This window comes from Excalfactoria chinensis, chromosome 2 (assembly GCF_039878825.1).
Source record: "Excalfactoria chinensis isolate bCotChi1 chromosome 2, bCotChi1.hap2, whole genome shotgun sequence".
Classification (NCBI taxonomy): Eukaryota; Metazoa; Chordata; class Aves; order Galliformes; family Phasianidae; genus Excalfactoria; species Excalfactoria chinensis.
The window spans coordinates 30,770,487-30,914,665 of record NC_092826.1 but is presented as its reverse complement, the minus strand read 5'-3'; the positions used below and the strand labels follow the sequence as shown (position 1 = coordinate 30,914,665).

General features: G+C 39.4%; 1 protein-coding gene and 1 pseudogene across 1 annotated transcript; both read right to left on the bottom strand.

Moving 5' to 3' along the window:
* Positions 1-1,671: 1,671 nt before the first annotated feature.
* LOC140249261 (U2 spliceosomal RNA) lies at positions 1,672-1,782 on the bottom strand (annotated as a pseudogene).
* Positions 1,783-41,835: 40,053 nt separating this feature from the next.
* EYA1 (EYA transcriptional coactivator and phosphatase 1) lies at positions 41,836-126,950 on the bottom strand. Its single transcript, XM_072328262.1, has 18 exons — positions 126,820-126,950; positions 121,460-121,509; positions 119,902-120,029; positions 106,369-106,452; positions 104,392-104,461; positions 103,860-104,005; positions 99,562-99,684; positions 93,123-93,205; positions 92,506-92,692; positions 82,662-82,804; positions 81,382-81,465; positions 75,215-75,304; positions 53,488-53,546; positions 53,133-53,293; positions 52,844-52,958; positions 52,426-52,547; positions 50,444-50,544; positions 41,836-42,123 (listed from the first exon to the last, which is right to left on the bottom strand). Exons 3-18 carry the CDS (start codon positions 120,023-120,025, stop codon positions 42,043-42,045), a joined length of 1,773 nt encoding a protein of 590 aa, XP_072184363.1. The 5' UTR covers positions 120,026-120,029; positions 121,460-121,509; positions 126,820-126,950; the 3' UTR covers positions 41,836-42,042.
* Between the last annotated feature and the right edge of the window lie 17,229 nt (positions 126,951-144,179).

Below are 144,179 nucleotides of genomic sequence, written 5' to 3'. Positions count from 1 at the left end.
GAGAGGGACACTTCTGAAAGCTGTACTTCTTTTTGATTTACTCAACACAAAATATTGCTTTCATCTATAGGCTTGAGACACATGTGGGCTGTGCTTGTGTTCCACACTGCCATTCCCTCAATGAACCAGGTTGGGTGTTTCACAATAGCACTGCATCCATTTATACTGTGGAGTTCACTAGCCACACACTAAACTGTGGCGGAGATCAAAGGCAATCAAACATATAACATAAATTGCGCTTGGGATTTAACCAGTGCAGGACAGTATCTCAGAAGGCTTCATGTGTTTTTACATGCCCTGAAGCACATAAAAGGTTGTAGCAACTCACGGAGAATTAGGGTAACACTAAAACAACATGTGAATACTGAGCAAGAATAATATAAGCTTCTTCCCAGAGACGTCTGAAGCAACTGACAGGTCCGTGTGCAGGGCTTTGTGGTGTCTCTCCCATGGTGTTTGAGACAGCACAGCAGCAGCTGGTGAGGGCTCTCAGGCTAAGTATCAGGGGTGCAAAGCAAAGGGGAGGAAGAAGTATGCTTTGCTGTCTTGTGTGCAGGAGAAACTGGGAAATGTCACAGCAACAGCAGTCTGCTGGCTGCAGGACAGGCCTGAGGGGGTTGATAGAGACATTCCCTGATGGACAATAAAGTACCAGCACTGTTTGCCTGACTTTGGAGGGAAGCCAAGGATTTAACCCATGGGGAATAAATTATACTCATAAAATATGAGGCATCAACTAATGTAATTAGCTCAATTTAGATGCACTATTGACATGACACTAGCACTTATTACTAATGAATACGCTACTAGTGAATCATTAATGATGGGAGTATCTAGCTACCGAGCTTATGAATGCTTTAGTAGGGAAAGGTGGAAAGTTCATTTAAGCTGCTGAATTTTGTAGGCTAGTCTATCATCTCACTACCAAGCTTTCTCTTCTGCTATTCTGAATTAGGTTTTTGAACAAAAGGAATGACTATGTGTGGATGCCTGAGGAAATTGGGTGCCAAGGACAACAGCACCTGTGTGGAGGTCTTGAATTCCTTTCTTGCATTTTGTGTATATCCATCTAATACTTAATTGCCAGGAAATGTGGGCAGAGGACATAGAAACTTAGAAATATCTAACTGTAAGTAACAAATCAACAGTGTAGACCTGGAAGAGGATATACTGGGCAAAGAACATTTGAGGCAGAAAAGAAATTCTCAGAAGGGGTTTGCAAACAGAAACAGCTGCAGAAGTGTGGAATTGTGAAGAACAATGTCTGCCGGAATCTCTGTTGCTGCATAGGCCCTATCCTGAATCTCAGACCTGATCTGAAAAAACTGGACCTACCCAAGCAGGTGCACTGGTAGGAGAAGAGATTTTGTGAGCTGAGACATGTCACTGATGTACCGCGTGATCTGAGTTGTAGGGAAGGTAAGGTTTTGGTCAAGCCTTGTGCAAAGTTGTTAAAGTTCAGCTGTGACTTTTGGCACAAGAGAGTTAATTACAAGCCCTAGTGTGGTAAATTGATGTTCTTGGGGCAACTCTGTTTGACATGGGGAGAACTGGATAGGAAAAACATTGCTATATAAAGACCTCAACTCCACCTTTGCCATTCTCCACTTACCCTTTTTCCTCCATGCTGAGTGTCTTTCTGTTGCGTGCCTGCCACTACCTAATGAAAACATGAAGTTCCAAGTCTGCTTTGAGATTTTGTCATTTATACCAGTAAATGTGTGATGAAACTGATAAGAACAGATACTACACTTGATCTTAGCCAAAAGGCCGAGAAGCGATAAGATGCATCGGGAGGTGCTACTTAATGAGACAGAACAGTAGACTTCAGATCCAGAAGGCATGCCATGCTTTGTATTGGCAAAACTAACTGAAGCCTCACCAAAACCAACATATTTTACAACCTGTTTGCAATATGAAAAGCAGGATGTAGAAATGTGGCTTCCTTTGATAAGCTGGCTTAGTTGCAGTTGCTGCAACTATTCAACTGATTGGATTTTGTAAGCCTCCTCATTATGCCTGTGTTAACTGTCTGAAGTTTCCCTAACATCAAAAATTATCCATTTAGGAAGGGGCACCTTTTTGAAAATAAAGTTTTCAGTTGAAAAGGGTAATTTCTCTAAATTTTGAGGTATTCATAATTACTTTATCAGTTCAGAGCCCAGGCCACCATTGCTGGCACTTTCATAGACATCCTCTCCATGTAATCCCAGTGTACCTCCGTTAGATATTATTCTTTTTTAGAACCAAAACCCATTCTGGATTTCTTGGTTCCATTTTACTATGTACTACCATGGTACTTAAGACAAAGTCATGTGCAAGAAGGAAGGACCCTGTTGGATGTCAGATGAATAGAAATTGCATAAATATTGTCTTAAAGAGTTGTTTGCAATAGTTATCTGCAACAGTACTTAATTAGTGCAAAATCTCCCTTTGATGGCAATGCCCCAGGCACAAAATGAATAGTTTTGAGTCAGATTACTTGTAGAAGTCTTTGTTTTACATAACCCCACAGCTTTTGTTAAATTTCCAGTTGACAAGAAAACAACTCTGTCATGAAGGCAAAATTTAATCTTCTGTTTCAGCTCGTGCATTGTTTCTCTCCCTGAGGTTCCCTAATTCAAAACCAAATTACATTTGTTTGTGGGTAAACTTTTTATGAGCTGAAATCTCATTTCGTTCTGAATTCATAAGCTAGTAGCTGATCTTTAGGGCAGAAGTACATCTCCTTTGCAAACCCACCAGCCAGTGGAACACAACTGGTAAGGATGTTTCATGTTTCCTTGAAACAGCTCCTTTTTGCATTAGTTATCCTCCTCTTTCTTAGCCCAGATTAGTCATGTAAGTCATAGAAGTCCATTAATTTTTGTTTCAAACTATTTTGCCTAATATCAGGTTCTTAAACACAGAGAACCACACAGTATTTACAATTTATGAACTGAAACCGTTTCTTATCTGGATGTCATTTGATTCTGAGTAAAACGATAACTTGTAGAAAGACCATCCTCTGATCAAAAACAGTAACAAAACAATAACTGAACATGTGGAGTGATAGTGCATAGATTTTGGAGTAGTATGTGGATTTGCAAAGGAAAACAAATAGACTTCAGGAAATATTGCTTGTAAACTATATGGTTTCTCTGTGCAGTCTCCTGGTTTATCTTTCTTTCTTGAATTACTGTATCTTGGAGGACATTGTAAGTGATTCCCAGTTTCAAAAGAGAGTACAATAATTCCCCTTGAAGCCTGACTTTCAGTTTTTTGTGCTGTGCCATATGTCAGGTAGAATGTTACAGTCTGGACTACAGTAGATAAGAAATCTCAAAATTGGAATTTTCCTCTCCTTATAAAACATATAAACATTTGCTAGCATTTGCTGTTATTTTCCCCAGCAGAACTTTTCAGTGTGAATATGCAATAAAGTACCACACATCTCCAATAAGAAATGAGTGTATGAAGCTTGTAAACCATTAAGGATTTGCACACAGTGCAGCCTTGAATCCACACCATGATGGCTCAAGTTTCTGGATCAATACTCTAATTATCCCAAACTTAAAAAGTATACTAAAGAATGGTTTTATGCTGAATAAAGGAGAAAACAGAAAAGCCATTTGCAGCATGAACAGACATGTCTATGCCATAAAGGCAATCAGGGTTAGTTTCAACGGAGTTGTCAACTGTCACTGTCAACCCTGGAAGTGTTTAATCATTGTGGTAGTGATGTGCTCTTAAGTAACAGAGGTGCCATTATGGTGTTGAGTTTCTTTCAAAAGTGTTCTAAGAAACTCCTTTCTTGGAGTGACTGACCCAGTGTTAGGCAACTGGTCCTTGAGAAGAAGCACAGCACTCATTGCTCAGTATTATTTAGTGGACAAGGTGGTGATGGGTTGATCATTAGACTAGATGATCATAGTGGTCTTTTCCAACCTTAATGATTCTGTGACTTCATATTTAGATTTTCTGTGTGTATTTTTCCCCATTTGAGTCATGCACAGTGTTAAGTCCTTAGGAAAGATAAGAAGGGCTGTATGTCCTTGTTTATCTGAGTTCTGCTCCCTAAATGCCAAATATTGCTGAGATGAGAAATACTTGTGTCGGATCAGACCTACTGCACATGTGCATGGACAGTGTGAATAGTAAACATGTGGAGAATCTGATGCTGATTTAAAGAATTGTGCTCCTGTACATAACACTTCACAGTCCACATACATGTATTTCTAGAAGGCAAATTCTCATTTGCAGTTTTCCTGCTTCCTTTTCCCATTCTGCCATCTCCAGGGGCAGTTATTTTCATTTTGGATGCCTCATAGAGGATGATGTATTGTATGCTGAGTTCCTCTGATAGCCGGGCCATAAACACTGAGCATTTGTTAGAACTTGGTGTTTGAGCAGAGCTTCAGAAAATTTTGGGCCCATCAGCAAATGCTGGAATATTTGAAAACCTGGTTCACCATAGGCGTTTTTCTACATGTTTAGCAATGTGCTTTGAAATGAAAACAAAATAGCAATATTGAGAAGTCTGACTTCAGGATGGATTTCAGTTTCCCAGTGTCTGAGCTCCTGTATAGCATCTCCCAGCCAGGGGGTGACCATGCCATGCCCCCAGCCCAGCACAGCTGAGGGTACACTGGGGCTGCATTCCCATGCTACCCATGGACAGATGATGCTGCATAGCTGGAAAGTCTGTGGCTCCAGCCCAATGGCAAGCTCAACCAGCTCCAGAGCTCAGCTTAATGCATTTGGGAAAGGATTCCTTGCATGGTGGTTTTGGGTGTGTTATGTTTCATGCAGGGCACACGAATGTGCAGTTCTGCAGAAAACTCTGGTGCTTACAGTTGTTCACTGAAAGATGGACTGAGGCACTGACTGCAGAGTTTGGTTGCAGCAGTAAATAGTCCTAAAAAGTTTCATAAGGGAGACCGTTTAAGACTCGTAGTGCCTGTACAAATCACAGATGTGCATATATTTCAATCATTCCCTGAGTATCTCACATACTGCAGAAGCCAATGTCTGTAGAATGGACAGAGTAAATTATAAATTAGTATACTACCATTTAGTGAAAAGAGAGACACATCTCTCCTACCTCACGTATTTGAGTAGTTTTTTATAGCTGGTTACTGTAGCGATGATTAAATACAGTTCTGTGTATGTACATGAACATGTTCATATATTTTGAGAAGTAGCTGCAGTTATTCAGTAGTGTTCTCATCTATATTTGAGCTGGTGAATATTCTTAATGTTAATTTATCTATGTGTGAAATATCAAGTCTCTCTGAGTTTTATATTTGAGACCTTCTGTATATTTCCTTCTGTCTTCAAAAAGGGAGAAAATTTTAGGAAACTTCCATCCTCCCATCATATTGCAGATATGTCAGGATTTTTTGCTGTTTGTTACTGATGGTGATTCACTTCAAGAGAAAAAAATGGATTTCCAGTGATGACAAAGCACATGTGGTAGTTTTGTGATAAAATAACATCCTTATAAGTCTTCACAAAACCTACAGGTGAGTTCACACAAATCAATGAACATGACTTCTATAGTATCTATACATTTATGTAATGGCTGTAATGATTTTTTTTTTTTTGTGGTAGAACTTAGCACTATTGAAAACACATTTTTTCAGTCAACTGACGCTGATTTACAGCCTTCTTTACAGCAAATTTCTGATCAATACTCTTCACTATTCTGTCTAATCTTGCTCTTCCCTCTGTTCCTTTAATCACTCCTCACCATCATAAAACTGGGGCAACACCTGAGTTTAAGCTGAGCTCCCAAATTCTTGGTGTTCACGTTGGCTGTAATATTTGGGGAAGAAGGGTTCACACAGGCCAGCAAACATGAGTGCCCCACAGAAGCGCTCGAAATAGCCATGATAATTGTTTTCATATTATCTGTGCTGTAACTCCACAATGATGTATTTACTGCTTGCTCTGGCAGAGATGCAACAGTGTTATTTGGGCAAGTACATGTCAGACATTCCTGTGTTTGTAATTATGGTTCCTTTCACATACCAGATGAGCTGAAGCATGGCACAAGTGTCTGCGTGTTTCTTCAGCCTAAATCTGTACACTTGCTCTAAGCTTTCACCAGTCTGGCAGAGGAATCTCTTGTATTCAGCCTTTACTCTTCAGCATATAGACATTTTATTAAATTATGAGGGTGCTGAAATATTGAGACCATCTTTGGATACAAATCAGAAAGCCATGTTTTTACTCAGACGAGTAGTTCAATTAATTTCAATGAAATCATTTTTTTGTTGTCATATTATTCCTGCTGTGTCTGGGCAAACACCAGGAAGAATTGAGACTTTGGGTTTCTATTATATTTTCTATGAGTGAATGTGACAAAGCTGCAAAATTGGGAAGTGAACCTTGTGAAACTGCTGGGTACCACAAAGGGTACTGCCAGGGAAAGCCTCATTCCAGTCACATTAAGGGGAAACCTGATGTATAGGGCAAGCATCAGAAATATGGTGTATAACCACAAGAATTTCCAGGCATATGCTGCTAGTTAAACGGTTTAGAAATTTTACTTCTTACATAAAATCTAATATTAATAATATATATTTTTTTAACTTTAGAACTCAAAACATTTGAAGAGCTCTTCATTTCAGCAGATCGCCACTCACATGCTGTTGTTTTTTTATTATTTCCATTGCAGAACTTAATTGTGTTCTGTGTGAAGAACTGCATGTGAATTGGGAGCGTAAGGTATTTTTTCTAATTAAAGCCAGAACTTTTGCCTAATTAGATCTGAGTGAGGATTTCAAAACTGGGGTCTGACAGCTTTTGCATGTGTGATAATTTTATTGTGGCAAATAAATTAGATTCAGCCTTATGAAGTTACATTCACTGCAAGATGGAAAAACAGGATAAGGCCAAGACAACTTCATCGTTGCAATTGGTTGGGCTCCCTTGAGAAACTTAACAGTCTCGGGAATATTTTGCAATAAGAGCCCATGTCCAGGCTACACTGGGGCTGTGATGGTGGATCAGGGTTCCTCATTTAAAACACCACTCAGAAAATATTTACAATTATTTAACTTCCCTACTCTCCAAACAAATTTACTCATTAAAAACAATGAAGTACTAAAAACAAATGTACCCAACTATGTAAACTGAATGCAAAAATCTGCCAGTCATTTGTGAAAATGGTTTTGATTTGACTATATCTAAATTGGTGGGAATGTTATTTTCCCTCAGAACCACTGATGTGGTTTTACATAAGGGGTTTAATAAAATAGGTGGCATTAGTGAAATGCAAAAAATCTGCCAGGGATGTTATCACCTAATGCTGACAGGAAAAAGCAATAAGCACTGTGCATTTCTTTGAGCCAAATGTACCCCTTGTCCTTTCTTATGAGAGAGAATCCAGAGCTACACTGATAAAAGTTCCATTGTTTATGGAAATAAGTAGCATAGTACTCTTATAATTCCACTTATCCTATAGCACACATGCAGCTCTCTCAGAATGAGACCAGGGAAGCAGACCCCATCAGTTCCTATTGCACTGCAAGCATCCTTGTGTATAATGGCAAGCAGTGCCTGTAGACCTTGTTTTGTCTTGTTACTGAAACGGATGATCTGTTGCCCAAAGTTGCAATGTAAATAAAAATCTCTTCCACCCATAGGAGCAAAATGGTGAACTGGGGTTCCTAAAATCAAAACTATGCACCATACAGATGGCCTGATCAAACTCTGCTGAGAGATGAGTGCACATGCACTATGGTCAGACTATGATCTTAACTGATCTTAATTCTGTGAAGCACACATGTTACCAGGAAAAAACCCATCTTCCATAGGAATCTCTCCTGGAGAAAATATCTGGTTATTTCTTACAGAACCACTGGCACTTTTATCTGTGTGTGACTTGCAATATGCTTCTCTGATTCACAGCAAAGAAAGATGTTTGTGATTCCAACAGTTTTTTAGGTGTTGTCTCGTTATTTGTTATTGGATCAAAAGTGACAATATCTGAAATCTGAAATGGTTTGAGAAGTGCTGGATGGCTGCTTCCTGACTGTTCTGTCCAACAAGAAGGCTGATGTTCTTTGTAAATTCTCAACTGTATGTCAAACCTCATTTTGGGTAATATCAATTAAAAACATTACAGATCCTTAATGCAAAATAAAATGTACTGCTTCCAATTTGCTCAACAAAAATGCCATTTAAATGCAGTGAGAGTCAGTCAGTATTTCCTAGCCAACATTTTTCATTTCAGCAAAATATCATACCCTATGGAGCAAAAGTATTGGTCATAATCCTGGAGCTTAGCACATTTCCCACAAGAAGGAATGACAGTCAGGGCTTGTTCTGTGCATAGCAATTGCATTTCTAAAAATCAGTGGGTAGCTTTCATTATGCCTTTCCTGTGCAGTATGTTAGTTAAATTAGGGCAGTATTTACTTAAACAGTTAAACACAGTAACGTACATATAAGAACAAGCCTGCATAAATCTGGAACAAGACTCACTGGCTTCCAGAGATTTTGTAAGGATTTATAGTGTTACTAACAGAGGACAATGTTGGGCCCTTCTTCTTTGCTCTATCTCTATTTATAAATCCCCAATTTGGACTCTTCCAGCCTCAACATATATTAATTTATTTCCTTACTTGAAAAGCCTTAGGACACATGCTGAAATTTCTGGTGCTGGGATTTAGGATCCCTGGGGGTTCTGCTGACACATGAACCCTTCAAGAGATCAGGAGCAGCTTTGTAGCAGCACTTTATCACTGACTGCCCTGAATAATCAGTGCCCAGTCTACTCTTCAGTAATTTTAATTCTCCCATGACATTTTTCATTGCCAGTGCTTTCTTTGGACAAAATCCCACCTCCATGCCAACCCATTGTGCAAGAAGCCTGTGTCCCACTCAATGGCTCTCTTTCACTTATGATGCATGCACACGGTGACAGAGAAATAGTTATGTAAATCACAGGGCACTCTGTTGTCCTATTTTGTTTTGTTTTCCGGACATTTTGAGTGTTAAACTATTAATTGCAGGCAAGGATTGCTTTTTTGCTCTCCCAACACTTCACAGTATCAGGTGCTCTCACAAGGAGCCAACTGTGATAACGCTGAAACTTGGGCTCAGCATTACAGAGGCAGAGGAGAGCTGTCAGCCTACTTCCAGATCTCATCACTCCCTGGCCAAACACATCCTCCTGCTACATAGGAGCTTCTCTCACAGGCAGCAAGTGGGAAGCATTCAGAGTTTGCCTCCTTTACAGGCTTAAATGGATTTGGCTGAAATTATGTTTACCATATTTTGAAGAGATTTATATGTGGTTTTCGGCTGTGAAGTATACTGGAAAATGTGTAAAGTACTGTAGCCTGTGAGATGAGCAAACCCTTTCTCCTTCAACAACATCAATGTTTTCCAGCAAAGGTAATGCTCAGCTGCATATGTTTGCAGTAAATCTTCACCTTCTTCAACATCTCCACATGATTTTTTGTCTGTAGGAATACTGACGCCTTTTCTCAGTAAGAACTTTATGGTTTGATAGCCATAAAGAAATAACTGCCCTGCTAGAGTGGTTACTGCATACTCTCACCTCCTGGTTAGTCTAAATTTAAATGTGTAGAAATGCACATACAATTCTTCTCTGTAACTCAATCTACAGGAAATGTTCATTTATAAGCTTATTACTGTGAAGATATATGTCTTCGGTCAGCAGAGCTTTAGAAGTCCCTTTTAATAGTACAGCAATTAGCAACAGTCTCAGCCTCCAGGGATCTGGATCCAGTCCTCAACCAGAACCAACAGCTAAGGCCCATTTCTGTCCTTGAGCACCTCTCTGCACACTGCACACAAAAAATCAAAGGCATGGGTATGTACTATTCATGAAAAAGATTTAGTAACAAATTTAGAAAAAGACTGATACATTTCTGTAATATCCCTAGCAATCAGGTAAAATGTTTGTCTAAAGTCATAGTATCATATATTGGAAAAGACCATCTAGTCCATCAGCCCATTTCCACAATGCCCCTTAGACATGAGTCCTTCGGTGCCATAACTCAACGTTCCTTGAGCACCTCCAGGGGTGGCTGCAGATTTCTTAAGCACCTTCCTGGGCAGCCTGGTCCAATGCCTTGCCACTCTTTCTGAGAAGTAATCGTTCCTAATATCCAGCCTCAACCTCCCCTGGTGCAACTTGAGGCCATCACCTCCCATCCTATCACTGTTACCTGAGAGTAACCAACTCTCTGGCCAACCCCCACCTTGCCACAACCTCCTTTCAGGCAGTTGTAGACACCAATAATGTTTCCCCGGAGCCTCCTTTTCTGGAGAGGTTTAAAAACAGAAGGCAGAAGAGTTTTAAAATTGAAGGCAACAGAAGAATTCTGACAGGAAACAGTAACTATGAAAGCAGGGGCCTTAGCCTAAAACACCTGTGCTGCAAATACAAGATTGCTGTGGATAAACAGGGAGCTTTTCCTGAGGCTCCAGAAGAAGAAGAGAACCTGCATCCTGTGGAAGAGGGGGCAGGCAAATTGGGGAGAGTCCAAATAAGTTGTTAGGATGTGCAAGGAGTAAAGTAGAAAGGCAAAAGCCCAGCTTCAACTCAACTTGGCCATTGAGGTAAAAGAGAATAGAAAACTCTTTTACGAATATATTAAAAGGATGACTAAGGAGAATCTCCATTCTTTACTGGTTGTGGCAGGAAACATGACCAATGACGATAAGGAAAAGGATGAGGTTCTCAATGCCTTCTTTACATCTATCTTTAAAAGTCAGACTGGTTATCCTTGCGGTATTCGACCCTCTGAACTGGAATTCTCAGATGGAGAGCCAACCTGCCATGATTCAGGTGCAAACAGTTAAGAGACTTACTACTCCACCTGGGCTGCCACACGTTCATGGGGCCAGATGGGATTCACATGAGGGTGCTGAGGGAGCTAGTGAAGGTGATTGCCAAGCCACTTTCCAACATCTATCAGTTTTCCTGGTGAACTAGAGAGATCCCAGAGGACTGGAGACTTGCCAGTGTGACTCCCATCTACAAGAAGGGTTGTAAAGAGGATCTGAGGACTTCCAGTCTGACCTCAGTGCCTGGTCAGGTTATGGAGCAGATTATCTTGAGGAAGATTACATGCCATGTGTGCGACAATGGAAGGCTCAGGCCCAGACACCACAGGTTTAGGAAAGACAGATCCTGCTTGACCAACCTGATCTCCTATGGTTGAGTGACCAGCTAAGTGGATGATGGAAAGACTGTTGACATAGTCTACCTTCAGCAAAGCCTTTGGCACTGTCTCCCATTATATTCTTCTTTAGAAGCTGGCAGCCTGTGGCTTAAACAGGTACACTGGGTAAAGAACTGGCTGGAAGGCTGGGCCCAGAGAGTGGTGGTGAAGGGAGTTCAATCCAGCTGGCAAATGGTCATGAGTGGTGTTTCCCAGAGGTTGGTACTAAAGCCTGTTCTGTTCAATAGTTTTACTGCTGTCCTGGATGAGGGCGTTGAGTGCATCCCTCGGTAAAAGTTTGCAGATGGCACCAAGTTGGGAGGAAAGTGTTGATCTGCCTGCCTGGGAGTAGGAAGATCCTACAGAGGGATCTGGACAAGCTAGATTGCTGTCTGAGGCCAATGGGATGAAGTTAACAAGGTCAAGTGCTGAGTCTTCTACTTTGGCCACAACAACCACAGGCAATGATACAGGCTTGGGGCAAAGTGCCTGGAAAACTATGTAGAAGACATGGACCTGGGGGTATTGGTCAACACTCAGCTGGACATGAGCCAGTAGAGTGCCCAGGTGGCAAAAAATGCCAATGGCATCCTGGCTTGTATCAGACATAGTGTTGCCATCAGGAGCAGGGAAGTGATCTCAACCCTCTGTACTTGACACTGGTGAGGTCGCACCTTGAATAGAATACTGTGTTCAGTTTTGAGTCCCTCACCACAAGAAAGACATGGAGACTGTGGAGTTTGTTCAGAGAAGGACAATGAAGCTGTGAGAAGTCAGGAGTACAAGTCTCAGGAGAAGTGGCTGAGGGAACAGGGATTGTTCGGTATGGAGAAGAGGAGGCTCAGGGAGACTTTATTCTCTGCAACTGCCTGAAGGGAGACTGTGGCAAGGTGGGAGTCAGTCTCTTCTCCCATGTAATTAGTGATAGGACTAGACGGAATGGCATTGGGTTGTTCCAGTGAAGACTGATGTCAGATGTTAGGATACACTTCTTCTCCAAAAAAGTGGTCAGGCACTGGAATGAGCTGCCCAGGGAGGTGGTGGAATCACCATCCCTTGAGGTGTTCAAGAAACATTTAGGTGTTGTACTAAGGGATGTGGTTTAGTGGGAAATATTGGTAGTAGGTGAATGGTTGGACTGGATGATCTTAGAGGTCTTTTCCAACCTTGGTAATTCTATAATTCTATGATTCTGATTAATGTATAGTTGGAGAGTTGTATTTTATCACACTCATTCTCTGTACCATTAACATAAACTTTTTCCCCTGAAATCCTATCTGATTTCATCACAAAAATCTTATTCATGGAAAGATATCAGTTTTTAGGCAAGAAAATGAAACCATAAAATATGTTTTTCCAATTGAAATATTCCAGAAGAGAAAAAAAAAATAATAAAAAAAAATCAATAAAAATAGTTATTGTTTAGACAGTGATTCTGTTTTCCTATTTGATACGTTCTTGGAATGAAAAACATAGAATTAATTTACTGACTTACTTAAGATCCAAAATTTCATTCATTTAAAGTTCTAGATCTCTGCTAAACATATTTTCAGCCAGATCAGTAGCATTGTACATCTATGGTTTTGCTAGTCATACCCTGTGGGGTATTGTGTTACCTCAGTTATATATTTTGTATACCACACACATGCATTACCGTACAATGTGCAAGCACTTTTCTTCTCCTGGATATTCCCTTACACTTACAACTGACATCCTTAAATACTTATTCCATTTGTTAAATACGTATTTATAATTTAATAATGCATTCCAAGAACAATTGCTTAGAGCATCAGGTACTTGGAAAGTCTGCAGAGCAAAGCCAACACATACTTGTACACATTTCATGGCCATTTTCCAGCATATCGCATATTTTCCTCGTCCTATTCCTTGCTTTTGCAGCTTATTAAAGTAGAGCTTTTCTAAAATAAATATTTCTTTTAAGGATTGTAATTTCTTGAGCTGCAGATATAATTTCTGTCCTATTTGAGGTCTGCACCTACAGTCAGAAACATAGTCCAGTCAAGAATCAGAGCTCATGATCATAGAATCGTGGAACCATAGAATCATACAATCATAGAATTACAGAATCATAGAGTCATAGAATCACTGAATCAGAGTATCATAGAAAGGCTTGTGTTGGAAGGGACCTTAAAGATCATCCAATTCCAACTCTCCTGCTGCAGGCACGATTACCACCCATGAGATCAGGCTGCCCAGGGCCCCAATCCAACCTGGTCTTGAATGCCTCTAGGGATGGGGAGTCTACAGCTTCTCTGGGCAGCCTGTGCCGGGGACTCACCACCATCTCAGTGAAAAATGTCACCCTGACATCTAATCTAAATCTTCTCTTTTTCAGCTTAAAGCTGTTTTCCCCTTTTTTTCCCCATCACTATCAGACCGTGTAAAAAGTTCATTTTCCTACTGTGGATAAGTTCTCTTTAAGTATTGGAAGGCCAAGATCATGTCTCCTCCAGGCTGAACAAGCCCAGCTCCCTCAGCCACTCTTCATCAGAGGGATTTTCCAGTCCTCTTATCATCTTCATGGCTCTCCTCTGGACCTGCTCCAAAGCCTCCATGTCCTTTTTAGCTGGGAACCCCAGGCCTGGACACAAGACTCGAAGTGGGGCCTCATGAGGGCAGTATAAAGACAAACTACCACTTCCCTCACCCTACTGGTCACCCCTTTTGATACTGCCCAGGACACTGTTGGCCTTCCTGGCTTTAAGTGTGCACTGTTGGCTCATGTTAAGTTTGCCATTTACCAGGACCTCCAAGTTTTTCTTGACAGGGCTGTACAAATATCTGGAATTGCCCCAACCCAAGTACAACACCTTGAACTTGGCTTTGTTGAACCTCATCAGGCTCTGGTGGGCCCACTTTTCATGCCTGTCCAGGTCCCTCTGGATGGCATAACTTTCTTTTGCCATCTCACCTGCACTGCTTGGCTTAGTGTACTCAATCCAGTCATCTGTGTAATTGATAAAGACGTTAAAGTGGACCAGTCCCAAGACTGGCCTCTGGGGAACATTATCATAACCAGCCTTCACCTGGAGTCATTGACAACATTTTGGCTGTGACCATTCAACTAATTCTTATCCACCATTCAAACCTGTGTGTCCCCAATTTAGAGATAAGGATGTAGTGTGGTACCACCTCTAAAGCCTTACACATGTCCAGGTAGATGACTTCCATTGCCTTTCCTTTGTCCACCAATGCTGTCACTGTATCTTAGAACACCACCAGTTTAGTCAGACACAGTCTGCCCTTGGTGAAGTCATGCTGGCTATGTCAGACCACCTCCTTGTCTTGCATGTGCCTTAGCATAGCTTCCAGGAGGATATGCTCTGTGATCTATGAGGTAAGGCTGAGGTTTATTTCCCAGTCACTTTAGCCCAGGGAAGGGCAAGAGGGGCAGGAAGGAGGGAGAGAAGGCATAAGGCAGTGCCTGCTTGGACCAGGATACAACCTGGGATGAAGCTAATGGCACAGCTCCAGTTGGCAGCAAGGTCAAGGATCGTGGGCACAAGGAGAAAAATCAGTAACTGCCTGTAAACATCCCTAGTTTGTAGTGAGCTATCCCAAAAGCACTTGTGGGATGAAAAAAAAATCACAGCTACCAGGGAACTCTATTCTAATTACAGTGTGAAAAATAAGCGGAGACTTTACGACTGACTTCACCATTTTAACATTGCCAAGCAGCCCCAGAAAATTAAATTGGTTTGACCTGACTCTATGACTTGTGTTATTTTTCAAACATATCTTACTCTTGCCAAGAACATTCCTTCAGGAGTTTGTTTATCAAATGGCAATTATTTTAACATTATGAGCCACGAGCCGTTACTAGGCTAACCACAGATTTATTACCGCGATAGGCAAAGAAAGCAAGCCCACCAGTCTCCGGTGGGTGTGGGGTTGTTCTGTCCCTGGAGCCAGATTGCAGCTGGGCTGCTTCCCTCACACAATCAAGTAACTCCAAGGAAGACTCAGCAGGCCCTTGCCCATGACTCTGTGACTCTATGGATCCCCACCAATGCAGTGAGGCTCTGTGTCTGTTCACAGCGAGCTACTCCTGTGGGAGGAAGAACTTCAAGCAAAGTAAACACAAATCCTTGGAAGAGTTCTCTGTATTGCTTTATCTTCCTGTAGAGTTTCTGAAGGGTCACCGAAGACTTGAGGATAGAAGGGACCTCTGGAGGTTTCCTTCTCCAATCTCCCAGCTCCAGCAGGTCAACTGGCACACTCACTCAACTTTGTTGTTCCTTTCTGTAGGATTTTTTCCATCCCACTTTAATTCAAAAAACCTCAAGGCAGTTATTTAACAGCTTGGGTTCACTAGGTGAATAGCTCACCTGTTAGAAACAATTTGCGCACTCGTAGTAATCTGAATGACTGGACTTTTGGCTGGTGCAAGTGTGGAGAGTGTATTTCCTCATAAGGCTGAATGCTGGCTTCTCTCCTGGCAGAAGGTCATTGAGGCAGAGGTAGATTAGAGCTTGGCAAGACATCACATGCACGACCACTGCCATTGACTTCAATGGAACTGCTCCCGAACTGAGGGTTAAACAAACTAAGCCAGCTCTCCTGGCTTTCTGCTCTACCCTGCACAGACTTTTAAGGCATGATTTCAAAAATATGGTTAATTTTTCTTAAACGTTTAACAATACCTCATCGTGCTGCAGGCTGATATTGCCAGACAAGCTCACTTTTTACGCCAAATTAAAAAATAAATCTGTCCCCAGTTTTCACCTGAAGCTGACGTTTCCCTTGCACTCTTTGTGTATAAATTGGAAAGTGGTAGCCTAAGGGAAGACTTTTGAAGAGCTCAGTGTTTATAAATGGCCTATATTATATTTTATATATATAGGCAGCAACTACAGTCTCCGCCTTTCGGCCTGAGGGGAAGGCAATGGTTTCCTGCATTGTGGAGCTGCAGCTCCTGTCTGTAAGCAGGTACACAAAGCTCCCTTTAACTGCCTCAAAATGAGCAGTGAGATGAAACATGCCCGCTGATGGTTAACAGATCTGTCCCTGAAGGCTGCTTTCCTCAGAACATGGCATTTGTTTACACTCAGCTAAAGCTTTTAGCATTTTCGGGCCTATAAGGGGATTTGGCTGGTAGCCCTGCTGCTGATTGTCATATTCCCTAGCTAGAAATGTCAGTTACCACTTTCCTTTCTTCTTCCGTTCATTACACTTTTTGTATATTTTCTCTCTCGTTCCCAGGAATTAGCGATGACATGTGCCATTTGCATATTACTGTAGTCCTTCCAAGGGATGTGAGCACATACACAGCTTGCAGCTTTTAAGCCTCTGGGGATTCAGGGGACCAGGGCTACATAATGTCATCTGAATACTATTTGTAGCATCTTGTGTATAGAGAAACCTATTGAAAAAGAAGAACCGTTCGGCTGGAACTGATTATGCACAGATATTTCTTTTCTTTCTGATCTACCACTGAGCATTTTCTCCAAGGATGACAGGAAGGCATTTCTGGAAATCTATCACAGTATAACTAACTGGAAGGGTCTCGGAGCTAAAACTGTTTAACCTACTCTTTTATTACCACACGGCACTGAGTCGCCACATAGCTGATTTCTCAAGTTTCTCTTTGGGGAGCCCTGGTGGGGTCACTGCTCCACAGGGTCTGCCTGAGAGCCACCATAGGCTTTCTCTGCTCCTCTTTTGTGTTAACCCCTAATGTACAGGGGAGAAGCATGCTCAGAAAATAAGATCCCCCTAACATGTAGAATGCACTGAGGTGCCAGGCTGAGTGTCAAGCCCACAGAACAGAATCTTCTGTCTTAGATGATGCAACCCAGTTGCTGCTGCCACACCTTTGGGATTTCCTAGTCTAGTTCCAGCTGCACATTCCAAGACCCTAGCTGGAAAAGACCTCCATTACCTATTAAAGTTCTTTCCCGAGTTCATTCACAAACAAGGTTCTCTGACAATGATGTAAGCCAGCAGGACTGAGGAGGCAATAGCCTGGGGGAGGCAGGTAGGAACAAGCAGCTGGGAATCGGTGGCAGTTGACTTCATTTGCCTGCCACAGCTGTCTTCAGCTTTTTGCAACACCAACCTGGAAGGTTTTCACTACACTGGAGTTTTGCTTTTGTCAACATAGCTAAAAGTTAGGAGCTTGTCCTAGATCATGAGCTAAGGTTCCTTCTCTAGAAAAGAGACAGGCACTATGAGAAGAAAGTTTGTGTCTTAGGTATGTGTTTTATATACTTTCAGAACAACTCAGTCAGATCACCTGGTTGATGGGGAATGCGTAGGTTAGGGCAACTGGGCTACATGGATTGCTCACTTGAGGATCTGTGGAGGCTGTCAAGTTACTATTTTGTCCAGATTTTAATGCCACTGCAAGACTAGTGAACACTCTGCAAGGGATTCATCTAGAATGTGTCTTCCTCCTTGATAAGTTAGAATTTCTTATTCGTTTTGGACCTGCAGTGAGACGGGAGACTTTCTGTCCCTTCCATGCCACCCATCATGCATACCGTTGCCATTATTGCCATTATTTCTGTGCTGAGAGTCAAGCTGCCCTATCTCAGATGGCTACATTAGACTATCCTTCTGATCTCAGGTGGCTAAAATCTAGGGAAACAAATTGCATTTTACAAGGATAAATATGTTCTAGCCATGAGCATCTGGCTATAAACTACTTAGATCAGAGAATGTTGTTAAGTAGCTACAGCAGCAGGGAACTCATCTCAGGCTCCCAAACCCGTCCTTACCAAAACTTTATCAAATACTCAAATCAGCACTTCTTTTAAGCAGGGTTTCATCCAAAGCAGTATCTGGTAGCTACTCAAAAACTAAGGCTGCATCACACAAATAACCTATGTAGTAATGAAGTGTGCATGATCCTACTCGCAGTTAGCCCCCAAATGAGGCTCCAGATTCTCTTTAACAAAGATTCTGACCTAGAAAGGCTGCCATTTATTAAAAGACCCACAGTAATCCCAGCTCAATTTGTGGCCAGGCACTTGGCTTTTATGTATGATGTATTAGAAAATGAGGTTGTTCCTCCTCACACTACAGGTTTCATTTTACTCTTCTTTGTGAGAAATTCCTCCTTTTCAACCTACAGTCCTGGAAAGCATTTCAAAGCCTGTCCTGTTCATGTGATAGTTTGGTAATTCTTCAAGAACCAGTGAGTTTAAAAAGTGACACTGCTCTCCACTTTGAATTACTGAGGTATATCTCGGGGCCACTTGGGTTGTTTCTATTTTGTGCCAATGAAGGAATTTCTGAGGTAGCTTATTTGATTCTGGCTGGTAACTAACAATGCAACTACATTTCTGATAATTCAGCTGGAATGGCTGAATGTCTGTGTCAGTATGAATATTGCAAAAGGAGAACCTTCCTGACAAAATCTTTGTTGGAAATGCCATGCAGGAACAAATTGTGCATACAGACACCTACTTTTTTTCAAAGACACTTGTTTGGATTAAAGCCCCTATGCATATATTCACTCATTATAAAGTATAATGGCCCTGCCATTTAGATAAGACATACAGAGATTTCAGTGGGCACTCGCACCTTTGCAAATTCACTTCTATATCTCAGTGAGAATCAAGGCATGTATACATTGTGCAATGGAGACTTCTGGTGTAGCAGCAACTTGAGCTAATGCCATGGGTGTTATGCAGGGGACAGTGCCTAAGCTTACTGTTAATGCTGAATGACAAGTGCTTTTGGAAGAAATTGTGAAGGAGGTAATATTCTCTCTGCTTCAAATAACCTAACAAGATACATATTTTTAGTACAGTCTGTTAAAAAATTATCTATGTCTGTTTTTTAGTTGTAAATTACAGTGTGCTTGCTAGACTTCACATCCTCCTGTTATCCTCTGGACAGTCCAGTGAAATCTCTGCTAGACACCTCATGCTACACAGCCCAGCTGCTGTCGGATTCAGTTTCATTAGCCACTTCCTGCCTGCTCTGTGCTATTACTGGGACTCTTAGTTATGCTCTGCCCTTTCTTCCAGTCCACTCTCTTCCCCCCCGTCCCCCCCATTTATTCTCAATAGAGTCATATAGTGTAAGGTACATCAGCTCCAGTGTCTCTTCTGAGCAGTTTTCAAAAGAACTGATACTCTTAAATCATGCACAGATGAACATATCTAGTTTCACAAAAGTATACATAAATTATTAGGAAAGAAGGAAAAATCAGGCAATGACCTCAGAACCAGCAATAGCAGGGCTTCATTTGTAGGCTGTACTTCACACTGCCTGAAAGTGCAGTGGCAGCACTGATGGAGAAGGGAAGAGACTGCCACACTTTCGGAGAATGGATGCTGAGCAGGAGATTAAGGTTGCATAAGATTTTTCTCCCTTTACTTCATTACTACTTTTCTTGAATTGTGACATTTCAAGATTGATTAGACTCCCAAATTGATTAATTTGTCCTTTTTGTTAATAAAACACAGACCAGTCATTTTAAGTACACAAAATCCTTTTTGATTTTGCAAAAAAAAAAACCAAAAAACCCAAACCACAACACCTTCTCCGCATATATATATATTTAGAGTAGATGTACATCCTGGCTATCCTTGAATTTGGCATACAAACAGTCCCATAGACTGAAATATTCCTGCATCTCAGCAGCCCAGTGAAAAATCTGCTTTCTGTTGTCCAAACGTTATCACAGCTAAGTATATGTGGCTTTTATAAAAAGCACAAAGTAATTGTTTTCCTATCTGCCTCTCAGTTTTCTCCTGCCTCTGTGCATGGTTGTGTAAGTAATCTGAGATGAACGTTCAGCCTCTGAGGCTACAACTCTTCTAGAAAATTAAAAAGTGGCCAGGAATGTTCCAGGTATCGGACTTCAATTGCCTGTACTGCTAAATTATTTAAAAGGTCCTAGAGATGTACCCAGGCATGGTCAGAGGGCTAGCAAGGAACAAGAACCCTTCCCAGAGGGTCACCTGAATGAAGGAGGGCAAGAGTGTGATAATGTGAGCACAAGTGTAAGTTGTTCTCAGTGCCTGAGAGTGGTTTCAAGAATATTTACTTTATTAATGGAGATACAGTTTGAGTGCTGGTAGGAGATATCTACCACTTTAATACACGAAGGACATATAAAACACCCATCTCATTTCAAAGGAACAGTTAATGGACCCACAGAAACTTTGATGTGCCAAGATACTTAACGCAGTAAATAGCCACTGCGGCAGGCAGCAGTGTAACTCATATGCTTGAGGTTAGCATTTTCCTTGTGACATCTCTGGGCTGGAGCTAAAATACGAAAGCTTTGGGCTATCTGGTCTCTCTGAACTTGGGTCTTCACAGGACAGTGTTTAGTTACATTATGAAAAGTATCCAAGGAGAAACAAGACAAACTCAGCCCAAATTCAGAAATGAGGCCTTTGTAGTACATCCACTCACTCACTCAATCTGTCCTGACAGATTCAGCTTCTGGCCACTGGTGTTGTTACTCTAGATCTGACTTGTATAGCATAGAAATAGGAAAAGGCACCAATGCAACCTCACCTTTCCTGCCTCAGCAGTCTGATAATAAGACCTGCATTGTCATACAAATTTGCATCTTTGAAACTGCGCAGTTGAGGGACAAAGCCCACACAGATGAGGGCCAATGTGGCTGACTCAAAACTGACAGCTGTCATTCATGTACTTATTGTAAAGCAGAAAAGTTGACAAAAAGAGGAAAAGTTTAACTGAATTTTAACTACCTGAAAGCGATATTTCTGATATAACCTCGATAATGTTTCCTCTGGAGGAGGAACTACTCTAAAGGCTAATTTTAGTACCTCAAAGAGTGGTCTTAAAATGGATGACTTTTGAAAGTCCCATGATGCACACTAGGCAATATTTATGTAGCTACAAGGGAATCCTGCTTTATATCCTTGCCCTGGGATTTGAATTTCTTTCTAAAAGTTATATTCTGTTTCAGTGAGATACAATGGACCTGGTGTTGATCAATAAAATTGTGTGGTTTGTGTTCACTTTGGAAGGACTTCACAACACATCTGGGTTTAAAAGCTACCAGTAAATGATGTTTTGCAAAGAGATGGCATACATTAAACGAAAGAAGCAAGACATATAAATAAGCATATATCTGTACACATAGACGTCTTGGCATGCCCAGGGCCTACCACAATCCAAAGCCACATACTTGGTATCAGTTTTGACATGGCATCATTTAATATTGGACAGTCTTTGCAGGAGCAGCCAAAACAACAGTGTTGGTTTGAATGTGGGTTTTGGTTGCCCTTGTTGACTGTAAGAAGTGTCAGCAGAAACAGACATAATACAAAGAGATTCTGATGGAGACAACTGATCTGTGATGATTGTTTTTTCATATGAAACTGTGGATGTGGTGACAACTCTGGCAGACTCAGGGCAGCCAAGTACTCACTGCAGTTGACTGAGAAAGAAGATCATTCTGCCAGGATGGATCAGAAGGGCATCTGCTAAAGCTGACAGAGGTTTAGAAAAAACATTTACTTACCACCTTTACCATTATCCATCAGTGATGACAATCTCCCCACTCTTTCACTCTTCCCTTGATTCCGTGCCCCCAACAAAGCGAACTGTACATCTGGATTTCCCCAAACTAGGGAAACAGAATCCATGCAACTTTCAGGGAATTCTGCTGGTCAGGGCCAAAGGCAAAGGCTGCAGACAGGGAAGGCAGGATAAGCAGCCAGGAAAAGAGGAGTTTTGCTGTTTATTCAGACCAGAGAAAGCTCAGAATGATGAGAGAAAACGTGGCATCCCGGTGAGGACCAGTTTGGAGATGTAACCTCAGCACTGTGCACCTTGTTTGATGGTGTTCTGCTGTGGTGTGCATGCACAGCACCAGTTTCAAGAGGAACAGAATAAGTAGGATGCACCAGGGGATGTCTGTTAGAGTAACACGATGATCAGTTCAGCCTGATATAGTAACAAGTAGAGAGCAAGCAGCCTGAGTGTGAAAGGACAGTCCTGTCAGAGCTGTACAGCTTGATTATAAATAGCTGGGCATGTGGATTTCTAGCACTTATTAAAGACAGTTTACCTCTCCTTCTGCTGCAGATTGAAATGCAGCAACTTTTTAGAAAGAAATCAAGCAACTCAGTCAGACAAGAGGATTTTCCAGGTCCAGAGAGCACACCAGTCTCAAAGTGAGAAACACAAAAGTTAATTGCTGTTTCTCTTCTCTAGCCTCTTTCCCTTGACCAATTTGTCGTATCTGATTGAGGCTGGCTGATTTTATAGTGTAGATGACAGATCTAGGCAGGCAGCACTACTTACACAGTAGAACTAGTGGGGAAGCCCAAGCAAATCTGTGCCAGCTCATGAAGTTAAAATAATTTTGCATATAAAAAGGAAACCATAGCTAATTAACACCAGGCAGGTGGTCTAGTTGGAAATCTAAAATCCAGACTAGGTCACAAGGGAATATGGGACTTGGCAGATGAAACTGTAACTAAAATCATCTCCTAAGACCAGCCAAGTGAGAGCAGAGCCAATTACCCTTACGAAAAAATATGCCTGTGCCAGTCATTTCTGGGAAAAACAAGCCAAGGACAAATGACTGCAACTCTCAGAATGAGCATGATTACATTTAGTCTTCAGGGCTTTGTTTCTAAAAGCGTTTTTCGTTAAATGCCAGTCTTATTTGGTCAGATTCATGGTGAGATCAAAATCAGCCTTCATGGTGCTTTAAGGAAATCTGCAGGGAAGAAGATGGAGGTGTCAATATGAAGGAAAAGATGTGAAAATTTATGTTAAATTTAGGTGGGGCTTGAAGGAAGCAACAGACCCTGCTGAGTTACAAAAGTAAAAGCAGATACCAGTAAAGCCGTCTGTTTATCTACTGCAGTATCAGGGACTGTAGCTGTTACCAAAAGGTGGGGCGAGTTTTTGTTCAGAGGAAAGAAATGGAGAAAGTGAGATTTGTGAGGTGAAAGGCTCTGCTGTTATACTGAAAATAAGGACTGATCAAATGCAAGGAAGGTGTCTTAAACCTTACCATGAGTAGAGTGTGTGCTCTGGGAAACTGAACACCCAGATTGTGTTTTCAACTGGTGGCCCTCGGGGATAGAGAAATTATTCCCTCCCCTCAAACTCTTGAAACGTAATCTCATGACATACTGAAAGGAGAGAGCAGACTGATGGGGACTTACCCACAAGTTAGAGAAAGAGCTGATAGATTTGGACTTTTAAAAGCTTATGAAGAGCTTGCAAATGTGCAGTGTAACAGTATGTACAAAGCCCCAGCTTTTCCTTCTTCTGAAGGTATGTTCTTCCATTCACCTCACTATTCCCATGGCAGAGTTCTCTGTGTAAAAAAACTTAACTGTGCATATAACGCATACTAAGAATACAACCTGTAGGGTCAATTGCCTGTAGTTTAGTGGAGTCCTTTGGCAAGCAGTTCAGTGAAGAGCTAATTGTAATCAGTGAGCAGGAAAGTAGCTCTTTAGCTTTAATCAGCCTCATGGTACCATTTATTCCTACTAATATAAACGCTATTATGGTAATTCTATAACAATTCATGTTTATGCTTTACTAAGATTATGATTGCTCTCCTTTGCATTGCAGTGCTCACATGCTGTCGCTTATACCATTATATACACATGCCTCAAACATGAAGGGCTCTTAGCTGGTCCCCACTTGCATGACCTATTGATACCAACTAGCTGGAGCCAACATACTTGCATGGAAGGCTTGCCTTGCACATATTACTCAACCCAATTTAAACATGTACAACACAAGGCCTAAAATTCAAAGGGATCAGGATTTGTTGGTGAAGAAATTTTGCACCACAGAGCAAGTTTTTTTGCCAGATCCAGATGGAATACTTGAAGGCCTCCTGTCCCCATTTTCCACTCCTGTCTCTCCAGGCCTTTTCCCAGCCCTCAGCTCCGCATCTTGCAGGCCGCTCAGGGTCAACACAGCCAGATAAAATGCAAAACTCGTCAACATGGTTTGACCTAATCCCCTAGCCCTGCACTGAAGTCAATTATGAAACATTCACCACGCTTACCGCAGAGGCTGCATTGGCATAGCAAACATTTGTCACGGTGAGTAACATCTTCTGGCACCACAAAGTTTGCAAGGTAAATGGGTCATGCATATATGAGAAATGAGCCTGATCACAACAACTAGTTCGTACTCGAGGGACGCAGGAGAGAGAAGTGATGTGTCACAAATGGCACTGAAAGCTATTTCCTCTGGAAAATAATAAGGAGGGGGAAAAAAAACATAATGAGAGGACAAGAAAAGGGAAACGTTAATTCTGGTAGTTGGAGTGGCAGTATAAGAAATTATTTTATAGCACTGTATACATGAGAATAGCTGTCAAACTTCTCTATCAGACTAGAAACGGACCATAGAGAGCTATATCCATTTCATCAGTAGAAAGGGAAAGTTTATTCCCCCTTTTCATATCATATTCTCACTAACTTACTGCTCCCAAGACATGCTCCCTTGTAACTGCTTCTCTTGCGTCCTCAGTTCATAAAACAATATACATATATATACTTTTAAAAGAAGTGCAATCTGACAGCCGTGCAGGCTGTATCTCTTTTCTTTCTGTGTTCTGTTTGTTATAGACACAGTCTCTGATAAACCAGCTCAGTACCATCATTTTACAGATCCATACCATTGCTGACCTGCTGCAGGAAGTTATACAATAAAATCATCTGGGATTCTGGTGTAGTTCGTGCAGAGTGGAACGGTGGACTAATTATGTAGTCATTACAATCTCTATAGAAATACTTTTCATTTTCTTGAGGGAAATATATCTATATCTGAATCTTTAAGAAGCTTTGTTGCTTTTATTAAAGTTATTCTCTTGGACCATCATCATACTTGTTGACTTGGGCATTCAGCTGAAACTGAGCTACTATAAAACCACCCCGTGGTGATCTTTGTGAAACTTTTAATTATTGAGTTAAATAAAACATCGGTTGTCTTTTAATGACTAAAATATATCCCCGCACTCAGCCTTTCCCCAGAGCTTACCAGGTGTGTTCAAATAAACACTGAAAGACAGCTCTGTTATTATCATTATTAAATTCATAATGCCAGATAAGTGCCTCTTGTATTCTAGAGAGAGATAAATAGAAGTCTAAGTATGCTCGGTCTACTTAGCAATGTAAATGAAAATTACAGGAAAAGTGATTCTAAGAGAACGAAATAGAAGAAGGTCAGTGTTTGACTCCTGTGGAACAGAGCTGATAGCAGTGCATAGCTACTGTGCTCCAGTTAGAATGTTAATTAATGTGTTCAGCACAGGTGACACAGCCAAATACCATTCTCTCACCAATTTTACAGAGGTGCCAGACCTGAGATATTCCTGAAGCACAGGAAAGCGATGCCCAGGGCTGGACTGTTACTCTGCCAGAATACAACTGCTGTTCATATGGCTTCAAGCCCAAGCACACTGCAAATCCCATTACGGCTTTGTTGTGCCTGAAGCCCGAAGGAAGAAAGGGTCCAAAGCAGCCTGGGAATCACATTATGGAACTTGCATTTTGCCCAGAGGCCTTAGATGCTCCCGTCCCTGTCAGGGCATGTGCCAACTGCATGCATTCATGGCCCCAGCTCCTGGCAGGGGCACTGGAGCTGCTGTTGCTTTGTGAAGCAGGAGCGGTCCTCAGCAGGGTGAAATGCTTCACCAAAGCAAATTCTCTTCTCCAAGTTCAGCTAAAAGCATGGAAACAGCATTAACGTCTTTGGTATCAGTGTTGCTGCTTTGCAAAAACTGGAAGCTAAAACAATTAACCACGTGGTACACGCTTTGATGATACACACACTACTGCTGAACATGACCCAAAACACCCTTTGGGTGAAGTCAAACTCAGCCCATTGGCCTCCCTGTGGTTCAGATGATGCCAGCTTTGCTCCCTGACAACTAGCACAGTCCATGTAGATATAGTGTTACCTTCTCCAACTTGATCAGCTGTGCCAAAAGGATGGAGGCTCAAAGGCTGTTCTCCTTAAGAACAGAGATTGGGGAAGGAATAAGGTAGCTTGTAAGCAGCTCTGTTTGACTATGAGCCCTGTGTTCTGAAGCACAGGTAACTCTAAGCAAAGGGAGGCACCCTTATTTCTACCAGCATCTATTTTAGTCAGTTTTTCCCTAAAGCACACCTCTTCCTCATGACCACTTTGCTGAATCAGGTCATTCTTTAGCTTTCCCTCTGCTTCACAGCTTTCTGTCTCTGCTTTTGTGCAGCCTTTTGTACAAGAAGCGCCCACAAACACATGGAAACACATATACACAAATCCAGCTACATCCTACTTAATGTAGGGCCAAATTCCAAACTGTTCATTTACATTTTGAAGGAGGATTTCACATCTCTTTGAGCAGAGTGTAAGTCTATGCTCTGGGATGGGAGTCTGTTAATTGGAGCTGTGAAGTTACACGTAGCTGCTTAATGGTTTCTCCCACTGCTGGGTATCACTTTAGCTCACTTCCTTCAGTAAATTCATGCCCAGCCTGTTTCAGTCTGCCTGCTTCAGTGTAGCCCTTCCTTGGCCAGCATGATTCTCTCTGCACATTGCTCTTTCATTCTGTATCAGATTTTCTGCACATTTTGTATATGCTATGCACTATGAAAATCAATTGAACAATCAAATGCTAATGAATAACATCCGAAACTGCAGCTGTTTCACATTAAGATGCTTTTAATCTCCACTAGCGAAGCCACAACAGCATGCTCCTGAATGACAGTGGTCACCAAGACAGACGCACTGCCATCACCACTGGCAAAAAATCACTGAGCAATCATCATGGCTACAACACTGCAGTGAGTGATGCAAGTCCATTCGGAGAAAATCCTGCACCAAAAGCAAGGAGTCCCTGTATGGTATCATTTTCAAACACCCAGATACACAGAATCATTCCACAGAGTGACTACACCAGTGCAGCCCAGACTCTTTCCATGTCTGCCTATTTGCCTAGGGACATGCAGGGAAGTGCAGGCGAACCAGCTTGAGGTGGGAAGTCACTGCACATAAATTACAGCACGCTAATCCCTTCCACAGATGCTCTCATTTGGGTGTAAAATGGTTTAAGGTTATTGAAGTTCCATGCCACCCTTGGCAGGATTTATTTACATTTCCTGTGTGAGCCTGTGGTTTGATGTTTCAAAATGGTCAGCAGCAATAGTAGCTTAAGAGAAACTTTCTCAGCTAAAAAAATAGAACAAAACACCTTTTTTTTTTTTTTAATTTTTTTTTTCTTTCTTTCTCTCTCTTTTTTTTTCTCACTTAACTGATTTTTCATCCAGATCAGTTCTCCAGTCTTATTCACAATGAAGCTGCACAAATGTCTGGCAGAATGTTGGAAAGCTCTCCTTTTTTATTCAAATAAAGTTTATTCTGAATACATTGAGGTTTTGTGCCCATATTGAATTTTGAGCAGTTCAGGGTGATCCCATTGTCATGACTCCTGTTCAGTTCTGCTCTCCTTACTAGCATACTAAATGCAAAAGTAATTTCTAATGAATGTCCTAATTAGCAAGCTACATGAATGAATTAGCTATGCACATGAATCTTAAGGCAGAAACAAAACACTATATGTTCAGAAGCTTTCTTCTTCATCCTGTGCTTCAGCAAATCCATTAAGAACTTTCACAGTGGAAGCAAAGCCCAGTGCAGGATCAGTGGAAGAACATGAAGTCAGTGCAGTCACTCTTTGGTTAGTGAAGCATAGTATAAAGCTTACCTCCCTGAGGTGAGTAGGTACCTTGGACTCAAAGCACCTCAGAAAGGCAGGCTGCCTAAGCCACACATACCTTTACTGAGAAGGTTGACTAGGGAAGTCAGGGGGTGGCAGGAAATGGGGCTGAAAGCAATAGCAAGTCTGGGGAGCTTATACTGATAGCAACACATAGGACTGCAAGTCTCTCTTATCAGTCTTCTAGCTCAGAGACCTATGTGGAGATAAAGGAGTTAGGGAAAGGAAGAGAGGAGTTGGAACTAGAAGTGTGAATGAATGTGTACAGAGTGGAAGGAAAGTATGTTGTGATATCAGCTTGGAGTTGTTCCAGCTTCCAAGAACCCCAGAAAATGGCCCAGGACTCGGTTATCTCAGGAATTAGACATGGAGGCGATGCAGTCCCTGCCATGGAGATGGAATGGAGAGTCTTCCTGTAGTAGGGAAAGCCTCATTAACTCTCCAGCTACTGAGCTGGGACTGCTTAACTAAACAAGTGACAATGACATTTATTCCACACTTAGCTGTGGTTGGGCACAATGGACAAATACTGGGAGAAATTTCACTACAGTACATGGGACTATCCAAGAATATTAATCTCCACTATCTTGGCTGCTAAAGAATGAGCCTACATTGTTCAGGTGCATTTGAAAACGTTTGAATTTAAGAATTCTCTTTCACTAAACCTATTATCAATTTAGGATTATTTCAACATTAGTCAGTAACATTCTTTGAATAATGGACTAGTGTCCAGCTCCCTGGCAAAACTCACCTTGATCTGCGTTATCATTTAGACTCCATCTGAAAACACCATTAATTTAAATAAGCAATAGAGACTGAAATAAAATTCCATTCATGCTTAACTCTCCAGTGTGGTTTTGAAAAACCTTTCTTCTTTAGCCAGTCTTATGTTACATGCTGGATGGTCTTTGCTTTGACCACCTCATAAAAAAAGGCTCATAAATACTTTTCATGTGTTACTTAAACTAGCGGTACTCCCTGAGGCACCGTGCTTTTATTTTTAAAAAATCCTTTGTGTATTCCGAAAGCATTTCTCAACCAGTAGCAGAGGTAAATGTATCTTTTAACCCAGGAAAGCCATGTTCTGTCCGTATCGGGCCACAAATTTTCTTTTTCCACGCTGATAAGAACAAAACAACTTCCAGAACTTCCACCTGATTTATGTGCTTTCCTTCTAAAAATCATCAGTTTTTGAGCATAAGTGAAAATAACTGGAATGGTTTTGCTTAACTCGATGCTTTCCAAAACGAAAGGTGCAGTCCAAGTTCCATACCTGAGGCACGAGGAACAGGAGCCCCCCACTGCAGCTGCCTGGCAGCTCTGGGGGAAGGCGTGAGAGCAGCACCTGGGCTGGCTGGGTGGGAGCCTGCCTGGAGGAGAGTGGTTCTGGTACAGGTGTGGTGGGCACTGAGCAGGAAGCAGGTGGGTAAGTAGGAATGCAAAGTCGCACCTGGCATAAGGGATGTTTTGTTCTCCTCACCTGACAAGCATAGATATGAGTGGAATTAAGAACTATTGCAAGCAGAAGGGCCCGTTCATGATAAGTATGGGAAACAAAAAATACGCAGCAATACTGATGGGATATTACATTTAGCCAGACCAAAGGTGAAGGAGGATTCAAACCAGAATGGTTAGAAACCAGACAGCCCATGGCAGGGGGTTGGGCTGGATGACCTTAAAAGTCCCTTTCAAGCACTCTGTGAATTGTTATTAAACCATTGGATAAACACAGATATCCCAGAAACTCAAGAGTGTTTCTCCCACATTCTGGTTTTGCTCACCATTGACTTCCTGGCAAAGTAAAAAAACCCATCCACTCTTTCTAGATGAGTTTTCTCATCCCAAGAGTTTTCTTCTCAGCAGTTTACAACCTGTGAGTTTCTTTGTATTACTGTGAACTGGGGAAGTAATGACATCACTCAAGTGAGACAGGTGTTCTCATCCCAGCCTCCTTGAATGATGCAGGCTATTGTGCTTTCGGGAAAGGGCTGGTGATAAAACCAGGAGAGACGGGGCAGGATTTCTAAGCTAAATATTTTGCTCAGACACTGCTGCTGTCACAGCATCTTCTTCAAGATGTGGAGATCAGCTGGCAGAAAGTGTAGCATCTTCCTAGTGGCTCCTTGAGTTTACAACCTCTGCCAGGACCTGACAGGCCTTTAAGGGTTCACATTTGTTTGACAGATAAGTGCCTATGTAACAATTTTGCAACCTTCAGAAGAACCTGCAAAAGCTGAGACAAATCACTAAGATCCACTTACAACTGACTTGGTAGATATTTTAGAATAAATTTTAAGAAAACTGTTTACATATTATTTTTAACACTTGCTCAGTCAAATGGTCTTATTGTTGAGGCTTCCTCTCCATTTCTCTTCACAGTTTTGTAAAAACAAATACAGAGGGAAAGAAAATATCAACTTCCCACCTTCTTCCTCAGCAAATCAGATACTAAAAACTATGAGGAAGTTTAGGATTGTATTTGGTGAAAGAGAGAGAAAAATGGCTTCAGAGCTGGCCTAATAACACTGGAACTGGAAGAGTCTTTTCTGTGTAATGATTTCTTTGTCTCTCTCTCTCATGTTTGGATTGTATCCTTCAGACAAAAGCAAACCTTTCCCAACACCAGAACCATTCTGCAGCTCTGCTGCGGTAGCTCTAGGATTCATTTCCAGCTCAAATTTCATGAAGTGTGAAAGGCTGCTGGGCTGTAATCATCTGGCACACACCCTGAGGATAGCCAGTGAAGGAGCCATGGCCGAGGCAGATGTGGAGGTACAAGCATTGCTTGTAGGAGAACTCCAAACATCCTACCAAATTTAGCAGGGTTCCTCTCTGATGAGCTGCCAACCTTAACCTTAGAGAAGTGGGAAAGCAGTAAGTGTCATCGCCATATGGTTTTGCTGTATGATCACCAAGCATAACTGTTTCCTCTGTTTGGTACAGCATTCTACATGGGACAAGGAGCAAGAGCTGGGAAATAATGACACCCTCTCAAGGGATACAGAAGTTCAGCACCAGCAGAACTATCACAAAAAAAAAAAGAAAAAATAAATAAATAAAGGCATGTGGCTGACCTATGGAGTTCTTGGGGAGTGCATGCTGTTCAACTTTACACAGTGTTTGGTAGTCCAGCTCTATCTCTGAAGATGCCCAGGTGCCCCTGTAAGCATAGCAGAAGTGGAGCAAAGATCCAGTGTTTAGGAGTGGCTGTGCTGCAATCAGATCAGCCCAGCTGCTCTGGCCATGGAGTGCAGCTTGCACTCCTTCCAGCTCTGGAGACAGATGGGTTAAGCCCCAGACAAGCTATTACAAGATTTTTCAGCTAACATGGACGTTAAAATTAACCACAGGTGCTGGCATGGCACACAACATGCTCTCTAAGCCAAGTCTTTTCTCCTAGTCTGGCCAATCCTTTCTCCCAGGCTGCTGCCCACTGTTTAGTTTAAAGGAGATAAGTAATAATTGCTGTCTTTCCAGAAGCTGTGTTATTCATCAAAAAACATTTATTTTGCTGCTTTTTATTCTTTCCTATCCTTTTATTTTATTTTTAAAGATCCGAAATTGTTGCTCTCTTCCCAGCAACCTCAACAATGCTTACATGAAGGAATAGTAGAATGTTCACAGACTGAAGCAGTCAGCATCTGGCAAGCTGGAGTGTCATGGCAAAGTCATGAAGACCACAAGCTAGGTCTGTGGGCAAAGACTTTTACCATTATCCTATTTGTTTTTCTGGGGTCTTTGGTCTTTTTCAGCAGCTATGCCAATTAGTGGTACTAAAACATGGTTCCTTAGAATTTACAGTCTGTGCTACAGAGCTGAGGATTTGGGGAGCTCTGGCAGAACAAAATATCAGTGCTGATGGATAAATATGATGACAGTTGCATAGGTTCAACTTTAGCTGAGCAATTTCAAGTCACAGCAGTGCCTTTCAATTGTTATTTGTTTACCTTCTTCTGTGCAGCTAAGAAAACTACAAACCACTGTAGGTTTACTGAAAAATATAAGATGTCAGAGTCTGGTTATAGTCTGACCAATTGGACTCCGTAGCTTATTTTCCTGGGCTATATTGCTAACAGCATGCATCGTAAATGTTTATAGAGAACCAATGATTAATTTTATTCATAAAACTAATGCAATTGCTTCCTCCTGTCATTGTTTAGACAGGCTTAAATTTTGCACACGGCTGCTAATGAGTGTTGCCATGATTTTGAAACATGGACTTTCTTCTGGCCGTAAACATAAACACATGCTATTTTGTTAATTTTATCTCAGGCCACCTTTGGTACTGTATATGTTTGAGCACCAGCTTGGGTCTTCATCACCCTTCATGTGTTCAGTAATTTTCTTTCTAATAGCGATATATTCAGAAAAATTGTCCACATTTACTATTCCCACAATAGTCCATCTTCTGTGAATTGGAGAAATTTTCTGAAGCTTAGAGAGACACGTGTTTGCCTGTCCTGGTTTGGATGCAATACAAATTTGTGGCGGTCTCTGTGTCAGGCTTGCTTTTTTAGACCAAATACTCATATCACAGCAGGTTGTTTGCTCACACTTTTCTATGCAACCTACTCTATGGGACTTGCTTTAGCAAGGAGTTGGACAGGATGATCTCCAAAGGTTCCTTCCAACCCCTGTGATTCTATGGTTCTATGTAGTACTGTAAACAGAGAAGCTGTGGGTGCCCCAACCCTAGCATTGTTCCAGATCACACTAGATGGGGCTTTGAGCAACCTTGTCTACTGGAAAGTGTCCTGCCCATGGCAGGGGAGTTGGAACTAAATGGTCTTTAATGTTCTTTCCAACCTAAACCTTTCTAAGATTCTGTGATTGTATGAATACTGACAGATCAGAACCAGTGGATCTGAGAAATGTACTCTGGAGGTATATTGAACAGGGCTGTACATGAAATAGTTTGAATGCAGCTGTTACAGAGCACTCTGTGTATACTGCATTGAGGTAGTTAATAAGTAAGATGAGCATGGATCTACAGACTACTTCTGCTTCCTAATACATCATGCCACAGACTGGATAGAACAGAAGATAACTGATGGCTAAAATACTGATTTCTGCATAAACATTGATTCACAGTCAGCTTTATCAGAAGATGGGTGTGAAGGACACATGGTAACTCCAGCCCCTTTGGGAACTTATTCCCCCTCACAGTGATATTACCTGTACAACCAATGCTGGAAGTGAAATCCAAGTGACTTACTGGGGAACTAGGGTATACTTGTTAACTATGTGTAAGCATGTTTGTATACTAGCTCAGCCTTGAACTTACTGCATCATGGTTAGCTTATCTCACTTAGTTATCCTCTTGTAGCTTAAAAACAAAACCATTTGGTTATTTAGGGGGATTAGTAAAGCAAAGGGCCAAAATCCAAATCTCAGTCTTTCTACTGAACTGTGGGAATAGTTGGGTTGAACATCAGACTGCAGCTGCCCCTCATTTTTGTTTCCAGGTATGACTGAAGGGGGTCTACTTTCCATTTCCTGTTAGAAAAGAGTGGATTAAAGTACTTTTTCCATCTAGTAGAGCCAAAATCTTCCTACATTTTCTGCTGCTAAATTAGAACACAAACCCCTGAATCTCACCTACAAGTGTAATAGAACCCAATCCACTGGTTGATCTGAAAGCAGCATTCATAGTTCATCTTTAGACTTAAGTTACATTATCAACCATTTACAGTGGTCTATTCTTCTTTTACAAAACAATTAGGCCATTTAAAATGTTTATTTCCATAAAATTATTGGCAATTAATTTGTCATCTGGATAGCAAATCATCTGTCCAAAACCATTCCCGCCAGGAAACTGAGGGTTTAGAAATCCCATGTACTTCCATGCTTTACAGCGATACCACAAGTATTCAGCAGAAGGCCACTGTCTAAGAATTAAATCGGTGTCCTGCGGAACAGACTCCTTTTGCCAGCATGTTTTCGAAATTACTAGAATGGTTTTAGAAACCTGACCAGAGACAACATAAGCATTCAAAATCCTGCCAGAGACCTACACAAGGTTTGAACATCAGTCTATATTTGGTACAGATGAAAGAGTAATTAGAAGCCTGTGGAAAATATTAGTATCTGAGCTGTAACTTTTTTTGCACATTTCAGGTACAGCACTCTCCATCTCAGAACAGAAGGAAATATATTATATACACTGTTATGGAAGCATTAAAGAGATTCTGTCTCAGATGTCAATGTTTAAAACATTGGGGTGTCATAGAATATGGAGGAGGATATTGTACCCAGCAGGGAGACATTAAAATGGCACGAACAGTATCAGAGAAGATTGGTTCTTCATAGGAAAAATGTAGGAGAAAAGATGGTATAAAAAAAAAAAAAAAAAAAAAAAAAAGGCAGCATGAAGTCCGTATCTTCTCTCATCACCCGGTGGCCCAGCTCAGGACTTGGACTGCTCAACAGGAAGGAGGAAATAACATCAAACCACGTTCTCAAGAAAAACAAGGTTCAGGAACCAAATAAAAGTCTTCAGAAATATCTCTGGCTCAGGAATGCCATAGCAACAATCAGGATTGTCTAGCTTCCATTTCTAGTGGTTAAAAAAGGCAATTATTAAGGAAAAATGCCAGTCAGCTTGCACTGTCTGGTTCAGTTAAAGATCTACGCAGATGCCCATAACTCTTATGGACACTAGTGGATGTCCTAATGTTTAGGTTGTGTAGTAAGCAATTTATATTTAAGTTTTGGTGGAAATTTAGTCCTTGGATTTAATGGAAGTAAATTTTAGCTACCATAAATGAATTCCAGCCCTGCACATCTGCAAGAAAGAAAATTATCAAAAAAGATTCCAAAAACTTTGATGACTGTCAAAACTTCTCAGTTGTCATTTAACAATCAAATAATATGTTAGCCCATTTTCTACGTTAAGCAAGGACAGCCAATGGCAGCAAGCACCTTTCCTCCTAAGAAGATGCTAGTATCTCTGTTGCCTGTTATTTGCATCCACCTCCTGACTGGGGTGTACTGAAAGAGAAAGCCCAAAGTTCCACAGCAAAACCCTCAGAGCTTCTGGTTCACACAGCAGCTGGTGCAATGGGGACAGGAATCAGGCTATACAAAAGCAAATATTTGAGAAGAGTCAGACCAAAGAATGAAAGAAGGTTGGGTTTCAGTTGGATTGTAACAGTGCAAAGAACACTGCAAACATTCAGAAGAATTTATTTTCTTGACTGCCATTCAAAAGAGATAACGTAGCCTTGAGTACTTCTGTTTTCATTTTATTTTGCTGACTTTTCCTCATCTTCTGGACAACCAAGCATACAGTTTAGCAGTTTTGTTTGTTTCTTTGTTTGTTTGTTTTGTTTTTCTCTAACTGATATTCAAATTCTTCCTGTTTTAAAATGAAAGAGATCTATGAAGTTTATTTCTGGGGTTGAATCTGGGCAATTTTAATAGAATTGCAAATTCTCATTTCATAAGAATATAGCAGAAGCAGTTCTAGAGAACTTACCTGCCGTGTAGCAGAGATGGCACTGCACTAACCTCTCACGACCCCAAATTAATGACCAGCACCAAATGGCATGGAAGTAGATCTCCGATATCTTTGACATAGATGTTCTACTGAATGATTAATGAGAAACATATAGAAAATGAATACACAGATAGATTTAATACCTGGAACACAAATTTAGGGCAAGGTTAATAATCCCTTCTGGAACTATAGCATTTACTAAAGTAAAAGGAAATCATACAATTTTGTTTCTGTTCAGTTGCTCATCTTTGTACACAGAACTACATTTGTTTATTCTGGAGAGGACAGAAATTATTGTTGCATCTGTTTTAGTTCATCCAATGAAAGTTGGATGAAAGCAACTGGCACATCTGTAATTCAGCAGCATGAGTGCATGTTGCAGAGGCAGGAGCCCGGAATTTAATACCAGCTTCCAGGATCTTCTGAATTTTGCATTAAGCAGCTGTACAGAGAAAGAGCAGTCGTGGTCTACAAACACCACATTATTTCCTCTTTCCCTCTCCTTTCTTCTTTCACTTCGTATTGGGTTTACATGGCTTTCACATCTCTCCATGGAGAAACACATGCCCAGCTGAGAGTCGGGATGCTGCCACGCACAACACTTAGCTTTGCTGAGCATGAGGCTTTTTTGGGACAGAGCCCAAGTGATGGTTGGACTGGATGATCTTGAAGGTCTTTTCCAGCCTTGGTGATTCTGTAATTCTATGATTCTATGTGCCTGGGTCATCATGTGGCAGTTCTTAAACTGGACTCCAAGCTTGGCAGCTCTTCATTCTTTCCTGTCTCTTGCTTTGGGTTATTTTTCCACATATTCATTATGTAATATTTTAAAGACAAATTCATTCTCTTTCCATTGCTGCACACCTCCTCTGTACTGCATTGATTGTCTCTGCATTCTCAGCCGCCCAGTCGAGCACCATTTGCAGCTTTCATTCATTTCCACATTAGATCTGACGTGAGTTGGCAGTGAAGAAAACGAAGCAGTCAAGTTGATCCCTTTGCAAATGCTTCGATTCCTACTTTGGAAAAATAATGCTGGATCTATTCAAAAGACTGGAAAAAGCACAGTGTCAAAGACCAGACCAGACCAGCCCCTCAGGGAGCAGCTGTCAGCAGCCCATGCAGGGGATTTCAAAGAGCGGGTGAAAAATACAGACCAAGCTGTGAATAACATCTTCCCAGCAAACAAGTGCCAGCAGTGGTGAAGCACAGGAAAGGACAGATCGCATATAACATACTCGTGCACTGGGCAGAATTCCACAAGGTGTTAGCTGGCAAAATCGGGTGGCTTCCGTGGGAGCTGGCAGCCACATACTTTCCCTTCGGATAAATCCCAATTTTTATTTTCCTTCTGCTATTATTTTAACACCATTAACAAGAACTAATAGTCGTCTAAAAACCAGAAATGGCGATGTGGATATTGGTACAGAGTGAAAAATGTATTTTTTCCTGAGTATGAGAATGTGAAAGCTTTTTTGCACTAACATGAAATGAAACAATGATACACAGTTATAAAGATGGACAATTTGGCTGGGCAAATGTAAAAGTTTTATTTATATCTCATAGCTTTGTTGGAAAAAGAGAGTAAAGGGCTTTTTCTTTTGCAAACCATTTGCTATGAAGTTGGTGGGACAGCAGGCTCAGTGACACACTATTCTAATTTCATAGGCATAACCCAGCTTGGAAACATCTGTATTTGTTAGGGAGAGCTTCATACAATTTTATATACATCACAAAAGGTTCACACAGTAGATTGGATGTGGAGGGGCTCCAGGACACAAATGCACACATTTCCACATCCTGCTTGGGACCTCCTGGTGAGATTGCACAGGACCTGCATGGTGGTGACAGGGACATTGCAAGAGAGAAGTCAAGAGAGGAGCAGAAGTGGCAGCTGTGTAGCCTCCCCATCTACAAAGAACATGGAAAGACTGGTGCAGGACCACACCTGTCCCCTGTGCTATACACAGCAATATTTCTCTTCACACCCATCCACTGCTCACACTGCAGGGCAGAATTCAAGACCCACATGACACAGAGAAGCAGGAATCTGAAGGAAAATGCAAAGGAGAATTTCTAACAATAATTTATTGTCTTGCATTTTTGGGTCCTAAGCATGCTTTCCAGACATAAAACATATATCATAATTGCTATTACTCACCGTTATATAACTAATTATTTTGAAGTATTTTATTCTTAGAACTAAAGCAATTGCAGCTGAACATTTTATCAGTGAGCATCTAAGAAATGGAAACTTCAAGAGGTAATGACATTCCAAAAAGCAGACTTTGGTCTTATGTAGTGTTAACTACATAAATGCAATGCCCTCATACTCTATAGGAATCTCAACTTTTTTGTTAGCCAGTTTGTTAAGATTTAAATTGTGTCTTCATATGGAATTCCTTTAAAAAATCATTATTTTCTGAGTGTTGGGAGGCTCAGAAAATAAAGCCATCAACTTTAGACAGGTGTCAGCTGCCTCTTTCAGTACACTGATTCCCAGAATAATTGAAAACTTGTAGTCAGAATTTAACTGTGAACATCCAACTTCCATGGTGGTGCCAAATATAGAGAAGCACCTTCTAGTTCATTTGGGTCCTGCACATGTAATCACTTTAAGACATTAAGGTAGAATCACAGAATCATAGAATCACCAAGGTTGGAAAAGACCTAAAAGATCATCCAGTCCAACCATTCACCTATTACCAATAGCTCCCACTAAACCATGTCCCTCAACACAACATCCAATCGCTTCTTGAACACCCCCAGGGTCGGTGACTCCACCACCTCCTTGGGCTGTCCATTCCAGTGCCTCACCACCCTTTCTGAGAAGTAATGTTTCCTAATGTCCAGCCTGAATCTCCCCTGCTGCAGCTTGAAACCATTCCATGGTTTCCATGGTAGATCATTTAGGATTCACAGTCTTCATTGGTAATGGCAGGTAGTGTTTAGCCACAGGCCTCAGAGAGTTTTGGAAGTAAAAGTTCGGAGCTAAGCTACACTCAGATATCACTTAGTCCATCCATGCTACTAAAGCAGGCTGCCTACAGTTGGTTGCACAGAAAAGCATCCAGGTGTGTTTTAAGTATTTCCCATGAAGGAGACTTCACAGCCTCTCTCAGCAGCTTGTTCCGGTGCTTTGTCACCTGCAAAGTAAACAAGTTTTTCCTCATGTTCATACAGAACTTCCTGTGTTCAAGTTTGTGCCCACTGGCACTTGTCCTGTCACTGAATATTGTTTTAAAGAGCCTGGCCATATCTACCTGATTTCCACCCTTTAGATATTTCTAAGCATTGGTAAGAACCCCAGCCTTCTCTTCTCCAGGCTGACCAGTTACAGGTCTCTCATACAAGAGATGCTCCAATAACCTAAAATTTCTGTGACCAGCCCCTGGACTCTCTCTAGATGTTCCCTGTCTTTCTTGAGCTGAGAAGACCAGCAAACTGGACCCAGCACTCAAGATGTGGCATCACCAGGTTGGAGCAGAGGGGGAGGATCACCTCCCTCAACCTGCTGGCCATGCTCTTTTTAACGTTCTCCAGGGTACCATTCGTCTTGTTGGCCACAATGGCAAACCACTGGTTAAGGCAAACCTGTTGTCCATCAGAACACCCAGATCCTTCTCTGCAGAGCTCCTTTCCACCAGGTCAGACTTTAATCTGTACTGCTGTGTGGTTATTCTTCTCCAGATGTAGGACTTGCTTTTGCAGAACTTCATAAAATTTCTTTCTGCCAAGCTCTCCAGTCCGTCCAGATCTTGCTGAATGGCAGTACAGCCTTCTGGTGTGTCAGGCACTCTTCCCAGCTTTGTATCATCAGTAAAGTTCCTGAGGGTGCATTCTATCTCTTCATCCAGGTCACTGATGAAGATTTTGAATATTAAGGTGTTGGACCCCTGGGAAACACCGATAGCTAAAAGCCTCCAACTAGACTCTGTGCTGCTGATTACAACCCTTTGAGTTCTGCCAGTCTACCAGTTCTTAATCCATCTCACTGTCCACTCATCTATTCCACATTTTTTAAGCTTACCTACAAGGATGTTGTGGGAGATGGTGACAAAAGCCTTACTGAAGACAAGGTAGAAAACATCTGCTCTCCCTTCAGCTATCTGGCCAGCCATGACATCAAAAAAGGCAACAAGCCTGGTCAAGCATGATTTCTCCTTGGTGAATCTACATTGACTTCTCCTGATAACTTTTTTCTCGATATGTGTGCTCTGGATGACCTTCGCAGGTACCACAGCACCTAACATATAGGAACTTGCTTTTAGCCAGTCGCTTAGGCACACGTTTCCAGGACAGCATGCACCAAGTCTGAGTCCTACTACATATTTTTGACCTCCTTTAGCTCCTCCTCCTTCTGCCTATCCAACTTAGCCTTTTGTAAACTAGAAGTAAATATTTTTACCCTATTTAACATCTCAGGTGGGCACAAACAGGCAAAAAACTTGTGTCTTAGGACAGTGAAAAGATGAGAGACGTCTCCTCATTCCAGACCTACAGAGGAGAAATATCATAGACTTGCATACAAGGGAGTTGTTTAATACGTTCACAAATCAATTTTATTAATTTAAAACAAAATTAATGAAGAAAAATTCTGTACACAACTGTGGACACAACATGCTTTTTGTACAATAAGGCCCGGATAAACTGTTTTTTTTTTTTTTTTCAGTCTGCAAGTGACTAAAGATAGAAAAGAGACCAAAAGAAAACCAAAACAAAAAAAAAAGACAACCAACCTCCACTTCTGTCTACTTCGTTTGAAGAAATAAGGGGCTAATTATAGTTTTAGAAACTATCCATAATGTGCTTCATGTATGTTTGTGAGTATTGTGTGAATTCCAGTACTCGTACTGGGTAAAGTAAAGCACATGGTAGGATAAAAACATCTTTGTTGATAATAAAGCAATCCACAAACATTTAATTCTAGCAGCAACGTGATTCCTCCAATAAAGAACAGCATTGCTTTGCAGCTACATTGGTGCTTCATAGCTTTGCAGGTAGTTGTTTCAAGGCTGGTGTTTTTAGCAAAAAAAAAAAAAAAAGAAAAAGAAAAAAAGGAAAAAGAATAAGAAAAGCTGGAGAATGAAACAACAAATCCAATCCAATGCTTCTTTTTAATGAAGAGATTTGAATCAAGCAATGGGAATTGGTACAATTCACGTTGAACAGTAAGACTAACAGTTTATCTGATCAAGTAGCTCATGGCCTCCAAGATTAGAAAAGTCACAAGTCACAGACAGACACGGTCTAGGTTTGTCCTGTAAATGGATATAGACAAAAGCACATTTAATCTCCTTGGCGATAAGTATTTCTGTATTTCCATTGCCGGCAATGGATGTTATATCTTAGGAAAATCTGACTCCTGGTGGAAGAGGATTAAAAAACTTAAATGTATACGAGTATCTCACTCAACTTCTCCAAAATATTACCATTTCTAATTTCTAAAAATAATGATTGCAATAATTTCCTTTATTTTTGGATGAGTTGGTACCTAGATTCCAGTTTAAGTCATGTCTTAAAATATATCTGTGCTCTCTATTTCTTTATGGAATCCGCTAATTCATTTGTCAATACTCTAAAAAAAGTGTTAAGAGCGAACAGAAGACAGCAAAGTACTCCTCTTCAGTTGTGTTTTATCTATATTTCCTTAATGGGGGGGAAAGAAAACCTTTTCATAATCAGAATAGATGAGAAAGGAAAAAGGGAGAGAAATAGCTGAAAAGAACAAAACCCAATTCATATTGACACTTGACATCCATGCTTTTGGTCTTGACAAATTTATCTAAAAAAATCCATTATCTACATATTTATATCCAACGTGTTGACAAGGCACTGCACAACATTTTGTGCACACGTAGCCTCATTCTTCACCAACAAGGCATTACTATCTTTCAATAGCATTTACCTTAACGATATGTAAAAGAATCATTCATTATTACAAATTTACACAAAAATTCTTCCTGTACATGATTGTCTCAGTGATGTACCTATTAGTTTAAATTAGACATATTTTAAACTACTCTGTAATGTGCTAAAATCAAAAGTAGTTGCTGTATCGTAAGGCCAAGGCTTATAATAGCCTTTATTCCTATTACACATATCCTCAGTTATATGATGTCAAAACACAGTCTGTTCATAAATAAGTAAAGATGTACAGAGTACCCTGGGTATGAGAAACCAAAAAGTAAACCTTCTTTAGAAGAAAATTACTCCACTGGTATATTGAAAATTCTCAGTCTTCATTGTGCAATCAAGTTTGCTGTGTTGAAGAAACGGCGTGTGTCACATTGAAGAGTTTAAAAACTACAAAGCACTTGCAGGTCCTTTTTATTTTTTTCACAGGTATGAACCTTTGTTTCCTTTTTCTTCCTTCTCCATTTCTTTTTTTTGGTAGCAAATATAGTAAAGATGAGCTGTTAAAACATTCGCATGGCTTATTTTTGTTGGACTCGCAGTACCAGAGTCAACAGCTGTTCTGAAGAAAAAGACATGCTCCTCCGTTTACTGAAAGGGCAAGGGTTAAGACCAATTGCAGCTGTACGTCAACATGTTGAAATCACAAAGTTCTGTAGTCCAATGCTGACACAAGACACAGGCATACCGTCCATGGGCAGAAGGAGGCTCTGGGGTTTCAAAGTGCTGCTGAGCTGCTACAAGTACTCCAGTTCCAAGGCATGGTGAAGGGCCATAAGGTCAGAGTGGCTTGAGATCCTCCAAAATGGCATAGCATGCTGTGAACAGCACAGACAACATGTAAAAATAACCCCAAGCATTTTGGTATTTAGACCCACCCATTGTCATTTACAAGAACAAGGTAACAGTGTGAGCAGGGAATGACTCAGAGCTCTTAAAACCTCAAGCCCTTCGCTTTATTTCTGATTTCTCTGACACTCAAGCACAAATTATCAGTAATATCACCAACAGCAAACCCAGCCACCAACAGGAAAGACAGTGGATCTTAATGATCTTAAGAAAAACACTGCAACGTTTTGAGGAAGAAACTGCTTTTTTTTCTAGGAAAAGAAGAATTAAGAAAACTGTTCCATACATGAAGCAGGTGGGTAGTTTGAGGACGAGAACTTAGTTAAAATTTCGTTAAAAAAAATAAACCGGAGATAGTAATATTTACCATCAAAACATATTTATTATCTGGAAAACTTTCCCTGGCAGGTGAGTTACAAGCACAGGAAAGACAATTCAGAATAGCTCATGTGTTGCTCACATCACTCTGAAAGGAATTTTATCCTGGTGGTTTGCGTAACATCGCTCATTGTTAGCACTGATCTTAAAACATATTTTCCATATGGGACAATTTTAAAATAAATACATATTTTTTTCCTATTAACTGTAATAAGATCTCAGTCTGCAGCACAACTATGCATGCAAAGAACCTGAAGGAACCAAAACCACAACTACCAGGAAAAAGTACTCATTAACCTCATCCATGAAGGGTAAAAATCTGATTAAGAATATTTGCTATCTTTATACTGTAAAACAGGGATTATACTGTCAACAAGACCTTTCACATAAATACAAATAGATAACCATCAGCTTTCTTCAGGAAAATTTCTGTTAATTTCATGGGAAAATAGTTTCAATGCAACAATATTTTGAAGGCTAAACATGACCGTCTCACCATTGCATAGGGCCAGCTTGTGTTTGACATCTTTAGGAGGCAAACTGCAAACTATTTACTATCACCGTAGCTTCTGGGGTCCCCAAGAATTTTATTAACAGCTTCTCAGGAACTGTTCTCTTAATTCTCCTTCAGCACTTCCTGTGCAAATTCCTAATTCTATTTAAATCAGCAGCAAAACTACATCTCTTCTGATCATTGTTGCTATGCTGAACTCCCTTTTTCACTCAGGACTTCATTCTCAAGGAATTAGAGAGCAATTCTGAAAGAAATGCAAAAGCACAACGAGAAACCCTCTATTTCCAGGTACACATTTACAGTAAACTCTGCACACCTGCTCTATACCTATCCCTTCCTCCCAACACCTTAGCGCAGAGCTTGTGATAAATTCATCTTTAGAACTCAGGGAAACTGGTCTGCATATAAATAATTATTTTTAGGAGGACAATGCTTCAATCCAGGTAACACTGTGATGATGAACTGAGTTTGATGTGGGGAATAAAGCACGGATTTTAAAAGAAAGAGAAATGGGTAAGTAGCGGCAAGTCACTCTGATGTCAAAAAGCAACTATTAAGGATGCATCAACTGCTTCACTTGTAAGAGGCAGTGGAGAATAGGCTGGAATGGTATTAATCAGATAGACTTTGCTAAAAAGTGATGCAGAACACGCAAAGTAGCACAGCAGGGAATCTGGAAAATGCACACCAAATAAAGGACAGGCGTTATCAAGAAGAGCTGCACAATAAGAGGGACTGCAGAGTGATGGAGGTATCCATATTTCAGGCTTTTCATTTCAGAACAACTCTAGTCCACTGCTATGGAAAATACACCTACTAGCAGTTGGAGAGCATTTGTGCACTTCTGGTTTAGTTCCGTCCAAAAGAAATCAATTTTTTGCCCTAAAACAAATGTTAGCCAAAGCAGAGTAAGGGGGACAGTCTCCTTCCGTACGACACTCCTGACCTGGATTAAAATGTAATATAGATGTGTCAACAGCTGCCCACATGCTTTTAGAACCACGGAATTATTCAGGAAGAAAACAAAATGATTCTCAAGGAAGCACCACTGGATTAGTTTCTGCTTTGCTTTGTTTTACTCTAGACTGTCACAAAGACTTCAGATACAGCTGACTAAGATAAGGTAAATAAGTGAGCCACGTCGCTGCTGGGGAAAAAATAATAATTCAGAGACAAGTGAAACATAGTTGGAATAAATGCTTATAGTATTTCCAAATACAATGCTTTACACAGTACTCCTCTCCTTAAGAAGGATACATTAAACATGACTTCTACTATTTATACATATTCAGTACAGACTTCTGTGCCCCAGGAGCAGCAGAAACTAGATGCAATCAGCTCACTGAGTTTCTGCTCCATGTCTCAGCACTGACCCCATTACACTATACAGACTGTCCTTTCTGCTCCACCATGTCAGGTATTACTACCTTCTGGCTCAAATCTTTCCAAAAATTCATTTCTTGCATCATATTCAGTAAATGTACGAACAATATCAAATAGAAATAAAATTTCCTAATCATGCTGTTTTCTGGGCTCTCCTAAAGCTTCTGTGTTCCTGTCTCTTCTTTAGGCTGCAAGATCAGAACTTAACATCTGACAGGGATCTTACATCAAGGACAAACAGGCACGGTTTTCTGCTTGCGGCCAGTCCAATCTGTGCTTGCCAACTGAGTGTACTCAGTAGTGCTGCCTCCATTTTTGCATGGCTGCAGCTTCCCTCTCCTTGCCCAGGTGCAAGGCAGCACCTATCAGCTCTCTTTGTCAGTTCGGAATCAGCTCTGCCTGAACCACAATCTCAGAGAGGTATAAATAACATACCTAAGTGTGGTGCAGGGTGTGGTGGACACCTGCCCTTGAGTAGTGTCCCTGCAGAAGCCAAGAGTCAATGACATGGAAGCCCTCCAAGGACATACAGCAAACTAATGAATAGGGAGAATTGTAGTAATAAATTCTTGGCTTCCAGCTCCCACCTCATGCAGCTCCAGCATTATACTGCTTCCCTAGTAACAACCTCAGCACTACAGAGCGTACACACACCAGGCGTCGGGGGTAGTTAAAGACCCTGATTGTTTTAACAGAAGGTTGAGCTTCTGCTAAATCAAATCACAGTGATTCTTGCTATGATGCCCATATGCAATATCAAGTTTTGGATTACTCTCAGCTGTTTATGGTCAGAGTTTAAAACCAAAACTTTAAGTGATCATTGTTTTGGCTGTATCTTTGTGAATCTGAAATTCACATAAGTGTCCTCTGCTTTATTTATATCTGTTAAAGGAATATACCTCCATTTACTCTATTCACTTATAGCAGCGAGACGTGGAATGAGAGCCTGGAGAGTCCCGTGAAAACAAAGAGATTGTGTAAATCTCAGGATTGAAATTATTTTAAGTTCTCCTGCGTATAGGTCAAAGGACCAGCCGTACACTCCCCAGAAATGAAACACGCCAGGAACGCAGTGGCTGCATGGGGACTGGAATCTGCATAGGCACTCCGTGCACGGGGCCCATGTGGCTGATTCCGATCTCTATCAGTCTGACCCTACGGCACAGACTTCATAGCTAAGAGGAGGGGAAACAAACCTGATACGGATCTATATATAGCTACATGCATGCATCTGTGTGTGTATATGCAGCCTCACACACATGTGCCCATATATATTCATGTGTGTTTACTGGGCATATACAATAGTTTTCACCTTATCTAATATACTAAATGACTGTACAAAATGATCAAATAAAACCATATACATTATTCCTGAATTAGCATGCCCTGCTTATCCACAAGCACTGCCAACAGTGAGACGGAGGCTCATTTTTTTTTTACAATATGATCAGACACGAGTTTCTATGGATATGTATTTACCAAAAATTACCTTTAGAAAGCTCTCGTTGCTAACAGTTGTCACACATCGTGCCTAACATACATCTTCTATTCTGAGCATACAAAAAAATGCTAATGCATATTCTACATATACTGAAGATCAAGAATGGATGATCAACATGAACCACTAACGAAAAGCAGCCTAGCTGGATGCATTATGAACTGAATAAACTGTGAGAAAACTTTTCTTATTGCTTATAGGAGGGGACGAATGGCTAGGCTGGTAGTAAAGGAAGGGTTTTGTGCACTATTTCATTATCTTCCAGGTGAATATGAAACTTCTGTCGATTAAGAAGCATGAATTGTGTTGCAAATGTTTAATAATGTGACACTTGACAATAAGTAAAGCTGTGAACATTTCAGTTCTATTCTTAAATGAAACATGGTGGCATCAGGTTCACTTTGTGCTTGTTTGGCTTAAGTAAGAAAATTTATATTATTAATTTAGTAAATCTAGCAATTATAAAATTATTCCATAACCTAAAATATTAAAGTATCTAAATTTTGAACTAGAGGCAGTATTATTTTCAGTGTGTATTCACTAAAAGAACAAAGCTCCAAGTATTCACCAAAATAAACAAAAGCGCTTCAATGTATGCACAAAACAAAATTGTTTTCTGACTGAGTCACGCTGGAAACTGCAGGCTATCCTTCTTCCATTAAATGAATTCAAATTTCTACAGAAATCTCACTCCTGAGATTTGTGACACATCTGAATTGAAAACTCATAAGTTTCTGTCATCTTTCACTGTATTTTTGTTGTGTTTCTGCCAGATTTCGCTAAGTGGTCGCCTTTACTTCCTACCCAAACCTAAGCAGCACAGTGTGACTGCGAGCTTTAAAGCAGCTGCAGGCTGGATAGACATTTATATTCTATTTATTGCTCTGTGAAGATTTATGATTTTTCCTGACAATTTCCCTCCAAAGCCCAACGACCATTTTGAAGACAAAGGGGGAAACTGATTTGCCCAGGCTCTCCTGAATCACCTGATTTAAAATCCAGCTCCTCCACAAAGAGATGCTCCTCCTTTTGTCTCATCTTGCAAATCAGAAATGCTTTGCAAGATTCTCCCAAGTAGGAAACCTCAGGTTTTTATCTTTTTTTTTTTCTTTTTCTGCCTTATGAATATTTCCCAACAACAACAAAAAAGCAACCTCAAGACAATGGAGTTTCTGGCAGAGAAACCCAGGGACTGATTCTGCATATGTCACCGCAGTGGCATGCAGACACACAGGGAAGGAGGCAGCCCCATGCCTGGGCTTGCTGCAGGCACGTGCCCCCACAGCACCCCTGAGCGCTCCTCGCCTCTCCCCGCTTTTCTCTCTCCCCTCCTCTCCCTCTTTTCCAAAGGTAGCAACCTCCCCGTGAACCCTGCTGCTGCGGTTGCCCTGCCTCCTGAACCCATCCAGAAGGGTACGATTTCTCCTCAGCCTGTAACGCGAACGGCCTAAGGATTTTAATTGTCTTATATTCTGCAGGAAGTGACAGCTAAGGCAAGGTGTTGATACCACGGCTTGTCCTGTGTGACACCAAACGTAAGAGTGTGCCGTTTCCTCAGTGCGCTGTATTTATTTTCATCGATCAGGAGAGGCATTTCACAAAATACCAATCTCTCCTGAACACATTTCTGTAAAGAGCAGTGACCTTTTAACCTGTATGGAAAAGAATGAATCATTGAATTTTTACTTTAAAGGTCTTAAATGCATCTTTTTTATTCTGTTCTATCGACTCAGGCTTTTCAACAGATAAAGGACAACAGTGAAAAACCTTGTCTCATGACAAAGGAACTGGCTAAATTATTAGCAAGTTATTTTAATAACAAAACTTATCTTTATGATCTCCTAGGCTTGAAGTTCAGCATAGAGTGGAAAAAATGAAATAGATTTGAATTTATGTGCTCACTTAGATACACCTGTTACAAACTACATGTAAGCAGTGAAGAGCTATTTAAATTTTAAAGAAGGGTATACTGTCCATGCTCTATGTAAAAAAAAAAAAGGTACATACACTAAGGGCTTCTCCACAAGTCAACCTCCTTCAGAAAAGTGCAGTACAAAGAAATGACATAAACACTGTCCATGCTATGAGAATATTGCAAAAATCAATATCAGAGAGCCACAGAATCATAAAGGTAGGAAAGATCACTAAGATAATCAAATCCAACTGTTAGCCTGTCACCACCATGCCAGTAAACCACGCCCCTCAGTGCCACATCTACACGTTTCCTGAACACCTTCAGAGATGACAACTCCGCCACCACCCTGGCAGCCTGTTCCAATGCCTCACCACTCTTTCTGAGAAAAAAAATTGCTAGTATCTATCCTGAACCTCCCCTGGTGCAACCTGAGGTCATTACATTTTGTCCTGTCACCAGTTACCTGGAAGGTGAGTTTGACCCCCACTGCATTTCAGCCTTCTTTCAGGCAGCTGTAGAAAGTGATAAGGTGCCTCTGAGCCTCTTCTTCTCCACACCTAAGCCACTCCCCTTAAGACCTGAATTGAAGACCCTTCACCAACTTTGTTGCCCTTCCTTGGTCACACTCCAGGGTCTCAATATCTTTTGTGTAGTGTGGGGCCCCAAACTGAATAGGCTGATAGGAAGGAAGCTACAATGTGAGAGGATAAGCAAGGTCAGTTTTGGCTGATATGCTTCACATTTTCTGTGGGAGTAGTCCCAGTTTTGTTTGCAAATGCTCTACAGAAGGTATATTCTAATACAGCAGTACTAATCATTCATTAAACAGGGCATATGTCTTTGAACTGAAGCACAATATACTCTATGGCACAATCCTGTGCCTACTCCTTATAATGTTAAAAAATAACCTGAGGAGCAGTCAAAAAACAAGGCACCATCTAAGCTGAGATTAGCTCCAAGTACTCTGTGATTCTTGCTCTGGCACTATGCAAGGGCCAAGATCAAGAATCAAATCCTGCTTTCACAGCTTGCAACAGGGAATTCATTTTAGGAGGAGCAAGAAGCAGGACAAGAATTACAGAAACATTTCCTTTAATCAAATTAATAGTTTCTGCAGAAAGGCGAGGTTGCTGATGTACTTGACTGACTTGTCTGGCATTGTTTTAAAACATAATTTAATCCAGAGCCTAATCTAACATGCTTTAAATCTACATTTCTTCAAATAAGGAAGAATATACAAAAGCAATGGCACAAAGATACTTTCTGTGCTGCTACACCTCTTAGTTAACTGGAAGGGGTTTCTCCTATGCTCCTCTGAATTGTGTTTCCTGTGAAAAAATGCAGTGAATTAGATAATGTTACCAAAAGGACTACTGCTGTCATTATCATATATGGCACTATTTCACCAAGCAACAGAAAACGAACAAAGAAGTTTTTTTTTTTTTCTTTTTCTTTCTTTCTTTTTTTTTTTTTTTTTTTCCCCTGATCTTAAATGCAGCTTTTAAAATGTAATCATTTACAGCGGGAAAACATTTCTCTGCAAAGATGAAAGGCATTTCTGAAGGAAAAAGAAGCAAACTGTTCCCGTCCGCCCGCCAAAGGGATATATGAAACTGATGCTCTGCAAAGTGCCGGGACGAGCCGGGAACCTGCCTGAAGTGCTCCAGGGGCACAAACCCCTGATTTCAGAAGCAAAACCAGTCGGCAGTGCATCTGGTAAAATGTCATCTGAACTAATTAGTTTTACTCTGCCAATCTAGCAACAGTGGAAACAGATACAGAAGTACCACAGAGATATTTCTGTGCTAAAAGAGAACTTGTGTCAAAGCAATTTATCCTTAAAGGGAAGAAGTAAGTGAAATGCTCATTTTCCTTTTTTTATTGCTCAAATAGCCAAAACTATGCCTTTCTCCTTCAAGTAAGGACACCATATCTGCCTCTCTTTTGGTAGATGAGGAAGGGTATTATTTACCAGCAGTAAGTTTTGCTTTCTATGGAGCTTACTCCACACTGGGAAAAAAATGTATTTTCCCCCTCTCTCCCAGAGGAAGGGAAAAAAATAATAAACAGACATGCAAATTGCATCCTCAGCTCAACTTACTGAGGTTATGAATGCAGGACAAGACATGAGTATTTACCTGAATACAGAGTCTGAATTATGGTCCCACAAGAAAACTGTTAAACTACTCCAGACCTACATGCATATTCAAGGTGTGACATATATGTATTTCATCCGGTCAAATTTCACACTGCCTTTGATCAGTAAGAATCACCATTTTTTGCTTATATTCATAACATCCGATGTGGTATTTTGGGATGCCAATGAAAACAGAACTATTAGTTCTTGGCACAAAAACCAGGACCCATTTTCTGGCTCCTTTCTGAAATAAGCCAAATATACATAGCTAGCATAATGTGTCTTTTGGAGAACAGCAGGGCACATCATTATCTAGTTTTATGGAGCTCTCTACCAGATATGATCAAAACATTATAATTCATAAAGCAAAGATACTAAAATCAAATGCCAGTACATGCTGCTGCATATGATAGAAAGGACAATTTTGCTTTCAGAGTCCTGAGATCTTGAAAAAGGGCCATTACCTTCTTAGCGCCTTGTTCTTCTTCAACACCATCTCCTATAACCACATACACTACTTTTCTTCCAAATCTTTGAATTATTCGCTCAAAACAGCTTTCCTTTCCTGAAAGAAAATAAATAAGTAAATAAATAAATATAAAACCACTAAGAGTAAGTGGTTAGGGGATATCACCAAATCTCTTGTTTTTATATTAGACTGTAACACTTTAATACATAATTATTGCTAGAGAACAGAGAAGAGCCTCTCGTGCAGGATGGTGTACCCAGGCTTATTGCAGCTTTGTTCCTGCCAGAACAGCTGACAGGCAACCTTCAAATCTGCTCTGAAAGGTCATTTAATGCACATGACATGGTAGATGTAGCGTACCACAGGTCTGCAGTATCACCTTTCTCGTTTTGGAGGGGATTCCCCCACCAGGAGAACTCTGAGTAGAAATTCTAGCTTTTTCTCTGCAACCTGTGACAAGATTAATCACAGCTCCTGAAACAGTAGTATCCTGACTTAGGAGGTCACAAAAAAGATTTAGGTTTAAATGCCTGTAATCCAATACATGGTCAAGGTCCTTGATCCTGCACTGGGATCCATTAACGTAGCTCATTACTTCAGTGCACAGACCTAGGGAAATGATCCCAGTTCTGTACAGCGTTTCAGGTACTGATACTGGGAAGCCAGAATGTAAGTAAATGCCTACAGTCAAGTCTTCTTAAATGCTGTCAATCTGAAAGATCACATCAGCCCGGCCAAAATGCATGCTTACCTGTGTATCTACTGCATGGCTAGACCAAAAAATAGCAAAATTTGTGTTTTTCAAAATAATTATTTCAGCTACAGGACAATACCATAATATGAGCAAATAGACTGGAAATATAAAAAAGGTTTCTTGTCAGCAGAGAAACTACACTACCCAATGACACCCTTTAACATTAGTGCCAGGCGTAAGGAATCTGCAACACCAAGTAGGTTAAAACCATGCTGGAAAATCATGAATCGTGCCATATTACAAAAGTCTCCTGATTTCCTGTGGCAGTGACTGAAGACAGTATTCCACAAGTACTCTTTGCTCTGTGCACTTCAAGTCATCAGTGAATATTTATTACAGTGCTTCAATTAAAATGTATATTTGAAGTATTAGAACTGAAAGCTCTAATTCACAAAGTTTCTACAGTCAGGTAGAGTGACATTTCCACCCAGGAAATGGTTTTAAATCTTTTACAGTAAATGCTTTCAAATTTCTATATAAAATGCTCAACTGAGGTATTTATTTAAAAACTAAACAAAACCAACCAAAAATGACCCACCATTTTTTCTTGGCCATTTAAGCTTCCTATATTATAGATACTTAAGAACACATGAAAAATGTTTTCATGTTGCCAACAATTTTGAGGGAATCTGAGACAGAACAGATACGTCATAATCACATTAAAAATTACGAGCACCACTGCCATCTGGTACGATGTATTTTCTACATACTCAGAATAACATCTTTTATATTGAACCAGAAAACAGAAATAAACATTTGCCAGGCTGAAGCTTATTACAGTCAGTATGAATAAGCTTAACTACATTCTGAAGCAAGACATTCTTGCTTCTGGTAAGCTGTTTACCAAAATTTTCTCCAGAACACATGAAAGTGAATGCAGCCAGGGTCTACCTTTACAGGATTACCTGCTCTAACTTGAGGTAACTGCAAGGGTCTCTACTGACAGCCTACCACAAAACCACCTGCACTGCCAGATACACTCACAGTTTTGAGAAAAATGATTATATTTCCTCCTAACAGAGGCTGCATCTGTGTTTATAGAGCTATATGAAGTTCTTTGTAAAGCACTTTTAGGATGGCTTAGCATGAAATGTCTTTTCCAAGATACAACAATAATCTGCATGCTTCTAAATGTATATTAAAGAATATGGACTACAACTGCTTTTTATTTAGAATTACTTTTATTGTTTCAGATATAGCACAACATTATAAAAATAGCTCACCTATTTTAGTTGCACTGTAAATATTCTCTATGGGGAATACAACCCCTAATCCATACAACAAGACTTTTGCCAGAGCCGGAATTAGTTGAGTAGTTGTTACAAGGATGTTCACACAGTTTGTCCTGTGGAACAGAAAACACAAATCTCCTTTTAACAAAGCAATGTAAAGCAAAGCAAAGCAAAACAAAATGAAACAAAACAAGGAAAATCTTATCCCTCCCATCAGACCCTTCACTACTATTACTGACACTTATCAAAGTTACATTCTCTCTCTGCATTATAGGAGAGTAAGGTCAGACCAGAACAGGGAACGAAAAGAAGGTCCCTCACAGCAGCATTATATCCATGAGACCAGGCAAACTCTTCTAAATCAATGGCAGACATCCTAACATTTTGTAATTACCCCATCCATACTCACCTTGAATGAATAAGGGTGAGTGCTTTCAGTGCAAGTGTTAACCAAGAATCCGTCAAGGCTTCAATTTCTGCTCTTAGTTGTAGCCAAGCCTCTCTTTTTGCTGGACCAAGAAGACCTGCAGAGTAGATAAGGACATGTGTGTACTGAAATGAGGTGATACTCTGTCATTTTCCTTTGCTTTCATTAGTTCAGATACAACTTTCCATACAGTGCAAAAACCAACAACACAAAATTCCTTCCTTTTTACTGCTTCTCATTTATATCCATTATATGCTTCATAGTCACTTGCCTCCAACATTGTTTTTGTAGGTATTGTATATTTCTTTTACTCGTCTGTAGCGGAATGCCAATTTTCTCATCCAATCCACTCCTCCACGCACCCCTGTTGCGAGGCACAAATTAGCGCTGGTGGCAGCTGCGGGAAAGCCATCCGTTCCAAAGTTATAGGTGCTATTTGGAGATAAGAAAACCCCCAAATTAACAAAAAACAACAGGCTACATTCAGCCACCAGCTACTCGCCGCTAGGTTGGAAAGGCTAAAATAGCTAAGAAGACAATGGGCTACTATAAGCACTACAGCAGTTATCGCTTTCCCAGGGAGAAGCATGCAAAGCAACATTTTATCTCTTTCATTTCTCTCGTACCTTAAATCTTGACCATTGTCATCCGAAGACACGTCATCAATGTGAACCTGGTCGCATTCCTAAGGCGACAGAAAGACTTTAGGATTTTCTTGATCTTGCAAATCTTAAAAAATAAAGCTATAAAAAAAAATGTGAACAATCTATTCATCAGGGATATTTTTAATTGTGGAAATCAGTAGATGGCAGTCTTGTTAAAACAACTATCTTACCTATTCCTTGCGCTCGTGTCTTAGTATGAACGCACACCATCATTAGCTACTACTGTTAAATGGCTTTCCAAAAACACGTTTTTGTGTTTAGAAAGGAAAGTGGTTAAAAACAATTAGCATATGTGTTCCATAAACGTTCTTGTAGCCTTTCAGGTACCTTAAAACATCATGCTGCTCAAAGCTGATTCAGTCAGTGCATAAGTGTAACTGAAACCAGACATTTCGGTAAATGTAACATATTAGAAAAATTAAACCTGATGCTAACCGCCAATGAAATTATGACCTCTGATTGCTGTTGAGCCACACACCAACACAGCCTGAGGCCAGTGTTTCAGAGGAGCGCAGACGAAAAATCTGTTCCTAGTTTGCCATTCATTTGAGAGTTGTGAGTTTCCTTCTCTCTCTTTGGTCTTAGTGCATGAAAGCAGCATGCAAAGATGAAGAAAATCCAAACAGAAATAGCCAGATCAAACCATCTTCCTGCAGTGACTTGTATGCAAACTAACATGGCACATTTATAATGAGCTTTGTCCATCACTAAATTAAAAATCATAATGCATATTGTTTATCTAATAAAAACATTGCTATTAACAATTTCAACATTTGGCAGGAAAACAAACAGACCTCTGGCACTGTAGATCAATCTCAATTCAATGCTTGAAACAATAATGGATTTGAGTTATTTTAATAATTTCCTCTTCTCTCACTTAATGTGAAATCCTATAACAAACATGATCTATTTTAAATATGAAAATATTGCAATCCTTTATTTTTGTGTTACTGCTTTCCTCTGAACAAATTTTTCTCTCTCTATGGATTTGTGAGGAAGGGAGGGAAGATAGAAGTGGAAAGAAACTCAAACCAGCTGTTCCCTAACAGAATTAAAATCATGACCCTCAACCCTTTTTCTAAAACATCTATTTTCCAGCCAACCCTCTCCCAGCAAGCAGCAAGCTCCAAGGAGGAAAAGACTTTGACCCTGTAACCTTCTCCTCCTCTCCTGAGGTCAACAACCTCAGATAAGAAAAAAGCTGAAGAAATCTATTTAGACTCACATGATAGCTGTGCATTCTAGATTTTTAAAAATGTGGGTTTAGGAAAAATACACCAGAAACTTTTCAAATGATTTAGAAGAGCCATGTGTGGTCTTTTGCACATCTACAACTTACTCTAATGCACGCTCTTGGATACTTTATGCATAAATAGCTCATGCCAGAAAAAGAGCTACAAGCGACCATCACAGGAAAGACAATAGCACGTTTGGTCATATTTAACCACCATACCGTGAATTTTCTCTAAAGGCAGACCAAATGCATTAGATGCACAGATACAGCTGAAATTACAAGTGTGAACATATGTTTCAAGGCTTTGAAAAGCAATTTGGCTACAGAAATTCAGAAGCTTCTTCAGCAAGCTCTCAAATTCACAGACTTTTTTTTTTTTTTTTTTTTTTTTTTTTTTTTAAATTTTAAAACCAAAAGGAGTTTCCCATTCAAATGCCTGTGAAGTTAAGAATTCAAGTGTGAACTGAGTGTAAGCAAACTAAGGCACACCTTCCTGAGTCTGTGAGTTTCCCATTTTAGTTTCCCTTCCACTGCTCACTGACTAACCTAGGGCTCCAAGCATAGAAAATTTTAGCTTCAGTTGTCAACATAGCAGTGAAAAATACCAAGTCAGTAGCCTCCTCTCTCAGTATGGAAATGATGAATGACAACTGGAAAAATGTTGCTGGAGAAGAGGATTCAAAACAGAAATTTTGGAAAAAGAGAAAGTTTCTTTTTTTAGCAACCACAAAACTAAAGGAGTCTAAGTTAAAGGCAAGACTGAAAGAAAGAATCATTCCACAAACTTCTGAACTCAACTATCTCAGTTAAAAGATGGAAGCAGAAAGGATGAAACCATTATATCATTATATTCATTATATCTTAAATCCCACAGTCAGAGGTGGACTGAGGACTATAAACTTTACAATGTAAGGTCATGGGACCATCACAAGCTCTTGGACACCTTTTCCCTTCCATCTAAGCATCTACTCAGCAGATAGAAAGTGAGAACTGAAATGATACATTAAAAAAAGAAATCATCATACTGAAAGAAAGAGGGAAAAGAAATCAAAAACAATGAACGATGGTGTAAAAGCATAAAAGCAAAGAAAATATCAAGAAAGCAAGTAAAGGGAAGAAAAGGTCCTAAGTATCATGAATTTCAGGTGAAACTCTGCATATAATGGAAAGGAATAAGTGTCCTCTTGTCAGTAGTAAAAGAAGACAAAAAGTCAAGCCATGCAAGAAAAGTAGAAAATTTAAAATAAAGAGATAAGTATCAGATTTTGGAAAGGACTGAAGACAAATCTGACTGACACCATGTTACAACTAAAGGATGGTCACAATCAGGGCACAACTGTTTTGCTCCTCTTGAGTGGCAGGATACAGCTTTCAGGCTAACTGTGAGATCCAAATACCAAATACTCTGTCTAGCTGACTTGGACTTTGGGTTAATGAAAGATGGGTGCATTTTTAAACCCCTGAGCACAGGAAGGAAAAAAATATCATTTAATAACTCTTCTTTTAGCAGGGAAGTTATTTAGCAATAACTCTTCAAATTAGCCCATTACTTATCCCTTGTTAATTGATCTGTCCCATCTTTCCTTTTCAATGCCTTGCATTTGCTTTCATCTGCTTTCTTTGTGTGGAGCATTTCATTCTTGAGCAAAAACATCTACCTGAGATACCATCCAATTCTCTGGTTAGGTACAAATGTTACTCCTGTATCCAACATTTAAAATAGTAGTTCACTCAATATGTATCATAATCAGAGGTACGCTAAAATGAAGTTTTACACTGACCAGCAGATAAAGTATACATTTCCAAAAAGTACATTTTTGTGAAAATCTATCATTCTACGTATCAGATAATAAAGATACAAAGACTGACAAAATCCTTGTTTGCTACCTCCGAAACTTTCTATGATGGGAACCAGTTTAGGACTAAACAAGGTCTACCATTTAAAACTTTACAGATATATTTAATACTTTTGTAAGATTTTCATAGGAAATATGTACTAGTATTCACCCTCCAACTTCTCTGGCAAAGTTATTTCTGAAATTAATGTTGAAAGTCCCTGTAGAAACACTATAAATTCATATTATTCTTGCAGATATATTTTATTACATATTTTATTACAATATAATCAGTTTAGCAGTCAGATTTAAAGCAGAACATAAAACTGCTGCAATCTCTTTAAAAAATAGGCTGAATTGACACATGAGGAGCAAACTATCCTGTATCTTATGTATAAATATTTTGCAGCAAGATGTTTTGCTCCTAAAGGTGTTGACTTTTCAACTTCAATGCATCCAATCTGAAATTTTCACGAGGGACTACAAGTGATAACATTTGTACATGGAACATTTGCCCTTCTAGCCAGCAGACACAGATTTGTCTGTGGGGTGACTCTGACAGCCCAAGCGGGACCCCTGTGCTTTCATGTCTCCCCACTGAAATGAGGTTATTCCCTTACAAAAATGGTAACAGAAGACAGGGGAAAGTTTCATTAGAGAACACCATCCTAAAAAGCCAAGAAGGCTGATGCCATAATGTTTGCATGGTGTTGAAAACATTCTCTGTGAAGAGGAGCAGTGCTGCCCTTTATTGAGATACATGTGAGACAGTGTTCAGAGCCAAGCTGCACAGGCTAGGAACATCAAGCTAGGAACAGCAAATTGCTGTCCCCCAGATGCTTGCTGGCTCTGCAGGGATGGGATGGAAGCTGATGCTTGGGACAGCAGCCAGACTTCACAACAGCCCAGGGCTGCTTCAAGTAAGCGCTCCCTGGAAACTCGGGCACCTTGATCAAAAGGCTTCATGGAAGAACTGTGCTATATTAATTTGCAGATTTAAAAGCCTTGAGGGAGACCCAAAAAAATCTATTGTTATGTAGCAGAAAGGAAACATTTTATACATATATTTGAAGTACAGATGAGGAAGAACACTAGGTAAGTGGTATAGAAACATTAGAAACTTGTTTACAGCATGTTCAAAGCATGCGACACAGGTGAACCTAGGGGAAAATGAGAGTGTCCACACATACAACTTCCCAATATACCCACTGTAGTTCAGGAAGTTACTTTCTATGTTGCCCTTCTCTCACACAGCTGGTTTGCACAGATCCATGTGCTTCTCTCTCTCAGAACTTTCAATGCCACAATGGGTAGCTTAGCTTGAAACACATCTGCAGCAGCTATGTTAAACTAACAGAAGTTGCACAGAATAACCAAGACTTGTTTCTACATTCCCTTTCATCAGCTCTGCTCCGGAGCTTGAACCAACAGCAGATGTGCTTGCAGGAGCTCCTTAAAAATGGCAGCAGTTGTTTGCTAAGTTAAAATACATCTCCAGTGATATGCAGAAAGCCAAACATAAACAAAAGTTTAAAATTAACAACCAGATGAGTCTAGCCTGTCTTGTACATGGAAGCTCTTGTCTTCTCCCTCCTGCCTTCCCAATGCATTTGCTAATTCCTTCCTGCTCATTTTCTTCTCTTTTTTGTTATCGTATGATGAGCCAAAGGCTTCTACAGATGCTGCAGTCGTCATTTACAACTCTCAAAATGCCTGAACCTACATAGCCCACTGTAACTGTTACTTTAAACTAACAGGATCTTTATAAAGATTCATATGCAAAGCATTAAGTTATGGCAGAAATGCTCTACAAATATTTATATTACTTTGCTCCTTCTCTACCACCCGTCAAGTTCTGCACTTCTGCCATAACTTTGTAAAGTATACCTTACTACTCAATTTACTGTAGGAAAATTAATAATAATAATAAAAAAGAGATTAAGGCTGTTACAGGAGTTCCTCTTATCTCTGCCAATACTGCATGCCATGTGCAGTGACATAATGGCTAGCATGCTGAGCCTTTACATTTTCGTGTTACAAAACTAATAAAATAAATCTAGCAATTTTGCTGTCTTTGAATAAACACTAGGTAGGGTAACCCTGGACAAGTTTGCACATTATGAAAAGGAGTAATGTGAATAATATTATGAACATAACCTCAAAGGATGCCAAAGTATTACTGTTCCTAATCTGCTGACTATAGCTGAAACACATTTCCATATTTGCTTAATATTCCTAATTTACCGTGAGAAAACCAACACCATACTGTCAAGTAATTGTTTCAGTACTTCAGTGGGCAAAGTAAAATGACAGGGGGGAAAAAAAACAACAAAACAGCAAAAAAAGCACCAAAACAAAACAAAACAAAAAAACCCAAACATTCAGAACAAGCTATTTTCATTTTGCCTTTACATCAGCATGTCCACTGAGACGACCTGGAAGCTGGCCAACTCACAGGAAATGACTGCTGGATTCTCTGTTCCTCTCATATCTGTCATTACGCAATTATATCCACTGCTTCATTTTCCCTACTGAACAGTAGAGAAATTTGGTCATGTACATGTGAGAACAGATCTGGCATAACAAGTTAAAGCTGCAATTCTTTATAAACGTGGAGCATCTGAAAAACTCTCAATTAAAAAAAAATCCTCAAGCATATGTTGTTGTGTGTTATGCAGCTTTGTAAGACATCTTCGTGTATGTCTCTTCCTGAGATCAGAAATATGCTTTTAAGGTTAGTATCGGCTCCACAAATACTCCACATTTCTACAAACCATCACAACGAGCTTCTCTGGGAAGTGAGCTTATAAACCATCAGGGTTTGTTTATTTATTTATTTTTTTTCCAAGCAATGATTGCTTATTCCAAGTTATTTTAGTGAATGACGTTTTTAATTACAAATTAATGGATTTATACATCTTTTCACTTAAACCTGATTTTTCCAACTAATCTCTATTCTACTTTCAGCATTCAAGGATCACAACATAATTTAACTGCAGCCATTAAACTCAACAAGTAAATCTCATTTTTTTTTACCTGACTAGGACAGCAATATCTCTAATACATGTGCAAGTCAGAAAATCAAAGTAGAGTAACACATCACACCTACATACCCACATATGCCTAGCCAGTGCCAAATGCCCTTCTACTGTACTTGCTAAACATAAAAAGAACACTACATTTCCTTTCAAGCCGAGGTAATAAAGGCTTAAGTGCTGAACTTCCTAACCCATCATCCTGGAATGCCTGCTAACATACAACATAAATCCATGTGAAAAAGCAGAGACTACGGTTCGCAGGTTCTCAATGCTGGCACTCAATTGGCAGGACCTGTCATCTCTGTCTAGCCTGCACTTTGTGACCCTAACATTTTCTCTTCTTTCCCACCACAATTACTCTGCACTGAAGAAAAAAGGTGCAGATTACCTGTGGGCCAGGCACAGGATACGAAGAACAAAGAGTTCTTGAAATACACTTCATTCTGTCCAGCAGTTTGTGGATGAACAGTCAAGGAATTAAATCAGGCTGTGAAAAATTTCAATACACTCCCATTTTAAACTTAGGAGTATAAAGAAAAGCTTACGGCGTAAAAAAACACAACAACCAAACTCTCCCAAAATCACAAACCGCCTTTCACAGCTACAATACCACATCAAAACAAAGAAATAAAGCTATTACCTATTAAAATAAAAAAAAAAAAAACAAACAAAAAAAAATCAAAACAACGTAAAATTAATATTATAAACATGGAAGTCTAAGAACTGAACAAAATCGTTGTAGGAGATGATTCAGGAGCTCTCTAGTGCACTGGACACACAATCTTGAACACAACAGAGCCCATTCTTTTCTAATAAAAAAAATGATTAAAATCCAATTTTGCTTGGTCACATGAACAAGTGCACTGGGATTAAATATGATACTCCTAAAGTAAACAGTATTTGCTCCAAAATAAATACAGATCTTATTCTGCAACTTTATTGCAGTAGCTACACTAAAATCAAGGTTTACATTTTCATTTCAGCTGCACCTTGTAACTGGGAGAATCCAATTTAAAATAAAACATGATCTAAAGAAATACTTTTACAGCAATCACGATGTGCCACCTACATTCCCACAGATAAAGAAAACTGTGGTTTGCTAGTTTTCTTTAGCTCAGAAATGTAAAGAAGTACTTCAAGAACCGACATCACTTTGTATAGACCTAAATACTTCTCAGTATACCCAACATTAAGTTCTTCCCATTTTCTGTTGAAGATGTATATCAAACTGCAAAACCATACCTCAGGACAATCACAGTAAGCGTTGTCCTCTAAACCCCTGTGATTTCTCACTTGCTCTATGATGCAGTGTGTCAGTCCAACCATAAATTCTTGCTAGAACTCTGACAGAAAAATCTATTTCCATGTATTTTGCAGGGCAAGACAAGGCAAGAGAAGCGTGTCAAAGGAAGAATTTTACTGGCGGACAGAAAAGGCTAAATATGACTCATGTTTATCTGTTTAAAGAGCCTGAGTTAGTTCCAGAAAGGACAGTGTTAAGTTCAAAATGTCAAATTTACCTTATCTTCAAAGTTCAACACTTGGCATTGTAAATCCCTTCTTTAAGACATGATTCATGTTATCTACAGATATACACTTCTGAAAAAATAAATAAATAAATAAAAAAGACCAACTACCTATGACTAATGAAAGCCACTGAAAATAAAATATGAACGCATTTAAAGAAATAACAACAGTCATGAACCCGGTCAGCATGTCATAAATTATTTCCAAATGTACCAACTTGTAAATTTCAAACAACTACAAAATTTAGCTTACAAAATGACTGAAGTTTTCACAAAAGCCTGAAGGCAATGTCACTCCTCTCAGTAAAGGAGAGTGTTCTTGCTGTTCACATGGAAGCTCTTCACAAGTTGTGAGCTTAATCTCAGTTCTGGGTGACCGTTTCAACATGTGGTGCCTTGGTGCTGTTGATCGTATTAATGTTTAAATGAAAGCTATAATATTTTCAGCTAGTGAGTCTCCTGACCTTGTAATTCTCTGCTAACGAGATCAAGACTAGGATTAAAGTTCTCTGCAACAACCTTTTGAGCACTGGCAGACAAATGTTTTGTTCTGATGGACAGCCTGAAGAGCTTTGCACAGCGCTGCATTTTTCTCCCTTCTTTTCCTCCCCAGATGCTGCTGGGCAGATGTTGATCCCTATGCTATCACTCAGCACCAGAAGCAGGGAGTCAGCTGAAGCATCGCTGTCTTGCCCAGATGAAGCAGAGGATGACATCTGTTTTGCCAAAACTCTGGGGATGCTAACTGGCTGGGCAGGGTCTTTAGGGTTCTTGCACAGCATTTACACTTACAAAAAGGGAGAAGCTACATGGAGGTAAATTAGGTGGGAACTAATGCTATGAACCTGGGAGGGTATCATGCATTCCAGCTGAGCTTCATGTGCATAAAGATCAATCCACGTGACTCTCTTGAGAAAAGAAATCATATGTGGCTAACCTTCAGTAGCACTAAGTGTGAAGGTGCTCATCTCTGATCCCATGAAAGGAAATAATTTATGTAGTTAATAACTGCATAAGACTGTAGGAATGATTTTCTCACAAAACCTATAGAGGTACTATTTTCTTAATGCTCAAACACATGAACCACAACAGTGCATTCCGCAAGAGCCAGGCATGCATTTCAGATGTGTTTTGCACTCACCAGCAAAGCCACAGCTCTGCCTACAAGTACTTTGTTTCCATTTTCTTTTCATTTACCTACAACTACAGGGGCAGTCTAATTTAGTTCTACATTCATGAAGCTGAACTTCATGAGCTTTCTGCAAGTCACACATGGTTGCGGTATCATGTACTAGAAAAAATGTTTCCAGTCATTCCCTCACCTACACATCAGGAAAAATTCCTTACCTTGGTTTGTATTTCCCTTCTTTTCTTTACTTCCTTCCTGCAGTGAAACTGAGCTTTTCTTGGATTGCTACTGTGGAAAACCAAATGCAAATGGGCTTTGTGTCTCAGCTTGAATGCGCTAAGATAACTTTACTGCTGTGCCTGCTAGAAAGGAGTTCACAGTTGCAGGTTCATTAGAACATGAAAGTTCCTACCCTTCACAGGACTGTAAGTGCCTTAAAAATTAGATTTGTATCTAAGAAGAAATACAGTGCTGTAAAACAAACAAACAAACAAACAAAAACCTCTTTACTGAAATTCTTGAAATTATCACGTTGTGTTTTCCTAGAACTCTCTGTTGCTGAAGGCAAGCTATCGAAAGTTGGGATGGGATCCTCATAAAGCACATCTAGGCACAGTTTGGTCAGGAAGTTCCTGTTACAGACATTGCAAACATCAGAATGAGGTGCACTCTTTATTTCAGTCAAAATGAGACAAAGCATTTTTGAACAGATTTTCCTCTACAGGCTCCTGAGAGACTCAGGCTTCATTCTGGATGACCAGGAATTAGTTCAGCTGCCATCCTTAAAGCACTTTGGAGTGAGAGGGAGATAATTCAGCCAGTTCTATATGTAGTGTTCTCTGCAGCCATCCATTATATCTCACCAGCAATAAACTGTTTTCAACAGCCTGTTCTGTAGTCCAACTATTTTTGCAGTTTGATTGCCCAGAAATCTATTTTCAGCACGCTCTACATTCCTTCCTACCTAATTTTGTAATAGCTGGCTACAGTTGTTTTTTATTCAACATCCAGGTAACCATTTGGGAAGTGTTCACCAAGACTTGCTAGGATCCATCTTCCAAGCCAGACTAACTTTGCCAGAATCAGACAGATTCTGACAGACAGGAAACCAACAATTTGTTGTAAAACAAGACTTTTCTTTGGCATCATCTTAGTCAATATTTACTTCTTGGTCAGTAAATCCACCTGTTTACTTCAAGAGGTGTTAATCTCCACCCATCAACAGCACTGTCTCTCTGTGCTAGATAAATATCTATATTTTTTCTGACTTTGACAGGGCCTGGTTGATTTTCTTCACTGGTACATAAAGTGGTGAGTTCAGCACAAGAAAGCAAATTCATCTCATAGTGTTACACTGAGGTCTTGTATTGTTCTGAGACTAGTTTGCAAATAAAATGGTTCAAATGGTACTGGGGCAATTGTACTGGAGAGAAACAAAAGAGCAGGAAGCACTCTAAGATGCCACGTTTACATCTTAAACAGCTGCAAATAAAAAACATCCGAATCCAAACAGTAACATTCCCCTCCATCTTTCAACAAGTTTCTTTATGAATGACTGAACAATTTAAACCCATAAAGTTACTGCATGACTTTTGCATTAATTTCTATTCAACTACACTGCTCATCTCAAATGGGTGATGATACCATTCTAAAGGAGATACTGCAGATGAAACCAATGATTTTATCATCGAAGCACTCTGAAAGACTATTGCAAACAGAATCTAAGTGCAGTAACTGTTAATGGCAATTAAGTTTGTTAATATGTTAACTCATCCTCCATAATATTTTCCTTCTAATAATATTATTTCCTAAATCAAGTAGGTTAATAAAAAGACAAGGGATACTGGGAAATTATAATAACATTATGAATATTATTAACTAGGAATTATAATATTAAACATCCAATCAAAGGAAAAAAAATCTCCTTTCTCTTGAATTATTCTAATTCATACATACAAATATTTTATGTTATCACAAGGACAACAGTATAAATCTGCAATAACCCCTGCAACTGAAAACCTCGAAGTCTCATTTGCTTTATGAGCAAGAGAAATGGGAGCTATTAAACAATACACACACACTATCAAAAGTAGTTTGCTTTGGAACAGCAGCACTTAAAGGAGCAAGGCTCTGATTTACTGTTGTTCTGATTTTTTCTTTTATAATGGGTTATCCCGTTTTGTAAACACAATTTGTCACCAACACCAGCCAGAGTTCTCTGTAACTACTTTTTGCCTTTCTTTCAGATCTGTTATCCCTGCTGAGAGAATCTACTAAAGAAGAATTTTTCATACTGACACCAACTGTAGTCTTGCTGTGAATAACCACATTCCCATAAAAATCATTCCATTTATTGCAAAGTTGTTGGCAGACCATAGGAATAATAGTCAACTCAGGAAACCTTTTATCCTGAAATCACATCGCTTAACCCCTTACGTGATTCATATGAAATTCATATCTAAAAGCTGTATTACCAAAGTTCTTGTTTAATGCTCTACTCAAAGCATTTTTGTTGCTGGCAAGCTTTTAAAATAATGTTTTCACAGTATCTTTCTAATAATAATAATAATAATAATAATATAAAAAAAGCCTGATGCAGAACAAACCAAGCAGTATTCTTTTTTTTTTTTTCTTAACATACAAGGTTATATTTAAAATTATTGTCACTCCACCCTTTTCCAACCCTTACTTGTAGATAATTAGAGCTGAAATTATACTTTATTCATTTTGACGAGTCCATAATGGGATTTTTGGATTTGCAAACCTGTTTTTAAGAAATACATACACCTTTTTTTTTTTTTTTTTTTTTTTCCTCCAATAAATGAGGGCTGGTATATTTTAAACTCTTCAGTTTGGGAAAATTCTTTGAAAATCTCTTAACTTGCAATTGTTGCTACAGTTGGCTCTCCTCCATTCCCAGCAATGTTAGGGAATGAGTTATTCCCCTGTGTATCCAGACTTTACATTTGCAATGCGAATATGTAAAATATGTGAAAGAAAAAGAGAGGATCCTTTAACTGATTGAAAAGATTTTCTACAGGAAAAAGGAAAATTTGCTTAGTTCTATCTGATCTTTCTTGTGGCAATAGTATTTCAGCTAAGCTTATCATTCATGTCAGCAGTCTGTATTCTCCTGTCACTGAACATTTAAGAGCTATAACCTCACAGATGCCCACTACTTTGGGTAACGTTCAGAAACATAGCAGTGCCTCTTCTTGGACTGCCCAGATCCAACTGAGCAAGGATCATGGAAATAATAAAGCAAAACCTTTGTTACCTCAATAACTTACTGTTTCTTTTGTTAAGCTTTCCATTTATATTTCTGAAATCCTCTTTAAATACTCACACTTTAACACATTACAACCACGTTAGCTCATTTCAGAATTGCCCAGCTTCTTGACCATATCTAAAGATAAACTTTCAAAATAAAATTAACAAAAGTCAAACTTGACTTTAAAACACAGAAGAATAGAAGTGACACTGCAGTAAGTGAAGGGAGCGATCCCCTCCCCCCTTTCTTTAAAGTTTCATTAGACCATTGAACTGGATGAAATTCAGATAGAGGCCTTATTGTAACCACACTGAAACAGTAGAAATCTCCTGAGACCATGAAACTCAAACATTTTGGGAACTGACTTCAAGCACTCCTTTCGTGCTTTTTAAAAGAAAATGAATGAAAGACGTTTCTTAATTTTTATCCCTGTAACAACATTTGAATATGATTTAAAAGAAAAAGAAAAAGCACAAACAAATCTGTTTAAAACACACGCATATGCAGATCTTCTTACAGTTTCAACTATGGTCATAGTTGTCATAAGTAAACAGCCCAGCACAAACTGCATGATATCTCTCAAGACACCAGAAGACTGCAGTGGTTACATTGCAAATTCATGCTAAAACTACACTGATGTTGATAGAAACAACCTCCCATGCAAACTGCTGATATGGTTTCAAATATATGTATTTATGTGAAGATGGGCTAACATGCTCTCAGTCTGAAAAACAGCATGTAAGACCAGCTTTCCTAACACTGTTCAGAGACTAAGCCACTTAAAACATCAACTCAAATAATGCAGACCTGAGGTTTGCTGTTTTAAATGGTACCCAAACTAACAAGGAGACAATTTTTTGAAAGAAACGATTATGTTCTTTCTCTTTGTGGTGCTCAGGGATATGATTTAGCAGAGGGTTGTTAGAGTTAGGGTACTATGGTTAGGCTGCGGTTGGACTTGATGATCTTTGAGGTCTTTTCCAACCTGAGTAATTCTATGATTCTATGATTCTGTGCAGTGGAAAAGTTCACTTATGGAAAAACAAACAAGCAAACAAAAAGCAGAAAGGTTTGCTTGCAAGTGGTGGAAGCAGCATAAATTAACTGCATTACATGATCAGAAAGTGTGGACTGGGAAAGATATTTGAGTGTAAATTAATACTGAACTTAGCTGGAATAATTTTCTCTACAGCATTTGCAGCTGCACCAGGGATGTGACTGGCCGTATGAGAGTTTACACGTCTGTCAGCTAAACCAGAAATCCAAACACAAAATCCATTGGTCAGGAACGTTCTTTGAATTAGTGAAATTTTATTTAGATTTTTCAGTTATTAAGCAATGATGGATTACTTCAGGAACTTATGAAAGTGTTATCAGTCAGTCATAACTAGAGAATGCGTAGCTATTGTAGTAGACAGGCCTTTGTTCCAGTGATATGCATAACATTTAGAGAAAATTTGAAGAACATTTTATTCTCATCAGTTCCCTGAAATACTAGAAGCTGAAAAGTATCCACAAAAGAATAAGTGGAAAGCAATACATTAATTAACAGCAACATTAACTGCTTTTACCATTAGTAGCAACTATGTACTCATTCATTTGGCATTAATTTCTATTATTTCAGACTTCTGGGATGAGTTAAATAATAAAAAGAGCCTATTAAAATCTGAAATGATACTTCTAGCACTAAAAGGCCTTTAGGATGAATCCCCAAGGAACTATTACCTGGTTTTGGAACTAACATGCTGAACCATCATGCTTAGGGCATGGTCTGCATCGGCAAAAAAGTTCTGTAGCAAGTAGCAGGGATGCTGCAATCCTTCAAAAGGAAGAATGCATTAAGGAGTTGATATGGGTCAACAATGTAGCAAATCAAGAGTTTTGAAATCTGATAATGGATTGTCTGCAAAAGCAAATAAATTGACAGCAGTATCTCTTCATTTCCACTGAGCCTTAGACAGGCTTAGAACAATTTGTTTCATTATTTATTATAGGAGAATTTTTTAAAGCACTGTCTGGCATTATTTGTTAGATGAGAAATTTTATGTTTTCCTTTAGAAGGTCACTAATGTATCTAATGCTTCACTTGCAATGAAAGCTGCCAAACCCAGGGCTGGTCTGTGATTCCAGTAGCAGACCCTACCTATATACTTATTTGATGCTGATATTACACTGACTTCCAGGTACCTTACTGCTGCCCTTCAGTACAGAATCTCCTGGACTGGCAAGCACTTGCAATTGTTTCCTCAGAACCAAGTTATAATAAGCAGGCACTACTGTAAGCACAAAAAGCCCATCAGAATTAGGTATTTTATTTTCTGGAAGGGGCATGATAAATGTAATTCTTTGACCTGAAGGAAGACATCTGAATATGCGGTTTGGGCAAAACATTTTGTTATCTGGTAATAATTACTTACTACCACTAAGAATTAGTTTGTTGCCACTCGCACATCTGATCAGCATGTATGCCACCAAATTATTCTATACTGGGCAATCTGCATACCAATGCATTTCATCTCTATGTGCATCTAACTAATGTTTAGCTCATTTGTATTGCAGCAGTATCTAGACATCACAATCAGAAGCCACACTACAAGACAGTAGACTACATGAATTTCATTCTGATTACCAGTCTACAAACAGACAAGGAAAACACAGCAGTCATTGGTGAAGACAGACAGCCTTCTGCTCAAAACACATTTTTGTCCCTCTTGCTTTAAGAAATGATCTTTATTTGAAATGTATGGTAGCTTGAACTTGAACAACTGCAATTTACCAAAATAACAAATATATATATATTAAAAAAACAAATCCACTGGAAGTTTTCTTGGAAAACTATCTGTAATATCTGTAATCCCATCCCCCCAACACCCCCACCCCTTTCTTTTTTTAATGTTGTTTGAGTACATTCATTTTCTCATCACATCAGCAGAGAGTATGTGTTTGCTAGGGCACTTCTAGCAAGATATTAAAGAGACCAAGCTGAAGGACTGTTAGAAAGCAAGCAACAACTGATACAATACAACAACTGATACAAAGCAACAGTACAATAAACAGCAAATACTACAGCCACCAGACTCATCTGCCCCATTTCTTGTGTCCTTTCCCTCTTTAATTCTTTCTTATGGAATCACCACCCTTTATCTGTAGATACCACACTTATCATCATCCCTATCTGTAGACAAAGGGATTCATGCATGCAAAGTAGTGACAACCACAAACACAAACCTCACGCTGCTGCATCCTACACAAGAATGTATGCAAAATATGAGCAACCAAAAGCCTTCCCTCTAAACATACAGAGTGTGAAGCATGGCCTCAACCACAAAACAATTTTAATCTGATTCCTTTTATGCAAAGGAGCTGAGCAAGTTTTTTTCCATGGTGACCATGCCCTCCCAGTTTCCCCTTCTCCACTTCCTCAGTCTGCCTGGTTCTGCCCATACAGTTCTGCCAACTCCCATTACTGTGCAGCTCTGCCCAACTTCATCATGTTTCCACCTAGGCAATGTCAGACATGAAACACCTGTCCAAAGCTGGCTCTGTGACGTGGCCACATGGTATGAGGGATTAAATGATAGACTCCACTGGACTCTCCGAAAAGAGTCTGGTGGAAGGCCTGGAGCATCTCCCCTGAGGAAAGGCTGAGTAACCTGGGTCTGTTCAGCCTTGAGAAATGAAGACTGAGAGGTGATCTTACTAATGTTTATAAATATCTTAAGTGTGGGAGTCAAAGGGTCATGGCCAACCTCTTTTCAGCAGTCTGTGGGGATAGGACAAGGGGAAATGGCCATAAACTGGAGCATAGAAGTTCCATACCAATATGCAAAGGAACTTCTTCACAGTAAGGGTGACAGCACACGGGAACAGGCTGCCCAGGGAAGTTGTGCAGTCTCTGCTGGAGATATTCAAGACCCGGCTGGATACCTACCTGTGCAGCCTGCTGCAGAGGGACTGCTTTGCATGGAGGGTGCACTCAATGATCTCTAGAGGTCCCTTCCAGCCCCTGTAATTTTGTGACTTTCAACTGCTAATCATGGACAACCTGGCTTCCCAGCTTGCTCTGGAGCTCATTCAAAGCCTGCACTTGAAGGCTGGCTTGCATCCAAGCAGCTCTCTTCTTTAGATTACTTGACTCTAGGAACAGATGTGCTAAAAATGCCTTGAGAAAAAACACAGTGGTTTACCCTCCAGTGGTCATGGTTCTTTCAGATGTGCAGTAACCTGCACACAATAAGTCTGATGAATGTTATTATTCAATAATGTGTATTATCATAATGCCTACAATCCAAAATTACGCTTCAGAGTGCTACTGCGGTAAGTTACCAGCCTGGATCTGTAGTATATTAATGTCTCAGGACTAAGGGGAAGTAGTTTCCCTTTCTCCTTCAGATTAAAGAACCAGAACATATGGCATTATTGCTTCAAAGGCATTCCTGCAGGGCACTGTATGGTACGCTGGGGACATATCTGTATGCATGGTCACTGAAGGACCTGGGAGCAAAGTCACTTAGTCTCCCGTGGTGTTACTGAAAGACCTACAAAGGAGAAAATTCTCAGACTGAAGAAAAGAAGAATATACATCCCTGTCATGAAGAAAAGGTCTCCTTGATGCTCAGAAGTGATTTATATGGTGCATATGCTTCCAACAGCAGGGAGGCACCCTTGTTTCACCTGCAAGAATTGAAGGCAAGGGCCAAAGAGGAACTGATTTTGGAGAAGTTTTGTTCTGGGATCACGCTTCATGTTTGCTGTAAGAGATTTTACCTATTTGCTTTCTTAGGCCTGAGCTCTCTCTTGTAGCAATTCTTCAGGGTTTAGTGTCGCAACAAAATATGCAGTTATTTTTTGCTTCAAGCTATGAAAAGCATCTATGCAATCAAATGTCTCCATATTTCAGGAGAGCTGGGTATGCTACCTTATATGTAAAGCGTAGATTTGTAAAATGTCCCTGTATCAATTCAACTTTATTAAAGCCTAACAGGGACTGATGAGGCAGGAGAGCATGGGGGACTCCCTAAACCATGTAACTGCAGCAGAAAAGAGGACAGAGAGGAGCTGGGTGCTGCCTGGCACAGGCATGGGAAGGCAGCACTGCAGATCCAACAGCCTTGGCTCTGCGCACATCATGGAAACTGCATGCAAAACCAACACGTGTAACTTTCCAGAGGGTCACTGCACAGTGATAAGACTTAAAGTTTCCTTAATCTGCAGTAGTGAAAAGTTTGTAGTGTAACCACAAAAAGGTTACACTGCCCTTTTTGTCACACAGAACTGAGAAGTTAAAATAGATCCCCATTGCAGTGACAAGCTTTCACCTACGTCATGGTCCTTTTTCTTCTTTCTTTTTATTGCTATAATGGCAAATGTAAGGGAAAAAAAAAAAAAAAAAAAAAAAAGGAAACAAAAATTATCACTGAACCTGGCAGCTTTCTCTTTTATTTTGTTAGTAACAGAAATACGTCAACTAAAATAGCTTAGAATCTCGTACCATACTGCCACTTATCATATCTCATACCATACTGCCACCCATACATACATCATCACTTTGCATACACAGCCTTCACAAACAAAAGCAAATTGTGAGGCCATGAGTGTGCATTACGTGTCCTTAACTGATGGAAGAAAATGGATGCTAACTATTATTACTGTACCCTTATACGTGAATTCACTTCTTAGGGCATCAAAATATTTTTTAAATACTTTTATAACTTATAAAATCTTATTTTGAGTTCATCCACAACCTGAAATGAACAAACAGCAATAAAAAGCTTATTACAGAAGAACAAATAATCCTGATAAAAATCTACATATACTTGGACTTTAATTACTTTAACAAAATGCAACACTTCAAAAAAGTATCTTATTTATAAGAAGCATTAGATAAGGTTTTAAAAAAAAGGCTTCAAGTGCTTGTAGAATGAATAAATTGACATTTCCAGATTCAATAAAGAGAACTACAGTTCTCTAAAGCTACAGATCTAACGAGATGGAATCATCTTAGAATAAAGTTTGCAAAACACTGAATTCACTTTTTAAAACAAAACATTCATAATCAGTCACAACTACCAATTCTTCCTTCAGCATCCCTAGATATAATGCGCACCTAATATGCCAAAGAAATGAAAAAAATAATCTTTTTAGAGGATCAGCATACATACACAGATGTATACAATCTTTAAAGATGCCATACGTAAATGCCACATTTCAGTCCTGTCATCATCATCTTAATTTCCCTAAAACACTTGAGCATACATTCTAAAGTACCTAAATATGCGTAATTGCTCCATACATGCCATTAAAATATTATACCCTATTACCCCTATCACAACATAATTGGCATGTAAAAATCAGACATTCTTTTCTGATGAGATAATTTTGGTTCTCTTGAGAGATCTACATCAATGTATTTTTTCCCTCCTGTGCACAATTAAAATTCTGCTATAGAAGAGAATATTATATGATTAAATAATGATTTCCAATACTGAAAAGTGAAACTTTTATTATGAAGCCCAAATGCAGACTTGAAAATATAAATTTTGGAAATAGTGCACTTATTTCCTAATGTTTGGACTTGTATGGTTCTATAATACCGCTGCAAAATTACTATTAATTTAATAAACCATTGCTTTTGATGGTACTTAGACCAATTATACATTAGTAACAATATTTTATTTTCAATAAATACTGTTAAAATACTTGTCGTGTATCTTTAATATTAGATTTTATAAATGCTCCTTCAAGATTTAAAATTATCTGTATCAATTTGGAATGAATTACAAAAAAGGTTTGCATATAGTGAAGCAAATGAGCCATCTCTTTTTCTGAAGAAATAATCTAAGAACTAGTACAAAGAGAGCGATCACTTATTGTAAATCCAAGTACAACTCACACATTAATAAGCAGAATATTGACTTTAGAGCAAGACACTGAAATCACAAAGAATTTTTTCATTGAATTTTTAAAAATACCAACAAAAAAGGGCATTGTTACTATTGTTGTTATTACCTAAAGACCAACATGTAGAAAACTAGCTGATTCACTTACCTCACTGAATCCCATGCTGAATTAGAGTGGGTACACCGAAGTTTTCAATGCCGCTAGTACACGTTGGCATTGATTCACTTTATACAAACTAAATAGACTGCTGAGATTTAGAGCTTAACCTAATAAAATTGCAGAAACCTCTAGGCTGAGATTTGAAAAGTCAGTTAAGTAACACAAACCAAGTGATCCTTTGGAAATCATGACTGCAACTAGGTCCTTTGTATTTAAAAAGCAATTCATTCCTGTCACAGTTTTCAAGAACTGGATGACAAGAGACATGTTCTGATTAGAGCTTTCTGGAAAGCACTGAATGAGCTTGTGGTATCTGGAAAAATGTGCATCATAGGCCAATGTCACGATGCAAGCCTGGGTGAGAAAAGAATGAGCTTTCAGGTTCCAGCTATGGATTAGGTCTAGACCCAAAGACGTTTCTGTGCTGTGGGTCAGGCATGTTCCAGATCCAGGTTTGCCTTTCTTCATACTATTTTCAGGCAAGAATGCTCAGTTTTTGTGACTCACTGGTACAGTTGCCTACAGACCTCCCAATCAGAGCCCAGACTCTCACATATGTGAACTAGAAGACTTTGCCCTGAGCAAGGTCACCAAGAGACATTCCAAACTCATTCCTTCAACAGCAAGAACAGATGCTTTAAGTCTGAGCACAGCCAAGCCAAAACTGCCCACAGTTTTGATGGAATATTGTCAAAGTACTGGGAGCCTGAACTTCCAGACTACCAAGCCTGAGGCCACAGACCTTAGGAACCACAGAGGCCCTGTTAATAAAGGTGACACTCAATGACAAACTGAAGGTCCAGGAGGAAATGCCCCTTCATGGACAACCATATTCACATTTGGAACTTTAAGAGAAACCACTCTGCTACAGGGGAAGTCCAAAGAATAAAGTTCATCCTCTAAAGCTTCTTGCTTCCATGAGTTATCTGAATCAACTGTTTGTTCCCCCCTACCCCCCCCATATTTCCAAGATCTTCAGTGGATTGTATTGCACTGTCATAAGTGTAACTTGCCAACTACTAAGATAATCTGCTATCCCTAATATTTAGTTGGTTAACTTCCATTAAAGTCACTGACACATACCAAGCTGAGTCTATTAAGCATCTGGCCATGTATAGCAAATGAAAACACACTGAACATTATTAAATATGCTGCTAAGATATAGTAGTACTTCATTTTTTCTGATCTGCATAAATTGAAATATATTTAGGAATCAGAATCAGATTTGGGAAATAACTTGCATTGTTATACTTTTCAACCAATCTGAAAAATTAATCCTATGCATGTAACTCACTAATTACATTTCTTGTATCCAAAACAGTATCGTCTTTACATAAAGCTACCTCAATGAAAGAAAACAATACTTGGAAATTTAAAGAAATCATCTATTTCATCACAAGTATAAATACTCCACTAAGGAATGGAAGAAGAAATAAAACACATTTAAATAATTTCATGACATTGAAAGATGCCAAATCATCTGTGAGTGGTTTCTTTTTAGATGAAATCAAAATATAGGACAGATGTTGGACAAACCACATTTGAGGTCTATCACACACTGGCATTTTTCAAATGATTTTGGCTCATCTATTAAATAAGGTGTATTTTGCTTGATTTTGAAAAGGGAAACATCAGGAAATATTTAAAGGCCAATTGCTGCCAATTAACTTTGATCAGTAAATGTTGCATTTGAATCTTTTAGATTCTTTTGCCTGTCTGGAATAACACACTATTCTAAAATCTAGCAAAACAACAACTTGATGATTAATGTGTGTTGGCAGCCCCACCACAAGCTTGCTTAACAGTTGGATTTTAAATAAACAGCTGTCTTCATTATGATGGGAAAGAAATCTGACTGTTTTCATGTTTTCTTCTTATTAAAATATGAACAGAAATTGCTTTTTCCCTTTTAAGATGAAACAGCCAGGCACTATGGTGACAGTCTCTTTCAGCAGTTTGGATAGTTTCAGAGCAACTTCACAAGAACTGCCAAACCAGAGTCTACACAGGCTGAAAAAGCCCTTGGCATGCTGACACCAACTCATGACAGCACACCGCAAAGGAGGGGCATGAGCAGCAGAGAAACCCTAGCACATAACAAATGGACCTGCCACTGTGAAAGACTGAAGACCCAGAGTGATAGGCCTCTGAGATGGACAACATACACAACATGAATGATTTCCCTTGGGTTTAAGGTAATCCTTTCCCACAGTAGGATATAAATGAGAAATCTTTACCCAGACGTTAACTGTTTATAGAAGCTGAAGTTTAATATTTAATGATCTATGTATTCTAGTATTTATAGATGCTTTGTGTGCATCCACTTGTCTACTGCAGTCATAAATACAAAGAACTGTGAGGGAAAAAGAAGCACCTAGAACTTAGAACCTAAAAGAAAAAGAACCTAGAACTACTGCAATGTCAGCATGTTTAGTGTATATATCTGTGTTAATTTCAATGACTAATCTATGCAGATTTTTCTAAGTGTTTCCATACTAGAACTCTGAAGTCAAAAATAATTGCCCAGCCATCTAATAACAAGCAAAAACAGACAAATGTTAACAAACCTCCGTGTTTTAAAATAACGAACACTTACTTCTAAATCATTAAAGAATAGATGCGTGTCTGCCAAATTGAAAATCATCTCTTCCATTCGAAGTCCAAGAGACACTGAGGTGGGTGGATCCTTGAAGAAGAAATTAAGAGTGTATTGTCAATACCATGCATAACATGGTACATGGTACATTCTGCAAAGGAGAATACAAACGACAAGAACTGATTTTCAAGAAAGATTGTCCAGTGCATGAATTGTAATATCCACGTGTTTGCTTTCATTTAAGCTACTACTTAATCCCATAGCCAGGATTAAAGTAATCCTCAAAATATGTCTTTAACATGACTAATACCATGGTTCTGCAGTAAGAATAGTGATGCCACACTTGTGTCCACACACCCTTATGTCACCCTTGCATATCCACTCATGGACTCATGCTGGATTCCACCAGTAGCAAATGCTACAGACTTTGCAACCGCTTACAAGCATTATAACTGAGGACACAATAATGCTATCGTTATTGAAAATAGACACTGGTCACAAATGAGAGGGTTTGGTACTTGGAATACCTACTGACTTTAAAGTAGATCACCATTAAGATTTTATTTACAAGTGGCAGTTTTATTTAAAACCACTCCTTGATTCTCCACAAAAGCATACCCTGATTATGCTCTCTGTTGGGCCCACCCACACCGAGTGAACAAATCTATTGTTTGTTATTAATACATAACACATTTTAACTTCTCTACTGAAATTATCATAACAACTTATTCCTTACTGAGCTAATAAACTCAAAAAGCATGTTCGGCACTGTGGTTATCAAATACATTACAGATGTTTGTCTTGTTTTGATTCTTTTTTTTGGTATGTTTTATGTATTTTCAATCTGAAAAAAAAAAAAATGGAGAAGAAAGCCTAATACGTGTATTTGATACACAGTTCCTCATTTATAACGCCAAGTATGACCAACCACACAAAAGCACAAGTTTGAAAGAACATGTATTATCTTGCAACACCTTCTATTACCAATATTAGTTTGTTAGGAATTGTATTTTAAATAAAACTGCAGAAGTGACAGCACATACTTTACTTGAAATAAGTTAATGTTCTAAAACTGATGACAACTCAGAGTTAATACCAAAAGATGTGGTCCCTACTTTCTTTTTCCACCTCTCAATCAAATTAATAGATGTTTCAACATGATCTCTGAACTTTCAAACATTTTTCTGTAACTGCTGGTCAAAAGGTAAAATGTGTCAGTGGCAAACAGTTGGAAAAGAATGGCAATCTGGCAGCCCGTTTGCCTTCTGGAAAAACCAAAACTCAGCTAAAACTAACCCAGGAGACAGAAATGAGTCTTTGGAAAGGAGCATTTAAAAACTAAGCTGTATGGAATACACAAAACTTTGCTTATTTTACTTCTGGAGTCAGGTTTGGAAAACAGGTGAAGTTCTCTCCTTAGATAGGCCTGAGGCTACTTTCACCTCTCACATTCCTGCCTATCTTTGAGCCTAGCTACAACACTGCCTTTCTTCATAGCTCCTCAACTCATTTTTAAACCAAAGAAGTATCTTCCTGAGCACTACCAGAAGTCTCATCACAGAATGTTTTGCTGTAGTTAACAGAAGGAATTTTGGCAGATGCAGGACTAAGGGTCTAGCATGCAAATGAAGATTGCTAACTACATCTTGACTGTCAAGTGATAAGGGTTTACAATTAAACCCATTTGGAGCTTCCATTCAGGAAAAGGGGAACAATTTTGAAAAGCAGAATGCATCGGCAGACACAGCATACAGTGAATTTAAAAAAAAAAAAAAAAAAAAAAAAAAAAAAAAAAAAAGGCTGTGAAGAAAGTCTTTTGGTTTTAATTTATGTGCAACTTAAACATTTGTACTGGTTTTTCCTTACACATCTGAGTCTGAAAAGAATGACTTTTGGTGAAAATATAACCTCAAATGTGTTTAAAACCAGTGGGCAAAACAGAATGTGGATTTCTTTAAAGTAATATTAAAAGAAAGTCATTTACTAGGTTAATTTAATTAGGAGAAAAACATAAGAAAATCATTGGCACGTACTGAAAATGTCAGATTACATACCGTAAAAACGAAGAGAAGAAACAAAACAGGTTTCTTTTCAAAGAAACCCTAATTCCTTGATTAAACAAAATCTTGTTCTATAGAAAGTCCCACGTAGCACAGAAACTGAATTAAGCTGCAGCCCTAGGTACCCACATATTTAACAGATGCAAAAGCCTTATCTACATTAGGGTTTTAAATGTCTGCGTAGCTATAATCTTGCAGCAGTTCTAGCAAAAAGCACAAAAGCGTTGGTTTAAGGCTCTGCAGTAGATTAAATGCTGGTGCCAGTCATTAAAGTGATGGCTGAAAACTTTTTAAAAGGACAAGGCCAGAATAAGGCTTTAAAAAAATTCTCATACCAAGCCTTCTTTTGCAATCTTAAGCCACTAATTGCAAACTAATTATTGTGAGGTGTCACACAATGAGCAGGAAGGCTAACAATCTGTTCTTATTTATCAGGATTTGCAGGTTCAGTCTGAGTGTCTTTTCAGGTATGGTCAAAATCAGGTACAAATCTCTGGGGGAGGTACAGTTTAGCTAAAGAAAAGAAATACCAACGTCAAGCTGCTTAAGCAGGCCTCTTGTTTTTGAATACTGGTATTGGAGCCAAAACATTGTCTGTATGTCATTTCTAAATTCTACCCACTTGATTTCTTTGTTTTGTGGAGAAACAAGAAGCTGAAAAACAGGAAAGTTCACTTTAGGTACAAGGCTTATTTTCCACTTAAGCCTACAGGTCACAAATGAAGGGTTAAGTGAAACCAGGCTTTGCTTTCCTCTACCTCTAAAACATAACAAACCATATTAAAATAACTTATAATTTAAAGGAAAAAATATTTCTAAGTATCTGAGTATACAGGCTTTCATGGAGAATGGAAATGTAAAGACCACAGCAGACTAGTGCAAGTACAGAGATGTATTTCCACCTGCTTTGAGATACTAAAGAAGGGTTCCAAATTCTTTCCAAATTCCAAAACTTCATCAGTTGTCATCTGACTCAAAACTAAGTGTTTGCAGGTCAATGTCAGTCAAAGTAACTGATAACATGACATTTGATCAACACATCTTTTTCAAAAGCAAATGAATATGTATATATATATACATATCCTTTTCCCCCCTTCTTTTCTGGATATACAAATTATTTCCTCTACTAGTTCCATACATTCCTGTGAAATCCACAACATTCACATCCTTAAGTAAAAAAGTAACAGTGTCTACCATACTTGCGCAAGCTGCAAAACAAGCGTATTATTTTGTTTCAATGCTGCAGAACATGAGTAAGGAGAAAGTAGAGCACAGCAGCAGCACAAAGAGAACATGTAATAAAAAGAGATTAATAAGTGTGAATATACAGAAAAGGGTGGCATAAGCAAGAAGTTATGAGGAATGAGGAAGAGAATAAGGAAAAGAAAACCTATCCCTTCGGCAAAAGGACTGCTCATCATTCATAGTCATTCACCATGAAACTCACTCATGCATTATGAGAAGAGCTGAATGCCAAGTTGCCAAATCGTCTATTTAATTAAGACATTTTTGTTCGTTTGAAGTTCCAGCTTTTGTATTTTAATGATTATGTGAGCAGCTTAGATTTAATTTTTAAAAGAACATTTCTAGTTCTAACCACAGTGAAGAAACACATTAGGGGTGAAGTTAAATAGCTCAAAAAGCAGTTGTAAACAACAGAATATCCCCCTGGCAATCTGATTTTAAAGGGCAGAAATCAATAGGAAACACTCCTTAAAAAGTGTACACCTCTCACTGCTGTAAATAACTCTAAAAGTCTTCTATGGTGTTTAATGGAAAAGGAAAGTTGCAACATGAATGAAATTCTGCGAAAACAAAGCAATAATAACACACCTGCACAACTGTCTCTAGATGCCAAGGATGTGCACACTGCAACTCTTTACTAAAACATTCTAATATTTATGCACAGTGCATAATGTATTAATTCTTAGCATAAACACTAATGCCACCACCATCCCTCTTAACATCAAGCATTGTGCTTTGTTGTTTTTTTCTTTACTTACTGTATCTCTTTGTTATGTGTATGCATGTGCTACAGTATAGCAAAGTATAACAAAAAAACTCAGTCATCATTTAGTGATACATATTTTACTACATGCCATGCAACCAGAGGCAGCCAAGCAAAAGCCAGATCACAAGAAAACAATGTTAACAATGATGGAATCACCATAGGGAGGCAGCCACCACTTGCAGCATGAGAATCTACATCTCTTAGGAGCTGAATACCAGCCACTTTCCTCAGCCTCAAGCAGACCACACCAAATAAATAAATAAATAAATAAATAAAAGGTGTTTATGTTTGGGCCTCAATTATAAAAAACACTGTAGGAAACTAGGAACAGAAGAAATATGCTCACGGAAGTACTTATCAGCAACAACTAATCAGTGTTTTTTTCCATCAGAACTCTGCTTTCCAAAAGTAAGTGGTGAGATTCTGCTGATATTGAACATTTTTTCTTGTGAACACCAGGGCCTGTTGTCCTGACACATATTTGGTGATTTTGTAGTATAAAATCGTAATGCTTAAGAAATGAAGGCTATCCTTGCTTTTTGTACACATAATGAAAGCAACTATAGTCATCAAGCAAGAAGGTTGCTATTACACAAAACACTTCTGAAAATACACCACACCACCTTGTCCTACTTTTGGCTGGGACAGAGTTAATGCTTTTCACAGTAGCTGGTATAATGCTGTTTTTTTTTTGGATTTAGGAGAAAAACAGTGCTGATAACACAGCAGTGTTTTAGCTGTTGAGCAACATGAAACCAAAGACTTTCCAGCTCTGCCAGATAGGAACCTGGGTGCACACAAGGAACCAATAGGCAATGAAACCAGAAGAGCTGACCCAGACTGGCAAAAAGCATATCCCATGATACATATTCCATGAGATACATCTCTCATGATCCCATGACTTGTTTTGTATGTGAGTGTGTGTATATATATAGGTATGTTATTATTACTTATTATTATCATTCCTTCCTTTTCTGCTCTATAAGAACATCTCAACCAAATCTTTCTACCGTTTTCCAATTCTCTCCCTCATAACCACTGGGAGGGAGTAAGCCAATGGCTGTGGGGTGCTCAGCTGGGTTAAACCACAACACACTTGAACATGCCAGGTAAGTTATGCAGAAATGTTTCTTTAGATTTTTATGACACAGAAAGCTATTAGGAGGAATGCAGAACCTTAGCCAGGCATGATCTGAACTGAAGCAGAAGCTTTGCCCTTCCCTCAACTGGCTGTATCATAAAACATTTTAGCGATGAATATAAGCTTTATGAGAAGACAATGTGATTACATGCAGTCAGACAGAACTAGCTGGTTATTCAGTATGTGAAATATTTTTGAAGATTAACAAAAAAAAACCCTTGCATTTTAGTTATATTTCACTTGAGGTGAGCATGAGAGGACATAACACAGATTTTTGCACAAGCTGAGCCATTAACTTTCAAATACAATTCTAACAAAGTTTGATCTCACAAGGGCATTCCAATCGTAAATTGTTCTTATTCACCTAAGGCAGCATTTCTCTTCTGAGAATTACCTAGGAAACCCACAGTCTGCAGGCATAACCATAAGTTCAGTTATGATTTATAGCCTGTGCATAATAGAAAGATTTGACTCGTAACCAGACTTTCAAAAACATCAATCAAAACCCAGATTAAAAAAATGTGAGGTAAAAAAGTTTAGATTATTACAGCCATATATATCCAGAAATGTACTTCCTCTTGCCTTCTCAGTACAGAGTACAGACCACTGCTGATTGCTGAAGACTAAAACATTATTTTAGTACTCACTCCTAGAAGTTCTTCACTGGCTGAGAGGAGCTAAATATTTGCAGATTTTGATGCTATCAACAGGTATCACACACCATATATCAGCAAAAAACATCAAGTGGTCAAAGTATCACTCCCAATGCTGTTTAATTATTTAATGATGCAAACACAAAGAATGGGCATCTGAAAGAGATTTACTCCTCGAATTTTTATGTCTTGAAACACCAGCAGTGGTTAGCCTCTGGAAAATAATGCTCTTGTTTTTCTTACGTATCAACCATAAAACAGTAAATATTAATGAAAATTCCCATCAGTTTCTTGACACTCACCCTTCCGTATCTGTTAGCATAGGACCCTGTAAGCAAGGAATGGAAAATGATGATTGTCTCATCCAAATCCCAAATGAATACTCTCTGTAAAAAGAGAATCAAATCAATGTGTTCCTCTGTGAAGCCAATACTTGAAATGGAAAGTTTAAATTTGAATCAGTAAGCAAACAAATGACAAAGCTGTATTGAAATGGTCGTACATTAGAAACACAGTTTCCTTGCAATTTCTTTTCAGAACTTTTTTTTTTTTTTTTTTTCCGGAAGAGGGTAATACAATCTGTTAACTTTTTACTACAATTGCTATTATAACAAATTATTCTATTAGAATAAAATGATAGTTATTGGCCAATATACAGAGAAAATGAGATTGTACAATATATTATTTTAAAGCCAGATGTAAAACAGAACCAGAAAGAAATTAAGAGAAGCCTCGCCTCTCAGAATTAAATATTCTGCATTTGAAATCCATATTTCTGCAAGTCTTCATACATTTGCTCTTGACAATAATGTCTAAAAAAAAAATAAAAGTAGTAAATTGTTGACAAGCGGTTAAATTCTCTCAGTCTGTTTTTAATAGAATTGATTTATCTGAAGAATTAAAACTGTGTCTTTAGACTTTGCCTGTGTAAGAAGGCATGGTTCAGTAAATAATTATTTACCGTATAGATGGTAGAAAAAAATGTGTTCTGAATTTGTCCTCCGACCACTAATAAAATGAAAAATAAAGTGTTCAAACATAAGTATTTTAAATCCTGGTAGGATTGTTTTCCCCATGATAACTACTGGGCTAAGCTTTCAGAAAGGAAAAGTAATAGAGCATGGAAACTCAAAGCTGTGATGAGTTGTTAGAGATGTTCTCTCAACATAAAGCACAAGCCACTGAGAAAAATGCAGACATAGCAGGAGAGAATAAAAACTGTTATTGTGCCTGAAGTGTCTCCTGCCCAAAGGGAAACCATACTTCAATTTGGGAAAAGCTTTTTTCTTACTGTTCTGTTTTTTTCTTTCTTTTTTTTTTTTTTTTTTTTTTTTTTTCTTAAGGAGAAAGAAAATGCTGTCATTTTTCTGAGAAATTAGGTGCTCTTCACAAAGAAAGTTCTTCAGAATAAAAGATCCAAGAAGATCTTCAACCAAAAAGACAACCAATTATAAAATAAACAAACAAAATAGAAAAAAAAGGGGCTCAAATGCCATTTTATTTTTCATTTGTAAATGATATTTCTCTCAGCAAAATTATAAAGAGAAGCTATGACATGTCAAAAACAGCTAGCACAATATACCTCTAGGTCAGAATCAGGTGGTGGTGAAGGATTGTTGTTTCTTCTGCCACGTCCACGTGATTTCCCATCTGAACTACGACGCAATCTATCTGAATCTGAATCTTTTATGGGCGTTGATGGACTGTGAATTGTACTGTATTCTGCTGTAGTAAAGAAATAACATTTTTAAATCCAACATTTTAAATCCAAAACATCCAAATGTCTTTCTAGATATGACATTGAAAACAGGATCTTTTCTAGAGAATTCTAAATAAAGTAATTAAAACTACAATAATAAATGGTAATATGAATGCATAATTTAATTAATTCAATTGAGTATGGGTTACATACAATAACAGAGATGTAGCTATTTATTTTAGATAATAAAAAAAAGTGAAACAACCTTCACTGCTTCAAATCACAGAGAAAATCATATGACTTCATAGAAAAGATCATACTCTAAAAGAAAACTAGAGGGATTGCATCTTTACATTGATTTAATCCTAATGTTTTAAGATAATCATCATGGTGACTGGTAAACATTTTACTTTTTGATGACTACATTTGTGCCTGATTATTGCAATTCCTTCTAACTGCAGCATGCAATTTTATCATTTTCTAAGGTTAAATTCTATGGTTGAGTATCTTTTAAATATGCATCAAATGTGGAGATGAAGAATTTAAAGTCTTTTTCAAAGGCATACTCTCAATGGGTATCTTCAAGCAAAGTACTGTACACCCAATACTACATATCAGCAAAATATTCACTGCTCTTCAGTAGGTAAAAATAAAAATAAAAAAGAGAGAAAAGAAAGATGATTTACTTAGGTAAGAAGAAAATATGCTAGTTAGAAGATGTTTTGCTATCTCTAACATTAACAGTGCACTGCTTGAATACTGAAAGCAAATATTCACCTCAAATTGTTCTTCCTAACTCATATAAGTAGAGTGAAACGCCATTCAGAAGTTTTTACATCTCTTTCCAAGACTTACTTTTGCAGCCTTAAGTTCACACAGAAAATATTTTATTTTTATATTATTTTTTTTCTATAGATAAAATAAAATATTTTTCCTTAACGGCAGCCAGAATTTTCAATATATGACATATTTATCAGCTTTAGTTCTCAGTTAGCATTGACTACTCTTCACAGAGTTCAAGAGACATGTATATTTTTATCAATATTAATTTACTTTTTAATCAGCCTAGGTCATGGCATTCCAGTTCGAACAGACAGGTATAATTCTCACACAAGTGATCCCTTTTCCTAAAAAAAAACATCCTGTTGAGGTCAAAGGTTAGATTAAGGAAGAAACTCTGGACATCTGTGTAACAGCACATACTCACAATTACTCAAAATAATTGTTGCTTGTGCTCAATTTAAAGAATAAGGTCTTGAAGTCCTCACATTCAGCCTTTAAATCTACACATAACTAAAATTCATATATATTATGTATTTTGTACCATACTCTTAGTTGAGTATCTTAATCCATACTAAACAAAGCAGAATAACAAGTTAGTATGCAACATAAAACAAAGAGTCTTCAAAAGAAACAATCTACCAAAATCAGAGATTCTGTGTGTGCCAAACAACAAGAAAAGGCAACACAGCCATATCAGACCAGATAATGAAAGACAGAAAATGGAACTTGGAATATGACGCACATTCCAGTAATTTATTTCTGCCATGAAAACGTGCTCTCCACAATTATTTAGATTAATACATTGAATACTGATTGTTCTTTTGCACGCTGTTCTAAAATATAAGAAATACAAATAATTCAACTAATTTCAACCTTTTAAATATAAATGAGTCATCTATTTCTGATAACAAACAGACCAGAATTCATTCAGCAGGTAGACCAGCCAATAAAGCTCTAAATATCTGCTCTAAAATTCAGATTAACAGAAAATTGCACTTCCTATTGACTAACTGAAATTAGGGATGCTTTGGACAATGTTTTTAGAACTACAGCTTTAGATCACAGTTTTCGCATTTCTCACAGATGTGAGGTACCTACAATCTTTAGCTATTAAACTTAAGGTGGTAATAATAATACTAAAGAAATAAAAAAGAATGGAGAGCATAGAAAAATTATACACTAAGCTTCATGAATAAAAACAAATACACATAACAGAGTGCACAGAGCACAGTGTGGTGAGGACAGGGAAGAAAGCACATTACAGCTTTCTACTTTCACAAATGCCTTTCTTTAAATACACTGCATTCAAAGTTTCAAACACTCAGCTGCAGTATTGAGTGAAGATTTCTATTCAGTGTAAATCCTGAATGGGCCAGATTCTCACCAGACTCACAGCTCAACCCAGGCTCCCAAGGTTGGTTGGGCACGCAGTAGCCTGCCCTTCTTGAACCTACTGTACCAGCATTGGTGTAAGCAGAGAAGTGCCTCTCTCGTTGTTCTCACAGATCTCTCCAGGCAATCTACTCTGCTGCTCTGACAGCCATACCATTAGAAACAACTCATAAAACTTCAGCATTTCCTTACAGCATTTTAAGTTCAATCCGTGAAAAGGGAGGAAAAAAACATGTTTCTCAATGAATTTGTATATTTGATATCTGTTCTCACTTCCTCTTAGTTCTAATGATTATCTTAGAGAAAAATAATCAGACCCTCTATCCAAGGTCCTATCATCTCTCCAGTCTGGATGCAGTAATCCAGAGCAAAGTAGATAAAGGCTTCCCTTGCATGCTATCTTTCCATGGACACCACTCAGCGGGGGAAAGTTTACATTTGCAGCAATATTTTCTTTTAAATGTTAATTTCACCATCCCCAGATTATCTCTGGTGGAAGAAGTGGCACCTAACTCATGTTACTCAAAGATTTGGCCAAACACTGCACATAAACTGCTAATACACCGTTAGCACTGCACTTTCCTGCTAATAACCAGAGCTCCTGCTCTTGCTTAGGGGACAGCCACAGAGACTATTCTGCTTCAGCAGCATGACAGATGGCAGCAGTCAATGGGTGAAAACGTGACAGTGTGTGAGAGAAACTTGTCCATGTATGTAAAGGGAAACCACAGCATGTATTCTTTGGATTAAGGCTGCTCGACCACATGCGTGACTGGGTTACCAGCTCACTGGCCAATGGTCACTCTCAGGTTCCCATAAGGAAAGTCAATTAAAGAATCCAGTACTCAACTGATCTCTGAGCCTCTAAGAGCCAAAGCCCTGACAAATTCTAGAGCAAGAAAAACAACAGCGGCTGAGGGTACGCTGTGTACCACTAATATGTGGAGTACTGAGAGTGGTCTGCGGGGAAAGGTAGAGCCTGGAAGGAGCTGCCAACATTCCCCATCCCACATTTGTGCAGTTCATCATTCCTGCCTAAATGTATACCTCACACCTGCTCCTATTCAGATCACATCTCCATTTTTTGAGTTCTCACCCTGTCTCCAGAGAACTCACAGCCCCTCTCAGCATGGTGTCTTCTACATATTTAATAGGCAAACACATTCTGTTCCGTCATTTAAATGATTAATGAAAATGCGGTCTGGTACTGGGCCCAAGACAGACACTGAGGAATGCTGCTGTAGCCATCTTTCTATTTTAACAGCAAACTCTTACTGGCTTCTCTCCTGACATGGTTTCCTAAACAGCTTTATCTAATTCTGTCGTAATTTTGGCTAGATTGTTTTATTCCAGTTTGCTTACAAGATTATTAAGTGAAAAGGTGTAATTGTTCAGGTAGTAAAAGCCTGGCTGAATTCAAGCTGTACAACCACATGTTACTGTTATGTCCATTATTCTATGTTCCCGGATATGAGTGTTTAATTTGTTCAGCCTTAGTTGAATTCATAGTAGCATACTGTAGCATTAGCTAAGGGAAATTACTATGTTCATAAAGCACTGAATTTAATTTTATCCTGTTCTTGAGCACCACAAACACAGGGAAGTGCTGGAAGAAAACCAGCCCCCTACAGAGCCATGAGAGGAAAAAGGAGAAATGATCAGCTCTTTCCTGCTTGTCCCAGTACTCAGAGTACAAGACCACCAAAGGAAGTTGGCGGAAGCCAGGTTAAACAAAAGAAAGGGGTGATCAGATCACAGGAAGGAGACCTGTAGCACCATTTCCCCAAAAATGCTTGGCTCCCAAAGGATTACAAGGGTTCAAGAGGAACCTGGAGATGTCCTTGGAAGAGAAATGCTGAGGGATGTGATGGCCACGTCCTCATTAGCAGGTACAACCGCTGGGTTTGTGGGACCAAACAAATAGTGACAACAACCCCAAGGCCTCATAGCCTGTTTCTGAGAGTTCATTACAGGCCAGGTCCAGCCTGGCCTGGTGTCCTGAGCACCCGTGTTAGAAGCTGGATGACTTAGATGATGGAGGACACCTTCGAGGTTACTTTTGGCTGGTGGGGCTCTAGGACTGCTCTGCTGAGACAAACCGTTTCACTTCAAAACAGATTTCTGTAGTCCATAAGGAAAACATTTAAAATCCAGATTCTACAAATGAATATCCCCTTTTTTAATTCATACAAAAGCTACACAAAACTGTGAAAAGCATGCTTTCACTGTTCCACCTAAAATACATGAACCATCCTATTATAGCAGACCTCCCCCTGAACCATGAGGCAACATATTATTGCAATGTGACATGAAATTTCATAAACATATACTTGTATTATACATCATTGCATGTAGTTTTGATGGTTATATATCATACAGGAATATTTTCCATCAGCTCATTAATTAGAATATTTTGATTACTTCTGAATAGACAATAGAGCCACATAGATGATATTTACAACACTATATTTTGTACTTCCTATTTGTTATAGAAATCCTCCCTAGGTAATTGTTGTATTTTCTTACTATCAATTTCACCACATAGGAGTAATATCAAATGATAAATATAAGGAAAACTATCTGTTCCAGAAATAAATATATATATATATATATTTATCTAGGTAAATCTCAATGGAGTTTGTGTAGGTAGACTTGATGACAAAAGCATTGCAAATTTCAGTTTCCCTACTAAAGAGTATGTAAAAATGATAAAATTCAAATTATCCACGTAATCCTATCTTATATCACAATGCAAATTACACTGACGAGGTGGGCTTAGAATTGCTAGTATAATCAAATGCTTCTGCAAGCAAGCACATGCAAGTATTTTCTGTTTTAACTGTGCCTAGATTTCCTCCAAATTTCATACTTAATTTTGAGTAAAAATCTTATGCCCTCAGTTCAGTATTATTTCAGCTTCTGTACAACAACAAAAATTGAACATATTTATACTTTTGCAAAATTAAAGCTAAACACAAGATCTGTAAGCACTACAAAATGTCTTCCTTTGCAGCTCTGCAGTGGAATCACAAAGGTATTTGGAGATTCTTTTTCTGTATAGAAAAATATGATTACTACGTGAGTTCTAAGTAAAAGTACTCAGTACTGCAAGACATACTGTAATGCCTGCTGACAGGATTATGGAAGGAATCTTTAGTGCCGTTTTGACCAAAAGCCATTATCTTATCTACCTGGAAAATAAATCTGCAATCTGTCTATTGAGGACTATCAGCATACAATTTTAAACTTGACAGAAGCCCTAAATAACCTTTGGAAAAAAGCTGTTAGAAGTATAGACAAAAAGGCCTATTTATTTTGTCATTTGACTGACCTTTTCCTTACTAATAATAATGACAAAAATATCTTATCAACAGTATACAGCATATAAAACATCACATAATACGTATAACAGTAGACATCATGTACGATTATGAATTACAACAACTTTCTTAACACCACCTGCAGCATAGATTTTTTTTTTCCCTCCACATTTCAATACTGAAGGAAAAAACAGCAGCAGTAGTCCCATAATGAGCAGGCAGTCCCTCTCTCCATAACAGGCATTTCTTCCTCACTCATTATTTACGGTTTCAAACAACTTGAAGTAATTACTTTTAATCCCACTAAAAGTATCCTATTTATCTATTAAAATATATATATTGCAAGGTTCATGAGTTCTTAGTCTCAACAATGCAATACGGAAGTTAAAAACTGAACGCTCTCAATGCAAGTAACAGGAGAATAACCAGAAAAGCAAAAGCACTGTTGTACTTTACTATTCATTAATGTATTCTGTTTTCAGACAAGTATCACTGCTTCCTTCCTATATAGACTCTAGATATACTCTTCCCTTTTATTTATGAAAAAGAGCAAATGCTTAAACACCAGTTACATACTGTTAGCTTAGCATTGGATGTTCCTGCACTGGTACTGATGAAAAGTTGACTATAAAGTCTCTTAGCTCTGTTTCATTTTACAATCTTTAATTTATTGTTATGAAACTTAGTAAGGGGAAACTCTAAAGGTAGCTTTCTCTTTTGCAATACTAAATGTGATACAGTGTTCGAGGAAAAAGCAGCCTAGCTTTTAAGAGCAAAATGGTGACCCACAACTGAGAACAATTTTTGTTGGCCAGCACAGACCTTGTGGTTTTTTTAATCTGCATTGTGAAGTACATGAGTAATTTGAAAAAAAGAAATCTTCCAGTAATATTTTAAACAGACTTACTGCAGAAAGAAGAAAAAAAAAAAACAAAACCAACAAACTGAAAGAGATCAATTCTCAAGAACAGCGCAACTCAGAGAAATATTATTTAGCACATTACAAATACAGCTTTTTGTGAAGTAAAGGACTGCATTGCCAAAACTTACACAAATCAATAAATTTCTGTTACCGGCTACAATAATGAAGCTGAAATACTGCAAGAGAAAATAAGGAAGCTTTAGAAACAGTAGTCATTATCTACATTAATTCCTAGAAATAAATGTTCTTATTGTTCTCCTAATTTGAGAACACTGGGGCAGGCATCACGGATTGAGGCAGAATGTCTTCTAAATCAGTAAAAATAGCAGGTGATAAAATAGAAGAAGGTCAGAAATGCATTCATCCACTGTCTCCAGAAATATTTTTTTACAATGCACTTCTTGAAACCAAGCTGGTATCTGTACAGATTATACAACACGAAGAAATACTTCCTTTTGTTTGCTCTGAACCTGCTTTTATGAATGCGACTATTGGAAGGGACAGTGAGTAATTGCTCACAAGTCTTTTATTAATTTTATCATAACATGAATTAGCGTGCCTGATTTGTGAAGACAGGGAATATCAAGGTTTGTGCAATTAAAAGGTCTTATGATTAACACAGAAGAATTTTTTCAGATCCGCAAATGGAAGAGAAAGAAGTAACACTGAGTATGAGGAATCTCAGATTCTTTTTCAAGCACCCTCATGTCCTTGACTGAATGTGAAAGACCTGCATATTTAAATAAAGATTGTGGGAAACCATAAAAGGATTATTTCATGTTTGGACAAGAAATTAAATATATTTTAAGTGAAATTATCTGAGCTTTCTGAGTCTGCAAAAATCTACTAAAAATGTCACAAGAACGCATAATTACTTTCTCTATTTTCACGTTTCTTACCAAACTGCCTTGTTTCACTTACTGGCCCAAATTCATAAAAATCATATATGTCTGTCAAATGATTCTGGTGCCTCTATGAAGTCTGAATGCTGTTCCATGCTTGTCCTGGCATAGTTCAAAACCGCAAAGATTATATGTGTATTTTTTTAATGCATTAGATGTCTAGGGATATCAGCGTCCACAAAGAACAGCTGAATTCAGCAGCTGCTGCCCATCCTAATAAAGGGGTATAGCAATCTAACACAATGACTCCACTTTGCTCCCTATCACACATACCGCATGCCAATCATGGTGGAGACTCAGCAGTCTAACTTGAGCAGATGAGGTAAAATATTCTACAGTAATTTAATTAATTGTGATGTTTTTGCCCACTGTTAAAGTTCAGTTTGTTTGGTTTATTGATTTATTTGGTGATATGGATCTAATTGTGAACTTCCTTCTCTCTGACACACTTTCCACTTACCCCCACTCAACCAGAATTCCCTTCCTCCATGCTGTTCCCTCTTTGATCCCATTCTTGCTTTATCTCCCAAACATGATGTGTATGAGTTCACCTGAGGCTGAGGAACATAAAAATTTGTACTGTCCAAGGAAAAATGCCAGACACAGAACCAGATTCAGGGAGTGGTCCTTGCTTCTTCCAGGGTTCAAGGTTTGTGAAGTAGTGAAATGATCCTACCTGATTTTAATATAGGAAGTGAACACTGGTAGTCAGCCAACTTAAACTGCTTTAACACCAATGGAGAGAGTTTGGTACTTCTGGATGATCATGATAGTTAAACTGAATGCTAAATATAGCTATGGAGCTGCTAATTTCTCTCCACTGACTAACTTAAATGCCTCAGTTAAAATGCATACAGACAGATGGAGAAGTCGGAGTCCAGCCCTACACCTTATGTCAACTGTGACATTGTGGTTGAGAGGAGCATGGCTTCATTCCTGCCCTGCTCCAGCTAACAGATATTAGTCCGCAGTAGATGCCTTCCTAAATGCATCCCTAAATACAGGCACCCAGTCCGAGAAAACCCATGGTTACTTCAAGACTTGTTATTTGCAAACAACTTGAAAGAGCTTTTTTTGGAATTATTGTACCACTATCATAAAGGGAAAAGAATGACACTGCTGTCAGTATCGGAATAAGTGTTCATCCAAATGATTCAACATAAATATATCGATAAAAGCTATAGCCAAATCGCATTTGGTTTTGGGGGTAAGAGAAACGTACTGCTACCAAGTTCAAAAGAAACACAAATAAAACCAGAAGAAAACAAATCCAAAAAATTAAAAACAATGTGAAAAGCAGAATAATTATGCAGACTCCAACATGCATCCACATATCTGAAAACTGCAGACTGCAATACAGACTCATACATTTAAAAAGATTTGTTTCTCAAATACATTGATCCACCTACATGTACGCAGCATCAAGAAAATAAATGCACACATAAAATGCATTTTCTTCTCTACCTAATTTGTGTGAAAAGGCACAACAATGCACATATTTTTGTCAGGGAGATTTACAGAAAAACAGCAGAATGCTAGCAAATTATATCAGGTCATGCTGCACATGCAAGACTGGCCCTGTAAAGTACTTCAAGAAAACAACCTTCCCCACCAAAACTCCAAAACAAAACCTCAAAATAGCATTCCAAATCAGAGCTGCTTTTCACCACATGGCTGAGAAACACATCTGCAAACTTGGACTTCCTCTCTGACACATTTCAAACTTCTGCCATCTACTAACTACTGACATGCTCAAACTGTTAAAAAATGTATTTTTTTTTTAGTAATGGGAAAAGTATTTTTCACCCCTCATTTCCAAAAACAGCTGGAGCAGTTTGGCATAAACGTTCAAAAAATACCTCAACTAGTAAAGGACTGCCAAATTCCAAAAGAAAGGTAAAACGACTGGGAAAAAGGACAAGCCTCTGAAAATCTTTCCTTAAAATGGAAACACTTGTGCAATTTCAACTACCTAATACAAGCATTATTATGTCCTCTGAAAGTGAAAAATTCAAAAGCTCTCTTACAAGTGGACACTCAGGCTACAGTCTGAAGGCCTCTCAATTTCAGTCTTACTTGGGAAAAATCAAAGGAGTTTATCTTAACAAAGACAGAGCTTAAAAGCAGCAGGTTCTGCTTTAGCATAAAGACTTTCCCATATCCTGCAATCATTCACACAAGCATTTTACAAATAATATAGAAACTTGTATTTTGTACAAATCTTAAACTTTTACTGATCTCCATTTCTCTTTAGTTTCTGTTTTGTTAAGAGACGTGCCACAGGCTCAGGATTAAGAAATAACAACAACAACAAAAGACAGAGACTATACAGAAAAAGAATCCACTTCAACCCCCCTTTCAACTTACAAAAAAGTGCCTCATAGGGACCATAAAATCCATGTAATTACCTGCTGCAGGATCTGTAACTGCTTGACTGGTGATGCCAGATGGTGGTTCTTGAAGTTGGTATGTTGCGTTTGTGGAGGGTGTCGTCGGGCTGGTGTTGCTGTTTGTCATGTAATGCGAAGGATATGGTGAGCTATTATAATACTGTGCATATTGGCCTTGGCCAAAGCTGGGATAAGAAGGATATTCCTAAAAGACAAAGAAGCAACTGAATTGTCTGTCAAAGTTTTGCTACTTTTTAGTATAAATTCAAAAATGTAACTGCAAACACATGTCAGGCTTTCAGCACGTATGCTTCCTGAACTGGATGCTGTGGGACCTAAAACAGTGAGGCAGTAAAACTAAATCTACATTACACATAATTTAGTTTGTCTTCTCATACAAACATTTTATTACATACACTACTGAAGGTGTGTGAATAAGAACACTCTAAACCCAGACCAGTAGTTCTATTAATGGAAGATGACAATTTGAGGAAAAACATTCGTAAACATTAATATAACTTGAAAGAATAGCCATTTATTTCAAAGAGATATTTAAGAGTTACATTTTTTTCTTTTTCAGTGGATGAGAATTTTAAGTTTGTTGATGTTTCCTCAATTCATATTTACAAAATTACCTGCTGTGAACTATTAAATCCGGTAGAATTTGTGAGTGAATTATTTCCTGCATATATTCCTGATGATGTTGTGAAACTGCTGCCTGAAATGAAATGAAAAATCATGTGAATTACTAAAACACAGTATTGGAAAATAACTTCCATCTTGCGATTATATCATAAGGCTATGGCATATTTGTAATACTTCCCATATGCTGACCGATTTGGTTGTCATCAGCTCTGTAACATGTTAATAGAGAGAAAGTGATAACTCATTGTTCGTATACCCTACATTTCATTACTGAAATTAAAAAAACCCTGCTTTGATGGAAACTTTAAATTCTGACAGGAACCCAGAGCCACCTCAGATTGATAACTTGTGAAAGTAATCAGGGTTTATTCCATATCACTTTTGTCGAACAGTAACTGCAAGCCCCCACTGAATCCCTTGGGCTCAGTTTCTCTTGCTGTATGAGTATGGAGTCTTCTCTTATCCCTAAACCTCGGTGCCTTAAAGGAATAAAAAAAAGCCCTAACACCCTGCTTGAAACAGCTCAGCCTGCCTGTCAAGCCATTAGAATTCACTAATCGATGATAGACAGCCTTGGGCCGCAAACCTACTTTTTTGATAGAGCCTATCAGGCATGACACAAGGGAAAAAAGTACCTCTCATAGAGGAGTGACTGAAGATTGAATTTAGCCCGGAGACTGAATTACTGCCTTCACCTTCCTCCTCCCCTCAGGTCCCCCTTGTGAGTCACCAAAAATAGACAGATGGGTCTCTTGTTTAATACCTAACCTGAGAAGCAGTTCCACTAAAAGGGCAGCAACCCCCTTTCAGCTGTTTTGCTCTTTCTGGTTATAACCCAGCAGTGACATAGCCACCAGCTGAGACATATGGATGCACAGAGAAGCTCCATAAGCCACCAGAAAGTCCATAATGAGGCAACCTATTGAACTCGTACAGCAGGAGAGCACCAGTGTGCAAGGAACTCGCATCAAAGTGCACAAGCTGTTTGCAGCCTCCCTCACCGCTGAAACCTGCTTTAGAGTATACTGAGATCTTGGAAGAAAATGATGCAGGTGAGTAAAGGAGGCTAGAAGGGATGAAAAACAACAAGGACCCAGGTATACAGATGCATTGCAGTGCCCAAGACAATTCAAAAACCACATCTTACACAACCAATTAGAAAAAGCAACAAATCCTGCAAATCCAAACAGTAAGAAATGCAGGCAGGGCTGCATGCTTAGCACAACCCCTAGAGACACAGACAGGTATCTTCGCTACGACAAGTCAGAAGGGAAAAAATATTTAAATGTTTCTGCTGCAAAAGGTAGTAAAAAAGTACACTATTTAAGTCCTGGAAATGTGAAGAACATCCAACAGCAGTGGGAGTAAAAAGTAAAGCGTGAATCTAATGTGAGATAATGACTGTAAACATTTTCTGTTGTATCTGCTGCGCGCACTAAAGCTCTGAAGTTGTTGATAGATGCTACCAATCCTGTGAACTAAAATCAGATTACTTCAGCAGAAGAGTTGACATCCAAGTTTAGCAGATAGCACAGATAAACAGTACTAATGAGAAAAACATGTTGTTTTAAATTTAATTTAAAATTGGAAAACAGATGTTATTTTTATTTTTTTATTATAACAAACCCCGGAGCCAAAATACAGCTGAAAAATATTTTAAATTGCAGAACTTTGAAAAGCTATTTTATTTCTAAGAGTGTTTTGGCTGGAAGAATGTAAGTTACCACGACTCTTTTATTCCTGCAGTTACTTCTGAGTGACGCAGTAATGCACTCAAACACCAGTTTTATAGTGTGCAGTCTGAACCACTCTTGAAAAGATATAAAAAGCCCTCTACGGTTGTAAGAAAAAAGAGAAAAAAGAAAGAAGAAAAACTTTTGGGGGGATGAATATATACTCTTTCTGCAGAATATTTGGCAAATAATTTGCAAGAGCAAATGAGAAAAGTAATTACATGGCAGTCAGCATCTCTGCCCTCAGACAAAGACGCACACATCCTAACACGCAGATCTCTCCCTTTCATCTTATGGTCAGTGCTGGCTCCTATGGAGGAGGGGTGGGGGTCTCCTAGACCGTAACAAACACGAAGCAGGTTTTGCAGAAACAGCTCCATGGGCCACCCAGAAATACCGGCCTTAAGCTGCTTCTAAAATAGCTTGGTTTTGCTTTTTGTCTTCTAAATAACCAGACACAGTATGGCATAGAGCTGCTACCTCTGCACTAGCTGGAAAAACACAAAAATAAGTACCTCCACAAAACACGCAAGATTTACTGAGGTAAGCTGGTGGACTACACAGCTTTAAAACGTGATAAAAGCTGTCAGCTGCAGGTCAAAGGTCTATTTGGCCAAGGGCGAGGGCCCACATGAAAGCTGGGAAGCCCAGGCAGTGTCGGAAGGCTGCTGGCCCTGCTGGGCCCAGTGCGATGGCTGTGGGCAGGCACTGCCCTGTGCTGCTGCAGGCAGGATGCACACCTCCCCTGGGTATTTCCTGCAAGGTCCATTTGCTTTCCTAGCTTGGTCTCTTTGCCATGGGCTACGTCGATCATCAGGGTACAATATATGCAGCAGAAGTTTAGCACAGCTCTCTCGGGAAAGCCAAGGACGGCCAGATGGGCTATTTAAGCTCAAGGTTTCTTCCGTTTGCTCACAGTGTTTAAAAATCTTTGGCAAACTCCCCCTTGTTGTCCTAGTAACTGCTTAGCCATCCAGCACAATATTTTTATACTGTATAATAATAACCAAATACCATAACTTTTACTTTTTATGGATGAACTCCCAAGCCAATTGGTTAGTACAGTCTGAGAGACCACAGTTGTCATAACTAAAACAATGCTGGTACTCATCACCAGTTCAGCACCCGCCAAAAGCAGGCTACTTCAGTTTATGATAAACCCTGGATTGTTATCACAGCAAAGAGGATACTCAGACAACTCTCTCCTTGCTCTTTCCTCCACCTCCTTTCTGCTCCTTTTTTTTTCACTGAGCAACCCTCGAAACTGTGCCAATATAGAAAGAGTGGCCCATTCCCGCAGCCATTAGTCGGGTATAAGTGGTCTTTCAACATCTATGAAGCAAATTGTATGAAAAATAGCTTAAGGAGCAAATTCATTAACATAGGGGTAGGGACACAGACAGGCAGGCAGAACAGAATAGGTGCTCTCCTCACCCTCTCCCTTCTCATACCCACTACAAGGATGATAAACACCCAACGAACAAAAATCCAATTACCAGAATAACCTTAGTGAGGGAGTCACACACAGTGAATTTCCTTGTCGTTTTTATAAGTTGGCAGTCTCTCCTCTTGCTATTGTTCAGTGACTAATCATGCTGTAATTTTAGCAGGGTCAGGCAAAGCACTGGGTTTAATTGGCCGCACACGTACCGCCATGCAGCACTGTGATGTTTCGGGGAGACATCTGCCCCAGGGAGACAAACTAGAATAACTCCAAAGCTTTCAAGTGCGAGGTAACCCCAACCAGGGAGCACAAACAGAGCAACTCCTAGGCTGCTAGGAAATCCCATTTACCGCAGGCAAGGATGCCAGCAGGACTTCAAGCGCACTGTCATGTAACACTTGTTTATGAAGGAGGTTGTGGGATCCATTATCTTCATTTAGCAGCTCAGCAGCCACACACAGGAGATGAAGAACGGCTATGGCAGACTATGACAAGGGTTGCAGACTGCCCATAGACTGCTTGAGGGAAAAGCGAGAATAAACTCATTTCCCTCTCTGGAGGTTTCTGCATAAACAACCAAAACAGCAGCAGCAATACCCCAGTATTCTGTCAAGAGAATCAATCCTACCCTTACATAACAGTTGAAACTATGAATAATTTCTCCATCCAAAACTAAATACAGAAAGGGAAAAACATGTTTACTTTTAACATCTGGTCAATCAAAAGGAAGAATAAAATCAATTTAAAGTAATTTGAAATACAAAAGTCAGCCTAATGAAAACATTTAGAAAGCATATATTCAAGTGTATAGCACAGATACATACTGCCAACATTTAACAGCAAGAAAGATCTAGCTAGCAGTGAGATTTTATTTTCATCCTGAGCTTCTAATACTTCTATCAATATGCATTTCAAACATACTCTTTATTTCCACTCTTATGGAAGGCTTCTGTAGGTTTCTGCAGGGGACTAGTCTTTCTCTACCCATATGCTATGCTGTTTGTAAGCACAGCAAAACTGACACGCACTCATTAACTCTCAGACTCTCCCACTCCAACCTGTGGCTCTTCTTCCCAGACGAAGCTCCCAGCCATCTGTTGCCTCCTACACATGTGCAGCCCAAGCACAGCCTGTCTGGAGAAGGACCCAATCTCAGTCCATCTCCTCCCTCAGCCCTGTAAACAATACTGTCATGTCCCTCCTCCCTTTACAGCTTTACAATCAGGTCATCTTTAATACATTTCTGTGGCAAAATAGTTTTAGATCCTGGCCTTTCAATATATGCAGCTGAAATGCTTTCCAAGATCTTAATGTTCTATCTCTTGACAACCACCATTCTTTTATGACCTTGACAATTTTGTTCTTACACACATTTTGCATAAAGCAAAGCAACACCCTTTGTGACAGATCTCCATGTAGTTCACTGACTGAGTCCTAGCTTTGCTCTACTACTGCCAGAATTCACTGCTTACTGTTAAGATTTTCCAACACGCAGTCCTTCACGTTAACCCACGCTGCTCCCCCCTTCCTCCAACAAATGAGCTTCCCACAGACATCTGTAAAACCACTTCATTGTCCTCCCTAAAATCCCATTTTATTGACATCCCTCTGCTCTGCATCCTACAAAATAAACGTTCAGAGTTGTCAGATAACCAATATGGGGTGATGACTATTTATTTTGCCTGAGTAGTGTCAGCTTTATTGTTATATTATGTCCTGCTAGCCTGTGTGTTTTACTTAAGCCTCCAACTAATATGGGAACTCTATTTTCATTTTTCTATATAAAGTTAGCACAACAGGAACCCAACACATGACTGTGGCAGGAAGTAAGTGCTGCAATAGAAATTATAGGTAACAGAGACATGATTTTTCAATAACTGTATTTCCTAGTGACCATGAATTATCAGTTCCTTAAAAGCTGGAATGTCTATGCAGCAGTTCCTCATAGCTGCTGGCAAGCATTCTGAGCTCTTACAAAGAGGTGTTTTGTTTTGCTTAAAATAGTGAGGCTATCTGCAGGAAGCAAAACCAGTGACCTGGTTATGGATATACCTACTCATATGAGTAAAAGTTCACTCCTAATCAGTGTGTAGAGGAAAGTTAGCACACTCATCTTATACCATCCTTTCAGAGAGCACTATGTGTAAGAAATGCTTCAGATTTAAGACGGTTGCTTCAGCCCCACTGAGCTACCCAACAAACAGTTCAAAAGAAGACCAAGAAAACAAAAATAAAGAACCCAACAACCTCTGTCTGATCAAAGGACTAGATCAGTATAACCTTAAAGCCAGGGAACAAAAGCAAAACCTAATTCACGTTGTCTCTGAATGCGCTATTGCCTGAAGAAGTATATTTCAGGGAGTGTTTACATGATGGCATGAAGTTTGAAAGGTGCACAATACCGAAGAGAGTAGCTAAACTTAAAAACAGTGGTCCAATTCTGTCAGTGATATGCAGAATACTTATTACAGCAAAGCCAAAACCTGCAATGGCAGCTGATTTCAACTGTCACATTCAGGAGTGAAAAGCCATGATGCAAACATCTCAAAAATAATTACTTGTAAATAATAATAATTACAAAAAATTAAAAATATTCCTCAATGTGGTGAAGATCCAGAGTCAGGCACATCAAGAGGTTTCCCGATACGGTAACAGAAAAGTGAGTCGGGGTGGGGGGGGACAAATTGCAGAGATATTAAGTGAACTAAATGGGCAAGTAAGGCTACAAAATATAATTGATAATAATAGCCCACACGTACAAAGACTTACAGCTTTTAAATAGACTTCAAAGAAACAGACTTCAATCATTACTTAGCTACCTCCACAGCTGCAGTAGGTATTTTTATCTTCTTTTCCCTCCCTGAACACACTCAGGTGTCGAATTATATCTGGCACTTCCTAAATTCATAATCCTGACACGTTTTCCAGCGCTCACTTTGTCACATCCACTATTTCTTCAACTACTGCTATTCAGAGATAGCATTTTTACTGTAGTAACACTACAACACTTTGCCATTTAAAAATTAATGAAGTCACTAAGTGAAGGATCTTCCAAACTGCTGAGAGCTGGCTTGTTGCTGCTCTCAGCAAAGCCAATCATCACGCCAGCTCCAACTGCAAAAAGAACAGAGGTAAGTGCTCAAGGAAACATTAATTTTTATCCCAAGAATGTAAAGAAACAAGGAACAAAACAAAACAAAACACTATAGCATTTGCTGCATCCAATTAATAGTAGTATCTATTTATACAGACCTTGCATCTGGTAGCTATAGGGAGCCTGTCCAGGTTGAGGTGTGCTAAAGCTGGCACCGTAGCTTAGAAATCCTGTCTGTCCGGGTGATTGGGACTGTGACAATCCACCTTCTGTCTTGATGCCTGCCCACAATGCACCTAAATCAGTTAGTGACAGCAAATCTATTTGTTCATATTCAAACAGGGATGGATAATACAACCACTTAATTGATAGCATTTTTAACACATTCCCGCTGTTGCATGCATGAAAGAAAGAGCATGAAGAGTATGCACAAATGAAAAGGGTAGGAGCAGTTTAAAAGAGCACATAAAATTGAAGTTCACCAGGGAGAGGTTAAATTTGAAACTGTGTTTCCAATAACTGCAAAAGAAATTTATACATGAACAGGAAGTTGCATTATTCCTTTTCTCCTTTCCTGCCAGAGGCTAGCTTTTCCATATATTCATGACATTTCACAGAGGCAGATTAGCAACTTTATATGATTTTAATGAACCATAGCATAGCCAAGCTCTCCTACTATCCGCCCCTTTAATGACATATCTGAGATTTGCACTAGAGAATATTCCTACATGAAAACTACAAGGCTTCAAGTGCATCCTAAGGAATTAAGCGCCCTTTAAACAGTGGATAAAGAGAGCTACCAGCATAAAGTACAACGTGGATTTTCAAAGCTAATTAAATACTACAGAATGTGCTCGGTCTTTTAACAAATAAACACCTAACAGACAGGAAATATTCCTGAAGTAATCTCCCAAACTGGGAAAAACACAACAGAGAGTCATTAATCTGCTCTGACAGGGAAATCCATTACACACCTTCTCATTACCAAATTTAGTAATAAAAGAATCCAAAATTCAATTAAAGGAATAACTTGCCTCCCAACTTCAGCAATGCCTGCACAAATTTGTAAGGTAACAAACAAGTAAATATCAGCAAATGAAATACCCAGGAAACACACACAATTCAGCTTCTGTCTCTTAGTTTTAATTAGAAGGTTGTCCTGACATGAACTACCATTTAAAAATAATTATAGCCAAAGCAATGGAAAAGTAATACAATACTCTTACATTTCGCTATGGCATTCAGTGATACTCCATTGCTCAAAAGCCACAGTTATTTCAACTGAATTAACTAAGTGAGAATTAGTAACATTCTTTTGAAAATGACTCTTAATCTAAGCCCATTTCCTGGTGCAAAACTTTAAAAAATAATAGTAACAATCAACAATGTTTGAAGGTGGAGAAGAACTGAGAAGCAGCGGTGTTTGCAAAACTTCATCATCCCCCATATGTACAAATGGAAAGATACTTCCCTGTCAATTGAATCATTACTTTTCAGCTAGTGCCATTAATTATCCCTAATTCCTTTTGCGACACTCGTTAGCTGCCAGACTAACCCTGTTTGCTTGTTTTCCCCTGATGCTTGCTTCCTCTGTTTCACATTACAAATAAACAAACCCAATGACAAATCTGACACCTCTTTTCCAAGAGGAAACTCCTGCTACGGATGCCTTGGTATCAACGATCTGTGTGTTTAAGGACTTCTGAAACACTGATTAAATACTACATAGAGAAAGTTTAACTAAGTGAAGCATTATATTTCTAGACTTCTCTCTTTAGCAGCCTGATTCAACTCCCAGTCTCAGACAAAGCAGGAGGAGGTGATCAAAGGCAGTGGCTGGAGCATGCCACTTGAGTGAAGACAGCTTGGCGCTGGCATGCCCTTTTGCAGACCTCCATGCTATGAAGGGCCTTTCGTCTTCTGAGACCTTCTCTTCTCAGAACTTTGTCTCAGTGGAACCCAGGCTCCCTCTCACCAAACCCTGGTGCAACCTTCTCCTTAGTCTGAGTCCCGCAAGGGACAGTAAAAAAGAAAAAAAAAAGGGAACTTCTGTTAAGTAGGGCCTTTGCTAAATGCTGGTACCAGGGCATGCGGGAGGAGGGAGCCTCAGGAAATTCTCCAACCTCCTCAGTGGCTTTGCAGATGAACCAGAGCCAGGAGTGGCGGGAGGCAGCTGTCACTGGCATTCCTCCACCCCCCTTCCTGCCTTCAGGGCTGCACCATGGTGGAGATGTGGGAGTGGAAAAATGCCCAGAGTAGAGGTGTATTCAAGGCAGCACCTTCCCCAATTCTGCTCTTAAGAGAAAAGCTGGGGGGGGGGAAGGGCACTGGCATATGAATTTGTGAACACTTTCCCCCCCCCCCGTAAGTCCCAGTGCTAAGAAATAAAAGCAGAGAATCCCCCCACTGCAAGCCAGAGTTTTTCACATCTGTCAAAAGTCTCCTTTCTTTATACCTGCTGGAAGCTCTCTAGCTGGAAGAAAGAAAGGCAAAGCATAGGATACATGATCCATGCTGCAGAGCCAAGAGGAGAATTTTGGCCTCAAACGAGGCTTCAGTTCTTGCCTGCTGCAAATCAGCATCCCAGGGTTCTTCATGTAATTTATTCTGGGAACAAGGATTATACAATGTGCCTTGAATATGCAAAGCTCTGGTCTTAGCTCCCAAAACTTTGCTAAAGTTATTTGCTGTTAAATATTTCTGCTAGTGGAGCAAGTATATCAAGCAAGAACCTTCACCCCAGTCAGGAGACACTGCCTGAAAAGAGCATCAAAGCTCACTTGGCTCAGGAGCTGGAGGTTTCAGTGGTAAAAACAGCTCTTCAGCGTAAAACATTAAGATAAAATTATCCAAAGCCTTAGGCACAGGGGATGCGCAATAAAAACCCAAAACAAAACAGAAGAGCAGGCAGGCATGTTAACCCCTAGGGAGCAGCTGCCAAGTAAAGCAACTCTCAATTATAGCTGCGACGACAGTAAGACAGCTCAACTCAAGTTGTGAAATGATGGTACTGCTGAAGTCAGGAGGAGTTTTACAGTTGACTTCAGAGAGGTCAGGATTTCATCCAGAGGAATGATCCAAAACCAAAAAGGTCACTGTTTGGGCTGCCCAAGCCACCATGGATAACCAAGTACAAATATGAGGTGTGCAAAAGAGAAACACATCAAGGAAAACGCAGTGGGAAAAGGGGTCATCTGTTATCACACCACCTGATCCAGCTGCGAATAGCAGACAAACTCTCAACAGGAATACAAGCTTTTCTTCTTTGCAGAAGGAAGACTACCCAGCTCCTTAGCCTTGAAAACGTGTGGAGTGGGGGAGGGGAGTGTTGTTTGATTTTGTTGTTTGTTTAATATCGCCAGTATAAGTTTAAAATACATGGTGCTGAAACTGAAGCATCCAACTTATGTTTATAAACTGGGTTTGGCATTAAGTAATCAAGATTCAAACCACAGGAATAAATGCTTCTTTGGATCATAATCACTGATGATATACTAATGAAATACATTCCTTTTCAAGAATGAAAATAACCTTCTACTTGCACCTCTAGTCCACAACATTCTCACACAGGATTTACTTAAGACCTGGTTGCAGATTTCAAGACTGAAGATTCACCAGCCTTCCACTGAAAAATTTTAATAATTTTATGGGGCACAGCTTGCCCTATAAGTTCTTTCCTCTTGGTATAAAACCTGCATTACCTGAATGCATTTTTACAAAATGTACCGCTAAACGCATGTGGATCATATATTTTCAATATATTCCCCAAGAGGAATGTAAGACCTATTTTCTAATAATGCATCTTTGCTGCTGAACTGCTATGTGGTCTGCCAGCAGACAGTCTGGCAACAAAATGGTCTCACCCGCAGCAGCTTGTTTTTAAATTAATTTTTTGGGGGGGAAATATTTGCTACTTAGTTCTATCTTCTTCATCAGGCAGACAGAGTTCTGGTGGCAAATCACCTCAATTTTCACCTCCAACAGCGATAATGAAAGGGAGATTTCTGGTAGGGGCCTTTATGAATCAGTCCTTCCCCTGACAGAAATCACTGACTCGTTTGGGTTTCAGTAATGTGTAACAGCCAAAACCCAGACCTTTATTTACCAGCTTCCCCTATTACATTTCTGGAGAGCACAACTCCTCAGCAAGTTACCGGGAGCTGTGCCTGTGTAATGGAAGTCCCCACATCTCCCTGCTTCAGTGCTGTATTTCCATATCTCCACTAAAAGCCTTATGAATCTCTCCTTCACCTCAAAACACAGATATACTCTTGAGTAACTTCTTAGCTTTTTAATCCATAAATTAAACTGCAGTGATTCCAACAGGGAAATTACCACTCTTCCATGAGATGCACTCAGGAGCATGGCTGTCCCACTAAGCACTGATGCAGTCATGTAATCCTGCTCAAAAAACCTTTCACCTTGGGAATAAAAGCACAGCAATGTAGTTTCTTACCATATGAAGGGATTCCATAGGGCTGGCCGGGCTGTGGGTAGGTGGCGTAAGCTGTAGCTTGTTGCATGCCTGTTGTAAACTGCGTCTGCCCATATGCAGCCATCGTTTGCGAAGAAGGGGTGGGAAGAATATGTGGGTATGGTCTGCTATTGATTACAAATGACAGAGAATAGGACAGACTGCATTAGACTGACATACACGTACTTATTTTTAGCCGCATTATAATCCTGCTACTCTTCATTACCACTTAATCATAGGCTGCGCTAGGCAAAAGAAACTCTAAGATAGAGACAAAACAACAATAATAAATCAGTAATAAAAGAATAAGTAAAACAAGAACTTTCCAAATATTTTTCAAATACATTCTTAGCTTTAAAGAAATACATTTATTTTTTTTTTTTCCTAGAAGCTGCTGTGGTTTAAATTATGACTTAACAGATGGATCCAATTATTATTTTAAATGAGGTTAAAATCTGCCTTTTTCAGTTATTATTATTACTACTACTATTATTATTTTTAAAAGATATCATACTTGGAAGGGTAAATCTGTGGTGGGGAGAACTGGTGTGTTTGTCTTGGGCTGAAACCACTGCTTCCAATTGCTGCACCAAGGAGAAAAGAAAGCACACAGAAGTGTAAATATACACACCAAAGGTAAATATTATTTTTCCTAATAGAATTTCAGAGTATTAACAAGATTTTAATTAAATTCAAATATCATCGATATCTTTGGTAGAAAATAATATTTTATCAGCAACTATACAGGAATGCTTCACAGTAAAATCTTGATTACGATTTCAAGTACTAAATTGCTCCTTTGTAGAACTCCTGACCAATAGTTTATTCTTTGCTTTCACACAGACAACATTTTCAATGCAAACAATCTATTTCCTATTGGAAACATTTTCCTTCATATTTTCAAAGGATTACTGCTATCTCAAGTACAACATTTATTAACTTTCAGAATTTTTAAGACCTACATTTTATGAAGGAGCTTTATGCACGTCTCTATTGAAAACACATGGCCAGCTTCAGAGCACGTGCCTTTTAAAAATCATTCCATAACGCATAAGGATGTACTACAACGATACAGCTCCTTCTCTTTTACCCCATGTTACCTGCTTTTTAAAACGCTCTCGACACCTTCAAAACACTCAGTATTACACAAGGACGTCACGATCAATATGCAAATGTTCATAGGGAAATACTTAAGCTTAAGCAAGTTTCTCCTCTTGCAGCTCAGCCCTGCAGGGTTCCCCCACACTGGTCACTACTAACACAGAGCTGTTTGTCCATTCCCATGAAACTCCTGCAGTGTTTTGGGTGCTATCGGGAGTGTGCCAGATGTGTCTATGCACTCTGCTCCCAGAGCTCTTTGCAGACGCACTGCGCAGATAGCGCTTCCCTCTCTGGTTACCATTTGGGTGCCACTTCCTTTCCATATCCCAAAGTCGATTTTGAAGCTATTGCCAGGAAGAGGTCAGCTGCAGGTTATGAGACTACTGTAAAATCAGACAGCCAGAGAAACAACAGGCCCTATTGCTAAGTACTTGGAAATAAACAAGGCATGGATAATTACCCTTTGCCAGCTACCCCTTTCCTGGCCAACTACAGGGAAAATCCATCATCTTTACACTCTCAGAGCTCTTGTGAAGTGTGGAGCAAAGCAGCGAATCTCTTTCTGTTCCTTCTACACCTGATATTTTTTTCTTTTCTGTGGTTACGGTCCCACCTGGAGCCAGAACTCCACAGATGAATGAGCTACTATTAGATGCGCTACCTTTCCTTCCATCAAAGATTTAATATATTCTAAAAATGTTTTTGATTTTTTTTTTACTTTAAAGATCGATATTTTCATATGCTGCAGCACGCATGGAAAATGGAAGCTGCTGCAAGATTAAGAAAGGGCTGGCTATTTAGGTCCTAACTGATGGCAAGCTAGTGGATTTTGCTACTCTGCCAGGGTAGCCCTATGATCTTTTTTCATTTGATTTGCACCATAAAAATGATGTGACAGAAATACCAGGGTTAATCCATAGGTATGCAAAACTATGGAAACATTTTAGGATTTTCTATCAGTATTTATCTCCTGTGTAGTAGCAGCTAAGAAAGGTTTGGCTTCAAGGAAGACTAAGAGACTGACAAAAGAATGCCTTGATAATATAAATATAAACAAACTCAATATTACCCATCCCTCAGTTACATCAGAAATTACAGAAGCAGGTGTATTTACACACAGAAAACTAAAAAGAGTAATCCCTTCGGGCCAGAATGCTTCTCGGCTCCCTAGTGAAGACACCAGTGGACAGCAATAAAAGCAATGCTGTATTGCCGCTTACTTAAGGAAAGTTGCTACTGCCTTATACTGCCTGAATAAAATGAACAGAAATCAGCGTAAGCTGCAAAGTGTACAAAAACTTTCCAGCAGCCATGCAGAGGTTTAGATTACACAGGGAAAGAACATAGCGAATGAAAAATTGCTGAGCTTAAACCTTTGTTTGTTCCTTACCTGATCCTGAGAAATTGTCTAAAGACCCGTCTGTGGTAGTAGTAGTAGTAGCAATCTCACTGCTGCTCATTGGTTCTGTTTTAACTATAGAAATATAAATAAAATATATTCTATATGTGCCTAATATTCTTGCACACGCATGCACACACGTTCACTACAGTCACAAATTCAGTGAAACAGAAATCTGCCCAAAAGTTTTAAATCATGGTTATCAATAATTTGCATGTTGTGCACTTGTGTATACAAACAATGCAAAGTACTGGTAGCTATGATTTGCACGTACATATAAAATGACCACAAAGGTTATTTCTCTTTGTAAGGAATAAGAACTACTGTAATAAACCAGAAGTCCCCATGCAACTCACTGCACCTGTCCTGACTCCTCTTAATCCTGCAGACACAACAATAGCGGTCCACATTTAAATCAGGTCATATAGTCATTTACAGGCTTGAAAGACAGTAATTTGGATAAGACCATAAAAAAGAGAAAAAAGGAAATAATTTTAAAATTGGGTTCTCTGAGGGCTGTTCCAAACTTTCTCCATCCAAACAATTTTTCAGAGATAAAATAAGAATTTCTCATAAAGCAAAACACTTTCCTCATGGTGGATATCTCCTTGCAAAATGAAAACCACTTTAATAACTCAGAAACCCCGAACAAACAACGAGCACAAACATACTTTAAGGAATGCTTTACATTTTATTTCCTTTGCACTCAAGACCCAACATGGCTGTCAGAGAATAAGAAAGAATGAGGAGAGACTCTTTCTTTCCTCTTGCTGCTCCATATTCAAGTATGGACTCATGGTTTTCATTAAAGCCTCAAGAGAATAAGCATATTTCCCTTGCTATTAACACAGTGTTATCTCAGTACTGATGGCATTCCCATACATGGACCAACAGCAGGGCTGACCTGGTGTGGATGTAGACAGGCAACATGCCCACTCCCAAAATGTTATCACATCAACTCATTAACCTCTCAAATCCATTCTACATTCCTGGCTTTTGGAATGGCAAGCACATCAAAAGTACTCGAGGTTTCACAAAACGATAGAGCTGACCTTACTATTAACATCTCACTGTTTTTGCTCCTGTTGACACACAGTCACTGCTTCCCACACACCAGAGCTGGTGCCTATCATCTCACCTTCCAGGGAGGCAGTTCAGTACTATTGCAGAAAATAAATCCACCAAAAGCAAGATAAACTGCGTCCTATTTGATTCATAAAGCCACTTGTGTGAACTTGTATGTCTCTCTGCCTAGGGCTTGCAAGCGTCATTAGCAGATGCCCTTTGGGTGCCAGGTTTGCAAGGAAAGAGGGAGGCAGAACCTTCCCCTTCTGACGAAGAACCTTTTCTTTCCCTGCCAAACAAAATTCTTATTTCCACATGGCCATTTCCTACACCTGATCTCTTCCAAAGGATTTACATGCAGTCTCTCAAGCTTTTATTAATCACTCACTATTTCCTTTTCTCCCTCACACAGGATGTTTTGTTTGCACATGCTAACTCAAAGATCACTATGAGCAGAAGTCTGCTGCATCTACATTAGCAGTCTCACAACATAAAAGGATTGGTGAAGAGGGTCCATAATCACAATTTAGGCATCTAAGAGAGATTACTTCATGTGAGTGTAGGCTTTTCCCAAGGAATAAGTGCCCAGACACTGCTGAATCACATTAGCTGCACTCCACAGAACACCTCTTTTAAAGGGGTGGAGTCCACGTACCTCCAGGAGATGACCTAATCTGGGGTAACAAGTGGTGGTCAAAAGGTTCCTTTCAAGAGGATGCGCTCATCATCCAAACTGCAGTGCTAATATTGGAGTATCCCTCAGAAGTACAACACAGAATGTACCTGGCACCCATTTCACACTTAAATACTGAAAATCTAATAGACAGATGCAACAAAATATTTGAAGTGTCTACATTTGGTGGAAACTACTAGATAAAATGCAGCAAGTTCCATAAGGTTTGTCATTTAGACATCAAGATTTGCATCTACGTTACCTCTTGCTTTTCTCTAGAAGTTTATTATGACATTTTACAGCCTAGCTATCATATCCTTTATAGATTCATCCAACTTTCTCAAAACCTTGCAAGTGTTCCTCATCTAATTTCCATAATCCAATTATACCTTTGGAGATAACAATAAAATATGCTTTTCTCAATTGCTGACAGCTGTGGAGGAGGAACAGAAAGAATGATGAGAAAGAACAGCCTAACTTGGGCTGAAAGGATGGAAAACTTCAGTATCTGATTTCTCCAAACTCCTCTATCAGAGTAAGAATTTTTCTACTGCTTATAAAATAAAACATAACTCTTTTCAGTAAGTTTGGCTAACTGCAAACTAACAGTCCAAGGGCAACACTGAGACACATATTTGGCACCATTGGTTCTAAATAAGGTTTTCCAGGATAATTTCTTTCTAAGTGGATGCACCTGCCTCTCCTGTCACTGGTTTAAAAGCCTACTTCACATGCATTATTTGGCCACTTTTCTGGAATTCAGAACCTTGTAAAAAAACCCAGTATTTTGAGAAAAACCTCCTGAAAATGGGATTTCTGTTTTTGACTCAGGGTGACAATGTTTATAACTGAATGTCATTTAGTATATTGAAAATATAGGAAAGAAGAAAAAAAAGTACAAAATCCACTGCAGTGCCTTCTTCATGGGAGCCAATTCTAGTTGCTGACTGAGATACTCTCAAATTCTACATCACAACTGTTCCATCTATCTCCTCTCCCAAGTATATGAAAAATGAGTGAAGAAAGGCTGTTCACATTGTTCCCGGATACCTATTTGTAGGGTTATAATAAATTAGCCCTGTCAGGTCTTCTTTAAGAACAGCCACAACCTTACACAGGCCTTTGTTGCTGGAGCTGATTGGGAATTGAATAAAGAGGTTAGGAACTGAAAAACCCTTAATTCCCCAAGCATTTTAATCAAAATGGTTGTAAATGTCAGTGCATTTCCTTCTGTCTGAGCTTAAAACCATTTCAAGAGGATTAAAGCTCGCTATACCAAAAGACTGAGATAAAACGACCAGGGTTTTGCCAGCCAGAGATATTTTCTGCATGGACTCCCACAGCAAGGGAAGGCCACTCCATTGCTCCAGACAAAATTTGACTTGCAACAGAGCACATTTCCGCCCACAGCCAAGGGGAAGAGAGCTGTGAGAGGTTTCCAAAAAGGTCACAAATCTGCTACTCCATCCCAGCAGTGCTTCAGCAACCCATGTCTGTTTGGAGGATGCTCGGAGCTATTGGAGATGCACAGATCCGGCATGGCACAGGTATGGCCATGCAGCACATTCTGCACATGTGCTCTGGATTTCAGCTGTCAGTATTTTTCTCTGACCATATCATTTCTGCCACACATCCTACACTTTTGTGGGACAACACCTGTGTGGGAATATTGCTTCATTTAGACCGAACACACTGCAAATATTCCTTTCTGAAAACACCCAACAGCATTCTCCATTGTGGCAGAGACCAGAGAGGGCAAAACACAAGTTCCTATTTCTGCTCCATTATCAAAACAGAACTTTCAAGGGTGCAGAATTATCAGGCTTGCATTACAGAGACAGGCTTTGATTTCGTAATTTCCACTAAGTTTTAATACCTGCAGAAACCACTTGTAATAAATGACAGAATCATAGAATCATAGAATGACCCGGGTTGGAAGGGACCTCAAGGATCATGTAGTTCCAACCCCCCTGCCTAGCAGGGCCACCAAACATACACCTTTACTAGATCAGGTTGCCCAGGGCCCCATCCAACCTGGCCTTGAACACCTCCAAGGACGGGGCATCCACAACCTCCCTGGGCAGCCTGTTCCAGGACCTAACCACTCTCCTAGTAAAGAACTTCCCCCTAACATCCAACCTAAATCTTCCCTCCTTCAACTTGGATCCATTTCCCCTAGTCCTGCTATTGTCAGCCCTTTCAAAGAGTTTATTCCCCTCCTGGACGTAGGTTCCCTTCAGGTATTGAAAGGCTGCAATGAGGTCACCCCGCAGCCTTCTCTTCTCCAGGCTGAACAAGCCTAACTCCTTCAGCCTGTCCTCATAGGGGAGGTGCTCCAGGCCCCTGATCATCTTCGTGGCCCTCCTCTGGACCCTTTCCAAAATCTCTATGTCCTTCTTGTACTGAGGGCTCCACACCTGGACACAGTACTCCAGATGGGGCCTCACAAGAGCCGAGTAGAGAGGGACAATCACCTCCCTATCCCTGCTGACCACCCCCCTCCTGATGGAGCCCAGGATCCCATTTGCCTTCCAAGCCGCCAGAGCACACTGCTGGCTCATGTTGAGAGACATGAATCATAGAATGATTTGGATTGAAAGGTTCCTTTATGTTCATCTGCTTCCAACCCCTTGCTATAGGTAGGGACACCTCCCTCTAGACCAGGTTGCTCACAGCCCCATCCAGCCTGGCCTTGAATGCTTCCAGGGAGAGTGCATCCACAACCTCATCAGCAGCCTGTTCCAGTGTCTCACCACCATCACAGTAAAGATTTTCTTCCTAATGCCTAAGTCATCTACAAGAATTTCAAGGATAAATATATTCCTTATCTGCTGAAAATAAATAAATAAATAAATGAAAAATTAACAGTTATTTAAAGTTACTGATACGAATCTGGTTTAATACTGAGAACTCTAAAAATCTGTATCAATGGAGAGGCACTTTTTCTTCCTTATTTTCTAATAATTTATGGGGTTCTAAAAATAAGATTTAAAAAGAAACCATCTAAGAAAACAACACGCAAGAATAATAGGAAAATAAAACACGACTAGCAGATAATCAATAACACACACACTGGCCCTGAGAAAAAACGCATAAAATCTCTGAGATAGTAGAACTGCTGATCCAACATCCTATCGATTGTCAAGGTATTTCATCTTAAGTCATTCACAGACTGCAAGTGCAACATGCCCAGTTTGGTCAGCACTATTACAGAAGGTGGCTGATAATGACTACACAGCAGTTTCTGACCTACACTGAGAAACAGAAATTCAGACCAGCAATCTCATGTTCACTTCTTTGCCATGTAACAGCTTTCTGAGCTGACAGCTTGTCACGCAATCACTGGCATATAACAGTAAAGACTGTTGCAAGAAACATGGTGTTGGCTGTTTTAAAGACGGATTTAGAGGACCAATGTTTGGCCATTTCTAACACAGAATTCACATGGATATTATTACAATGACTGCACCTTTAAGCATGCTAAAAAAAGGTTTTAAATTATTTTTGTTTAATATTTTGATTATTTAAAATACATACAAGGCTTGCTTAACTAAACCAGCAACAGTGTGTTAACTGCAATACTACAGATGTTAAACCAGAACAGAAATACTGTGAACATCGCTGAATTATTAAATCAGTGTTAACGTTGCAGTTTTAAGACTGCATTAATATGTAGGTCACTCCAAAAGTAACGCCTCCTCTTTATTTCTATGTGAATTACAACAGATACTAAGAACACAATAACACTATCTGAGAGAGCAAATTCTCGGCTACAAAATGCTATTTTTTCAACACAGTGACCACCATTAGCTGTGCAGTTTCACTGGCGATGAGCAAGAGCCCTTAAGATAATTATTAGCCACTACAAAAAGCACAAAAGTTTTACTTTGACTCTCTAAACTGATGGATCTTGCAATTTTAAAGAGGCTTAGCAATTACAGAAGGGTTACTTACAAAGAATCATATCAATTTCCATCCAGGACATTATTCTCTCTTTTTAGCACAGCAACAAATCATCAGCTTCTGACCATAAAGCCTAATAAATCCATATTGCTGCTGCTTTTCAAATCTGAAGACTCATCCTGAATCACTTTTGTCTGGAAATTACCAGATGATAATTACTACAAGGTAATTTCCAGCCTAAATTTATGTTCAGTTTGCAAAGAAAGTCCCTGCTCAAAGAAGCACATTCTAGTTCAAGCCCAGACTGTTTCCTTCTCTACCCTCTTCGGATACCAGAAATCTTGAAAACTTGTGCAGTATTCCAGCTGTGACTACCATACAGCTTTCACTGCATGCATGGCTCCTCAAGAGCCTTGCATTTCTCTTTCATTGTGCTTTACAACCAAAAGAACTTTAACTTCACTGTGCCCACTCATCTAGCAATACAACCACTGAACTTACAAAGAAATGTCATCATCGTTACAGTAGAAAATCAGACAGAAACTTAAAATCAAAACCAGCTGGGTAGAGACAAGTTTTCATCAGAATATTGCAGAATATTCTGAGTTGAAAAGGACCCATGAGGGTCACTAAGTCCAATTCCTGGCTCCGCACAGAACCACCCAAAAATTAAACCTGATGACCGAGGGCATTGCTTGAATGCTCCTTGAGCTCCAGCAGCTCAGGGCCGTGCCCACTGCCTGGGCAGCCGGTTTTATGCCCACCACCCTCTGATGCAGACCCTTTCCGTGATCCCCACCTGCCCCTCTCCTGCCATGTTACAGGGCTGACTCAGATACAGCTTGCCATCATCAGAACCACCAGACCTCTCTCTGCAGCTCTGCTCTCCAACATCTTGTCCCCTAATCTGTACACATATCTGGGGCCAACTCATCACAGGTGCAGAATCCAGCGCTTGCTCTTGTTAGATTTTGTATGGTTTGATAACATTTGTAGCATCTAATCAAGATTTAACCTGATAATTCATCTGAGAAGCACAGATGTGGCGTAACATTGTTTCATTTACTACATTTAGGAGATACACCATCTAAACCTAATGTTCTTATCCCTTAACACTCACACAACAATTTATACCAAATGACTGTACTTCCTGCCCTGTCCAGGTCAGATAGTGGAAGCAGCATACAATCCTTTTAGAGATATTATGGACTATTTCCTTTTTCCTTTCTTTCTTTCTTTTTTTTTTTTTTTTTTTCTTCTTAAATCCTCCACTGGGAATCTGGTCATTGAAACTCCCCTACCCTTGCAGCAGTGTGCACAGTGTGTGCAAAATATCTGAACTCTTTAATCAAAGACAGATGTAATGACCACATGATATTACAGTTATAGCCATTAATGGCAAAGAAGACCATCTTCAACTATCTTTTCAACACAGAAAGGGCTTCAAGGGAAGACAGTGTCAAAAGAAGACAAGGCTCTTTGATCATTTAGGTGTACAAGCTGTTTAACTAAAATATAAAGACAGAAGCAAGAACGACAAAGCACACAGGGCCTTTTCTCGATGGGAAATAATAATTCTACATTTAGCCAGGGCTGCAAGACTTAAAGCCAAATTTGCCCAAAGAGGGACAGCACCAGCTTGTGTTCCTCTCCTCTCAGCAGTAGCAAGAACCTTTCTAGCTTGTCTAATCAAACCAGGTGGCACGTGAACTTCTCTCCAAGTTTCTGCACTCACTGGCCATGGGCCAGATGATGGCTAACCCTGAAGTGTGACCAAGTTTCATGCTACTTTATCTCCTATGATAAGCAAAACCCCTCAGGACTACAAGATCCAAACAGAAATGCTAAATCATCTGTAGTGTCACAGGTCTTTTACGTTACTAATGCTTTTCAAACATTACCCTATTTAGGTGTGAGACTCAGCTTAGATGTCCTTCACCAGTTCACTGGAGCACATACCAACAAAATGGGGTGGATGTTCTTATCTTCTGTATTACTGACCATAAACGTGATATTTCTAACTAATGCTGTGTAATCACACTATCGTGGATGAGTTCAGTTACAATTTTTGGAGAAGCAGTAAATATCTTGACAGGCTTCTGACATCCTGCAACCTGCGCAAATCCACTGTGTTAGCAGGGCTCTGGCCTTCAAGCACATTCAGAGGCTGCTCTCACACCACCATGCTCTTTTTTGTAGTCCAGAAAAGCATGTGCTATGGATGTGTTTACAAGAAACTTGCATAAAGAAATTTAGTTAAAATTAAAGCGCCCCTACTTTTATTGTTTGGATGGGGAGTGGGGAGAAGAGTATTTTATTTCCCTCAAATGGATCTGGAAATCAGTTTTGCTGAAAACCTTTCATTCAAAAGAGGTTCCTTCTTTCAGGAAAATGTTATGGAGGAATAAAATGGCAAAGCCTCCAAAACAAGATGCACATAGATGCAGAAAACACAATGAATACACAAATATTTATTTATGCTGCTCTCCTTCTCACTCAAGATTTGCACAGAAGTTACTGGCCAGAGCCAACAAGTGAGTAGAAAAATTGTTTTGCTGGCCAAAAAGCTAAGAAAGAGGAATAAAAGAGCATTATGCTTCAAGTGCTCAGAACAGACGGGAGGACTCCTGGTGAAGCAAGGGAACAAAAGCACAGATAAGACAAAGAGTCTGGAAGGAAGCCAGCATAAAACAGTGAGGAAAAAAAGGTAAAGAGCAGGAAAGAAAAGGTAGTCCAAATCACTCCTTTGCCTCTGCGTAAACAAGCAGTGTGATGCATATCTAGGTTTTATCCTCAAGAAGTGGCAGTAGGTTGAAGAATATTATTAGTCCCTAGAGCCATCCACGTTACTTTTACCAGTCTCAAAGGCCTAAGACCACTGTACTTTTTTTCTCTGGACACACAGCTGTCCTCCTGTGCTCTTCCAAGGCTGAGTAAAGAAGCTGGTATCAACACTTTATGATACTAACACTCCACAGAAATGCAAAGATTAGATTCACCTTCATAGGGCTTTTATTTCATCACATCTGAGTGTGGAGGTACCACTGCAACAATTACAAGTTTCATCAAGTTTTTCATCACAAACACATGCAAAAAATTCAGCATGTATAATTGGCAGTAACTCCAGAAATGAGGGTATAGGGTATCAGAAATCGAGCATCTCCCACAGGAGGATCATTTTATTTCATTGCCATCCCCCACCAGAACTTTGCGCCCTACAGTATAAAAAACAATGAATAACTGATATTTTCTAAAAAAAAAAATAAATAAATGCTGCCAAAGCTACATCAGTACGTGCCATTTCAACTACAACTTCTATCTATTTTAACATTTTACTACCTCACAAGTTAAGAAAATGGTGAAAAACATTTTTCTCCATTCAACAGTACTGCAACGAGCCAGCAATCATACTACTCTCTGCTTCTGAAACCCCTAAGATAGATTTCCATTCACTTAGACCTAAGACAACCTTTCTAATAGCCAGTCATCTGACAGTCACATAGCAGGGAGCTTTGAATGTCTTTGTGTGGAGTCTCAATCTCATGTTGCAGCAGGTACTTTAAGAGCAAAACCCCTTTTTTTTTCCGAATCGAATTTTGATGGCCCACTCCCTTTGAAGGCTCCCTTCTTTATGTATCTTTGAAAATCTGATCTTCAGTTTGTTAGCCATTTTCCCTTCCCATTTGATGCAAAAATGCCTTTTCTTCCTTCTGAACACTCAGAAATGAGAGTAGAAGCAGCTCCATAGTCATAACGTGAATGATGTGTAGTTGCTTGGAAAACCAGGGCTCCTTCGCCCAATCTTCACTTATTTTTTTTTACATTCCAGTTGCATAAAACAGCTTCATAATGAGCCAGAGGCTTGTGTTTCTTTCTACATGTAATCCATCAGAACTGATTTACATTCTTAAGAGAAAAGAAAATATCACTGTAGGTAGAAACTGGATTCAGTTGTCCACTGCAGAAGAGTTTTGCAACTCCCTATAAATTTCTGCATTACTCTCAGCCTGTTCCCTTCATCCGAGTGGACACCATTATTTAAAGAGTCACTAGCTATCTGATCAAAATAACTAAAGGCAGGGCTTTTTTGTTTCTCTTGCTGTTGTCTCCTTGAGTCCTTCAGTATCGACCTTCTACAGCAATGGGTGATGAAGCAAGTCCAGAGATAAAGACTGACTACAAACATTTTGAGCCCTACTTCAATTCTCTGTTACAGATTTTCTCAGTCAAGTCATGTAGGGCCAAACTTTTAATAGTGTCAAGCGTCTGCTCTTCCCTATGACAGAGGGTGTTTGTGGAAAAACACTTAGGGAGATCATGGAAAACCCAAATATTGCATTATTTATATCATCAAAATCCATGGTGACAGGCCAGGACTGCTTCTGCTGAGTGTTCTTAGCCAAACACTTCAATGTTATTCTCCTTCATTTGTACTGAGAGATCTGTGACTGGTTAGGATCCATCCTAACTTAACTATCCTTCTTAGCTTACTGTCACCGGTTTGAAAACCATCCTGCCTGAACTGACCCAGAGAAAAGGAAGAAAAAAACACCCCAGTCAAGCACTGGCAAAGCTACTCCTTATTATTACTTATGGCTTTTTTACTCGAGATAGTAAGGGATAGAAAGATACTTTCTCCTCACTGCGCACATACCAAGAATTAAGATCATCTCACAATCTGCAACAAACTTAAATAAGTAGTGTGTGATTTACAGAAAGCACTGTGTTCTAAAGTGTGCCTGATGAGGAATTGGTATCTATCTAAAACAAAGACTTGTTAAGTCTGACTTGTTTAAAAACCTTCAGATAGAATGAATTATATAGCATTCACAAAATAAATAAATAAAATAAAACACCTTTATCTTGCAGTGACTCTCAGCCACACCTGGTCAGCTCTGCACCACAGCAATTTTGTTCTACCAATGAGAAATCAAGCACACAAGGAGTTATGACATAAAAGCGGCACGCAGAGAATAAATTCAGATTCAATCACAGACGTAAATCCCCATTCAGTGCTTTGAAAATTTACCACTAAGTGTGAAGCTAAAAATATTAGCTCATAACAGTGAGCTATCTTCCAACCACATCCTCTTGTAGAACAACATCAATAAGAGACAAGCCTGAAAATGTGCCTTAGAGGAATTAATGAACGTTTGTTTGAAATGAGGCCATTTCACTTTGGGACATTTTTTGGTATTTGTTTTTTGTTTTCCTAATCTATTGAACATATCCTGCACTTTGGGGTATGGAAACAAGCCTAAATCACACCCACAGTCAAATCAAATTTAACATATCTTTACAACACATTTATTACATGCAAATAGCTGGAGGCCTTGCTGCTCACTCACAATCTTCCTTTGAGCCAGAGAAGGAGAACTCTTTCATGCTAGCAAGAATGGGTTTGTAGTAGATCAGAAACTGGTTTCACACACTGTATTCAACACCTGAACCTTCAGCAACCTACATCTTCACTCCATGTTACATCAAAGAAGCAAACCACACAGCAGCATTGTAAAAAGGTGCTTGGCAAGCCCATAGGACTGCATCCTGACAGTCTGTCATTTCTGTTCCAGGGTTCTGCTTGAAAAACTCAGAAAAGTTCATTTTACCTCACCCTTCATTTAAAAAAATAAATAAATCAATAAAAATTTAAAAGAAAGAAACCCTGGCTGCATTCATTCCATTTTTTCTGAAGCTTGTGTAGCAGCTCAAAGAACCCAAACCAAACATTTTCTTAAGATAAAACTGATTAACAGCAAAATTCCACCTTCAGATTCTTAGGCATCCGCCTCGCTCACAAATTTTGTCTCTTGGTACAGGCCTGATTCAGAAATAAACCACTCGATTACGTTTCTTTCCAAAACTTTTCATTATGTGTCACTTAAGAGCAATCAGAGACAGGAATTTTATATTCAGAACATTTTGACCCAAATCCCCACGCACAAGCTATTTCTCAGGACACTTTCTGGACAACATATCACAACGCATGCTGACTGCACACTCCTGGTGCAGCCACCACAGCTCACAAACCTGCAGCGGTCTGTGTGCTAGCACTGAGCAACCAGTCTGCAGTGCTGAGGAGAGTCATGTCACCTGGAGGAAAAACGGCAAACAAAAGAAAAGCGGTTGGCTTTGTCTCAGAAGGTAAACAGGTATCTTACACTTTAGCTTTCCTAGTAGAACTCACCCCCAAATGAACCAGCCTGGGAGTTAAAATTCCAACAATGGGAAAAATAAAATTGCTGGGCTCTAATTTACTTTACTCAGTAAACTCCAACACCCGCTGAAAAACTGGGATGTAATTTTCAGAACTAGCTGCTACGTCAGATCAGTGTATGACTAGATAAAATACCTAACTAATTTCCTAACAAAGCAATATTGGGCACCCAAGCTTTCAGAGTGTATTTCTGCACACAACAGCTATTTGGAACAAAGAGTCCAGCCACAGGGTAAGGTGCCTCTCTTTGCTTGTTTGCTACTGAAAACTCTACAAACTAAACAGAAGGTGCAAAAGCTGGTGAAGTTTACTGCTGAGGCTTTAGCAACTAAGAGGGGTTTTAATTTCAGAGGGTCAAGTAATTTTATCTTGTACCAAAACTGGTACATAAATGATAATATGATATAAAAATATAAGAAACAGCTTGTTATTAAAACAAGGACGAATCATCTGTGGACATGAAATGTTTTTCTGATTAAATTACATTAACACATTAAGTGCATTATTTATTCTTTAAAAAAAAACAAACACTACCTTTTTAGTTGTTGTTTTAAATGGCTTAAAATTTGATTGCAGCAATACTTTTACTGCAATAGTAAAAAGTAAATTATACACAACTCTGGCACAAAGGCCTGTTAATCTGATAACCCATAAACCTTCCCCACTACCGATGACTCCAATTAGAATGAATAACAGAGATGTTTGGGGAATTGAGGGGGGACGACATCTGTTTGACTGACATGTGCCTTTCCTGGAAGAATGCAATTCATGTCCATAACCTTCAACAGTCTGACAGCACTAACATGACTCTGTTTGTAGGAAACAAATTTAAAACAGCATTTCTTTGCTACAACACCTTAAATTTGTATTGAAACCTTTCATTTAAAGTTGGCCATAATTTACAGCAATGGATTGAAAACTCCTCCCACAAAGCTAGCCAAACCTCACGTATGATCCTTCTTACCATTGCCATAGAAATGCTACAGGAAAGAGTATTTTCACCGCTTATTATATAAATCCTTCTGTATTTCATTATGCGTCATTACTGGCAAAGCAGTTTGGTTGTTCTGCTGTTGGTCTTCTACCGAGAACAAACATAACTTATCAACTGCCTGACTGCTGCTTGAAAATTAGGTATCAGCTTACCCCATTGAATTACTACACCTGTTTGAATTTTGGCTACTTTGTCAGAGCAGCAAACTAGCCCTAGGAAATTTCAACACTCCATTTTATTAGTCTATTTGACAAAATATTCATAGCTGAAGGACCTTGCAAAAAGAGTGAACATAACGAAATACTGAAATGGGGAGGAGGACTTTAAGACTGCGTTTTGTGGCACAACAACAGTAAACACTTCCTCTCTCCTCATTACCAAACCTGCCTTTTGGGTTATTTGGATGTTATTCTAAGCTCCACACGCACTACCTGCTCAGTCCATTCAAAATGCCTGAAAGGAACATAAAAGTGGAAGGAAAGCTGTTGCTGCAACTTGATAATAATAACTTCTGATAAAACACCAAACACAACATTTATGTGCCGCAATATAGAAACATACAGCACTTCAAACAGTAAAACCTTTTCCTCTACATATCTTACTGGCTGCAAGAGGACTGAAGTGACAAGGAGAAGAAACAAGCAACAAAATACTAAAACAATGGTAGCTCACCTTCTGTGCCATTGGGTGTCATGGAATTATTATTTATATGAGAGTTATCAAGCTTTGGACCACTGGGGGATTCACTACTACCACTTAGTCGGCTGTGTGGGCTGGCTAGATCCTGCATTTCCATAGACCTGAAAGCAAGATGCAGCTAGTTTTAGTGACATGTTCAACAAAGATTACATAGGAATTACTGACGCAATGCACAGCCCACCACGAATCGACATCCTCAGCATAATTAGCAAAAAAAAAAAACCAACAAAAAACAACAGCTTTTTCCAATGGGATTTTCTCTAATTTCAAACTTCTGTCATACTACACACGATGAGCGACTGCATTATTTCTGTAGCTTAAAAGAATAAAATTTAGATTCAAAGTACCACATTTGAAACATGCACGTCCCCTTGTATTTTAAAGATATTTATAAAGATAGAATCCCCACTATATGAAGACTTATATTCTCTTAACGACCAATTAACACTGTGCTTTTTCAAGATTTACCACTTAGTGGCAATATAATGGGCCCCTAAACCAAATAAAATACTCGAAGCAATTGTTGAAACCCATCATCTACTGACAGGGAATGAGATATTCCTGATGTATGTGTTTACTCTGGCAAACTACTTAATTGTTCCTCTGTTTCCGCTGAAACAAATGCAGCATTAAAACAGTATTATGTCTGCTCACTTGTTTGCTTTGTGGATTACATAAAGCGTACCCAACTGGAAAGGGATATGACCAACATACAGTGAATCCATACATGTGTTAGTATGCCTAAGCACTCTGCAGTATCTCAGCAGCTGTCATTTAGTCAAAATAATAAGAGAGCAATTCAGATTCAATGTAAAAGTTAAACAGTTAGAGAGTACTCAAGCAGCTGAGCATGTCTGATTCATGTTGTTAACAGCCTCATATTAGAAAGACAAGAGCCATCACCGCCATGATATACACCTCGGTATACGTTGGGGAAACTTGTAAATTCAGTGCCCCTTGTTCATTTCTTTATACCCCAAAATTTTGATGACACTATTTGATGTACTTAGCACAGGTAATTGCTCTCAGCAGAAATGTCATCACTCCAAGGCACTCGAGGCAGTAACTTTTCTCCTTAAAAGAAATGCTTGGGCTCTTACAGAGAGTTTATTAAAATTATATAAAGCAATCCCTCCACAGCGACGGTATAAACACCCAAAAATATAAGTGCCATTTCTGCCATGAAGCTTTCACATTTTGACTGAGATTTTATCACAAGTTCTGAACACAAACCCTCCGTTTTGTATTTTATTGCTTAAAATCAGGTACACAAAAAAGAATGGTCCCACAGCAAGGTAACCAAGCCAGCATTCAGTACAGAGTAAAATGATGTGGTAAAAAAGCATATATGCTCGCAGCTGACAGACTTTGGGGCATGCAGAAAGAAGAAGCAAAGCTCCCGCCATTTATTGAACTGCTTCATGTGGAAAACAGGGCTAATTATTTAGTTATCACCTGAGGAAGGAGGGGGGAGGGGGAGGGGAAGGGAAAAAGCTTGCAGAAAAATAGCAATTTTCAATCATATCCTTACCTGCAACTGGAGGAAACAGCAACATCTGAACTGGTTTGGGACTTCTGCACCTGTAAACCAGGGAGACAAACAGAAGCCTCTATTACTCCGCTTTCACGTGAGGCCTTAATTTAAACAAAGATCATCACCACAGATGACGATTCTGTCCTTTAAACCAAAACGGAGAGGAGGAGGGCACGGCACCGGTGAAAGACATATTGTCTTTAAATTGAAGGCTCGCCTGTTGTTTCCTCGCAGGTCCCTCTCCCTCCTCCTCGCACGGGGACGGCGGCCAAGTGCCGGGACAGTGATTCATCAGGGGCCCGTGACAGCTGCAGAGGGGCTCCCTCCTCCCCAGCCCCGCTGCCGCACACCCCGCCGAGGGCAGGACCCCAGTGGTGGTGGTGGGAGCGCTCCCCCTGAGCCCCCCACCCCGCTGCAACGCTCGCCCCTTCCCACTGCCGCTCCACATCCCTTTCCCTTCCAGTTCTCCAATCTTGGCAGCATCTTGCCCTCCCCTGCCTTGGCTGTCCTCTTCCTCGACTTTCCGTCACCCAGACGTCCTTCTGGGACCCCGCAAGCCTCCTCACCCCACACGCCAAGGGCAAGGCAAGGCCGGCGGCTGTTTTGTCCTTTCCAAGGAGGTCTGCCTGTTGCATAAATCTTCAGTATCTCAACACCAGCGTTACACGACCCTCCCCAAAATGAGCCCATCTCCAAACACAGCAAATTAAAATAAAGCACACAGCACTGCACAAGGTCTTACTCGTAAAAATTCCGCTCGCTAATGAGATTTCTGATAAAATGACTTAAAAGAGCACTTCTGGCTAAATAAATGGTAGGAAGCTGCAACGTTTACCTCTGAGCTCACTCATCAAAAGAAGAATTTGGTTCCACTGGGAAGCCAGCAATAATTTTCCAGTTTAATAAAACGACTCCTTGTATAACTAGGTGAGTAATAGATTTTCATATCCTATAAGGAGAACGCTGCTGCCCCACTAACAGGAGCTGCTCTGTGGCCGGCTCAGAGTGTCAGCAGGTGATAAGCTCAGGTGGGGGGACGCCGATGGCTGCTGTTAGCCCAAAGCACACAAAGGCTGAACTGGGAAAGGTACAGACCGCCCCAGTGTCTGCACTGAGACTTTTTCATGTGTGCCTCCATTCAACCTGAACTGACATCTCTTAACTGATCACAGAGCAGAGGCTCTGTGAGATGAAGCATTTTAAGTGCCATAAAAATCATCCAAGCAAATCCTACTTCTGTGTCCGTAGTTTTTTTTGTTGTTTTTAATCACGGGCAGAATTACTACTAGCAAAACTAAACAACAGTTGGGGCTGCCGGGCAGCACCAAACATTACAAATGATGGCAAGAAGCATTCAATAAAGCACACAGAAAACACCAGTCTCTTTATAACTGGGTACTTATAGTTCTGCATAATGTGCTCCTCAGTACATCACAGCCTGCAAAACCAAACGAGACGAGCAGATACGTTCAGAACCGTCTACTTTGTCTGAAGGATTTCTTTTAGCAATCTTTTATCCCAGAAAATGCAGCAGAGCCCCTTAGGATACATTTCTGCTGTTACTTCTAAACACCTGGAAAAAATTATAGGTGAGAACTAAGTTTGTTTACAGAGCTATCTTCACTCCCTCTTGCACAGGATCCTTTAAAACATACCTTTTATGACAGGGAAAAAACTTCCTTTTTCAAATGGATGTTTTAATTAACTGACATCTTCCTAAGTGCCTTGCAGGATTATTCATACTTCACTGAACTCCAAAATGCACTTAATCCTTGCTGTTTCGCTGACCCAAATTAAAAATATAACAAAACTTCTGTGCACTTCTCAATATGTACGTCTGTGAGCACGTGTGTTTAGGGTGAGAGAGATTTCATTTAAAGTTTCATGGGAGAGGGCAGGAAAAAAACCCAGCTCATTCAGAGCAAATTGAATATATACCTTAACATATACCTTCCACGTCCCCTTACACTCTATGATTTGTGAAAGTTCATATCCACAATCTTCATTTTCATTAGACATACTTTGGATATATTCCTTTGTGTCTGAGGGATTATTTAAACCATGTGTTGCACGTTACCGTATTTAAAAATGACTCTTTAATCAAAATAACTTTAAAACAACTAATCCTCACTTAGGCTGGTCAGCTGAATCCACAGAGTGGTCCAGGAAAAATAAATCTACTCTCAAGAATGCGAATGCAGACAACAATTAGACACAGATGTGAGCGAAATTAGTTACAGTTTACAAAATGCTACACTTCACATGCTTTCAGTTTTTTATGCGTAGGACAAAATTACAACGTAGTAAAGGAACCACACTTAGGATGACGAGTTCACAGAGTAAAAACATTTCTGGGTGGCATTCGCCAGCTCTCAGCCATTCACCCACTCCGGCCAGCAGATTTGAGGAGAAGCGGAGCGCTGCAACGTAACTCACATATCAAAAAGAAAGTGTGCAAACCCCACAACGGCCTTCCCGGTCCGGCCAAGGAAAAAGGAGCTGTCAGTCAGCCTCCTGCCCTGCACCCTGCCCAGCTCCAAGTGTCCCCCGTGATAAACGACACGCACATTCTGCTTAATGCATGAAAAACAGCGCTGCGGATAATTCGATTGCGGTAAGCAGCGTTCACATCTCTCGAGCGCGGGCTTCACTACATGGGCACAAGGAGGGAGAGAAAGGACGAGGATAGCAGAGCCGCTTAAAATTCATCCGTTTAAGAATCTTAAATCAGGAACATCGAATTCTGATTAGTTAATGAGGCCTTTTAAGTTTGCCTTTTTTTTCTAATTAAATGTATAATTCTTCACAGATGGAGGTTTTGTTGATGTTCAATTTGTCTCTCTCATTTTGTTAAACCTCACATAGTACTCCACCAATCCATTGAATAGCCACATTAAATCTGTTAATACCATGCTCTTCAACCCCAGAAATTATTTCCAGAAGGCAAACTTGCTTTGAGAGATCATCAAACAAGACTTAAGGTACACATTTTATCACAGTTTCCCTACCACAGAGCTCAGGATGCGGAGGAAAATTCATGACTTTTGCAATGTTTATTATACTTTGCTAAATTACAAATCAAAAGCATCTGACAGAAGATCGTGTATGAAGCCAAAAAGTTAATAATGTTCTGCGAAAAGTAAACTGTAAATGGGAAGGGATTCTAAATTTCAGCAGCACAGAGCAAATTAAATGTAGGTACTTGTCTAAATTACAGGTTTTCCACAGTATTTTTGCTCGCTAGAAGCATAGGCTTTTTTTTTTTTTTTTTTTTTTTTTTTTTAAATGGCTATAATTTAAAACACTTTTCTAGCTGAAAAGAAATTTTCGAAGTGAAAATAAGACGTTACCCCACAGAACCATCGCCAGAACCCAGACCTTCGCTTAAAGTGCATTTCTACAAAGAAATTTCATAGACTATGGCAATTTTCAAATCAGAGCATTCCTCTGTAAGCAGAAAGAAAATTGTTTTCAGCAGAGGGTGAATGGAGGGAGAAGGAAGAGGGTGAACGGGGGGGAGAAGGAAGACTTATCCCCACACAGCCCTCTTTTCCTTCTATAAATGCTCTGCGATCTCTATGTACACACATGCTGGTTTCAGCAGCCAAAAAGCTCCAAACCCCAAAGACAAATCAGCCACAAACAGGCACCTTGCTGACAACACAACACACACAACTTGAGCAGCCCTCCCCTCCTGAAACAGTCCTGTCGCCGGGCTGTGAGCGAGGAGGTAGAGCTTGTTGTGCTGGATACTCCAAGACAAATCGCGCTTCTTAAAACAGAAGCAGATAATTACGGCCATTTAATTTTTAATTACTAGTTTAAATTCTGGAAGCGCCAGGCTGCATGCTCGGCTCACACACTTATGAATGAAGCGCTGGGAAGCACAGCAAGCTCTCCCTGCTAACAGGGGAGTGCTACAGTGTGACAACGCTCCCATTATGACCGGACATTTCAGAACGGCCTCTCCTCCAAGAGTTTTTTTTTGGCTCCCTAGAAATAACTCATTGCCATTCACACGCAATGATCACTCATTCTTCTCGCTGCTCTCCCTCTGAGGACGCGGTGTGACTCTGGCTGTTTCACCCCACGGGGCTGCAGAAAGGGAGCTGCACCCTGAGCAGGCCCTGGGAGCGCTCCAGCAGTGAGCAGCATGTCAAGTGGGCTGTGCATACGTGCTGATGTATGGACAGAGTATGTCATGTGTGCTCCGTGTATACGGAGAGGCATGGGTTGACATGTCAGACCAGCAGCCTGTGTCCTGGCAAGACACTCTGCACCGTCTCAGTGTGGGATGGAAAATAAGATTCCCTCTATGCGGTATCCAGTGTTCAAAACTTTCAGCGATGCACCAAACGTTTCCATGGCTTTCCTGAATTTCTCTCTGCTTTAAGCAAACTATGGGAAACACACCATTTTTATCCTCTGAAAGCTGTTAACTCCTCTGCCTGCACGTTTCTAGCAAAACACTCACCAAACAAACACAAAAACACCACCACACACCCCGAATCCCTCCAACCTTTCTGAGAAAGGCTGTAAAATGCACTGACACTTTTAACTTCACCAGCACAATCCTTGCACTGCCAAAGGCTGTCGTGCCCTCCCTACTGTTAGCCCCAAACGCCCACGGAAATACAGACCGGGCAGTGCCGTGTGGGTTTCATCACTCAAGAGCGCAATACAGGTTTTGCAGCACTTCTGCATCTCTTTGCCTTCCTATTTCTAAGCTCGGAGCCCCCACAAAACATTGGCACGCATCAGATATTGCGGCGGTGCAGTCGTTTGTTCTGTCATCTCAGAAAAGTTCTCCTGGGGAGTGGGAAGGGGGGGGGTCTCTGTGTTTTCCTCGGTGTTTGGGAAATTCAAACACATTAGGCAAAAGGATTTCCTGCTTCAGAAAGTGCTGTCAAAATCTCTGTCATACATTCTCCCTTTCCTTTTTTTTTTTTTTTTTTTTTTTAAACTTTTTTTTTTTTTTTTTTTTAACTTTTTTTCTCACGCTCTCGTGTCACTTTTAGGAAGGTCTGCGGAGTCACTGTATTGCCGTGGAACCATCCCGTACCGGTGTTGGGGAAATCCCACAGGAGGACCCCCGAACCTGGCCGGGCACAAATAGACCCACAGACAAACTCCAGCCTGAACCCCGGCCAAAATTAACCGCTTTACTCGATTCTCTATCACCGAGCGCTGAGGCGGACAGCATCCCCGGCACTCCGCGCAAGCCGGAGCGCAGCATGCTCAACAACAGCGCGCTTCTTCGCAATTCGCCTTTTCCCATCTCTCTCCTTTTTTACTCTCTTTTCCTCCCCCTGTTGCCATCCCCCGCCGCTGTCAGCGCCCGCCCCGCCGCTACTCACGGTGCTCCGGGGCGCGCAGGGTGCGCGGCGCCCCGCGGTGCCTCCGCGCCGGGGACGCGCAGACAAAGCCGGGCGGAGGCGGGCGGCAGCCCCCGCCTGTTCGCTGCGCCGCGGAGGTCTGCCCAGCAGTGCCTGGGGGCACGCTGCCGCTCGCCGCCTCACTCCCCCCCCCCCCCCCAACCCCCTGCTTTCTTTCCCCCCCCCCCCCTTCGGGTCGTGTTTTTGTTTTTGTAATGCAAACCGCAGCTCTTCTCTCTCTCGGTTTAAAAGCAGTGCCCGAAGCCGCCCGCCCCAGCCGCGCTCCGTTCCGCAGCGCGCACGCTGCGCGCCCCGCACCGCCCCGAGCGCCGAGCCCCCCCCCATCTCCTCCCCCCCGCTCTGAAATGCTTTAATTGCGTGTAGACGCGTCCCCTCCCGTAAACTGGCTTTAAACAAAAGCCGTCCTAATAGAATAACTGGAATTAAACCAACATTATATCAATGAGAGGAGCTAAATCAGGATACTCACAGCGGCTCTCAAGCACAGCCCGCCTGCACGCCCGGACATGCCGTTTTGATTGGATATGTAACAGATTTGTTCTCAAATATCTGAGATTCTTGCAACCTTGTAAAGAAAGGGTCTGCTAAAACTATTGAAGCCAGCCTTCTCCCATTTAGAGGTATTTATTAAACGAAGTCTCTGGAACTTTAAGGATAGTCTGAATCACGTAGACGTGTGAAGAAATCAAGAATAATGATTGTAAATACGGTCAAATTTGTATTTTAAATGACTAGATTTTTAACATTTATAGCCGTGCAAAGGCCTTTTCCACTAACCTGAGCAGTATTTCCAAAGAGGAGCGGTGGTTGCACAGAGTTAAATGGGAGCGTTAAGTAACGGTAACTCTCTAAAGCTTAGCTTTTACCAATCAATAAGTAATTAAATAATTCAATTAGCGAGCCATTAAACTGTTATGGCTTTACTATACATTCCTATTACAGCACTTTTAGTTGCTCATAATTTAAAAATAATAATAATGGTTTAAAATACATATACGTTATGGTAAGAACCATTAAAGTGCACACAGTAACTACATTTGAGCGGGGCTCTCTGGAGCGCTCCCACTGTGCAGACAGCATCTTTCAGTTCGTGTCACTCTTATTTTTCCACAGTTTTTCAGTACTCTTAGCTCAGATATGACGAGGAAAACAGCCCGATGATTCGCAGTACCAAAGGAAAAAAAAAAAAAAAAAAGGATGTTAATGCTATGCCAAGTCTTAAGCAATAAATAAAAGAAAAAAGAAACCCACCCACACGCATCACTTTGTATAAACAGATTCAGGCAGAACAGTACTTCTTTAAAAGAAATCCATGGTTATTCACTGCTTATATCTCCTTACCTTCAGTTAACTACTCTGTGAATGAGAGCAATACTTCCAGAGGACGAAAGTCTTCTGGCTACTACATCCCAGTAAGCGATACATTATTTTGTAGGAAGTACATTGGGAATACTTCAGGAAAGCAGATGGTTTTGCAAAGCTACAAGTCAACCTCTGGCTGCAATCGCACCTAGGATTTCATTTTGTTTAGCAGGGAAAAGGGATCTGGGGATAGACCCATACCATATATGGGAACCCATGTCAAAATAAGCCAGTTTCTATTGGGCCCGTCAGCACAGCCAGCACAAACAGAATCCGTTTACTCCTTTATATTCACAAAACAGATCCCTTGCCAAGAAAACTATTTATGATGTTCTATATTAAACTGTGAAAGAACGACAAGTTACTCATCGCAGAGACGGGCAGCTTTGTCAGGTAAAATTCACTCAGATAACCAAATGCAGAGGAAGGCACTCATTCCAAACTACAGCTCTGAATCCTCAGAAAACGCTCATGCTGAAGTGTTCGGGACTGTGCAGGAGATCGTTTTAAAATAGAAACTGACCCAGTCCCAAAAGAGTTAAAGACACACGCCTGGCCTCGCTGTCTCTAGAAGCTCTATCTACTTAGATGAGGAAGGTCGGGGACGTGCTTACAGGGAGCAGAAGCTCCGCTTTTTCTGGAAAATTCTCAAAAACAAATAATCATACTGCTGTTACGAGGCACTGCCTGACACAGGGAGATGCATCTCAACACCCTCTCACCAAACTAGTGATATTTAAATGATGCTATGGAAATCCAGGAATGATTCTGTAAGAAAAACTACAGCTGTGACTTCCACTGATGCGGGCGATTTTCTGCATAAATACACTTCATCCTCTATTCAAAACTAAAACCAACCAATAGAGCAAATATACAAATAAATGTCATTGCTGAGAAGTAAAGCTTGCTGAAAAAAGGTTTGCTATTGGTGGCTGTGGTCCCTAATGGGAGTTTTGTTTAAGTAATAACTTCAGGAGTGTGCCCAGTCTCTGCGTTTAATTAAAACTAAGACAGACCCCCACACACACGTACAGAGCTTGATGATGTGGTGATAAAGTGGGGATAAGTTACTCTGGGATTAAGACGATCAGAAAAAAAATCTAGTGATGATGCACTGTAAGAATGTATCAGATTCAATTTTTTTTGAATTTTTTTACATATCTCCTGTAGTAAGGCATGTAGAAAGTAAGGGAACAGAAATCACACAAACGGGGCTTATATAAGAGGGATATAAGATGAAGAAGCGTCCTTTGTGTTCATCCAGACAAACAGCACCTTAAAGTTCTTTATCTGATGTTCGAAGGTTGGACTTTAGATTGGTGCCTATCATTACCTCATGGCGTGGTCTAACCCTTGAATTTACCATACAGTTGGTGCCACAGACCAGATCTTCATTTGGCTTAAGAGTGTGTAGATTTTATATATATATATATATATATTTCAGTAACAAGTTTAATTATGCCAGCTGAATACCTCACCAATTAGAAACCAAGAAAAATGTTTGTCCTGCATAAAGCAGCAGTCTGTATGCTTGGTTTTTGGTTTTATTTGTCCAGCCAACCGCATGACAAATCAGTGCCGACTGGGTTGTTGGTCACTGACACCCAACATCAATTTTAAACCACAGTTACACGAACACTGGGTTTGGAATAGAGATTTCAGTTGGTTTTGTATCTGTTTACATCAAGCCTGAATTTGCTCTGATTCTGTTGACTCATCTCCAATCTCAAGAGTAATAGGGAAGACCAGGCCTGTTACCTAATATTAAGTGTTCAACAAGCTATTGGGAATATTGTTATCCCTATTTCTCATGCAATATGGATTTCACTCCATAGGCAGCATCACACATTTGCTTTAAGACAAGTAAAACTGGTCCGTTCTGACTGCAGTATTGACTGCTGCTTAAATGCCAGAATTACAGAAGCCCAAATAGTTAAGAAAAAATAAGATGGATATGGAACAGTGTTTGAACATTTGCCTCTAAGTATGAAATGCTGCTGAAATACTCAACATTGTAAATACACACAGAAAGGCCACACTAAAGCAAAAAGTGAGTCCTAACGCTCCTGGAAGGCTCCGCACGGCTCTTCTCCTAACAACTGCTATGCAACGTCAGAGCTCTCTGACACAGGCAATATCTGTCCTATGTCTCCATACAAGTTTTATCTTACACGTAGCAGCTGTTGCCTAGAGACGTCCCTGGCTGCAGCAGGAGTTTGCAGCATTTGACAGGAGCCCCTTATTGTCTCACGCTACTCATGTGATCAAAAGTAGGAAGAGCTCAGTAATTACAAGCAAAAAAAAAAAAAAAAAAAAAAAAAAAGAAAAGAAAAGAAAAGAAAAAAAAAAAGTGACAGAAATGAACCACATCAGCTGTCCAGAAACCATCCGGGTGACCAAGAAGAACAATTTCATTTGATTCTTCAGAGATACATGAGATAAAGTTAATAATGAATTAGGGTTTAAGTGCCATTTGTTATAAGAAAAGGTGTGTGCTGCTAACCTTTGTCAACATGCACATGCACTGCCAGCCTGAAGGACATCTCCGCTAGTTTGCATGGGATTAAAAACACAGACTCACTTTGTGTAATTTAAAAGAGGGAACTGTAGGTTTATTAACCTGAAAAAGGCACTGCTTCAGCTTTTTTTAAATGAATTCATGACTTTCTATGATTCTGAAATCATCCGTGACAGCTGTGATATAAATAACTGCACAGACTTCCCTGGGAAGTGGTCAGACTCAAGGGCAATAGCAATTGCATTCGTCTTGTTCAATTTCTCAATTTTCAAAATCTTGATTTTTATTTTTTTTTTCCAAGAGGTTGATTATATCTTAAAGCCATTAAATAACAGGGATATATATATATATATATATATAAATATCAAATGTATATTTCTACATACAAACAGCGTAATTACACTCAAAACTGAAAAAAACAAACACTATAAAATAAATAAGTAGTTTGGCAGAAGGAGAGGGTTTCCCATGTGAAGGTAAGTTAAATAGTTTTAAACATTTCTAACGCTGTCATCTTTTGGTACTTAAGTGTACATCTCTCCCATCCCTTTTCTCTTCTAGAAGTCTCACCACAGCGATTACAATCACCATCCATAGATACTGATAAATGTTAGCCTCCAGATCATCTGGAGTAGGAGGCATCACTTTTCCCCAGAGACTGGGAAAACCAGAGTCCACACCACTCTGGGGCAGAGCTTTGAGATCTGCTCCTGATTTAAGAGTAATGTAACTTTTCCAGTTACACAGCAGTCTTAATTGATGCAATGCCTTATCTATTGAATGGATCTACTGAAAATTAGTTTCTGTTTTCCAGTAAAGTTCAATAGCTTTACAGGGTTATTTTCAGTACCCTCTGTGGTACCTAAGAATCAGTGAGCATTCACATCACTTTGCACAAAAACCTCAGTTTGAAAGATGCATAAACATGTTAGAAACTGTTTATAAAAGCAGTCCCACCGAAGACTAAGTAATGAACAACGCTGTATGGAGAATCAGCCATTTGCAAGTGAGGGGATGAAAGGAGTAAATTACGACCTTTGAGCATCTCAGGGAAAGGGCTGATTTTTCTTATTTATGTTCAAGCTTTTGCGCCAGCTCAGCATGGAAGTGAAGCTGCCTGGAAATTGAAAATGATCATCCTTCACTATGATGTGTGAATAATAATTTGATTACAAAAATGAACAAGTCGAATCAAGTACACCAGAGATTCTGAGGAGCAGCTTGCTCTCACTCTAACAGGCAATAAAAACAGGACTCGGTAGCTCCTCAGAAGACTGAAACACATGAAGAATGCAGTACAAATGAGAGATTACCGGGGAGCTGACAAAACAATCAAGCACCATTCTTCTGTAAAGAATATAAAACACATCATTTCACACACATGCAGTTTTTCCATACTTCAAACTCCCACAACTATTTAAGCCTTCCTCATCTTTCAGTGAGTGCTTATAGAAAAAGTTAGAATTCACAAATCACTGCAAGGTTGTTGCTTTTTTTTTTTTTTTTTTTTTTTTTTTTTTTTCACGGCAATAACGTACATTTTGCCAGTGACATAAATACAGCACATTGTATAACATGAGTCAGCTCAGTAATGCTAGACCGTCTCTTCTCCAACTAATTTCCATTAACATGAACAAAACCAGTGTTGTCAGCACCTCCTATAAGGTGAAAAGAGAGATGGAAAGTTCCTCTTTGCTTTTCAGGTCTGATTTAAAGTGGTACTCAGTATTCTTAATGTTGCAAGGAAAACATATATTTGCCCTCTAAAGACAGAAACAATAGGTCTACTTGTCGCAAATTCCATTTTGTTATTATTTCCTTAATGCAGTCTGTGCTTTTTTTTTTTTTCTCCTGAAGCACTATGAATGTCACTGTTCAACAGTAGATGGAGCAGTGGATCATTACAGTCCTAGTTATCTGTGCCAATTACTGCATAATTTTTCAGCTGCTGACATGTAAGCAAATGCCAAAAAGATATAGAAAAGTAATTGTTAAAGAATTTAGAACTGTGAAGACAACTGACAGTGAAATAATCCAAGCAAGAATCTGGCAAACGGCAAAGAAAAGCCTGCATTTATGACTTAATAAACTCAGAAACAGATATTCACAAAATTACAAACCTTGTGTTATATAAATATGAACGTTCTTAACGTAGAAATGCTCAGTCACAAATATTTTCCTAACAGTCGGGAACGGTGAAGAGTCTTCTAAAAGTGAATTATTCGTAAAAATTCCACATTTTGGGCCTTGTAATGAAAAGAAGAAAGTGGAAGTCTAAGTTAAAATAATAACTACGAGGACAATTTATTTTATACTCTCATCAGTTGCTTTTCCTTTAAACAGTTTGTATGAAATTTACCGCAATAAATTGCTTTGAACTTAACAGTAATTATATCATGACCCCTGTTTGTTCACCAGGGATTAGAGCCCTCTCACCAAACGGGAGCCACATAAAACGATGCATTTAATTTAAAATGACCACCCCCAACCCTCATCTTCAGTGGAGAGAGAGAGACATCCACATGATGTGCAGGGAAGGCCCCAGTTTTGAGGCTTTCTTCTCCCAGTAGACACAGAAGATTGTCTGAAACCAGATTTCAAGACTGGACTGCTACGCCTCCCCCAAGAATCCTGACTTTGTGTAATTTCCCTTAAAATCAGCTGGGTCTCAGTGGTAATTTATTCACAAAAATCTCAGTTGCTGCATATTCAATTTTGAAGCTTCGTATAATTACTCAGTCATACAGCCAATATTTGTCATCACAAATCAAGGCCAGAGGAAAACTTCTCCATTGGCTTCAAAGTACCAGTTCTCAATGGCAAACCCGCTGCCCTCCCCCGCTTCCTTCCAGCAGCATTAACTTTTTCACTGCAATCTCACAAATCGGAAAAAGAGTAACCTCTAAAGCTGTTTTAGACTGAAGGTCAGAATTCAAAGGATTGGTAACTCTATCCAGAGAGCACTGCAATGATATTGCTATTGGAAACACGCTCAGAAGCACCAGTATTCAAGATGTTTTTATTAAGCAACATCAATAAGAACAAAATTTGAAGGGATTTTTTTTCATATTGTGAAGTTTATCAAGACAAGTATTTGCTTTCTGCCACTGATTTTTAGTTTAATGTTCTCCAAGGTAACAAAACTGGGCTCTATGTTACGTGCTAATGAAAACAGGAGCTTTGGTTTGTTTATCTAAATACTTAAAGAGAGGCACCTCTTGCAGGCAAAATGTAAACAAAGCTTAAACTCCTTTTACTGCTTGGATACTTCCAGGCTGCTAATATGGATTTTTTTAATTAAGTGCATTTTGCAGATTTTCTGTATTTCCTGCTTGACAATCTACCTTCCCAAAGAAATATTTAATTCCTGAATCAATTATTCATAATTGCCACTATATTTTACATCTATGAACATAAGATAACAGATCCCTTTCAGACTTAGGCTCAGAGGAAAAAGAAGACAAAGGGCAGTCAGTACTTTTGTTTCCACAAATCTGACATCAATTTAGAGGGAAATAGGTTAAAATAAGGATGGTTTAGAAAGAGCTAAGAACAAGCAAAAGTTTGATTTGGTATCAAAAAAACCCAACGTATCATATACCTTGCCCTTCTGTCTTGTACCAACCACATCTGCACATGGAAGAAGCTGAAGCAGCCTTATCTACCCTGGAGATTCGCCTTACCAAGTTCTGAAATCCTGTCTTCAAGGATGTCTTTCCTTTTACAGTACAGGAATTTCTACACATAGCAAGTCTGCTAAATAAAATTGCTAAATGACTATTTCAGAAAGATACAGAGAAATGAAAACACACCTTATGCTGGATGCCATTTTCTATGTTGAAAGATACAACACAGATACTGTACACCAAGCAGAGGCAGAACACTTTTCTAACAAGCAATACCAGGAGGATACAATAGCGTAATCAAGGAGAAGAGCACACAAAGATGCACACAACTGAACAAAAGTGCATGAACTTGAAACAAAGCGGGATGACTAGAGATAAATGGTTTGTACCTGTTATAATTTGATTTTAAAACAGAATTAAGAACTAGCATTCCATGGAATACGCTGAGCACAACTCAAAAAAATGCTTAATCTTCAGTGTGACTGGTGACAGTTTCTTTATGAGTAGGACACCTTTGCATACACAGGCTGAGTTTTAGCAGCTCTTCTGGAAAGCAGCAAAGCCTTAATTAGACACACCTAAGACAATTCAGTAGATTTAGCAGCTTAAAATTCAGTAGCCTGAAGTGTTCTCCACCAATGTATTTCTCTTCACACAACTACTTTATTTTAATAAGTCATAATTCTATGGCTAGAGACTGAAAACTTCCAGTGTTCATCTCTGGTGCTAGGGAAGCAGTGCTTCATTGCCCCAGGTGAGGACGCCATTGGTGCTGCTCTTATGCCAGGCCCTGGGGCTAGACCCACCAGGCCATGGCCATACAGGACAGCATGCCCATCCTCAAAGGACACTGATAAATTGCTCCCCTGCCCCTCACTGTGAGGAAAAACAAGTGTCCAGAAAGCTCCTCCTCCAGAACCTAACACACATGAGGAAGGGTTCTGAATTCAGGAAGAGTCTCGGCAACTACGTGGTGCCTAAGTTCAGAAGGGGGATATCAAAGGGACTCAGCCCCACAGCTGGGTACTATTCAGACACCATAATGCTCCTGTCCATCTCTGAGAACTGTAGGAGCTGCTGCAAACAAGCAATGATATCCGTACAACACATTTCTCTTCCTGCCTGTTTCCCCCCTCCCATAAATCCTCATTATTATTTACAGTTGTAACCTTTTATTAAATAAGAAAACACTATCAATATTTTCACCTCCAAAATACTATAAAATATCATTATAAATCTTAAAGTCTATATTAAAATAGGATTGATGTTATGAGTTTCTTTTTATGGGACTGGCCTCAAACATATGTGGTGTACCAAACACAGCAGGAGACTTATACAAATCTTCCTCTATTAGTTGATGAGTTCCAGGACTTGGCTTTTGTTTTTCTCATCAGTAAGTAAATAAAATACAAGTTAAACAGCATGCATCATAAAGCAACAACTGGTAGATCAAATATTTTTTAGTCTAATCTAAGATGGAGTCGCTTAAATTTCTTTTTACTATCTCTGAATATGTGGAATGGAAGTTTCAGCAGACCCTACACTGGGAGCTTAGTATCAGCCAGTGTCAGAGTCTTTAACAGGCTTTATGCCTCGGCTACTCCAAGTTAGACTGAAAATTTGGGCTCTGGTATCCACTAAAAGCCCTTTTGATATCAGAAGTGCTGTGTACTGATGTTTGGAGCCTACCCTCACAGCTCAGATTGCAGGATACAGGCCTAGTTATCTCTTAATGTTTGGATGCACTGAAGAATCCATTTTCTCAAAATCTGAATGGGTACCATAAATGACTCGATGTGAACATCAATAAAAAAATAGCTGGAAGTTAATATGCAATGAAAATGTCACCCATTAATCTAGCACAATAACTGGACTTCGGAGACCTCAAATAAGAGGTTTGAAGGCTGCTGTTTAAGTTTGATTTACAAATTCATGACTATGTATAAAAAAGAATAGATCACAGTGATTTAAGACAACAGTTTAAGATGCTGCTTTGCTAAATCTTTATGCCCACCTGAACTTAGCTGCAACTTTGTAAGACATAAGTTTGTTTTAATGAAATCGTGCAACATTGTTTAAAAGTACTTCAACTTCAGTTTTGTTTGAGCACACACAAGTCTCTTGCTAGAAATGTCCGCATATAATACCAATAAACCTACCATCAAACACCTGAGAACCAATTGTAATGGAAACTATTAGTAATTAGAAAGCAATGATATCATTTAACTGTCAACAAACATGAAGTACATGTGCAGACATCAATGGGAAAGTGATAACCTAATAAATAATAAAAATGGCAACATGCAGACTTCGTAAGATTTCTACAGCTCAATGTGACATAAGCACACAGTTGTCATTTGCTTCGGGAAACTCATTTAATATCTCCTTCAGCGTACAAAAAAAAAAAAAAAAAAAAAAAAAAAAGTGTTTCTTTCTTCCTAACCTAGAAGAACCAAAAAGCCTCAGCAGCCTTCCCCAACACCAAATGTAACAATGTCCAAATTAACTTCTCTGTGAGATGAAGCCTACTCAAAGCACTAGTAAACCCTAAACTCTGGATTCAATTCATGATTTTGAAAACCCCAAAAATGGGTTTAATCCTTATTCTGTTTACTTTCTGTGATACGACAATGGATTCACCAGGATTCAGAAGATGCTGAGGCAGTATCCAGATTGTCAAACAAATGCAATTTTTTTAGGGACAGAAGGGGATAGAAGGCTCCTCAATGGAATTGAGGGATAGGGCTGCAGTGAGTGTTCCCTTCTGTGCCTCAAGACCAAGCTGAAGGAGCAAGCTGATCAGCCTTCAACCTTTCAACTTTCGCTATCTAACTCAACTCTCTCACTTCTTAGATGGCAATCTAATGACTCAGTTCTTTGGAGAAGTAGCACACAGGCACCTACAGAAAGGTCTGGGGTTGAAGCCCACTTCACAGAGAGGCGCATTTGCAGCTCTCCTATTAGAAGGTGGCAAAGAAATCCACAACTGCAGGTTACCTGCACAGCACAGAACTTCTGAATGAACTGATGAATTTCTCAGCCTGGCAAGGGTTGTAAAACAAGGCTAACTAGAATTTCTTCATTTTCTTTTACACAATTAAACCCTATGTGTAAACTAGCTTTTAAAAAACATGGCTTAACTACTGCCACAGAAACAGCATTTCCTGAGAAAAGACACTCATCAAGTCAATGTTTGTCACACCTGCCATGTTCACACGTTTCCACAAGACCTTATCAATATGAACATTATCAATGTGTTTACTAAAATAATCATCCTGTTTTTCAGGTTTATCGAAGTCACTGGGCAAGATGACACTGAAAATAAAGCAGTAGTTTTTTATGGAAAAAAAATAAATCAACACACAAAAGAGCTATTGCTAAAAACATTTTCAAGTCTTCTGTTTTTTCTTTCAACCACTTAGAACTGAAAACTTGATTTCACACAAGTCTAAATAAAACAGATAACAGAAATAGTAATTTACTGCTTAAAATTTGTTTGTTTTCCTCACCTGCCTGCAATCACAGTTCTGACTTCATTAGCTGAAACTTGCTAAATGCATCCTCATCATCATCTCATAACTGCATCCTGAAAGAGTGCCTCATTTCTCCAGTCTTGATCGCCTTATCTGATTACTCCTCCATTTACATAATTCCTTGTTAGCTCCGGAAATTACTTTTCAGAAAACGTTATCAGAAAGGTCAATGTGCTGTTGAACAAGATGGTGCTTAGCCCCCTAACCGCATTATAAATACTTAGGAGTCAGTCCTCCCACACAGGAGTGACAGTCTTACTGCATGTCAGAAGCTTATTTTTTTCTCCTTAACTTTGAAGAAGTGAGAAAGGAATGTACATATTCACCAAATCTCTTCTGTGTTCGCTCTCTCAACAATCTTGATCAGAATTACCAAACTGCTGATCACAGATACCCGGACTTATATTTACAGAGGACACAACCCCTTGGCAATGTAGGACATCTGGCATTTTTCCACACTAGCTTCTACTATCCAGCTGTTCACGAGCCTCTCGGAATGGCTAATGATACCCACATTTACCTAGCATGATTTTCCAGCTCTCATTTTGTTCTTTGGTTAATCGATTTACATGATTTCTTTACACAGACTGGTTCTCTGGAGAAGAGTTTAGCCAAACATATTTCCCAAGGCAATATATTAGATTTTCCAGAGAATAGAGAGCGAGCTTATATTTTGCTTGTGACATATAAGAGCTCACTCTACTACTTAGTATTATTTAATACTGTTATACTAAACATAGTAATGAATTTATTTTATATACAAAATATGCCTTACTATTTACACGTTTCTCTTTAGCCACTCCTACACTGAGCCTTGCTGGAGTTTAAGCAGCTTGGTCCTACTGAAGATACAACTGTTTCCTTTCCCAGTATAGAGTCTTGTGGAGAAATTTCACTGCTTCTCAACTTCAGGAAAGGAGGATGTTTGGGTTAAGGCAGCGTTATCCAGAAAGAAAGCATAATATTTCTTTTCTCTTGATCTTTATTTGGTATCCAGCATTCAGTCCATAGGGCAGAGAAGTTAAGATAAACTGACAAAGCCTATGACAGAATAATTGGCGACGGAATTATTTAGCAGGAGATTGCTGCTCGGTTTGACAGGACTTCAAGATGTAGTTGGCAGACAGAGATGCACAGACAAAGCTTTGAAATTGCTGGTTCTCCTAGATTTTTTTTATTTTTTTTTTTAAAGGTTATTCTGATTCAGAAATATTCTTCTTTTGCAGGCATTAACATTATATCACCCAGCTGCATCTATCTTGGGGAAAGCGAAGGTACAGTCATACTGCAGGGGAGTCATGAGTTTTGGCTGAAGTACAGACTCCATTCCACATTTTTTTTTCTTTCCCCCAGACATAATTACTCCATCTTTTCTCCCTTTTCTAAACTGATGATCAGGAAGTCGGCACCTTCCTACTCACCTAGCTTTAGATTTGTGATGCAGAACGAGAGATCACTGTGTAATCAAAATAATTCATGACTCAACTAAGTATCAGCACCCTATCTCTTTTGCTACACCAGGGATACTGGTCAGAGAACAATGTAGATAGGTAGATTCTTTGTCAGCTGAATACCCCTTCTTTTTCACCTCCTGCACATTTCCAGTACAGCCCTTCAGGTCCATCTTCAGAATACAGAGATCTAGTTTAACCCAACACTGAGATCCATACACCACAATCTGACTGACATGCATCTCTCCTCAAGTGATGCGATCACCTGCCTTTTCTTATTTTAAAACTTACTTTGTACAGTAACATTTAAATACATCTGTTAAAATTGCAAGCAAGTTCAGTGACTTCTTTATAAACTATTCCGGAAAGTATTTAGTGTTTTAATAATTGCTGAAATTGTTTTCCTTTGTATTTAAGCACTTTATTCAGCCACATGCATCTTTTATTACCGGACAGAAGTGGAGCTTATGTCAATAATTAAAAACATGTAAATTATGTGATCACTTTGTATTTACACTGGCTTTTGCTTCATTGTCTGCGTTTTATTTCTGATTGCATAAATATTCATAGAGAAACACCTAGGGAAATTTTCAAAGTGGTGCAGAGAGACCGAGCTATGCAGTTCCTATTAATTTTAATAAGAGTCACATGGTTTTGTTCTCATACACTAATTTGAAAATTTCCCTCCTGCTTTCCACCATCTAAAATAACAGTGTAATACCAAGTATGCCCCAAATGCATCTCCCTCTCTGCAATTTATATACAGGGGACATCCTGTATTTTCATACAGATACTTTGGGATGCCTTGGTAGCATTTATTTTTTTTACCAAGAAGAAAAGCCCCCAACCTAATCAGAGTTACAAAACTCCTCCTGCTGCTCCTAATCCTCATCTTTACAGACATTTCAATTCATTCTTTTGCTGAAATGCCTGTTTAGATGCACTGAAAATTAGTTTTGTGGGAACCTCTTGCATGATTAGAAGTATAATTACAAAAAAAATGTATATGATCAAAAGGATCACTAAAACCAGAATGAGACATAATCAACCTGGTAACTCATCAAACAGTCCCAGAAACCGTGCTTTGACATTCCTCCCCCAAAAGCTAATGATGGCAAGCTACAAATGAAAGATTTTTGTCATTTGACTACATTTGAACTTTCCTCACAACGTGCCAGGAAGGTCAGCCAGGGTATTTTAGAGCAAAGCTTAGAGTTACTCAGTGTCTTGCCAGAGATTCCCTCTGTTTTACAGATCACAGGCAGCAGTTTTCTCTGTTGTTTCTTCTAAACAGCTTTTTTTATATCTCCTGGAAACCAAAAAGTGGGTGAAGGAAAGAAAGGGAGGTCTACTATGAGGATAGCGTAACACCCAGGAGGGAACGGCTGGGCTTCAGGGGTGCAAGCTGCTTAGGAATGCTCTCTGTGGGCTGAGAAGTACTGAGGGTGTATGGCTTAGAGTTGACAGAGATCAATTCTGCCACACACCTCTTACCAAGACCTGCATGCCCCCAGACTCTCCATAGTCAGTACAGGGCTCCTTTACTCTATGAATTTACAGATATCTACTGAAAGGTACATTGGCCTCTAGCTTTCACCAGCCAGGGACCTACATTTACAATCTCCACAATCCAAATCTGTTGTCATAAAACTCAAAGGAGCATGATACCTCTGAGGCTGGTAGCTCTCCATCAGGCCAAGTTGAGACTTTTCAACAAATTGAGAAGCTATTATTAAAGGATGTAAAGCTAGGCAGACACATCCAAAGAATGCGATTGCAAAAGCCTTTTTTCTTTAGGAAAGCAAGCTGTAACAAGAAACTGCCTAACCTCCATTCACAATTCTGTTCAGTCAATTTAATGAACTTTTTCATCTTGCTGACATTCATTTTGCTTACATAGCAACTTTGTTTTACGTAGAAAGACAGTTTCCCAGAGGGTGAGATCTGTCAGTTGTCAAAGGAAACCCTGTCAGTCCCTACTTATATAAGCAGAGCGGTACTTCAGGAAATCGGGTTCATTCTCTTGAGGAAAACAATGCTACAGACACAAAATCCTTCCTTGATTTGGTTGGTCTTCTGGGTAAGAGCCCAGCTATAGCTACAGTCAAAAAGTCTCTTCTTCCACATCACACTATTTGAGTTGTCATCTTCATTAGTGATAGGACTAGAGGGAATGGTTTCAAGCTGCAGCAGGGGAGATTCAGGCTGGACATTAGGAAATATTACTTCTCAGAAAGGGTGGTCAGGCACTGGAATGGACTGCCCAGGGAGGTGGTGGAGTCACTGACCCTGGGGGTGATCAAAGAGCGATTGGATGTTGCATTGAGGGACATGGTTTAGCGAGAGCTATTGGTAATAGGTGAACGGTTGGACTGGATAATCTTTTAGGTCTTTTCCAACCTTGGTGATTCTGTGATTCAGCCAGTGTCTCAGGCTTAAAGCTATACACAGCTGGAGTGCCCTTCGTCAAATACCCGACATTCTCTTCCTCACTGCTTAGCAGCTGATCTTAAGTGTGACATCATCCATTGTTTCAGCCTACTATGTCAAGGACTAGAAAACACTAACACTGAAGGTAGCATAAAAAATCCAAGACATCATCCCATATAAAAGGAAGAGAGAAGTATAAAGGGACTTGCAAAACCACAGCCAACTTGCAAACACTTTATATGCAATACGTTGGGCACACTTAGCAGGCCTGATCAGACACCTATCATTTATGCAGTTAGCTAAGCACAGGTATTTTGATGTTCTAAGTGAATGAGAATAGGTGGCACCAACTTCTCAGCCCTGAAGAGTGGACTGTTCCACAACTGAAGCACTAAGGCTTCAGAATGCAAAACAGAGTGATCACCATATTTTGTCCGTTTCTGACTTCAAAAATACTATTTATAGAACAACTAAAATGTATCAACAGGTACCTTTGTTTTAAATTAACTGCTAATAATACAAATACTCATACCATATCAACACTTCTTACTTACTCTACAGAAGAAAGCCTCACAGCCTTTAATGAATTATCATTTCTAACACTCTCTTGTTATGCTCTGGACACTTTAGAGAGTTAGATCTTTTTCCTACTCTAGCCATAGGCCAGAAACATTTTAAAGGATGTTTATGACAACGTTTCTCTACATCCACTCCTCTTCTCTGAGCCAGTCAGTCTCTCATTCACAACTGCATGTGCATTCTCAGATTGGCCTGTCTTGTACTATTAACTAAGACCACCAGAGGTAAATTTTGTTGCAACTTAATGAAAATATTATGAAAATACTGCTCTGAAGCTGAAAAGATGTCAAACATAACTTAACCTTCCACCTTCCAAATGTTTGTAGCTGGTAATCTCATTTACATGTAACGCTGTAATAGCTTTGGTCTAGTTCCTACTTTTTAGCTTCACATAGAGGTCTGGATCTATGTAGAACATGTCAGAGGCCAAAATTATTAGTTATGGCACTGCCACTCATTACATGCAGGACCTTGGGACCTTGAAAGAAGAAATGTACTTGTGAGTACTTCTCAGCCTTCTTGTATGCACAAGATCTGGACTTACATGTAAGAATATCTATCCAAATGTAAGACAAGGTATATTTTGGCAAGTTAGAGCAAGATCCTCAGCAGACATGAGCAATAACACCAAAAAGTAAACTTTGGTTACAAGTATCATCTAGAGACCCATCTAATTAATGCGATCACTCTCACTGGAATAGAACAAACCTACCAAGCACACTGGGATACACTGAGACTTAATTAACAGTCCTGACACAGAAAACACCAAATGATAAAAAATTGTGATGCTGAAAAACATGCAAATACAAGAAATTATTGTTCTGTGAAAAAAAGGGCATTATTTGTTTTAATTAACAGATGCATTGGGTCCTTCAAGATGAGGACTGTAATATTCTACAGTCATCTGTCAGACTTTGGGGCACATTTACTTAAATCTTTTAAAATATGCCATCTATTTGACCAGTGAATTTCAAAGTTAATGAAGCAAACATCCTCTTACATACACGAGAGAGGGGGGAAAAAAAAAAGGCATAATTCTTTCTGTTTGACCTTTATTCACATCTGAACATGAAACATGAGCACTTGCAAAGCAAGGTAGAATTTTGTAACATATGAAAACATCTGCAAAAGCCTCCTGCTCCTAACTTTACCTCTGCACTACATGTCTCACCAAGCAGGCATCTATAACTTTCATAGATTTACTTCTCCAAAATGTGGAGGAAAAAAAAAAAAAAAAGAAAGAAAGAAAGAAAACAGTAGAAACAACCTAATGATGACTGGGCAGTTTGCAGAGGAAAGGCTCTTTGAAACCCTGCCTTGAGCCACACAGAACTCCAGTTGAATAATTAATTACATATTGACAAGGTCTTATAAAAAAAAAAAAAGCTCAAAGCCGTATTGACATTTACATCTCCTTAACATTCATTGGAAAAATGTCATTCTGCTTGAAACAGTTATTGGTAGCTTTATTGTTTTTGACTTCTTATCCAAGTTCTTAGTAAGAACATACATGACGATATGTAGTAGAAATTTCCCTAAGATTTAATCTTTATGATAAACTAATTTTCATTAACAGAACCTTAATGTGCATATGTATATACAAGATGAATAAGCCACAGTCTGTTGAAAGCATTTCTGAACTATCCTAATTAGACATTACATCCGAATTTTCATTTAATTGGAAATTATTAGCACACAAAAGAACACCAAAGAAGTGAATTAAAAACCTGCCCATAAATTTTATGCAGTAGGGTGTAAAAGCAGATGCATCAAATAACTACAAAGTGTGCAATTCTGTCAGTGCACTGTATTTCCAAAGGAG

Coding starts and splice junctions, on each gene's coding strand:
- EYA1 (XM_072328262.1), bottom strand. CDS start 120,025: ATGGAAATGCAGGATCTAGCCAGCCCACACAGCCGACTAAGTGGTAGT. Junction 104,006..104,391: donor CCACAGATTTACCCTTCCAA/GTATGATATCTT, acceptor TGTAATCAATAG/CAGACCATACCCACATATTC. Junction 52,548..52,843: donor CTCACCCTTATTCATTCAAG/GTGAGTATGGAT, acceptor TCTGTTCCACAG/GACAAACTGTGTGAACATCC.